The sequence below is a fragment of the Orbicella franksi genome, chromosome 13 (genome assembly GCF_964199315.1).
Source record: "Orbicella franksi chromosome 13, jaOrbFran1.1, whole genome shotgun sequence".
Taxonomy (NCBI): domain Eukaryota; kingdom Metazoa; phylum Cnidaria; class Anthozoa; order Scleractinia; family Merulinidae; genus Orbicella; species Orbicella franksi.
Genome location: NC_138157.1, coordinates 23,551,914 through 23,678,311, shown reverse-complemented (window position 1 = coordinate 23,678,311; position 126,398 = coordinate 23,551,914). Strand labels below are relative to the sequence as shown.

Below are 126,398 nucleotides of genomic sequence, written 5' to 3'. Positions count from 1 at the left end.
AACCAGAACCAGAGTATTAACAATATTACGAACAACGCAACAAAGAAAGTACAGGATGCAAAACAGAGCACAGTGATGCAAACCCAAATGCAAGTTAATTTTGAAACCAAATTGAAAATTGCTGTGTAGAGTGAGACGGGTAACTGCAATCACAACTGGTGGTTTGCTATTTGCGTGAAAAATTAGCAGACATTAAGTTGAAGGAAGTGAGTTTATAGAGAAGTCCATTTGCATAATATTAATCAAAAACTGGTTTTCTTAGTTAGGTATAGAAATACAGTATGTTAATGAGTAGTTTCTTAGAAATCGATTTTGAAATAAAAACTAGCGCTAAAAAGTCACGACGTTTCGACCTCTACGAGGTCATTTTCAAGTGAGTAAATTTTCTTCAATAGCATATAGCCATAAATATGTTAAAAACAACTTATAATAGATAAAAATGTGGCGAACGCTAAAATGTGATAAAATATGGGAAAAAGTGTTAAAAATATACGATGGAAAAATAAAATAATCTTAGCAAGAATTGCTCTAAACAAATAATTGGGCGCGAATTGAATCGCACTGTTTGTTTAGCATTGGTTTCAGTTCTATGATAAAAAAAACATTTCAAAAATAAGGTAACCAAATTTGTTCTGACACTTTCTTAAGATTCGAAAACTCTGTGCGATGTCTTCTGGCTCCATATCGTGCTGCTCTCTGAGGTGGTTTCCGATTGCCGATTCTTTGTGTTCTTCAATTCGTTGGTGTAGGTGTCGGCACGTGTAACCGACATAGCCTGCATCACACAGGCCACACTGAAATGAATACACCACGCATTGTTGACTAACAAGAGGCTGCTTGTCTTCCCTGACCTTAATTTCATCCTTGATCTTTCTACTTGTGTAAACTGGGTTAATATCTGCGTTGATCTTCCGACTGAGGTCAGCCAGCTGTTTACGTACTACGTTTGCAGATTTCTGGTCCTTGTAGGGCAACACGATTCTGACTGGGGCTTCTCTTTTATCAGCCACTCGAGTATGTGAATCCTCGGACACTTTTGATTCAATAAATCTGCGAATGATTGACTGCACAAGGTCGTCAGGATAGCACAGTCGGGAAAAGATCTCTTTAAGGCGTTCACATTCCTCGTGAAAAAACTTCCACTTTCAAAATACAGTATGAATATTTATAATTTGAATTATAATAATATTACTGTTGTACTTTAGATTGTAATTCCAATGCTCTTTTTAAAAACTGATTTCAGTTTCATTAGGTAGTTTGGTGCTTTGGGCCCAAAGCAGCAGCCTGAAAACGGTCCTTGTAAGTTGACAAGCTCTTGAATAGCCAGGAAGTTTCAAGAAATGGGCCCTGAAGAGGCAAAGGGCCGACTTAAGACACAACTTAAAGCGAGTTTCAATTAGTCCAGCAAATTTATTTCACTTTCCGTAGGAGGAAGGTAAATTCCTAAAGATAAACATGAAACGAATTACTACAAATAACTAACTGAAGACGGCAGAAAACTAAGAGGAAAACACAAACAGACGATAAACTAAACGGCTTACCAAAATGCTGGCAACGGGGTTCAGGGAACCAAGAAGATACAAGTGTACCGGACGATAAACTAGCACTAAACGAACATGAAAGGATAACACAAATATATACGCAACGAAATTTACATACGACGCGAGGAAAAAAGCATGCAGAATGTGAAAAAATACATTAACATACGGAACAAAAAAGGACACAAAGAAAACACGAAATAGCCGTAACAGGCCCCTTCACAGAAAGTTTCAGTTTTCCACAATATTGTTGTGTCTATTAATGAAGTAAACCATCTCCATATTTTTAATAGCCTGGCCAAACCATACCTGGAGGCATTAGATGATATGATCGATGAGGAGGAGGGGGAGTTAGAAGAAGACAAAGAAGAAGAAGAAGGACAAGAGGATCAAGAAGAACAAGACAATGATGATGAACACCTCTACAGAAAGTTAATAGAGGATGAGTTTAGTGACAGTGATAAAATCAGTATTTATTTCGTAGATTTTTAAAATTTTTATCAGGATTTCTTTAACAGATGTATTAATAAGTAATAATTAAGTAAATAGAGGATGAGTCTGAAATTGTTTTGATTGTTCTACATTTACAACAGCTTATTCAAATTAGCCCAAGCTCAAAGGCTGAAGAAAATATGTCATTACTTTTTTTTTTACTAAATGAACCACAAATCACTGTGTTGCCTGTGACTAGTTTGTTGGATCTAGATTTAAGGGACAAAAGAGTGACAGAACTTTTCATCTTTGTAATAAGAACCCAGCCACAGTCGTGCCTGACTAACTGTGTCCACCTTCCTTGGTTTAAATAAGCTAATCAAAATGCATGAATGGTGAAAATATCAAGCATCATGTAACCTGTTGATCAGTCGACAACTCCACCTTTCACATTTCTTTTCATAATTTGGATTTGCCAGATTTGAATGGAAGCCATAGGAAAGTTGTTGAAAACATGTCAAAAAATGATGAAAAAAAATTAGTTTGGTGGTCTGTGTTAGAAGTGCACCACTGTAAATGCAATGATAAGTATTATATTAGTATGTCCAAAAGGCATTTATCTGTCAAAAATAGAATTTCTCAAACTAATTCTAACTTTGGTTATTTTGCCTTTGTAACAATACAAATCTCAAGATTATAGTGGTTTTACAACACAGGCTAAAAACATGCCCTAAAATATAATTTTCGAAAATGTTTGGATAAAGCAACGGTTTGTATCATACGTGAGCATTGCAGATAATTCAAGCCAATTAATTCAAGGTCACAAGTCAGATTGTTTTGGTTCGTGTGTAGAAAGATCTATAAGATTCCAGTTGATAGTGATAATGGTAATTATACCTGCTCATGAAAACACCAGTTCTATAAATTCCAGTCTAGCCATAAATAAATAAAAAAAGATTTGTAATCTTCTTTGTCATAACTCAATTATGTTATTGAACTAGTATGAGGTCCGTGTTGGTAAAACATTGGTCGAGTTCTTCGCCTTGCAATGTTACGGCGAGATCCATAGACTTGTTAAAAAAAGAAATACCCATATCAGTATCCGACTAAAGTTTCATTCCATGTTCAATGCTAAATTCCTGAGGGGTGTGCCTACAAACGAGGACTAACAGAGCTATAAATCAATGAACATAATAAATCCCTCTAAGATTCTCTAACCGAAACAAGCGATAGGTTGAGGTATCACTGAATTCCTAATTTTCAACCTTCTGCTTTCATTTCATAGTCTCTCCCGGTCAATAACACGTACCCGTTGTAGCTAGTTCCAGCCGATCCCAGGAATGCAAATCTCATTAGCAGTCAGTGCTCTCTCTGATAACCATAACGAGTACTTTTAAGGGTATCAAGTCTTATATCGGAGGTTCGGTGATATTTCTTTCTAAAAACAAAAACTGAAATAGTGTTCAACATAACCTTGCTCAGCACGTTTGCGAAAATCTATTGGTTCCTTTCAGAGGTTTCTTTAAGAGCACTCGGCTAACCTCCAGGTACGATTTCCGTACAGCGCCATACATTAATTATGTATGCAACTATCTCAAACTATCACATTATACTCAAACAGCAATCGTGAAAAGAACGAGTCAGTCAAAAAATTGCATGCATGATTAATGTAAGGGGTGGTGCGAAAATCTTGCCAACCTCCCTGTCAAAATAAGAGAGCCCCTCTGCCAGTTTTATCCACATAGTATAATTTCCACTGACAGAATCGCTATGATTACGATGACGACCACAAAGCGCTTTGTGGTGTATTGAATAGGCCACAAAGCGCTTTGCGGTGTTTTGAATAGGCCACAAAGCGCTTTGTGGTGTGAAAAGTTGGAAAAACCAAATTATTTCAGAAAATAGCTGTGAGATATTTGCGAGTCAACGAGCCATCCAGTTTTCAGTGTTAAATCCCAAAATAAAACACCATATAGCGCTTTGTGGTGTTTTGAATAGGCCACAAAGCGCTCTGTGGTGTTTTGAGTAGGCCACAAAGCGCTCTGTGGTGTTTTCAATAGGCCACAAAGTGCTCTGTGGTTTTTTGACTACTACTGCTGTTTTGTAAAGCAAAGCGAACTAGGAACAGTTAGAAAGCACTCCGGCCATAAAAATCTACTCGACAAGAAAATTTCTGTAATAAATGTTCGATGCTACAGGAGACGGCTTACCCAAAAAGGTTCAGTCAGCCTCAACAAACTTATACTGAGAAGAGGGCTTTCGCGAACCGGATTTCGTGTGAGTGACAAGATTGGGAATAGAGAAATATTGCGCAGATTGAGTGGTAGTTTTACAGCACCGAAACTAAAATTGGTTACACTGCTTCTCAGAAATTGTTTTGCCTCTGTAATATCATTAAACAATCTGAATAATTTGAGGATAATCAAAGCGCGGAGTTTAATATTGGCTGGCCGGGAACACGCAGTTCGCAAACCGGAGAGCAAACACTGTTTAAATCTTCGATCGAACTTTCATGTTGAAAATTTGAAACTGAAAATACACTAAGTGGTCAATTTCCGATAGAAATCTTGTGAGGTAAATGCCATTCTTGCAAATAGTCGCTGCATATTTACGTTCAGCGTCACTCTGGTTCAGAGTAAAGACATACAAAGTCAAATACTGCTTCCGAACGCTACCCCCCTCCAAAAATCAATTTTGCTCGAAGACCGAACTGCAACGGAGTTTAGTTACCAGTCTTATGCTGCGTGTTACTAGATAGAACGCATGATATGATTGGCTCCGTATATCACATTACGTCAGAGGACATGTCTGCTACATAGGACATAACTGCAACGGTACATATGTATCGAGATCGAAATGTATCGTGGGCCAAAATACAATCAGACAGTGGGAGCCTGGTCTTTAACACTTGAAAAGCCTGGTTAATTTCAGCTTTAAAACGACTGGCGACCACCAGCCCACATTTTCTCGAAGTATTTCAGAAAGGAAACACGAATTATCTCTTGAACGTCTCAGTCACAGATTTTTTTTGCTCATCAGATCAGTTGTGCACCATGGTATTTATTATCTTGCAATTCATTGACCTATTTGTTACTAGTAAACGAACCTTAGCTTCTGTTGTCTATGTAGAAATTATATGTAGTTTCTTTAATTTTCTTAACAATAATCATAACGGCTTGTAGTGTATTTAATGCAGCAATAGAGAATTTCATACCGTAATCCCATTATAATTCCACACACATACCAACATTGAAAGCCTGAAAATATATAATATAATATATAATAATATTTATCATATTTATCATTAATATATATTTAAAGTCATTTCTTAATTTTTCTTTAAAGTGCCACTGAAACGAAATTTTCGTATGTGAGATTTTTGCTTAGTAATAAAGTTTCAACCTTACTTGGAAACACTGCGGACTTTTTTTTCGCATACGGTAAGCGAAAACTGCTTTTTCAGCCGTTCGAAGTTGACTGGTTAAGCCCAAAATTGGCGGCCATCTTGGCGCGGCCAAAACAGCCTAGTGACGTCACTGGTTGTATTACTCTCATGCCGCGCTGAAAATTTAGAGTGATTATGGGAGAAGAGAATACTGTTCGAAGCCCCCCAAAAAACATCTTAAGGACATCTCAGAGCTGTAAAGCAGATAATAACAGTAGCCTTAGACAAGAAGAGGTGGAGAGTCGATCCTGGGGCTTTTCAGTCTATTTAATTGAATATTTGCAGGATATTTTATGTAAGCAAGCAAACGAGTGGGAGTTCTTGGATCGCAAAATGATCGGGACTCTTGGTGAAATGGCCACCACTCAATTAAACAATATCTACACTCATAAAGTAAAAAAGACATGAAAACAAGCGAAAGCGGCTTTTGAAATTATTATCCGGACTGCTGCTGCACGAATCGCAGCAACAACGCTTCGAGTTTCGAGTCGCTTCGCTTCGAGGAAACCGGACGCTTTGTGAGTTTCACCGCGGACGAGATTGTGCTACAGTGACCTTTAGTCCAGTTGCATCTGTTACATCCTACAAGTTATCAAATCAGCAACAATTTAAGAAACCCTCTTCTTTTATGTGAGGGAGCGAATTTAAACTATAAAGGTAAACTAAGCTGCCATGACCCTACAGGTATGTTTTCAGGAAACGAGAGAAAGCGTGACAATGTCGACGGCGAAAGATGATATATGCAAATTAGCTCAAATTGTGTTTAATAAACCTTCGAAAGGAGTGTAAACTAGTGACGTTTTAACGAATTGCTTTGAATTTGGATACCATTAAATGAAGATCATAGACATAAGTATGTTCTAAAGAACTCAAAGTAATCCATCGACCGTGAAATATTGCAATTGGGAGATACGTGTAAAAGAGAAGCGAAATTCCCGCTTTGTTTACACTGATACGTATGCGGCAATAAAGCAAACCCTGCTGCGGATCACAATTTTCAAAGATACATTTTGTCTGCCACAAGAACTCTCACTTATTAGTATCATAAAAAGATGCCCTCTGTGTGCAAAGAAGTACTCGACTCAAAGCTTGTGGACCGTTAATAACTTCGTGATTGTGCGGATGGCTGATGCGCTTACGGCTTTTACTGCAGTAAAGTTGCCGAGGATATATTCGAACCTTGTGTAATAGACCTTAGATAAACGTGAGAATCCAAATTTCAGAACCAGGCTGAAAACAGACGACGAAATATCGTGTTTAGGCTTTAGGACGTGATATAAAAGTTGCCACACTCGTCTTCGAAATCTCCAATCGAGTACTCAAGATGTTCGAAAAGTAACTGAGCTGTTCTAATCTGTAGCACTTATTTTGGTGAATCTACACTCTTTGGCGCCCTCCAACGTTCATGATATGTATTTCCTGTCAAGACTGGACAGAAATTACAAGGTAGAAAACTAGCAGGTATCGACAATATGAAAAATAGACTTAATAAATCAAGTGAAAACAAGAGAGAATCTATAGCGCTTCTTGCGTGAATACAACCAGTGACGTCACAAGGTCCTTAAATTCGGTTCCAGAGCCCGGACACAGTTTTGCTCCAAAAAGTCGATTTCAGCAGCTAAAAAAAGCACTTTCCGTTAGGATTTGACAGAAATAAAGTTCACCATTATTTTAAGCACGTTTGAAACTACAAATTGGGCTAATAAAAGAGAGTACGAAAATTTCGTTTCAGTGGCACTTTAAAAAAAAAAAAAAACTTACCATAACTTGGTAGCATATCGTCAGAAGCATTGTCCCAGATCATGGCTTTGAATTTGTCGATCGCTTCCGAGGAAATTTCTCACCGAGTTTTGGGCTGGTGAAAAGCCTTTGAAAACCACCTCACCTCAGTATTGTAAGCACTGGGTTTTCCCTGTCGACAGCTCAACTTTGCAAGGATCATTCTGCACGTAAATATTGAACAATGCTTGGAGCAACTCAAGTGAAAAAGTTTTCCCTATTCTCTACATCAATCAAACAATAAAACACAACTTTTCACTGGTAAATGGGGCACTGGTTGCTGCACCGGATTAGCTGTACCCTGGTTAGCCCAGCATCAAGTGAGGAACAACCCCCGTTTATTGATAACTTCAGATAATCTTAGATAGTGTACGTTATATGAAACTGACCAAATACATTAAAAACTAGTGTGCCTGCTGCCCGCCAGGAAAAAACCCCTCTTCTTTAGGAGGAAACCTGATCCCTCTCAAATGCAGAGCCAGGTACATAGGAACCTCGAGGGAGAGAGGTTGTAAGCTACACCAGTGCACTATTTAGACAAGCTATCTGTAATGATATGTATACAGTATACTTCATAAAATAAAATTAGCACAAGTTGGTAGCAGCACCAGTCTAGAATGATTGCCCAAGTAAAATCCCGCCAACACACGATCTCGATTCTGATGTTGCCGTGACAACTGTCAAATCTCCGGCGAACCGTGAAAACGTAAATTTGCTGCTATTCTACGAACCGCAGGATATAGCAATTTTATTCAGTATTTACCTTTCCCGCTAAAAATGATAAAATTAACCAGGCACTGCTAATGTTAGAGACCACGTTCCCGCTGTCTTGTTATATTTTGGTCCATGATACATTTCGATCTCGATATTCTTTCATTCCCAAAGCATTTTTCGGTTGGGAGACGTGCTGTCCCTAATGGCATCTGAAAATGCTTGCAAATGAGGCTACTTATTTTGATGTACTTTACATGCAATAGATATATAGAGACAAGCGGTTCTACACTGGAAAAGAAGTGCTGTCTCATAAGAAACCTTACTTATAGCCTTGAGTGTCCTCTGTGACCCAAGAACCCTTAGCCTTTACCACTCTCTGTTCAGCTGCAATTTTGCCACCCTAGCTATTCTGTAATATGTGTGCAACAAAAGCAAACGAAAAAAGCCTACACTTTGTGAGATAAGTGCGACCTTGCGTGGTACAAACCCAGCTTGTTTTAACAGCCTTTAAAAATACACTAGTAACTGCAAGTTCACCAACATGTTTAATCTCTAGATTACTTAATCCATGAGTTTGACGATAGGTCTCCTTTGATTAGTATAACTGTCGTTTTGTTATCTTGTGCATATGTATAACCGAACATTGACATTCAGTTTGATGTTTGGACGTTTTTACCTCATACTATGGGGTTTAGGTTTGGGGGTGAAATTCAATTATGTTTCTATATAAGGCGCGCTCTGATTGGCTGAAACAGCGTGCTTTATCAGAGAACAGAGCACGGGTTGACGACAGTAAGCTGGCTTTCAAATGTTTGCTTCGGAATTTTGACAACTGATTTGACCCAAATTAAACATCCCCTGTGATTCAGACAAACGCAATGGAAACGAGCTCTATGTCTACAGTAAATATGGCTCACGGAGACCATTGTTAGCAACAGTAGAGTGAAAACTGTACTAAAATGAGAAGTTTTGCCAGATTCCGCCGACAAAACACGTAGCGAAATAAACAAATTCTCAAGCTAACCAGTGCTTCGATAAAAGACATTATTGACAGCCTTCCTTTGTTTCAGCTAAAATACAGTCTAAATATCTTTTGCTCACAACCAGAAACTAATCACCTGCTGAATAGGCTTGCCACTTCTATTTCATAACATAAAATATCGGGGTAACTACGCGTTTTTCAAAGTTATTGATCCTTTTTTAAACATTTTACGGTGCCTGTTGCATTTTTTCTTATCACCTCCCCAGTAAGTAAAACATTTGCGTATCTCGCACTTGTTTTGTGTGCGCACTACGCCATCTGCAGGTACATGTTTACAGTTGGATTTCAGTATAATTCTCGACAGATAACAGCTACTTTTTCAGCTGGAAGACGTTAACAGTTAGTGGTTAGCGATATGCTGCTGTTCTGGTGTTCCTGGTTTAAGTACAGGTTTATTAAACTTGATTTGGTCACAGTAGGAAAATTTTGCTTTCAATTTAGGCCCGGTTCATACGTCGCATTTCTGCCGTATCGAATTCAATTCAACGAATTAAATTCGACAGAAATTCGACGTCTGAATCGACTGCCGCATTTCTGCCGCACGTTCGACTGGTCTTGTCGCATTATCCGACAGAAATGCGACACCGGTTCAGACGTCGAATTTCTGCCGTGTCGAATCTAATGCATACATTATCTTAATGCGTTGAGCATGCGTAAATGTGTTCCCGCCAAAGAAAAAGAAGAAACTTGGCCATTCTCGACCCAATGCAACCTGAACATATTGCAACACATACTGCTGCGTTATCAGCCTTGTCCTTCTCGTTCCATAGGCGAACAATTTTTAGCAAAATTAAAGTCCTTCGGCGTTCAGTATTTTCGTCCGCCATATTGAATACTCTACGTTTAAAACATTTTCCGCTGGCCGACATACCCGACAGTATAAATTCTGAATTAAGTGCGACACAAGTGCGACGTATGAATCGACAGTCGCATTTCTGCCGCACTTAATTGAATTGAATTCGACACGGCAGAAATGCGACGTATGAACTGGGCCTTAGTTATGTACTTGGTAGCGTAGTTGATTGCGTCATGTCAACCCAGCGCGCACATGGCGCTTAAACCATGCATGGCGTGATGCGCAGAACGTGTGCGCACTAACAAAAGTAGGCACCGTCCTTAAACGACTAAAGATACCAAACCGCTTACATAAACAAACTAAAATAGCCTAAAAAATAATTACCTTGGTGCTGCCTTGACCACCAGAACAATGATAAACTTGGAGAAACTTGTTAACTTGCGGTGAATTAACAGATCTTGCGTCAACTGATCTTGCTAACGAAAAAACTACTCTTTTATAACGCTAGGTGGGTGTCGCGGCACAACGCGTGTGCTTTCGAGACGCCACAGAACTTACTAGAAAGACCTAGGAAAAAGGGTAGCGTACACGCGAAACAAATACGTATGAAAAAGCCTTAAAAAACTGAATACACGTTCAAATAAACTTCCAATGACTAAAAAATAGTACTCTCAAGGCTACAAAGTATAGTAATTGAGCGTAAAACAGCTTAAATTAGAAACCCGTTGAAAACTTGCGCAATGTTGCGCGTGCAAATTTGTTGCAGAAGCGCGCGCCGCTTCAAGTGTCGCACATCGCGCGCGCACAACTTAACTGCTGTAGCTACAGTGTGGTCAGCTCAAAGCTTGCTCTAGATATTCTCCTCTGTGGTCTGGAGTAGAACCAGTGGGAGCAGTTTAGTCTGTCTGACTTTTACGCTAGTTCGGGCAATCTTGCTGCAAGCGGCTGCAAGCCGTAAGCTCCATTCAAATTCAACTCAGCATTTCGCATTTTCATCCGCAAGCTTTAAGCTCCTGGTTCCGTAATTTCCATTGGAAAAGTCCACGTTTTCATAAGCCACAATATGGACTACAAACCTTTGCCTGCCTTTAAATTCTTATTTGAAAATTAACTAAAAAGCGAATTTTAAATGCATCGTTCTTCTCTCGAGAGCCGCTCGAAGCCACTCGAAACTGAAAGCTTAGCTGAAGTCCAGTTTGTGATTGACAGCTGTCGCTTCGTTAGCCAATCAAATTATTTGAATAGTTCTAACAAGGATTGTGATTGGCTTATTTTAGCGTGCTTTATCAAAGAACAGAGCACGGCTGACGCCACTTCTACTCGTTTGGAAAATATAGATTGGTTTGAAAATTCAGCCGACTTCGTCTCGTGTTTTCCCCTACACCTCTTTCGTGCTCTACCGCTTCCTACGTATTTTACAACAGAACACAGCACAGTCGAGGCTTCTTTATTTGTTAATTAAAAATCAGTCACTCGCTTTGTTCTTCTCGTCCCCAGTGCTACTCGTCTTAAAATGTCAAACGGAGGCTCTGGGGACGAGAATGTCGCTTTGTTAGACAATTAATTTATGCATTAAACCTAGAACGTTCTCCCATATCTCCCCTCCCCGACAAGTTTGTCTCGTTCAAAGTCACGCCATTGTCTCAGTGTACATATTGGGGGTAGTACAAAGGCGAGAATATGTCCAACTATTTGGACAGATCCAAAATGGCGTCCTGTCCCTTTGGAGCGTGATGATCCGTGATAGTTTTTGGATTCCAAACCTGACCGGAACATACCTTTGTGGAGCCAAAAATGGAGAGGATATATGCTACAGAATACTCTACTGCAGAGAAATGGGCGTCAAAGTCCTAAAAGTGACGATAACATGAACGATTCGTGAGTGAACACCCGTTGCGAGCGCGAACATGAAGTACTGCAAATTGGTTAGCCTTAAACTTTGTTCATTTTTTCTTGTTTCACCCACGACCACGAAAACTTCGAAATGTGCGGTGTTTTGAATGCAAATCACGGACTATGGGGCCTCTCGAGACTTTTGGAAACAAAGTGGTAGTTGGATGGAGGTTTAGGTTTCGGTAAAGAGCGCGGCTATGGACATGTACGTCTTCGGACGACGACGAATCGACCGGCCACAGGAAGAAAGCAGTATGTTGAAATGAACGCTTTATCATCTGGGACAAAAGGTAAGCCTTCCTCCTCCTACTCTGTACAGAAATGACTTAGGTCAGTCTGACATCAAAACTTTGCAATGGACCTGCTTGGTACATTAAAAAATGATTTAAATTGCACTGATTAATTCCATGCAAATTTACGTAAATAATGTGGAAATTACTGTAACAGTTCTTAGCCATCCAGTTCCAAATATTCATGTGGTAGGTATCTACCGGTCAAAAACTGTTAGAATTTCACAAGTCAGTACTGACAGAACCTACAATTCCTACTGTATTGCTTGGAAATTTTATATTTAACCCGGCAGGAAACTACGGAACAAAAAGCCCTCGTAGCATTTCTAATCACAAACAGTTGGTGCACACAGTTGATTAACTAGTATACTACTGACCAGCGTCCACAAACAGATCACATTTATACAAATATACCACAACATGTGCAATCTGCCGGTACACTGGAGTCATACTATAGTGATCACAAGCCTATATACACTTCCCTGTGGACCCTGTAAGCTGTCTGAAGATATTATTTTGCAAATTAACTTTGCCTATACACCTGAAGCACAGTGATGCAGAATGTGAAACCTTCAAATTACACTATAACTGAAAAGTTAATTTTTTCATACAAAAAAGGAAAAAATACATCATATTTCATGCATGCAAAGAAAACAGAATTATTTATTGCACAGATAGACAAATAATGTTTTTTATTTACTCTCTTTCAGTTTTTGACATTCCCAACTTCTTGAACTGTATGTAACTATGGTATAATTTGCATAATAGAAATACAGAGATTTGAAAAGCAAATTCATACGTGGATCTAAGAAAAATTCATCCTTGGATGTGAGGATGGAAAACTACCACATAATTTCCCTCAAACCTTTCCCTGAAAAGGACAAATCCAACGTCAAGCACAATATAGAATAAGATAAGTTACTAACTTCTGCTTAGAGGGGCATAAAGGAAGTAAGAGGGGAGGGGCCAAAACAGTGCAACTAGATAATTAAGCTTATTAAGTTCATTTGTGCACTTGTAAGTTGCAATATAACCCATTATATTTTTATGTGTATTATAGGCGCATTTCCTACTGTCAAAAACTGATGCACATGAAGTATGGAAACAACATCAACTCTGCAGTATCTGCAACCACAATAATTATATGCAAGTGACAAACAAGATGTTAACAACATGCTTGGTGTTACTATGTCTATAAATTAGGTTACAGCTGCAACAAACTGAAACGCTTTATTCAGAATTGGCAAGAACACAAGTAATCAAGTGCTTACTCCATGGAAAAATGTGACAACTACAGATAACTATACCAATTTTCCTCAAACACACCAAGATCCCAAAATGCTAAACTTCTCTGAACACAGAAAGAACAAAAGGAACATTACTGCTCACAACCATGTGAAATGAGTATGTTCAGTGGCATGTAATTAGAATGCTGGAAACAAATTTTACAATTCCAGCCATTACTGTACAAGAATGCCAACAAAAAACTTCAGTGGACCTCACCACCTTGTTGGAAATTCAGTGACAAAGTGAACTCATTATGCTGTACTGTATTGAAATAATAACATAGACTGGAGCCAAAAAAAAAAAGAGTGGATAAAAAAGGGAGAACCAGTTGCTGTTGCAGCAACAAGAAAATTTGAATACTTAAGAGGCATCATAAAATATCAGTAGCATTATAGAGATCAAAACACACAAAACTGAGTGTATAATGTACAAACTGCCTTGATATAGTGGAAGCTACATGTAAATGTCTAAAGTGAACTTACCACTTCTCTATCAAGGATACCAATTGAAATGATGTACATCTATTCCAATGTTTGACTGTCAAATTTTCTTTCCTGCATATTACACATAATGTTGACAAACATTGTATATAATTTCTTCTTGTTGTTGTCATCATACTTGAAGCATTTTTGAGTTGTGCAAATTATGATAGTCATGCAATATTCCAGCAGATAAAATTATATAAAAATAACTCGTCACCATAGCCTAGACTACTTGAATTCTGTCTTTTCTCCAAGAGTCTGGCAAGTGGTTTTATATCGGGAACTGTGTACATGTGAACATGTAATGGCGGTACGGACGAAAAAAATTTAGCCCGACACGAGACAATCCTTTTCTTGGCGCGTTCTTGTCTTACCTCCATCCTAATTCACACATAGTCTTGCGCGTATTACTCCCTCTTTAGTCAATTTTCCAAGGGGAAAAAAAAACAACAAATAGTCTACATTAAAGTATCAATCCTTCTGATGAGTTCCACATCTAAAACTTATGGTCGCCTAAGCAACCCAGTAATTAAAAATGCCATTGATGTTTTTCTGCCACACCTCCATCCCTCAAATTTGGACAAGCCTTTGCCTATACCTGAACTAATTCAAAACAAATTTTCAATACACAGGTAAAGTTGCACTTTGAGAAAACAAATTCTAAAGTATTTTCCCAAAAAAGCCATTTAACTGGCAGCGACGCTTGTCTTGCCAATTCCACATACAACTGCGGCCATGTATTTTTTTTCTGTTGGAATTTAATATCTTCTGCAGTCGAAAATTACTGATAGCTGACATTCTGGCACCACATGATTTAAATATAGATTCTAAAGCATAAGTCTGTTGACTATTTTGCGTGTTGTATATGCCACTATGGTTTAGATTGGGCATGATTTCATCAGCTGACAGTACATGTATTTGGTTAACTATCCCACTAATGCGATCGCACTTCATATTTCGCAGCTGCTTTGCTACTGCGAGAAAGCTGATATATGCAGCCTGCTCGATTCAGGCAGGCAGATTTCTTATTGGTTGAACCTAGGTTCTACTGTATTGGTGAAGTATCGGGCAACCACCAACTATATCGTCTGATTGGAGTTATGGCCGATACTCAACCAAGTATCAGTTTCCTAGGATTTCTAGTCTGACTAGCAATATCCTTTCAGAGTAACCATGAGGCTTGGATTTTTATTAATGGAGTGTTAACCTTACCATAGTTGTTTGTTAAAGAAACAAAAGTTAGTTTCTGTAATATTGACTCCAGTAAGGTACTTCAATGCATACGGTGGGAGATATTTTTTGCAACAAACCCGGAGTGCCTCTTCTTTGTACAGTTAATAATTCAACAAAAGAAGGTCTATGATAATCTCAGTATTGCTATGAAAAATGTTATCAGGCAGGAAATGCCAGGCTCTTCAATCAGAACCGACAAACAGTCAACAGGTGAACAAGTCTTCTTTATAGAGTGTGTTCATTGTCATAGAAAATCAGAAATCATTCAGTGGATAAAGTCAAGAAATTGTGATATTATTGACGATAATAAAGAAGACAGTTCTCCAAGTTTAAGCTGTGTGCATTGTCCCAAAGTTGAGTTATTCATCGAAATGGTTCCGCACAAAATTATTGAACCTAGCTATGGTATGGAGCCTTCATTTCAGTGGACCTCCTTAGTCCTTCAATATGGCAGCCGGAAAATAGTGTAAACATGTGGAACTTACTTTGGCTATCTAGTCGCCTGATTATCTGAAGCGAACTGAAAAACATTTACACCAGCACTTTTCCTAATACTCCTAAAATGGCTAAGAGTCACGAGATAAGTGTATATTTTTCAACAAACACAATCTTAGCTTTGTCACGCACCGCCAAAACTCAGAAATTCAAAATGCGCTGGTTTCCAAACAAAGGATATTGAGCTGGAAAGTTGTAAACAGATATAAATTTAGTACCTCTTATGCCTAATGAGGATAAAAACTTTAGAGGCTCTTTAGTTTTGGATTTGAGAATTTGATGATGTCATGTGAACATGCTATTCATGCAGCAGATTCCAGGCTCTTACCATACTGGCAAAAGTTTATGTATGAAGTAGCTATGGTCAAGCAACTTGGCATTCCAACTTGGTTTATGACTTTATCCTAAGCTGATCTCAGATGGCAGAGCCATTTCAAATTATCACACAAACTCAAGGTGTAAACATGACTGATGAACAAGTAGAAGCTCAATATTACATCTAAATCCTGTTGTTGCTGCAAAGCATTTCCATTATCAGGGCGGAAACATTTTTCAAAGGAGTGTCAATGACCAATGTTACTTGCTTGCCAACCATTTTCTTTATACAAATACTATTTAATTTCACTCAGCTCAATTACCTTTAAAGTTATTCTGGGTGAATTTACCTAAATTTTGCATTTAGATCGCTCCACCTGGACTTGGAATCCTTTGTTTAAATCATCAATAAAATGCTTTAAGATGAACGCCTGTCTCAAGTTGTTCTAGGTATTACACAATAACAAAGCCATTTTTGAACAGTTCAGAAAAATTGATATCAAGTTTGGTTAAATTAAGTAATTTGTTGATTTTTTGAATGATAAGTAATAGTAACTGGAGCGAGTGGAGTACAATGCAGGGAGTAATCACACGAGGCTGGTTTGATATTATGAGCATGATTACTCTCTGAATTGTATGGCACAAGGTCCAATTACTAATTAATTGTATCTATCACAAATTTCGGAATTAGAAATGAACTTCTTTTGAGCAAAAACATATGTAGTGCTTTTCATAAGTTTTGAAAACTGTAGGAAACATTGTGAAGGAAGCCACTAAAGCATGCGTAATTGATGTGTGAATCACGTGGGTATCCAATAACAAAAAGTTCAAATTGGATACCTGTAACTGGACACCCACATGATCGTGTGTCACTGCTGTGACAATAGCTTGTTGCTATTATGCTATTTACCAGTCTTCTCAGAGCAATTTGATCTAGACAAGAACCATGTTCTCACCAGGGCCAGGTTGAACAAAAGATAGGTAACTTAGACTGGGAGCAAGTTCTTGTCTTTGGGCCAGGAGTGCGAGTGGCAAAGCTGCTAGAGGACACTTGCTCGTGTGCCAAACCAAAAATCAAGAAAGCAGTGCTTGAGTGGGAAACATAGACACTAGAGCCTGCTCTCAGGCTATGGGTAACTCTATTCACCCAAAAAATCACTAAACCTGTGATTTATCCAATGGATTACCTTTTGAACAGCCGGGGCAGATGTATGGCTAGAGGTTCTTCAAAACTAGTCAGTTTGTTTTCGCAGTTACCGTTTGTGGTTGAAGTAAAGCAAAGTAAATATTAACCCATTCACTCCAGGAGCTTTTTGCCAAAAGAGATTGGAGATTTTCAGGCTGGATATGGGCCAAATTAGCTCCAATCTACTCACAAAGGCATTTGCAACATGACAGCATGCCTTTCTTTCCACTAGCATCGCGTTTTACGACATTTTTGCCCAGGCATGCGCAGAAATCAAAATTTTGAGAAAGTGACCTACGTCTTTAGGCTTTTCGATTTTTCAAATTTTTTTTGCGCGTTTCCTTTTTCTTCTTTTCTTTTCTTTTTGCTGCAGTGATTGACCTTCTACTGGGCTTGCTTCCAGTTTAAAAATTCTGAGAAAGCATCATCGAGATGGGCAATTTTTACTATGGAAGCCACGTGTAATGGCAGGAAATTTTGCTCTGAGTTTTTCACTCAACTTTGTGAGCATTTTTGTACATATCTCAGGCTCCATTGGGCCGATCACTCTCATCTGGGTATCATTGGAGAAATCTTTTCCTCCAGCAGAAGTTGAGCATAGATGATGCCAATTTTGGTCAAAGGTGATGATGTCAGAAGTGGAAGAAAGGCCAAAGCTCGTCACGGTCGGTTGGGTTAAACAACAACAAAACAATTTTTCTCTATATTTATTTATTTATTGAAGTGAATAATTTCTGTCGTTCTTTTCTTCAGATTCTGGAATCCGGTTCCGGTTTCTGCTTTCCGGATTCCGTGTCTTAGGGTTGCCCCCAGCCCACACAATAACAGGGTGTTGAGTAGAAGAGACCCTCTGCAAAACTCTTCAAGAAAAGATACTTCGTACACTTCAGGCAGGTGGTAGTTGACAAATTCGCTAGGGTTATGACTTTTCATATTGAATCAAAGAAACTTTTGCATCTTCGATAGTCAAATATTACCTGTGTTATGCAACATTTTGAATGGCTGAAAGCAATTACATTCCGCAAATAAAGGTTGACTGGACCTCCAACCTCCAGGAATCAGCTTCCTTACAATTCAAACTGTGGACAAAAGAGGCGGAGAGAATCTTAGGTGGACCTCTACATTCCAGGTCAGACTGAGTAAAGCTCAATCATGGTTGCATATGGGCCAGTGCTCATGCCTAATATCGCTCATCGAAGCCAGGCTCAAAGAAGACCCAGAACTGAGGATTACAACACCAACAGCTCTCCTGGGTCAACCAGCTGATGAGAATACTAGGACCTACTACTCTTGAATCATGGACTTGTATCGTCAAGCTGAGTTTTCAGACAACACTAACTTTCTTATTGTAGATAAGCTTATTTGTGGCTGTGTAAACAAAGAAAGCAAACGAAAACTAATGGCAAAAGGGGGAAATGTGACTGTTTAAGACTGCTTGGAGCTCATGTGAAGATGCGAAGCCATGGAAGCCACCATGAAAAAGTTAGAAGACCCCAGTGATGCTCATGTCGATACTTCATACACATGTGACCCAACATTAAAGTCACAAAGGAATGAATCCAAGAAAAAGCTCATAAGCTAAATACAGACAGCAAGAAGTCTGATGGAAAGAAGTCCTGTGTCTGGTGTATGGAAGACTTTCATTCCCATGACAAGTGCCCAGCAAAGGGTGCAACCTGTAAATTCTGTGGCGAGCAGGGACATTTTGAATGGGCATGCCTCAAGAAGAAAGGAAAGACAAAGACGAGAAGTCCACGCACCAACATGCTGTAGACATCGAATCTGATCAGGAAAGTAGCGTTGAACTGAAGGAGGCAAGGAAAGAAGGTGGACATGCTAACTTTAGTGAGTCCGAGCCAGATAAATTATATATTGATGGAAAATAATTATGTTAAATTACAACTTCGCTTATTCTTGTGTTGGTTAGTCAGAGCTCACAATGTATTTACCATTGCTACGATTTAGGCTTGTTCAATATTGCATAAATCTTTCCTTTCTCTGCCATAACAATAGACCAAGTCACCTCCCTTTTAAAATTAGAATTTTGAAATTAAATTTCACTCCATAGTCACCTTGATATTGACTATATTTGAAATGCGGTGGAGGAGTTTTCCCTAAGGAGGGTTGTTTAGTAGATGGTGATGCATCTTTGGATCCATCTGCTTGACATTCTGCTCATGAGTGGAAGGACATGACTCAATTTCTGATAATAACTTGTTAAGGTCCTTTTCAACAAATTTTAATTCTGATGTCCATCCCTGACTGTAATTTTAGTATTTTCATGCTGCAATTTTCCTGGAACTTGTAAATGATTCTAACGATATCAAAGGACCTGGTCTCTGGAAAATGAATTGTTCTCTATTAGATGACGAAGACTATGTAAATGATATCACAGAGAAGATACCAATTTGGTTAGCGGAAGGGCGTGAAGAATTGTCGGACAGTCGAAGCATCTAGGACTGGTTGAAATACAATATAAGAGCACACACAATTCAGCATTCAAAAAGAAGAGCATGGGAAAGAAATGAAAGATAACAAAATCTTCATGAGGAATACGCTAAGGCGAAGTTTATTTTCGAAACAGACCCTAACGACCGAAACGCGAGTATTCTCAATTCTGTTAAAGAAACTTTGGAATTGTTTTATGAAGAAAAAGTCAAAGGAATAATATCCATGCATGAGCCTGCTGGCACGAGCACAGTGAGAAAAGTACGAAAAATATTTTTTGAATCTAGAAAAGAGAAATCATATCAAAAGCATATAAGAAAATTAAATATCAATGGTTCAATTACCACGGATCCATTTAATATCTTGTACAAACAACGAAGCTTTTATCAAGAGTTACACAAGAGTAGGAACAAGAACAATGAAGCGATCCAAATTTTCTTAAAAGATTTATTAATTCCCAAACTTTCAGAGTAACAGAAGATGTCATGTGAAGGTAAAATCACTTCAGAAGAATGTGCCTTGCTATTAGAATGTTTCCAAAATAACAAAACTCCTGGGAACGATGGAATTTCCATTGAATTCTACAAAAAATTCTGGCCATACACTAGTGAACCTTTTATTCAATGTACAAACGAATGCTTCAAAAAAGGCGAAATGTCATGCTTGCAAAAACAAGCAGTCATAACACTTATCAAAAAGAAGGCCGGAAAGGACCGCTCTTTTTTGGACAACTGGCGACCAGTCTCGCTTGTAAACGTCTAAAGCTATAGCCACTAGAATAAAAATATCTTGCCGAACATTATCCATCACAATCAAACTGGTTTTATAGAAGATCACTATATCGGTGAAGCAGTACGATCAATTTTCAACTGATAATGGACTTTACAGCCAAACAAGATATTCCCGGTTTACTGATCTTCATTGACTTCCGGAAGGCCTTTGATAGTTTGGAACGTAATTTTCTTCAAAGATGTTTAAAATCATTTAACTTTGATCCAAACTTTATTCATTGGGTAATGACTTTTTATAAAAATATACAAAGCTGCATTATTAACAATTGCATCACCTCTCATTACTTCACATTTGAATGAGGTGTAAGGCAAGGAGATTCACTTTCTCCATATCTCTTTGTGGTGGCCGTTGAAACCTTGGCTATTGTAATTAGACAAAATTCAACTAAAAGGCATCACTATTGGCAAGAAAGAACTAAAGTTACTCCAATACGCATACAACACAACGGCAGTTCTCTCAGACATTAACTCAGCTCAAACTCTTTTCAGGCTGCTCGACGATTTTAAGAAGCTCTCAGGTTTAGAGGTTAATCCTACCAAAACTGAAGGAAGGTGGATTGGATCTTCAAGAGAAAATAAAACGAAACCCTTTGGTATTAAATGGCCAAATGAACCAATTAAAACCCTAGGGGCTTATTACTCTTACATGTATGATCAGAAATTACTACACGAAAAAAACTTCATAGAAAACCTGGACAGTGTTAAGAAACTTATAAATATTTGGTCTGTAAGAGGTCTCTCTCTCTATGGAAACGCAACAATAATAAAATCCTCGATTGTCCCAAAATTTGTCTATGTATCGTCATTATTAACTACCCCCAAGGGAGTTATCTGTGATAACAGGTTTTTGGGCCGCTTAAGTTGTTATCCTTGTTACAACAATCCAGAGGGAAACACGCTTGCAGCGACGGAGTTTGTCAGACTCCTAGAGGACTCGGGATCTGTTACAGCAAAACAATCCAACGGGAAGACAGAGAATACACAGTTCTTGGGTCCAACAGTAGAGTTTAATCCACTAAGGTACTCGGAACGTACCCGAATATAACCAGAATGTAACCCAAGAGTATTTTACAAGGCACGACTATTTAAGCCGAAAGCACAATTCTAAAGGATTACGTAAGGCTATTAAAAATTCTGAACTAAACATTATCTAATACATTTCAGAAAGCTCGATTGGCTATAACGGAATTCATCGTTTACAATATTAATAACTTTCAAAACAATACAGGTAGATAACAGTTCAACAAAAGACTATCGCAGGTGGCAATTACAGTTCAACGCTTATTACAGTTATGATCCCACAACAAACTAGCAGGTGTCTGTTACGGTCAATGAACTGGAACAGTAACCTGTAACTCCGAAATGCAAAACGAACTAAAACAAACATATCTATGTTGGATTTCTATATTTTCTCATAGCGAAAGCGAATATGTAAAACGTACTTAATCATCTAATTTTCTCTCCTCACATATCCAAGAACTGAACCGATTGATTTTTAAATTTCTACGGAAAGGCGTAGACAAAGTCACACGTTTGTCAACAATAAATGATTATGAAAAGAGTTGACTAAAAATGATTGAATTAGAAACAATGGTCAAATGCTTACGACTAGCCTGGCTAAAGAGAATTTTCAACGAAAACGACGGCACATGGAAAAATTACTTACATCATATACTAAAACGTTTTGGCGGCCCTTTCTTATTTCATTGCAATTATAATACAAAGGATCTTACAATCTCTTCTCAATTTTATACCAAGTTGCTTCAGTGGTGGGCGGATTTTCGAGACGAGTTTTCTGCAGAGAAACCGTGGCACAATATAATATGGAATAACAAAGACATTCGTATAGATAATAAACCAATATTCTATAAGACGTTTTTTGAGTCTGGTATTACGCATGCGAATGGCCTTCGATTTGATTTAAATATTACAGAGTCCTATACTATTATTACAAAAAAGATGAAAAAAGCAAATATTTTGGTATGGGCAGGTCTCAGGAATGCCGTACCATCCCACTTAATCTCAAAATCCAAGACAAATAATTGCACCTTTTTAACAATGCCACCCTCTGATTATTGACAACAATGTTTTTGATATTCTCATGAAAAAAATCAAGACTATTATACAATGTTAATATGTGAAAAAGCACAATTTTCTAATAATTCTTTAGTTCTGAAACGCGATGCAACTTAAATGAGGATCAATTAAGGAAAGAGTTTCTTCTGCTGCATATTGTGTGTTTTGAGGCTTATGTTAAGGCCTTTCAATATAAGGTCCTTAACTTTATTCTATATACCAATAGCAAATTACATAAGATAGGATCCATTACAGACGATAAATGCTCTTTTTGTAAGTCTAAACCAGAAACCCTATTGCACCTTCTTTTAACTGCGTATACTCAGAGCTTTTCTGGAAAGATTTTGAATTGTACTTTTACTCTTCATCAAAAGAATCCGTTCATCTTAGCTTGTGAGATGTATTAATAGGTATTATAACTTCAGAATGCCCGGCTTACTAAATTATTTCTTGTTGATAGCCAAACTATATCTATGGGATTACAGAAGATCTCAAATACTTCCAAGCTTAGCAGGGTTTAAGATAAAGATCCAAATTAAAATTGAAACAAAAAAATATATTTGCACTAAGAACAAAACTTTAGATCAATTTATTAAAAAATGGGGGACACTTTGCCCTGTGTAAACAATAACTGTATTCCAACTATTTATTGTATCGCTTCCTTTGTAACTTTCTATTGCCTTTGCGATTGTATTTTAACATAAATGTATTGCATAGTATGTTTAAGCTAGTATTGTAAGTTATGTAATGATATTGTAGGTAATGTGTTATACGGCTTAATTAGTACATTGTGTTTGTAAGTAATGTTTTAGTATTTGTAGTTGTCCTGGTATTGTAAGAAGTGTGAGTGCTCTAATAAAATTTTAAAAAAAAGAAAAAGAAAAAAGAACCCTAAAAATTTAGTGCCGCACACTCTGTAGTAAGGAATGGGAATAGGAGATTTATGAGTGAGCTGATAATAGTAGTGAGGATGGAGGTAGGCTTGGGGAAGGCCAGAGCAATTCCCCATAACTTATTACCATGTCATTAATAACAATTAATACCCTGGATAGAATATTACTCTATCCAAACTCCATTTGCATCAATTGGTAATTAACACCCTGGGGATTATGCAAATGACAATATAAAGAATTTACAAGTGTTCCACCCTATCACTCTACTCAAGGCCACAAAACCAAAGTGATTGGCGACCCACCCTCCTGCCCAACGAGTACATCAGGCGCCTGGTCTTCAGCTCTTCCCAGGCCAGAGTGATTCCCCATAACTTATTACCATATCATTAAAGCTCTAACTCCCAAATTTTCACCAAAAAAATCGTTTTTAACCGTTAAATCAGTTTTTTTGGCTGCCATGAAACTAAATGGGCCTTAGCTCTGCTGAAAAAGCTATTTTTTTTTTTTTTACCAAAAAGATAAATTTCCCAAAGATTAGGTACAATGTTTTTTTTGTGATTACCCGTTCCGAATTTTTTTCTTGCCCCTTTCTTTTCCTTTTCCTCAGCCCTTGTACTCGCGCTACCTTTTGCGTTTCATGTTCTTTCTGGCTGCCATAAAAAGTTGGGTGTTAATTTTGGGCAAAGCCTTGAAATGGGAACTTGATCATTTACAGGTGTAATGGGCCATTTTACCACCATTTTTGCACCAAAACTGATAACGTTGTTTTCAATTTGCTATGTAAGAATGTGGTTGATATCCAAAATCGACTGTTGTGCAGATAGATTTATCCTAGCTCTACTATCTGCTTATCAAGAATATCTGGTGACATTTCAATTGATAACGTCACAAGTGGTACAAAGAACATGACCAGTCAGCGCATGTATATGTATGCTTGGGAGTCAAAGGGTTAATAACAATGTACAGTATAACAACAGTCTCCTCAGCTTGTCAGATAAAACCACACAACTTACTAAATTGTTGCTGGAAATTCACTTCATGTAGCTGAAATGATCGAGAAATTTATCATAGGATGTCCATGCCCTCAGTCCTTCAACTATCATTTAATTTGTCAGTAAAATTGAATTTCTCACAATAGTATCGAGCAAATCTTCAAGCTGTCTTGTAAAAGAAAAGTGTGTAATCCAAGTTAACAGTTTTATAATTCAAAACCTTTTTTACAAATCAGTTTTAGTGAAACTACAAATTTACAAAAAGTAACAAACTATTCACTAACAGTAACGTAGTCAAATCTCAACATTGAGTGTACTAAGATATGATAAACATATAAAGTTGAGAGTAACAAAAATTGCACCGATCGTGAACGGCTTGTATTTAATGCCACAACATATGAAACTTAGCTTATGCATAAAGAGCTGAGTGATCAAGGATAAGACAAGGCAATTTGATTATTGTGGAAGAGAAATTACTGGAAAAAGTAATGTTAGAGGTTGTCCTTATTGAACACACTCCCTATAAAATTCTTAACATTTTAGTTGGAAATACATCCCTCCATCATTATCACGTTACAAATCTCTCAAATCTGGGAAGCCGACTATTCTCAAGTTCAGTTTCTTAAGGATACTTAAAAGCTACACACAAGAAATCATTAAACTAGCAAAAGGAATACCATTTTTTGGGATCATTATGAATCATCTTTTCATTATCATATTCACGTAGGCAAAAGTTAAAAAGGACTGTTTTATTTGGGCATTTTAAAGAATCAGAAAATAATGACGAATATAGGATTTCTAACTAACAAAGGTACCCTTAGCTTGGCCAATTTAAAAACTCATAAAGTATTTACAAGGAATTCAAAAGTCTTTGCTGTAATAGCAACATGTTCATTAATACTGTAAGGCATCCACGGGGCATTCTGGTTCGTATTTAAGCAAGTGTGTTTTAGTGTGTTTTCTTGTAAATGATACCCAGCCCCCAAACCCACACACACAGCTCTACCCTCTCCTTGGCTTGCAATGCAACTGTTGCCTAGTTCTTAGGCCTCAATATTTTGCCACAGGCAATCGTTTTCCAGTGACGTCATCCCAGATGGGCAACCGAAAACAATTGACCGTGAAGGCCTAGGAGAAAGCCATACAGGAACTAGGCAAGTGCAACTGGGCGTGTCATAAAATCCTCTGTAGTCTACTGTCGGAGCAGACTGTCTTTGACCCACGCTACCCACTGCTTGGCCAGACTTTGAATCAGGTAACGTCTGGTGTTAAATTGCTACAAGGGTGACCAATCGTTAACCCCCAAGTTGATTAGCCCCTAACCATTTAACCCCCAACCAGAGGTCAATTAGACCTGAACCAGAGGTCGAAACACTGTCTAATTCTCGTTCTTTAAAAGTGAATATGGGGCTAATCAACTTCTACTAAACAGTATTTTGTTAAGAAAAAATCTTTTTGCTTCACGTTTGGAGTACAATTTCAGTTTAAGTGTTTGTTTTTCCTACATGCATTCTCTAAAACTGTTTCAAGTTTCATTCAAGGAGATCATCTAAGTTATAGCTGACTCCTAACATTTGTATCATTAAAACAAACTAAGATAGTCCAAGGCACCTTTACAGCTTGTGCCCAAAGTTGTCCTGGGAACTCTTTGTGGTTTTCTTCACAATCTGATACAGTTCAACTGCAACATTGTTAACAACAACAACAGTTTCACCCATCTGACGCATGGCATTCGACGCTGGATACTGCAGTGCTGCAGATTTTGTTGCAGTCACTAAACTCTTGATGCAGTTTGACAGTTTATTAGTCACAGCTGCTACTTCGCTCCTCAGATCACCATTTTTAATTCTCTTACTTAAAGTGTCACCAATGTAGACAAATTTATGTGCACTCAGCACAATAAACTTGCTACTGGACACGAACAACTTGGGACTTTCATTCTTGTCAATAACAGCAAAAAAACCTTTCACAGCTTCACTCAACACAAATAATTGTGCATCAATCTCATATTTATAGAATTCCAAAAGTTCTCGATCATTCAAAGACACCATACATCCATTTGATGTACCATTGTCTTTCCTCAAATTTAAAAGATGCTGCAGTGGTTTATTGACTGAGCTGTCACCATGTAAGCACAAATTTCCTCTCTCTTCCAGTTTGATGCCCCATGACTGGCCATCCTTTGATTGTTTTAAACTTTGTGGCAAATCTGAGTCTGAGATGTGAACTGTGCTCTGCTTCACCAAAGTAGCTAATTTGTGTTTCTCTGATGATGTTTGGTCTTCTTCTGTATTTTTGTGATCATGTAACTGTGTTGGATCTGAATTGCATTTCCGTCTGGATGTTGATGGCTCTGTTTCACTCCTATGCTCTCGCCAAATAATGTCTCCTGTATCATGTCTTTGCTCGGAATACAAAGGAATCTTGTAACTCTTCCTTGATGTGTTTCTCCTGTCTAACTTTGGCTTTGGAGGTGGTCCTGATGTTTCCCCATTTGCTGCTTCAAGAGGAAACTTATCGATGCTTTTCTGTCTCAGATGTTGACATTTTTCACTGCTGTCTTTTCTCTGGGGAGGTGGTGGCGGGGATTTTGAGTCTTCTAAAATAGAATCTATCTGTTTGCCTTTAACTGACTGCAAACGTAATGGAAGCTTTGGTGCCACGCTTTCTTCATCACCTGCAACAGCAAGTCTCTCACTGTCATTACTATTCCGCTTGGGTGTGTCCATCCCACAGACACGACGCACAGTTGAAGGACTCCACTTCCCACCGTTAGCTGAAGGTTTGTAATTAGTATCAACAGTATCTTTGATGACTTCTGACTGTTCTGATTCCACCACAGACATTTTGCTTTTCTTTACTGTTTGAGCTTGATACTCTTCATTTGATTTCTTAGAGCTGTGCAAGGTGGGCTCTACTTTGTTCTTCTTGGATGGAGTGTTGTACAGTATTGTTGCAGCAGTACGAATGATTGCTGCTAAAATTTGTGAGTTTTCAGGAACAGAACGGATGTGAACCATAATCAGATCAAGTTCATCATGTGTTCTGTCACCTTTGTCCAAAGCAACATCCCAGCCATTGTTGTCAAGTCTTTGCAATGCCAACTTCACTGCATAATATGTCTCCAGTAATGGCTCAACTGCTCTGCTTAGCTTCCCACTAAGTTCCTGGTTTGGAAGATTTCTTGCATTGACCAGAGAACTGAGAGCAAATTCTGTTAATAATCTCAAGGCTACCTTTGCCTTACCAGCAATGTCCCTGATATCTGCCAGCTGGGGCTTGAGAACAGTGGGATTCCTCCATGTGACTGTGACAAAGTTTAAAAGTCTTTGAACTACTCCATTTACAGCTTGTTCAAGCTTTGTCAAACGCTGCAAAGCATCTGGTACATCAAGCTTTAATCCTCTGACTGCATTCATGTTGATCCGTTGTAGGATGCTAACTTGGCTTCGTTTTATAGTTGGAGCTCCACCAACTTGACTTAATGCAATAGGCTTAAAAATACAAAAGCAAAAACAAAAGCTACTTGTTAGCAAATCCTGTCAAATCTGCCCAAAAACATTTGTCCACAGATATTTACACCTCTCATACCATATTTTCTTGATTAAAGAGCCCCAGCATTCATTTCAATCTTGGCTTCATGGATCAGGCATTTTCTTGACTTATGTAGTTTATTCGAACCTGTAGTTTATTAGAGTTTTTATCCATTATTAATTAAATTTATGCAATCGTTTTTGTTTTTTTTTTGACTGTGAAACTCAGAAAACCGTGGACATTTGGATTTGATTCCAAAAGGTTAATTTGGAACTGAACCAATCACTATAAAGTTCAGGACAGGCGAGGAATCCTCAAAACGACAACCAATAGGCCAGGTTCAATATATCAATATTCTAACATCAATCCAAGGCTTTCGGGTCAAAACTGCAATTTTTTTAAGTTTCTTTTGTCTTTCAATTCCCAAAAGAGACTTGGATACAAGGAAAACACCACCAAACATAGAAGTTTGTCCTGAAAGCCTCAGAGCCATGTTACAACATTTGATATATCGAACGTGGCCTATTACTGCTGGTGTTTGCGGTTTGCTTTTCTCACCCTTAATTGGCTTTTTCCCTGCTGCACAATAATCCTTAAACATTTCTGGTATTCATGGTTTTCTGAGTTTCACAGTAATACAATATTTTGATACAACAGTTACTATAAGAAATGCAAGAACGATGAACGATTTGAATGCAAATTTCACAACTTTAAAAATAATAGAAGGGGCTAAGTTTCTAAACAAACTATGGTGGTGCGTTGGTGGGGAGTATAACAAGATAATTTGGTTTTATTGACTGGGTTGATAATGTGAATTGGCCACCGTAAAGAGATTCGAAAGCTGACGTTTCGACCATTAGCCCTTCATCGGAGTGAATCTGAAGGGCTAACGCTCAAAACGTCAGCTTTCGAATCTGTTTACGGTGGCCAATTCACATTATCAATCCAGCTGATAAAACCAAATTATCTTTAAAAATGATATCCAACATTACGAAATCCTGTGTTTGAAGTTTGTAGTTTAGTTGGATCCTTCCCTGAATGACCTTATTGGGTCTGGATCTGAGATGTATGATAACTCAGGATGTTCACTATATCCTCAAATTTGCAGACAACTGAGAATTCTCAAGTGGGTTGACTACATTTTTACTACAGTAACTAGCACGAAGGAATCTTAGAGACTTTCGTGGGAGCCAGTGGCTATCTAGGATGCAGGTATAAGAAGTTTACAAGGAAAAGTTCTAAGTGGTCAATTACATGGCAGAGGCATCTTCGAAGATTCGTATTTCTTTTTGCAGTGCGTTTCCTAAATGAAAAATTTATGCAGTCGACACATGTCAATTTAGTATTTTGCGAGGGGTGAGAAAAGTTTTTCATTGCTGCTTTTATGCCTGAGGTACTTGTCTTTTCTTCGCCTAGGATAATTAAGAAAATATGTATCCAGCCATAGACTTTTCATGGAGTCCACACCATTCCTAACGTTTTGCAGCAGAATGATTTCCAGTCCCAGGATCATTTGCGGTACAATTTGGGGATCATTTGCGGTACAGGGATCATTTGTGGGCAGGGATCATTTGCGGGGCCGTACAACTCTACATGATTAAACCCGCTTCGAGGAAAACAATGGTCAGTAATACAAAGAACATCGAAGTATGTTACCGTCACACTCGACACAGATGAGGAACGTATAAATGTACTTTATATACAAACCTACAGCTGGAAGGAAAAGCTGGCAGTTTTAATGCTACCTAGGTTTCAAGGATCGCTACAAAGGACCAAAAATTTAATCTTGAAGCCAGGTAAGAGATTTACGTGAATTTATCAGAGCATTTTACGAAGGCGAGTGTGTTAGTTACTCACTGGAATGTTTTCAAAATTTCCTGAACTTTAAGCGGTCGTCAGTTTTGAAAACCTAGTGGGCAGACAAATTTTATTACTGTTTTAAATTAAGGGACATTTATACTTTCTATTCATGTAGTTCAGCAGTTTCAAACAGGTGCCACATTTTTAAAATGTGCCTTCAAAGTAGAACTATTTTCACGTTTGGTTCAAAACTCGATTTAACGGGTAGAAAATCTTCTTTTAACCGTTGAAGGAACAACATTGAATTACAATCGCAACATGGCTAAACAAACTGCTGTGATATATCTCTGGTTGAAAAAAAGAATTGGGACTGTTGAGCAAATATTATTTTTTTTAGAGTGCGGGTAATATGTGCCATTTTCCCAGTTTCGACAGGCATGCAGCTTGTGTCGGGCGGACCAAACTTCAATCAATCCTAGAGAACCTCAATTAGAATTTTTAATCAAATAAAACTCATGTTAGTGATTGATTAGGTAAGGTCTTTGAAATCCCAGCTTATGAGAAAAATCGAATTTTCGAAGTAAAATCAGTGGTCGGTTTTTACAGAGACAGCCTTTTAATTGTTGAAGTTTCACACAGAATGGCAAAAGACTTAAGCAAACAGTGAATAGAGAAAGGAAAAACATCTTGGAACATTTTTTAAAGAGTTAGAAGTTGGGCTGTTATAATCCATCAAAAATGTAGTAAGCCACCTTAAACATGACATGAGTGAGGAATTGATATATCAAGGTCTCATTACGTCTTAATAGTAATTGGACCGAGTAGAGCACAATTCAGGGAGTAATTGCGCAAGTACTTTCAAAATCAGATGACCAGGCAGCACAAGGCTGATTTCAAATTAGGAGTGCCACAATCACTCCCTAAATTCAGGGCTTCTGATATTTCGCGCGGTCACAGAGCCATGAATTTCAAGTAAATCCGTGAAATCCCGCGAAATTCACAAAACCAGGCGAAATCCCGCGAAATTCGCTGGAAATCTTATCAAATACTTGTCAGCACAACAAAGTTATCTTGTCTGTTGGGGCTGCTTACTTGCTGTAAACTTGCTAAATTACCTTGAAACTTCATCACTGCAATGAGTAAACAACATGCCAAAACTGCCAGGTGTTCTTAGATTAATGTTGCGAAAAACTGGGCAGCAGCAACGATGTAAAAAGCTTTGTCATTGGCGCATTTCCAGAGCACATTGTTGTTAAAAGAGCAAATGATGTTCTCTGTTAAAAATAACCTCGTGGTCAAACACAGAGCAAACTGCAACCTTCATTCATCATTTCTTGGCAACTACGAAAGCCAAACGAAGAATGAGAATCAAAAAAGGCCATGCGCACGCTGTTGGTGCCCAGAACCGTTACAAAATATGTAACGCTAAAAAACAAGGTGGAGTATAAAATTTAAGGACAGCTGTAACAATCTGACACATCATATGAAAGTAAATTATATGTGCATTTATCTTCTAATGAGAAAATCCCTGAATATCTACTTACTTTCACGTGAAAACAAAATGAAAACACCACACAGGAAATTGACCATAAAAACTGTAGTGAACGCGTTTGAAATTGTTGGCATCATTTCCGTTGCCGTTACAATTTTGAGACAAAAGTCTTGAAATTTGAGGTGCACATGAGTTGCAGAATCAAGTCGAATACGTATTTTTCACAGAAAGTCAACACCAGCAGAGATAAAACTGATTTTCTAGCATTACATTCATGTTTTTGAACCAACGTTTTGGTTCGAAATTCAACGTTAAACATCAGCGTTTGTCCAGCTTGTGAAAACGTTTGCATTGTTCGTTTGGTTCCTTTCGTTTTCATCGTTTGGAGCGTTTCTATCATTTGCAATGTTTTTATCGTGCGTTTCGTTTTTATCGTATGTTCGCATCATTTCTATCGTTCATTTGATTTCTATTTTGAGTATCGTTTAGAACCCGGGTTTAGAACTATCTTTGGCATCCTTGTTCTTGGAATGCGGGGAAATGTTCATGCGTCTGTTCTACTTATGACATTTACCCATGAAGTATATCCCCAGAATCTGCTGACTTGCCACATGAATCTCAACTTCAGCTTCAATTGATGCACAGTTCAGGCACAGTTTGGCAGAGTTTAGGCACGACTTTGACGCATTAATTTTACGCACAGTTCAGACAGTTTAGGCAAAACGAATGCACATTTTACATATTTTAAGAATCTTCCAACGCGCAGATCATTTAAAGCGTGTCTGCTTTCCCAATGCATTGTAAAAACATGCAAAATGTTTGAAGTAAATTTACAATGCTTGTAAACCGTACTTGGAAGACTGTTGGAGTATCATTTTTGTTTCTAAACTGGACCAGAACCACACTGTTCTTCCTAAATTTACTGCGTGACAAGCCAGTGCTATGAGAGGTTTGAACTCAGTGAACATTGGATCAGCTGAAAGTTTCGTGGCTTCCAGTGGCAGCATTAAATTACTCATGATATGTCAATTCCGGTTACATTAAGGCATGTTTAACATGACAACTTGTTTTAAACTACAAACGAAACTTCCTGTGCCTTCGTATAAACCCTAAACAAATCTCAGACGAAACGACTGTGTTGACTCTTTTTGTTGACTTTCAATAAAATACAATTACAGGTTGGCCAATCAGAATCGTTGGTTCCCACAACTAGTAAAATTCCAGGTTGAATGAAGTAGAGGTCTTCCTCTGATTTATCCATCTTTTTTTATTTAACAGCTTTAACAGTTGATACGTCTTAATTCTTGTGACGACATTTATTATAGGTAATCGAGCAATTGATCTTGACTTCAGCGGAAGATGAGATCTTTCAATTTTGACATACATTTTCTTGTCTGCATCAAACAAAACAATTGGAAATGTTCTTACAAAATTGGTTTCAGCAAACAAATGATTGTTTTATTTATTAAGCCAGTTTTTCGCATGAAGGGTCCCTAGAAATCCCTCGCGATGTCAACTGATCATCATTGCAGGTCTTTGAATTAATAAACTTGAGGTGAGCAATTAATTTACAGTATGCCTCTTCTTTGGTTCAATTTTGGCACGCTTTGGCACTTTCTTGTGCACAAATTGAATAGTCAACCAGCTTTATTAATTATTTGAACTATTAGTGCAGTACAGGTTCTACGTGAGAAGAGACGCTGTGCAGGGGTGCTGTCCATTTCTTCTGATGGTGCTTTCCGCAAGTCCAGTAGAGACAAGTGTGGGTCATGGCTTGCATCAGCAGCTTTTTTCAAGATTTTCTTTGCAGTTTTGACACTGTTCTCAGCCTTCCCGTTGGATTAAGGATACCATGGAGACATTTTAACGTGTTCAAACTGGATCTCGGCTGCAAACTTCTGAAACTCAGCACAGTCGAACTGTGGGCCGTTGTCTGTGGTGAGTTGGTCTGGAAGACTATATCTTGCCAGATGAGGTTTCAGCTTGTTAGTAACCACTCTGGCTGTCGTAGACGTCAGTATATCCAACTCGAAGAAGTTAGAATAGCGGTCAGTTGTAATCAAGTACTGGGTGCCATTGAGCTCGAACAGGTCTGCTGAGATGCTCTGCCATGGTTGTGTAGGTATTTCATGACATTTCAGAGGTTCTTTTTGCTGCTCTGGTTTGTAGCTGTTGCAAATCCTGGACCTTGAGATGAATTCTGTGATTTGCTCGTAGATGCCTGGTCAGTAGAAGGCTTTTTTGGCTCTCCAGAGGCACCCCTGTATGTCCAGGTGACTGGAATGTACTTTATCCATCATGCATTGCCTGAGGCTAGAAGGTACTACAATGCGCTCACCCTTGAACACAACACCATCCTGTATTGACAACTCTTCTCTGAAGGGAAAACAGACCTGCAACTGGGAGGGTACGTCAGCCCTTCTCTCTGGCCAGCCTTGTGTGATAATAGGAGCTAATGCCTGGAGCTCTGCATCAACTTCAGTGGCACTTTTGATTTCCTGCAAGGTTAGTTTCCGAATGGACACAGACTCTGCCATGTCTATATACTCAGTCTCAACTTCTGTTGGTGATCTTTGTCGGCAGCATTCCATACTTCCTGGGTGTCAACTGTGTCTTGTTTAACCAGGGGAAGGTAAGCTCGGCTAAGTGGATCAGCCATGTGCATCTCTGTACCCTTTCTGTAGGAAACGTCTGAGTCAAATTTCTGTAGACGCAACAGCATTCTCTGCAATCGCTTTGGTGCACTCAATAGACTTTTCTTCATAATAGACTCCAGGGGTTTGTGATCAGCATCAATAAAGGTCTTTCTGCCATAGACATAGCCCTAAAATCGCTCAACTCCAAAGACAATTGCTAATAGTTCCTTTTCTATCTGAGCGTAGTTAGTCTCAGTAGGCGTCAGAGCTCTGGAGGCATACGCCACAGGGTAACCATCCTGCATCAAGCACGCTCCAAGACCACTCATAGAGGCGTCACACTGGAGTGCGGTCTTCTTTTGGGGGTCGAAGAACTTGAGCCCAGGTGCCTGGGTTAGAACCTGCTTCACTTGATCTAGACACTGGCCATGAACCTCTTTGTCCCAGACAAACTCATTGTCCTTCCTGACAAGCTCTCTCAGTGGTTTGGCCAAATCTGCTACGTTGGGAGCAAACTTCTGCACCTAATTTATCATGCTAGTACTCTCTGGACACCTTCCTTGTCCGTAGGAGGCGGCATTTCATTGATGGCTTTCAGCTTGTTTGGATCAGCCCAGAGACCCTCCGACGATATGATGTGACCCATGTAGCTGACTTGCTTCTGTCTGAACTGTATCTTCTCTGAGTCAAGCTTGATGCCCTTCTGCTGACAACGGTTGAAGACTTCTCGCAGGTTTCAGTCATGATCTTTGAGTGCTTCCTCATCGGTGTCTCCTGCTCCGAACACCAGGATGTCTTCTGCTATAGCCTTCTGACCTGGTAGGCCTTCAAGTGCAATATCAATCCTCCTCTGAAACTCCTCTGGAGCTGGGGATACACCAAACTGCAAGCAAAGCCACCGAAAGCGTCCCCAGGGTGTTCCAAAGGTACAGTACTGTACAAAAGTAATGAGAGCGAAATGCACGAATTTCATTCTTTGTCTCTGCGAACTTTCTTCGAAAGGTTCGCCTGAAAATTCAAGCATCTTTTCGCAATGTCTTGAGCGTTATTTCTTTAAAACGAAGGACGAAAATTCGCGGCATTTTCAAGACCAGAACGACAATTCCTTACCAGAGGCATAATTCCGCTTGCAGTATGCGAAATATCGCAGTGCAGTGTGCTGACCAGTATCGAACCATCAATGTATCGTTCTCTTGTGAACAATTGCCGTCACGTTGACGCTTTACTCCTCTATAAAATTCGCTGTTGTTAATGTGTTAATCCATCTTTCATGGCAAAGAACGTAGAGAATTTGAATCCTTTGATCGTTTTCAATGACATGAACTTGCTAACTTAAGCTTTGCCACGTCACCATGCTAGCAAGGCAGGTACAAAAGTCGGACCGCTAGTCCGGGTAAACTTGGACGAAAGTAAAATTCTTAATAAGGTCTTTTTGAAGGCCTACTTCACCTCAAAATTCATCCAAAGTGACATCAAATTCAGTGATCAATGGACAAGCAGACATGTTGTTTATCTAGTGCCAGGTCTCCACGTGCCCAGTCCCCCCAGCTGTTATCACGTTCGTCATGTCCTTGTCCGCCTGCCATGATGGATAGTATATTATTTCCGACAATCCCTCTTTATTTCACACTAGCAAATAAGAGATGGAGACATGCGACTGCATTTGAGCATGTTGGAAGTGCAAAGAAATGGGATTAGGGAAGGAAAAGTGCAGAGATGTTCGGATGGCAAGTGCAAAAGGGAAAGACATGGTATCCGGTCGTTTCGCCGATGAGTTGTTTCGCCAACGTCTCGCTCGCCAACGTCTTAGGTCGATTCACCAACGTCCTAAGTCGCTTCGCCAACGTCCTACTGGTCAATTCGCCAACGTCTAAATAAAAGTTTACCTTCACTTGTGTGTGTTGTCATTTATTTCAATACCTCACCTAGAATTATTTTCCATGCAAGAGCACCTCATTATTTACGACAACAGTTCTTCTGCTACGCTAGCCCTCCTGCTAAGATTTTTTTTGTATGAACACTAACGAGGGGAGGAAGCGTAACTGATTTATAACAATCAATACAGCTTGAATGTTACTAAAACTACGAGTTAAAAAGTCTTCAGCCGTGTTAAACAGATCTGTAAGAGGCTGGCCTGAATAGTTCGATAATAGCTTCGAACCTTCGACGGTAATATCGCAAGGTCGCGCAGAGCCTGGGTTCATTGTGGCTGCACCGCGAGTACTTCTGCAAGTAGCATTTCTTGTTCAATGAAAACAGGTTGGCAAACAGACCATTTGGGCTTGTGAGCTTTAAGACTGCAACAAACAAAGTGATATCAGCTTTCTCTGGACATAAAGCAAGGTAAGTTTGTGAGAAAAGGCTTTGAGGTATTACTATCACTCACGATGATATTAACGTTTTTATCACGCACGTTCTTGTTTTGCTCTGGTTTAATTCATCTTACTACTGTGAATCAATGGGAAACTTAAGGAACAGAGCGAATTTTTGCTAGAAAGTTTGAAGGAAAATTCGAGGAGAGTGAATTTTCGCTCGAAAAATCGGGCCAAATTATTAGTAGACACGAATTACTGCTCGAAAATTCGCGTCAACTAAAACAATGGGCACCGGGAAAATTCGCTGAATTTTCTTCAAACTTTCGAGGTGAACAAAACTTCGCCATTTTTCATCGAAAAGCCCCGAAATTCACGAATTTCGTCGAATTACGCTCTCATTACTTTTGCACAATACTGTAGTAGCAAAGCTGCTTGGATCGTGCCAGAACCCATTTTTCGCATCCAATACTGTGAACACACGGGCCTTTGATAACAGAGGCACCACATCATCTATTGTAGGTAAGGGGTAATGATTTCTGTGTAAAGCTTCATTTGATGGTTTCGGGTCAATATACAGTCTAACCTTGCCATTTTTCTTTGTTGTGACCACAAGTGCTGAAATCCAGTTCGTAGGTGTAGCGACCTTCCAAATCACTCCAATATTTGACAATCTGTCCAGTTCTTGTTTTAAAGGCTCTTTGAGGGCAATGGGGACTTTCCGTGTAGGTAGCTGGACTGGCTGGACATTCTTGTCTATCTCCAGGTGGAGTAGCCCTTCTAGTTTGCCTTCTCCAGTGAACACATCGGTGTACGGCAAAATGTAGTCTTCCACCTTAGGACCTTTCTCCTCCACACCACTTGACTCCACAGAAAGGATATTCTGGCTGTTGGCTGTTAGCAGCCGAAGGTGTTTGCTGGCCCTCATGCCCAAAATGGATTTATAATCACCACAAACAGGATGAAACTCAATGCTGTATTTCTTATTGTTCTTGGGGTTGACGACTTTGAATCGCTTCTTGCCCAAGGGTTTGACCTCTGACTGGTTGTACATTACCAGGTTAACGGGGGTATCTTCCAGTTCACTCAAGCCGTTTTGGCCACAGAGCTTTAACACTGTCTCATCAGTCATGATGTTTACTGTTGATCCACTGTCCAACTGAAACTTTTCCTGGTTACCATTGACCAGTAGAGTGGCAAAAACTTTGTTAGGGTGATGACTGGAGGCTAATGCATTAACCTGCTCTTTCACTTCAATCTCGGCCACATATTCATACTCCTCATCTTCGGATGTGTAATCCACAGACAACACTTTCTTCTTAGCTTCTTGGCAACACACTGCAAAATGGTTTGGCTTGCCACAATTCTCGCAAGATGTTCCCCATGCAGGGCAGTTCTTCTTAGTGAAAGGATGGTGCCTGGAACAAAACTTGCACCTGCGTTCTTGTGACTCGTTTTGGTTCTTCTCTGGAACCTTTGTCTTCTTTTTGTCAACTGTTTTTCTTTTGTCTTCCTTCACGAAACGGACATCCTCTTGATTCATCTCCTTTAGCTGCCTTGCTGATGTCTGCAAAGATCTGCAAATGTCTATACATTGTCCTTAAGTGAGCTTGCTTGTCTGCAGGAGCTTCTTACGAGCAGAATTGTCATTGATGCCCACCACCATTCTATCACGAATAAGTGAGTCTGTTAATGACCCATAGTTGCATGTCTTCGCTAATTGTCATAATGCGGTAACATAAGCATCAACTGACTCATTTGACTCTTGGTCCCGACAGTTGAACACATACCTTTCATAGGTCTCATTGCACTCCCCAATGCAGTATTGTTTCATCTTTTCTAAGATCACTTCTGGGTCTTTTCTTTGGACTTTGTTCTCAAACTCCCTAGCATCAATTACGTCTAATGCATCAGAACCGATGCATGTAAGCAATGTGGCTGCCCGTCGTTCCTTATTGCTGCCCGGATTTTCGGGGTCTTTTAGCTGAGCCGCAATTTCGTAATTTGACCACGCTCAACAGAATCGTTGCCATTTGACAGGAAGATTTCCACCGCTTAAATCCATCATTTCTGGAAGCTGTATATTCACAGGAACAGTTATCATCGAGGGTAGTGTACCCGAAGCGCCATCACCTTCACTCGTGGTAGGCATACATGTAATACTTGTACAGAAATATCGACCGGAGAGTTCACAGAAAATACATCAAAAAACTCACCACGTTGGCTTCCGGCATGGCCATGAGCGGCAGTACTATGTGTGTTTCACTTCTGACACCATGTAGCGTAGTCTAAACGAGACCAAACGATGATAACACAACGGTTTTAATTAAGCTCATAAAAGCCCGCCATTACTAGCCGCAATACAACAACTACAACCGGGATACATCTCATTCTAATGCGCAAGCTCGAAGGGCCTATGACATCATAACATCGTTACAAACTCTGCACTGTTTAGGATTGAAATTTAACACCGCCTACGAGAATTTCAGTGAGTTGTGTAAATTTTTCTCCTTGTTACTTGCTAACCCGGTAAAAGAGTGGAGATTAAAACAACACCGCAAGCTGATATCACAGAGAATCTATGACTACGATTGTTTTCATTCACATTCAGTCCATAACAAAAAATATTAGAGTAAAACTCGGACATTTGTCAATGATTAGTGACTACATCAACACCGTGCGCATGGCCAAAACGAAGACTGACAAGAATCAAACATACCATATTTCCTTTGTGTAGGTTTTTGGTGTCTCGCTACGATGTTGAAAAAAATCAAGAATCCCACATAAACAGAACTTTACAATTGGATAAAGAAGATATTCAATGAAGCAACTTGAATAGTAAATATCTAAGCGTAACTCTTGTGTTTTTATTATCCTGATTCTCTTATTTGTTTTCACTTGTAAAGTGTGATTTCATAATGCGGTACGAAGCCTGAGTAAATGCTCTAAGAGCGTCTAGTTTCATTAAAAACGTTCCTCAAATCAGCACAAAACCAATCACTTTCCAGTGAAATTTGCCCAGAAAACTCCCGCGAAATCAGACGTTTTTTACTGATCGTTTTTCAGCAAAATTGGCCTTGAAAATTCCGCGAAATTCAAGCGAAATTGGCCATTTTTTCCACGAATTTGTCCCTGAAAATCCCACGAAATTTGACTTTTTTTCCACGACCTACCAGAAGCCCTGCAAATTGTATGACACTAGGTTCAATTACTAATTAATTGTATCTATAACACATTCCGAAATTAAAAAAGTCAGTAGTGCTACCCATAAGTTTTATTATTATACATTGAACTCACTTTCTGATTGGCCGAAAGCACACAGGGAATTTTCGAAATCAGCGCCTGTGACGTCATCTAGCTGCAGACTATACAATAATCATGTCAAGGACACTCCAGGTCATGGGTAATCATATCAAGTGAAAGATTTCTAAGGGTAATCATGTCAAGTTCATGTGCTTTGTGCTGCTTGTTATCAGTGAAGAAGCAAAAACATGACTTATTTTTTTGTTGTTTAATTTATAATAAACAATTATTAGATTCGGGTTTTGTGATATCCAGAATAATCAAGGTCTTGTTACCTACCTCCACCTTGATTATTCTGGATATCACAAAAACCTTATCCAATAATTGTTTAAAAACTGTAGGAAACACTAAGAAGGAAGCCTTTAAAGCACACGCAATCAACATGTGAATGGTGTAGGTATTACAATTACAATTACAATTGGATACCTGCAATTGGACACCCATATGATGGTGTGCCAATTATTTGAAAAATAGGCCTGTGGAGAAGCAATCACGATCACTAATTTTGTAACAAAGTAAGATTATTTGGATATCCTCCTCAAATAACTATATTTCTGTTTAGTGTATGTGCACAAACAGAAATGCTGATGTTACAAATCAAATAATCACTTTACAGGTATATAATGCATTTTAGTATAAATCTCCTAGTGTTCTATCACGAATGCCGTTCTCTGATTGGCTATGCTACTCACTATCTATTCTGTGATAGATAGTGAGTAGCGTAGCAGTGTGCCCTTGTTAATAACAAAATGACCACCCCTTCTTGGTGTTTTAGAAGTGTCTGTGAAGAGGATTTAGATAAAGTTTGGAACGACTAGTAGATTTATACTAAAACAATGAAATTATTCGCTCTGAATTTCTATGCGTGATAGTTGACTCGGGCTGCGCCCTCGTCAGTTGTCACACAATAGAAATCTCAAGCCCATAATCTAATTGTTTAATATTCACTTAAACTACAAACCTGAACTGGAACATCGTACACATTGACATCTTTGCCCCGTCCATCACCATAAATGTCTTGATAGTCAACATAGTCATCATCCTCTGAACTCAACTTTGCGCTGTCTGTGCTAGATGTTGACTGACGCTTCCCACCACTACTTATCACCAATGAGTGTGCCACAAGATCTCGTGAATTTCTTGGATTGTTAAATTCTACACTGTTTCTGTTCACATTTGTGTCCTGTGACAAAGGTCTTTCAAAAACCTTTTCTCTTTCGTGAACATTTGGTGCAGCAGGAACATCATAGATTTCAGCATAGATTTCAGGTTCTTCGTGAACCAGTAAAGGCTTCTTACTGTCACTTTCTGGTTTAGATACCCCTTGATCAGGACTATTACACATTGCAACAGCACTGCTGGATACATTGTCATCAGAATACAAGTCAGTTGTCTGATTGGAAAACAGCTCAATATGGCTCTGCTCCTTGTCAGAATTTTGAGGCAGGTCATAAACTTCTGGAGGTACGTCATCTTCAAGGCGTGGTGTGGGTACATCATACATATCATCACATGTTGCTTGGTCCTTGACATCATTTTCAATTCTGGATTGCTTACTGTTGACCTCGTCATTTAATAAATTTTTACCAGGAAGATTACTAAACTGTTGCTCCAACTCTTCAAATTCTTTACTAGAGTGTACAAATCCCTCAGGTCTATTCGCATTTGGCACATCATAGTCAGGACTTGCGACTCCTCTTGGTACAGCATAATCCTCACCAACCTCATGAGACTTGGGAACATCATAATCAATATCCTCAAGAGAAAAACACTCAGTAGATTTGTATGTTTGAGGTGATGTATGTCCTTCTAGTCTCCTCTTAATTTCCTGCAAACGATTTCCAGGAGCAATTCCCTGTCTCCCATGCAATGAACACAACCACCAACCAATAAGGCCATCCACATCTTGTTCTAGCACAGTGATAACATCACCCTTTCTGAAGCTTAATTCATCAGGTGCATCAGCAAAGTTATCAAACAGAGCTTTGGCAAGAATAGCCTAAAAACAATTAAAACAAGAATCAGTTTGTTCATAAAAGCATCTTAATGTACTTTGCCTCTTATCTATAAGTATCAGACATCCCATCAAATCATCTCTACGTGAACCAAAAGGAAGTAACCTGTGTTTCTCAGATGAAACCAATGGATTGTCAAGATATTTACTTTATAGAGTGCTTATAAACTGTTATGCTGCAATGGTGGAAATTGAGACACTCATATGACAAGTGGAATTTATCAACTTGGAGCTGATGCGGTCAAAGACAAACTGAATGCTATCATGAGTTGGAAGTTGACATGTTTTGAGCATTAGCCCTAATGGTAGCAAAGAAAGCTCATGCTTCAAAATGTCTGTTTTACAAACTTACAGTGGCAATTAACTTCATGCCAAAAAACAATTAAGATTACATGATGATTTACAGTACTTTAAAGGACCTGATAAAGAATTTTTAAAATGCTAAAATCTATTTTTCAGACAGTACTGTAACTGAAGAGAAATTTCTGCCAGAGAAAGAAATCAAGACTTTACACACACACACACAAGTAAACTAAAAATTTGATAGTAACATAGGAGATGGTTATAATAATTAAATTTGCTGCAAAATTGAAAACTTAGACACTTTTCAAACAGCCGAAGAAACTGAAAACATAATTGCAACTAAAATTGATCACAGACATAGACTGCAAAGGGTAACCTGAGATAAAAACTTCTTTCTACACTGAATTAGCCATACTGGTGTGAAAACCAACATTCAGAGCTAGCTCAGACATAAATAACAGTATGTTCATCCAACAGATAAAAGTAACATTGCCAGCATTTATTAATAAAAGCATGGTCTGTTGTCCACAAAATAAATCATGTACACATCAAATGCTGTACGTTATTGTGCCCTACTTGACTAGAAGGACAGCAAGCAGGCTTGATAACTAAAACGACTTATAAAACATCCACTAAAACTGCATTAGAAATGTAGTGAGAGATTCAGAAAAAATTGTGCACACAGTAATAAACAGACTGCAAAAGAAGTTAAATTATGCAGGTGTCATCAACAATTCACTGAAAGGTTACCATATATAACTCAATTATTTTCTAAATACTGGTTTTCTGATTTATGTACAGTCAAGGTGAAAAAGCAACAGCAGTCAATATGGAACACTGGAAAATGCATAGGTACAGGAGTAATTACAGCCCAAAGATTTGGTTACTTAAATGAAAATTAATTGTATACTCAGAGGTTCAACATGCAATACTTAACATAACTATTACACAACTACTAACCCAAAAATAGTCAATGTAATGTATCATATGTTGCTAAAACTAATACATAAGAGGTATTCTACTAACCATCCTTCTGGCTCAATTGACACTCTCCCCAAAAATGCAAGCTGTGTAAGTTATGCTGTTTACGCATTATCTGTCTCACTTTTTAAACTGCAGGAATGATAGGAATTTCTCTATCAAATCTAATATATATTTTATATATCTGTCTATTCACTCCTTCATTATAGACACATGCATGAAAGCTTAACAGTCAGTTTCTTCCCTTACATACGATATGTATGAACCTTATCACTCATTTCACAGCTATCATCACTCCAAACAACACAGTTTAACTCCTACTGGTATACTATATGTTTTCTCATGATTCATCATTAAAATTATCATCAACACAATGAGCAATTATTCAAATTTCAACAACGTTGCTTATAAGATGAACACCTTGAAATAAATGCCTAAAATGAGTGAGGTTTGAATTACCCTGCAGCTGCATAACATGTAGCACAAACAAACACTGCAGGGTAAGCATCTCACGAATTTTAGATTGCAAACAGTTTCTTTCTTTTGGTAGATCTTCTTCAATTCAAGACAAAAACATGTAATAAGAATTATCCAAGTCATGGTTGCAGGGGGAAGGTTTAGAAAGATAGGTTTCTGCAATATAACTGACTCCTGCATACACTGTGTAATCAGTACAGATAGTACTTCATGTGCCAAAAAACTACGTAACAAATTAAGTTTGGTAAAAGAAAGGTGGTAAGCTACTTAAAACAAACTAGTGAGACAATCTCAGATAGTGCAAACTGCAATTGATAGCTCTGGCACGGTAGTCCCATAAGTACTCACGCTTGCTTGGTTCACTTCCGGTTTGTATCTACCTTGGTAGTCAGCTAGGGCTTTTCCCCTTAGCAGTGAGCACGTTTCAAGGTTGTATTTTCATTCAAGGTCACAAATTACATACAATTACTGTTTGTCACAACAGCTTTTAAATTTTACTCTGGTGTTTTACGATGATTTTCGTTCCTGTTAAATTCAATAATACGTTGAACAAATGCGACAATTCAGCTCTGCACGCCAACTTTATAACTTGATACTTTTGTTTTCCTCGCAAAGGTATGTAACATGAAACTCTTGTTTTCTCCAAAACACAAGGAAGAGGAGCTTGTTTTGGGGGATAAATGAAAGAAAGTTAAATATCTGACGAAGAAATGGAAGCAAAACAATTTTGTTTTTTCTCAAAACGCAAATTTTCTTATCACAGATGAAGAAAAACTAATTTACTTATCAGATAGTAATGGAATAGCACTTTCTTTTTCTGTTGCCACCTTTGTTGTTAAAATTAATACACAACAATATCGATTGATACCACTGGGAATCGTTTCAATGAGAGGTATTGAAGGTAAACAGTGCTACTTGGCCGACATTATCCTGCATCAATGAACGAGTCTCCTCAAAGACTGATTAAATTAATTTGCGCTTTCATTAGGTGCCACGGAGTCTGCAGCAATATTTGAGCACTTTCCTGGTTTCTTTTGTCACAAATTTACAATTTGCACAATATTTAAGCGACTAACTCAGGAACTTTTTGGTCTCTCTTACAGATGCAGTTAAGGCAAGAAATAAGTAAGCAACTATTGAGAAACTTCACATTTTCCCTCTTCATTTAAACCCTGACAAACATACTATTCTAGTTTGAAAACAGCAGATTGTATTTGTTGAACCGACCTGTGGGTAATTCTAAAAGATACATTTAACTTTTGCACTAAAAAGGGACAGGTAGCGCTACCTAGTACCTGACATTACATGACATAAAAAACCGTGTGGAAACATAGTACATAACACTTACGATGCTAGAATGCATGCCTCTTACATGTTGGGTTCTACCGTAAGGAAAACTACTCAACATTTGTGTGTTATCCTGTATGCAATGTATCCCCCACCTAATGTATAGAAGACATGAATGCTAACTAATCCACGCATGCATTTAGGGCAAATTGGTTTTGTTCCTAATAGAATACTACCACAAGGAGAGCAAGGGGTTACTTGAAATAAATATATAGCTTTATGATGTTAACTCCCAACTGACATAGATATAACAAGTTCTACGTAGGGTGCACATGTACCTTTCCCGGCTCACCCCCACCATTTCCTTGTCTTCAGACTAATCAATTAATTGAAATTAATTAATTAAACAAACATTAAAGTTTACACCTTAGCGCCTTAGTACCTTAGGGGCAGGCAGCCCCCAAAACCATCCCAATAGTGCATTCTGCACTAAAAATGAAAATGTGAAATATAGTCCTTCATAGTCCTTCAAATATGAAAAACAACATTTAGAACCTTCCGCACTTACATTGTTTATTTTTCGTCTTAACTTTTAGAGTAGGGTTGCCACAAAAAAAATTGGAAAAATCAACATTGAATCAATATTTACAAGTTTTATTATAAATCTTTCTCATTACATGTACCCATGTTTGCATTCTTGTCTTAACTCAACTTTTCCATCTGGTTTGGAAAATTACACTTTTCTATATAAATTATATCTAAATGAGCCAAAGGTGTTAATTCCTGTCTATCATATGGCAATCTAGTCCAAGATGAAGAGCTCTGAAAGGCTCCCTGGGCAGTCAGAATTTTACAACATGGACCTTTGAGAGGGGTGTCGAATGGTCCTTTAAATAACATGGGTCTTGCCAAAAGTTTTGTCAAATTTAACTGGTCACACAGTTGCACATTTAAGTGGTTATGTGCATCTGGCAGTCTTGTCCCACAGAAATAATCTACAGACAAAGGATATTTGAACATAGGTAATTATTATAATAACCCATTCCCCGAAGGCGTTCACTTTTATACAGGTTTGAATGTACTGGACTGTTGAATCAAAGTGGTTATGAGCCACTCAACTTGGATCATCTATAATGAATTATCCATATGGACCGTTCTATCTCAAAAAGGTTCTATATATCAATATGTATCTTTGTGCTTAGAGTGGAATCACTATATTTCCACAAGGACAACACTGCGTCTTGTCCGATCAACAAAGTTAAGCCCTGTTTGGCAGGGTTATTACATAGTTGGGTGACCAAATACCAATATCCCACATCTTTTTTTTTTTCTGTTTTTCTTACCTTTCCAAGATGATATCAGTAACTAGCAGAACTGTGTGTAATGTCTTTTCTTCTTTTCATTGACTATTGATGTCCATATCATTTCACCATTTCCAAATTTAAGCTTATTTACAGTAACAAAAAATTATAGAATAAAACTTACGACAAAAAGCAACATTTTGATCTCCCTGAGATCATTTTCAAGTTGTAGAAAAAGCAAATGAAATATACATATATAAGTACAAATTAGGGTGTGAGAATGTCCAACAATAAAATATGTAAATACAAGTGCTAAAATGTAAGTGTTAACATAATAAAATACTAAAAAAAAACTATATAAATTTTAAACTTTGCACGGATTGAATCTGACTGTTGTTCCAATGTCAGATTCTACTACTCCTACCTCCCCTGCTAAGTATTGCTTTTGAACAAAAGACTTCCCAGCATATGTTTGGCTGGTTTTATGGGGGTACTAGAAAGGCGTAAATTTTTGTCCAACAAAATGGCATAACGCGGCACAGAGGTCGAAGATGGTTTTTTGTTCGATCTGTAGACAGGGATTCCTTCATGGGTTGAAAAAAGGAACTTTTTACGCTAATAAACACTAGCTGCGAGAAATCGACATCGAAATCCTAAAGGCAACGATACTTGCATCAAAATTTTAAAAGCTACGATTTCAAAGGTAGCTGCCGGCCCCCCCTGCAACTATCTTTTCTACATTCATCCAGTAGGCCATTTCCGAGTTGCCTTTTGCCTCTGTGTCAAAACGAGTCTAAGTACAAAACCATTCATATGACTTCCACCTACAGGTTCATTTTCATGCAAATTAAACTTACTTTCATATGAAAGGTTTCACTGAAAGACTCTTTTTGAAACTGAGGCACAACCAAACATTCATCCATGAGCTGGCTCACAGGAGCCTTTGATTAATTCCCTCTCCTAAGTCACCACCTTGTCATTATCACCTCCACACTCACTCCCTAAAAATTAAACTGAGCAACATCTAAAAGAATCAAAATTCAACAAGATCTGTTAGATCTTATAACTGTGCTTTTAAAATTTAACTGTTTGGTTAGCACTACAGTCACAACACAGTGGACATTTCAAAGCCGTCCTTGATGATTCTTTTCTTACTGTAGACATCACATCACTTGATCAATGCAAACTCTGTTACTGCACCATCAGTCGTAGCTGTTGTGAAATCTCTGATGACGTAATGGTCTTAATCTGGAACTTTCTTCGGGATATGTATGGGCATGAACGAAATGAACGAAATGAACGATTTCATAACAACACTATTAACAATTGCTTTCTTTCTTAAAAGTCATGATTAAATTTCATTGGCATTTTCCACGAGTAAAGGGCTAGAAAGGTAGTCACACGAGTCACATAATTTAAGACTTCTGTTATCCACGGCTATCTTAAGTAAGGTGGTTATTTCCCTACCAATGACGTAATTCTTGCATGTTCTGACATGTTCTTTGCTTGGCTTGCAAATATTTGATTTTCCTTCTGATCACCGAACTTGTTGCGATGACACAGCCAAAGAATTTACCACATTTGCCTAAAACCACAAGAAATGCTCGAAAAATTGCAAATAAATTAATGACTGTCGCTTCTGCCGAAATAAACTTGCAAAGTAAACACGATTTTATTTGTCCTGTAGAGAAAGTGAAAGCTGCAATGTCAGCGCATTCCATGGCTGACGTAATACCTTTTTTAGCGTATTTATTATTTCCCTTCGCATCCAATGCTTTGATAAAACCAAAAGAAAATATATTTTACCCAAAGTAAAGAAAACAATATCCATAACATTGTCCTTGTATTAATATTTTACCAGCTTTTGGCAAGTAAACATCACAGGTTGCATCATTCAAAATTTGGCCAAGTGGAAGTTTGGGTCTGGTCACCAACAAAACTAAAAAAATAAAAAAATAAAAAAAACAAGAAGATCTTTCAGATCTCACAACCGCACTTTTAAAAGTTAACTGTTTTGGTAGCGCTACAGTCGCAATGCAATGCACATTCCAAAGCAGTCCTTGATGATTCATTGATTACTGCAGACACCACATCACTTGATCAACACAACCTGTATTTTTGCACCATCAGTCATAGCCGTTGTGAAATCTCCGATGACATAATTACTTCCGGCACATGTCATAATATGGGATCATGAGTGACCAAAGAACAAAAAAAGCGAAAAAAAAAAAAATCGATTTTGAACCTATTTCCAGCAAATTTGTCACACTGGAAGCTGAGAAAATTACCCTATTTCGGGCCATCATTTTTCAGCTCTTTTCGTCATATCCCCCCCTCAGGAGGGTTTTGTAAAGTTAACGAATTAGTATGCAAGCCACCGTATTGGTGATCTCCGTCGGCGAAATGTTTATTTGCTCGAAAATTGTGGCCAAATCTTTTGGAGATGGAAGTCAGGACATTTTTAAGGATACAGAAAGTAATTTGGGACCAGTTGCTGGCTTGTAAGGCTGAAATTATCCAGAAGTAAGCTTTTTTAACATGGACGTAACGAAGGCCATGCGGTGAACAAATTGAATAAATTATCGGCTCTTCTCACTGTCTCATTCTGTTTTTTGTTTTGTTCTCTTCTGGAGCCTGCCGAGGTCATTTTTTCGTCTAAATAACCTGAGAAAAGTTTGAAAAAGATGTTCCTCTTCAATTTTCAACTCTCAGGCAATAATCCTGGATTTTTTTGAGCGAAAGGTCGGTTCATGTTATGTTCGTGTGTTTCAGTGGCTATGGGTGATTGTCGCTTCCTCAAGCAATGAAGCAAGGTTACAAAAAAGAAATTTAATTATATTTAGTTCTGGTTTTGTTCAATTTCATTGAAATTTTAATATGATGAAGCTGGATTGTTAAGGAATAGATTTACTACTGCCGATATGAGGTAGCTATTAACGCTAAAGTGATATATCGCTTGGAAGTCAGGGTTTTGAAGAGATTTTTTTGCAAAGCATGAGTTCGGCGTGACTTTGTAATCTGAGATTTTTGTTGACCCTCAAGAAACATGGTTTGGCAAGTAAACATTACAGATTGCATAATTCAAAGTTGGCTGAGTGGAGGTCTGAGTCTGGTCTCCGACAAAAAAAAATAAAATAAACCACTGGTAGAACATGAACTGCGCTCAGCCCATGGCCACATGGTTAAAAAACAAGTACCATACAGGGTTGTACTTGTTATGGAGTATTATGCCGTCTCGGAATTATTTCAACTCCAAAAAAAAAGCAAACAAGAGGGGAAATCAGAACCCTCTGACCTCCATAGGCTATGAAGATTGGTTTGGGAAAGCACCTTATATATCAACAGAAAATTTATTATAAGGAAAGAAGCCACAAACTTGTCACAAAAGACACAAAACATAACAGACCTCCCATGAAATCTTACATTTATTGCTTGCAGGACAGAACATGATATAATCGAGTAGAGTTTGGAAAACATCTCATGATTAAATAATGACTACGGATATTACTGCTCAAAATCCCACAAAAGAAGCTTCTTTCCACAATAATCGATTTCCAGTCACATTATGCACCAGACATCTCACATTATGAAGTTACAACAACCGATTCAAATTGTATGCCACAACCTGAACATGTTGATGACATGTTAATCGCCTTTTAGCCATTGGGAATTTTCCATTTCTGGAGAACAGACCCCCTATTTTTGTCTTTCCAAGGGACATGCCACGGGGTTCAGACTTTTTCAAAACCCCTGCCATTATTACTTTTACTTGCAATCTTGACAAACTCACAACAAAATAGAGGGTCTGTGGATAGACTGAAACCTTTATTAAGCAGAGCCCTGATTAAGCAGACACATCCCCTTGACACAAACTCTGGTCCCAACATTAGCATCTTGTATGAACCCCTACTCAACAGACACCTCAGTTTATTAATCTGATAACGACAAGAACTAGAAGTTTAATTTGGTTATTTCTGTTGCCATGGACACAAGGGAAGGTCATAGTGGAGCTCTGCTTTTAGGCTTGGCTAAATCTATATATTAAGTATTTCCAAACAGAGGTTTCACAGTGATGTTACTTTACAAATGGCACAGTATTTTGGCAATAGTGGATTAAAATACAATAACTGAGTTACATTCTGATAATATGAGAAGATAGAGACACGCATCATAGATTTTATTTTTGGCCTCAGCCAATGACATTTCCATCAAATATTCTTGTTGCTGGTAAACACCGACATGCCGCAAAAGTAAACTCAGCACTTCAATGGGATGCTGCTGGTCAACGCCTTGGGCAGATTTTGCTGCTAGCAATAAATGTTCCCAGATACTTGAACAGTATCACAGGGAGTGCTGGGGACGTTTGTCCCAAGTATCTTGGCAGCATAAAAATGTGAGAACCACGCTTTAGCAAACCCTCAATGTGATTCAAGACTACCAATGGTAACTGTCACCTGAACGGAATCTGGACATTTATTACTCACACGACTCTCACCAAAGTTAAGATGGTTCGTATCCAGTTTCAACTGGTTCATACCTACACTCTGGATGCTTTGTAAGCAAGCCAACAATTCAAGGAAAAAACATGCTTGTATTATCATAATGTAATCCATTCTCCACTAAACTATAGAAAATACACCCAATCAGAATAAAGAAAAGCTCTTGTGTACTCGACAGTATTATACTCATTGTTCCCATTGTACACTGCATTGATTGAGTTCATCACTGTATAATAAAGCCTTGTGTGTATTCTGAGAAGATACACATGACTTGTGGGGTATTCCATGTTGTACCACTTGTCATAGTATTGCTACATGTACGCCTCCTGGTTTCCTTGAGAACTACAACACCAATCAAAAGCGCTGCAGAGCTAGATTGTAGCAAAATGTTGGACATTTAGGGCCTGTAATCACTAACAATTTTTGTTTATTTTCCAAAAACATCTCTCATCAGTTCCGTGATACTAGTGCACAAGGTGATTTTTTTTCCTACCAAATTTTTGTCCTTACCAAACTTAAAAGGTGCCAACATCCTGCTTCAGCAGGTGTGAAAACTGAGAGATTATTCCATTGATGTGCCGTGATCTAAGGAAAAATGTCAATCAAGTAAATTTGATCTCGCTTTGATCCCTCCAGGATCTCACCATGTGATTTGACACTTTAAGGTTAACATATATTTTACAGTTTTTGAGTTTGCCCATGATTACTAATTTGGAAATTTGACGTAGACAAATTTTGTCAAGATTTTTGGTAGAGCCAAACAAGTTTTGTCAGCCTAGTGTGTCCAGGCCCTAAGTCAGAATTTAAACATAGGCACGCAAGGCATGCAAGAGTTACTTTTTTGTGACTTAAAAGCCCTAGAGGTAGCAGTACTCAGTGGACTCTTAACAGTTATGATAAGGGTAACTCATTCACGTATACTGGTTCCCGGATTCCATTCAATGTCATTACAGAGTTTAATATTCTTGTACAAACTTTGATGACTGTTGTCCCTAAATATTTCACAACGATTCTTCAGAACAACTCTTCTCCTTCTTTTTAGCCAATATCCCAACGAAATACTTAATAAAACAGACATGCTCTTTTCGAATACCACTTTGTCTGAACTTGTAAAGTATAGACGACTTTGGAACAGTCCCCAGTACTCTTTTAAATAAGCATCTTATCTTTCTATTTTTCTGTATAGCAATCTTAAGTCTGGAACAGATTCTTGAAGGTTCTCGACATCTAAGCTTATGTCTTTCAGTCATCCCTTTGCATCATCCGCTAGACACGAAAATACAATATCTCGATCTCACACCTTTTAACTCATTTGCAAAGCATCTTGTTCCCTCTAAGTAATTATTGTAATCAATCGAAGACATGAGCTTGAAATCCCTAGCTTTTGCGCACAATCCTTGACTTGTTTTGCATTTAAGAAAGACTGCTCTTTCTTTAAAATTCAATAAACTGACGCTTCAAATCTTTGTTGATAACTATTTGCACACATAATCAGTTTGAACAACAGCATCTGCAGCTTTACCAATATCCACATCTCATCTCTACAATTATTGTTTCTCAGTCATCCTCTTTCTTACATGCGACTACCATAGCAAACATCTTGTATGACACCACACCTACCGTACGAAATATTCCCAACCAACTTCAAGATAAAGGATACGTAGGCAATGACGAGATTTCTTACCATTTCTGCAACAGTTTGCAATAAACACAGAAGTAACTTCATGATAACACAGATAAGTACTTTCTACAATTTTCACTTCGGTCATGAAAATTAGCCAGTTCAAAACGAATGCTCGAATCACAATTTAGTGTTGGGCATTTTGCTGATAACATGTGCGTTGTAGGCAGCTGAGCGGCACACAAAATACCTTTCATACATAATTTTCCCTCAATATAACAACATAAAATGTTTAACTGAACAAACTTACAGTAATCTGATACATCTCCAGATTAATGTAGATACCATCCTATTTTCTAACAGGCAATTTGATTCATTATTTGATACAACCCACACTGTGATTGGTGTGATGTGCGCACAGGCATGACTCCCTCACTCACTGACCACATAGCCCTTCCAGCCCCAAAGAGGAATTTATGCATAGAAATACTTAAGTTAAGAGAACTTTCCTCATTTTATACGAGTTATAAGATTACCTCTTACAGAACACAACAACACTACTTTACCAAAAATAGCAAGAAAGAGAAATAACCTCTCTGGCACATTTAAGTCTGATTAAATCTGATTTGGCGACACACAGTCTTCAAAGAACATTTGACATGACATTTTGATATAAACTGATATAAATTTGAAAAAAGGTAGGCTGACGTTCTTCAAATTTACCCAAATGCAATGCATTTTAATCCTCTCCAGTTTTGTTCATCTGTGTCCCTTCTTGGCTTTCCTGTGTTTTGTTTGAGATCGTCTATAGTTTTGAGCCGTTTTTGTGATATCTTAGTTAATTCTATGACCATTTGATCAGTGCTGAAATTGCCTAAAAATGCGTGACCTAGCCCCTTTAAGAACCATTACAATAATTTTTATTGAACTACAATCTTGGACAAAATAAATGGAACATCTGGACCACCCCTCCCCCCATTTCAATGATGCCAAAATGGTGCACTTTTGCTCCTTCGCGCCTTCATCATTGCTTTGGGGGGGATGGGGGATAATTGTTCCATTTTATTCTGTCCAAGATTGTCTGAGGACCACACTGGCGTTACAAGAAGCTATCTTTGCTATGCAGATCACATCTGATCTGTTGTCGCACGTTCGATAACCAAGGGAAAAGAACGTTAGCCAAAATAAAATCTGATGATCTCTGTGAGCGATTGAAGCAGAATTGAAATAAAATCACGACATGGTTTATTTTTGGTGTGTCATGTACTTTATTAACATGAAAATTGAATATGCATAAGTGCGTGTTGAAGCGTTGGCCAAAAGCCAAGTTTTTTCTTTAGCCAAGCCGAATATATTTTTATTGTTGGTACTGCGTGTGCGGGAAATAAAAATATTAAACGTTGCACATCTCTGATTAAGTTCGCTTTCTTAGTTTTTCAGAATTTAATTTTGAATTGCAATCCTTTAAAAGTACCTTATCGATACCTTCACAAGTTGATTTTTTTTTTTGGCACCTCTGACGTGGTGGCAATATGTGGATGGCAATGGTGCACGTGGAGGGAGGGTTCATTGATGTGAGGGAGACAGAGTGAACTGATGGCAGTGCATTGGCACTGTTTGCCAGCAGATTCTATGACAAAAAAAATAGATTTCAACTTACCCACAGAAAAAAAAAAAAAAGAAAGAAAGAAAGAAAAACAGCAGACGAGGAGAACGGTCTCGAACCTGGGAGAGTTCTCACACTCCACCTTGACCCGCAATTTACGCGCTACTCCAGTGCGCCACGTAAGCCCGCACGCTTTCGTTCCATTATTTTTCTGAAAGCCTTAACTTTTCAGGCAGTTATTGGATATTTTCCTATTGAAGTATTTTCTTTCTGTAGAATAGTTTTCTTTATAAAAGAGAGTCTTGCACGATTTTTATCTGCGTTGAAATCAAATTCAACGATTTACAAGTTTTTATTGACGATTTTTTACGGTTTAGCACGGTTTTGTAGCAGGGCAGTAAAATAATATTCTTAGCTTAGTTTCTATTTTATTGATCGCTTAAATTGTCAAAAACCGTTTTAAACCGTCCAAAAACCAACCTAAATCGTAGGATATATGTCGTAAACCGTCACTTAAACGTGTAAGCATTGTTTTAACATGGTGCAAGTGCCTATAGAGAACGGTAGTTTTATTGACTTCAGTCTTCCGTCATTACTTCGTATTATGGCAGTGATACGACTATTCACAGACTCGATAGTTTTATTGGTCAACTCCTGTGAAATACGACAGATTGTTCTGTATTAAACATTTCGCTTAATGTGAAATTCGAAGTTGTCTTCAGGAATCTGTACTGAAACTCAGTGTTTCGTTCGGTATTCTTTTTTTTTAATGGCATGTTTGTAGTGAGCTTTTCGAGCACTAATATGATTCGTTATTAATCGCAGTACTACTCTGGAAAGTTGGGGTTAGAATGACGCTTTTATTTATTCATTGTTATCAAAATACACTCTACTTGTAGTGCCTAAACTTAGGCTATCAGCGTTACCATTGAGCTCTGACGCGCGTGACTGCGACAGACACCACTTCCTTGTACTGCCGATAAATGTGTTGACATATTAGTTCCTAATTACTGGCTCCCTTTGTCTTGTCACGTTGAAACCTTAAATACAATCTTGGACAAAATAAATGGAACATCTGGACCACCCCTCCCCCCATTTCAATGATGCCAAAATGGCGCGCTTTTGCTCCTTCGCGCCTTCATCATTGCTTTGGGGGGGATGGGGGATAATTGTTCCATTTTATTCTGTCCAAGATTGTAGCTTTTTGCTCATGGATGTTATGTAATAACATCCATGAGCTTAGCAGGCAGTCGGATGGCGTTCACTCACTCACTCACTCACTCCATTCTAATTAATTTATTCATTAAACCTGGATTAAACCTGGATTAAACAATTTTCTCCTACCTCCCTTGCTAAGTATTGTTTTTGTCCAAGAGTTCAGTCGTCTTAAAGAAGGTTCTTTGATGAGGGGGGACTAGAAAGGCGTACATTTTTGCCCGATGATTGAGAGCCTGGATACGAGTTTGTCGAACACCTTGAAGATTGAAGTCGGCCATTTTGGTTTCATGTGCTTTTCTTTCGTAAATATGTTGTTTTTTGCCTATCGGCTTTTGCTCACACCTAGATGAAAGCTGTTAGAGGTATTTATGACTGTGGTCATGTATCGTTCACAACAACATGGTCGGTGAGGTCAAAGAACTGATACAAGACACCCGGGAAGACAAAGCCAGAAAGTGAGATCGTGATTAGCTTTCTCCTTGGCAAGAGAATTTGATGGTTTCCACTCGCTTTCTCTCGTTGTGTAGTTTAAGGTAAGCTTAAATTCTTGTTAGGTTTTGGTGTCATTGTTTCTTTATTGTTTTATTTTGTATGCACACATTGAAATTCTGCCTCTGTTAGTATCGCTAGCTCGAAATTTGTAAGCTTGTTTTTAAATACTTGGGAGAAAAAAAAAATTCGAATTGCCTTATCTTTTAGTTTTGTTGTTGTTCACACTCCATTTCTTTTGTATTCCATGCAGTTCGACTAGAGTGAAAATTCCTTCACGGATGATATGCAAGGCAACCTACATGTACAATTGAGTAAATATACACTGCAATATTTTAGTGATGGATGAACAAATTAAGTCCAAGAGACTGTGTAGATCTATTTTTTTGCTGTCCAATTGCGTCAAAAAGCCAGACGCATGGTGGCTGGTGATGTAGAGTTTTTTTTTTTTTTTGCTCCTAGAAATGAGAGATTTAAACAAATTGACATCAAAACTTGAATCATGAAGAAGAGCATGCGTGATACTTGTCAACATAAGTATGTTCTGTAATCGTTGCAAAAATCTATCAGCAGAGACATATCTGCAATCCTTTTGAATATTACTGCATTGCTAGTGATACTAGCACAAACAATTACCAAGATATATAGGAATAAAATACCGTGATGTTTGTTTCCAAGAAAGAAAATTATTGTTATTTTATTTGCATGCACTACAATATGTAGTACCCTTATTATTGTTTTGCACCAAGCTGGGGGACTTCTTCCTACAGTTGACTAAAGGTGCACTTTTTTTTAGGCTGGAGGTATTATAAGACTTAACAGGACAGTGATTTCAAACATTAATTGATTATTTATCCCAGAAATAAGATCTAGTGGGCCACATTAGGTTTGTGAAAGGGGTTTCAGGCTAAAAGCTAGATGTATATGAAATGAAAGCCTTTCGTGTTAAAAACACTGTAAAATGGATAGGTCTTTGACGTTGGGCCAGAGCCTCCTTGTGTAAAACTTTATTTCTTCCCTTCCTCTTCTCCATGGACATAGTTCTATAGAAAAAAACCTTATAAATTGTAAATAAAAACGTTCCCTTCACTTCAGGTTCATGATTGAAACAAAATTGTCTGAAATCTTTCTTATAATATTGAAGGAAATACTTATTTTTTTTCAATAGATTTCCTGTTTACCGACAAGCTACAATCAAATTGTTTATGTTTGACTTAGCTTAAAATAAACAAGTTTTTGCTTATGTCCATGTCTCACTTAAGTGAAATTGGGCAACATAATCTTGGCAGTCTTGGCATTCTCAAGTTGATGTCCAAAATAAATTCAAAATCATGTATTGTAATTTTTGCATAATAGTAATCATTGTTCTACAGCTGTTTCATAATGTTAACTGAACAAGGACCATAACCAATTTACCTTGACCCAAAATGCACTACTGACTCAATTTTGGACTGACTGGTAAATATGGTGAACTCTCATTCAATGATTTCATATTGAAACAGACTGTTGTTATTCTTTGACACTACATCATGTACAGGTTAGTATGATATCAACATTCCAGTTCCAATCAAAATTAATTATTATCCATTTTAAAATTTTTAAGCTGTCTGTGTTATCAACCTGTTATTTGATTTTTGTATTTCTTTTCTATTTCGAACAGTCTGGGTTCAAGCCCTGGCTGGGAACATTTTATTGTGTTCTTGAGCAAGACACTTAACTCTCACAGTGTTTCTTTCCACTCAGGTGTATAAATAAGAACTGGCAAATTTAATATTGCAGGGTAACCCTGCAATGGACTAGCATCCCATCTGCGGGTAGTAGAAATACTCCTAATCGCTTCATGCTACAGAAACCGGGATAAGTGCTGACCTGATGGGCCACCTGGCTCATATGCAGACTTTAATTTCACTTCGAAGTTGCTGTTTGCCTCTTTTTGAGAACGAATGCTCATGCAAAACATTGTACATGAAATGACTTGAATTTCAAGAGAATGAACGTACAGGTGACATGCATTTTCATTCGAATAGTTTTGCACAAAGACTCATTTTGCCACAGAGGCAAAAGTCAACTATTCATCCATGAGCTGGCTCAGGGGGTCTTTGATTTAGTTCTTGTATTATAAATAACAGCCTCTGTCTAGCGTGAAAACATGCTTGGATATTTGTCCCTGGACATTATCTCATCCGAGAAGCAAACTGTTCTGAGAGAGTAGCGCAAGGAAAACTGTGAATGTATGAGCAACAGATAATACCCAAGGACAAATATCCAAGCCTATATTTGTGCCAAATAGAGATGATTGTAATAATTAATCAACCTTCTACTATTTTTCGCTGCACACACAGTTTTGAAAATTGGGGAATATAACTCAAATATTCCCCGGTTTTACATGTAGCTGAGGCAGATTCAGTGACATGACACATTTAGGCTAATCACACACGGAATAGAACCTTCAGCAATAAATATACATTTTCAATACTTTTGATGCAACATATACTTTTTAAATATACTTTTGATTTCTTGTTATAAGCACTGTACTTGATTGCAAGTTACCTGATATTTGAAACTGGTTTTATATCCTATACCAAGCATAGTCAGACAATAAAAATTGATATCGGAAATCAATTGATGCAATCAATATCAATCCTCGATTGCTATCAATTGATATTGACAATTGATAACAATCAAACTCACAGAAAAATATTTTCTTTCATGATTGCCATCGATTGGCAAAAATCAATAGCAATCGATAATTCCTGTCTTGGAATATTGATTGAAAAAAAAACTCCTGAATAAGCAGCCAGACTATTCAAAGATGGCTTTGTTATTGAGTGAAGTAATAGCTGGAACAATACAAGACATTCATCTTTAGCATGCTACTAGATTATATTTTCCTTTTGGCCTACTCTGAGATCTTTTATTACATTTATTTTCTAATCCAAATAATTGAAATCACTAAACCCTGACTCTTCTATTTATTTTGCTTCATTTAAATGCTGATGCTACAATAAGACTGGATGGTTTCACACTAGCTACTCTGGCCTGAACTTCTTCTGGTGTTGTAAACCAGAAAAGAAAGATGTAGCCTAGCCCAAAATGTTTCTGTTGGTTGTTTCTGTTCTTGTTATTTTGTCTATGATTGTTAAAGATATGCAGGCTATGATTAATTGACTCAATAAAACCATTACAGACAAATTTTGTCAAACATTTTATCAGTGTAACTTGTAAAAGAACAAAAATAATTTCCAATAACAATAGATAATAATCGATACCAATCAATGAATCAATTATTATTGATTATTAGAAAACAGTCCTAAGAATATACGCATACTGATTAGTTAAAAATCGTGTTTCTGTAACTTGATAGAAACACAGAACTAGCATGAGCTGTTGACGTAATGATGACACAAGCAAAGTGAATTTACATTTTGATAATCAAAGTTAACAAGTTGTATTCCTTTTTTTTGTTGCGGTGTTTTCTAAAAGAAATAGAAAACATGTTTTCCATGTTTCTATCAAGTTATAGACACACTCGTGAAAGTTTGGGAGAACTTGATAAAGCTGCGGCTTGTGTTCCCACAGCATTCCTCGTTCTCCCAAACTTCCACTCATGTATCTATAACGCGACAGAAACACAGTACATGTGTTCTATTTCTTAACTATCGCCAATCACAAACAATCAAACTCAAAACTTTTTTTCTTCCTCGATTTTTACCAATTATAATCATAAAAATTACAATTTCCTCGATTGTGATTGGTTTAACAAGTCCTATTTTCCACTAATTCACTTGCCAAGTTGCTATTGGACAGTTTGTTATCAAACAGTTCAATAAGCCAATCACATTCAAAGTTGTAGTTAAATCAACCAATCACATCAAAGTTGTACTTATGAGCCTGCGTGCATACGCGCACTTTCGTATCTTTGGCGCCTAATTGCCGGTAGGAGGCGCGGTGGCCTTAGAATGTTTACATCTCCTTTGTAGGTATTTTAATGCAAATTTTTCCTTTCTTTCATAACTTGGTTATTCTTCTTTTCTCGGAAATTGTAATTTTTATGATTAATTGGTAATAAGACTTCATTTCCTCCAATTCAGTCTGTAATCATACTCGTGATAAACAAATTGGACTCCCTCTGCGGTCCTCCAATTTTGTTATCACTCATATGATAACCAACCAAATTGGACTCCACTCTGTCCTATTACCATTACTTATGGGCAATTGATATCAATCTTCGATTCATATCGATTGTTATCTATTAAAATCGATTATCAGTTTATGGATTGACTAGGCCTGGCTTATAGCTTAACAATCACCACAACAACCATAAACAGCATACGTTTGAAACAAACCAACTTGGTAATTGCAACAAATCGTCCAAGTTGGGTACGAACCATCTGTGACGGTCCATGGGAACACTAACGAAACGTTCGGTACGTGAGCTTATATAAAAGATGACAAACAAAATGTGTCAGGAATAATTACTGGGACAAGTGGCATTCCAGAAAAAGATAAATTATCAAGTCAAAATGAAAATAACGACGTCAAAAGAAAAATAATTTATACCATTACCATCTTCCACATTGTGGTCTATGCCTGTGCAGTGCCCATCTATAAATTTACAATCTGTAAGCTTATTTTAAATGTATATAAAACACGAAATGATCTTGGTATGTCAATCGAAGCTTACCGGCGGAGCGGACATGTCAGCACCCTGGTCAGTTAACTGTTAACCACGCAAGTTCGTCTTTACAGTTGGTCTTGTTACTGCATTCGTAGACTTAAGAGGAAAATCTAAAAGAAGTCAAACTGGAACAGACGAAACCTCGTTGGGAACTGAAATGACACCGACACAAAAGTCAGACATAGGAGCTAACTGTTGACACGGTCAATTGCGACGCTGTCGTTAAAACAAAAGACCTTTTCGTTCACATAATGTTTATCTACCTTTTATAGCACACTGAAAAACCAGTTTTGTGCCCAGTTGACAAAATGATCACCTTTTCTTGTATCTCGTCGGTGATATGTGATGAACAGCAATCTTAAAGAAATCACAAATGATTTGTGCATATTCCTGAGTGCATTCCAGAATAGTGACGTATCCAACAAACCCGAGCCCCATTTGTGAATACTTGACCCACGCGCTTCCGGTTACATCCACACCTTCCTTGGGTACCTCTGCACGTAACCCTACAATACCCTTTACGCTTTTGTGAGTCTGTGAGGATAGGGAGTTACCCACCAACTCGAATATTCTTGTTTTTTTCTGAAATTAATCGCGGGGAATCGCGGGGCTCGTGCGCTAGTCAACTGTCAAGGAAGATACAGGGATACCTTTGGTCAGAACCAAGAGTCCTGATTCCGGTAAGAACTTCATGTACCGTAAGGAAAGGTACGTTTTTTATTGGGCGGGGGGGGGGGGGGGTGGGCCGGGGCTTCGGAGGGGGGGTCATTAGCAAATTTTTCACAAATTGTGAAGGGTCAAACCTGTTTTATTCGCAACCGGGGGAGGGTAACAGTTTTTTTTGGCAAGGAAAAAATTACTCCACGTCGCTTAGTTGACTCTTATTTGCTAACAAACACGCGAAGTGCATAGAAACTTAAAACTTGTATATACAAGCAAAGCTACCAGTCAGGATTAATCTAAATTATTTACAGGTGTCGAAATATTAAATCAAAAAAACTATCTTGTCCCAACTAACATAATAGTCTCTCTCGACCAGTGCCCGCTTTCGTCCATATTTTGACGGCAGTAATGTTTCCGCGCGGGGTTCTGGTATAAAATCAGTCTCCGGTGACGATTCGTTACTTAACCTACTCTGGCTTGAACCGACAACTCGATCTACCACATTACTTTGCGAGTCAGTTTCAACCTCGGAAAGTGAAGAGGTCACTTGTTGCTGCACATTTCTTAGCGGGGGCTGCCGAGGTTGTTGACACTCCATCCAATAATCGGGGACGGAAACCGTAAGCGCGCGCCATTTCAAGTATTTATGTTGTTAAAGGGGTTATTCCCGAACGGCTTGGGGGTCGAATAACTTCTCCCCCGATTGAGATTCGAACTCGGGCCGGGAAGAAAATCCCAGCCACGCCGAACATTTTTGTTGCTTGAATTAATCGATTGACTTATATAGTTAGAATTTTTTTGGTTTTTTTTTTGCCGCTTTGGTTTATTGTTTATTTTTTTTATTTACTTATTTATTTATTTATTTATTGATTGATTTTTTTAAATTTCTTTTTCTTTTTATTTCTTCGTCTTCTTCGTTTTTTTCCAACCTGTTTGGTGTTGCAATTGTTTTTCTTAAACTGATTGACTGATTTTTTGGATGTTTTGGATTTTTTCGAATTCGTTTGTATTTTGTTGTCGCTGTTGTTACGTTGTTTATGTTTCGGGTAAACGTTTCCTGTATTGCCGTCCATCTAACAGAGTTATTTTCTGCGTTATCGAGACTTGTTTGCTTTCAGTCTAAGCTTTGCTTTTCCCGAACTTTAAGAGTTTTAAGACCGAGGCAGTTCAGGGCCTAAACGATTTGTTAGTGGGAAGCAATTCCATGACTCGGTTTTCCAGCGGCCAATAGCGACATAAACAATTAACATGGGCCAACCTCTGGCTTACGCAGAATACATATTGGCTGGTTTTCTTGAAATGTCGTTGATTGAGGATGTAGAAGGCTTTATGCGACCTCGAGAGAAGTGGCCGATCAGCTCAGCTACATCGTGTATGGATAAATTGTAGCAAACACCGCATAGGAAAACACCCGTTCTCGTTCGCAGTGAGTCCACCAACTGTAAGCAAATCTTAAGTTGTGCGGTACCGCTTAACTTGGCAGACATAGCCATATCTTTGAATTGAATAAGCGCGCAATGACAAGCAGCATTCGCCAACGATACTCAGCAATTACAATTAGTTTTGAAGTGTATGTCTGTTTTCAAATTTCCAACCGTTACCTTTTGGCTTGCTAACTGTTTGGAATCCTGTCCGAATACGCCTCAATTTGGGCTGAAAAATGCGCAATTCTAGCTGACGACGGTAACGAATATATAACGCTGGAGTTTCTAGCCTCAGGTCTATAACTAGCAGAATACAGTCCCACTCTTAGACTAAGCGGAACCGGAAACTAGCATATCAGCACGTACTATACACATCTTAATTTGCTATATGCTATAGTCTTTACTTTGGTGTTTCTGGTTCATTGCTAACAGCAGTATTTATTGTCGGATACATCTTGCAATGCATTATGGGTAGCTATACTGTTGTGGCACGGAATGCTACCTCCCGACAAATCCACGCATTTTACAAGTCTAAAAGCAGGTCAAAACATTCACACTTTCATAGACACGGTGGCTACTGCTTGTCATGTAACTGCCAAAAATACCGTTTTTTTATACGCTTCGAAGTGACCTGCTTTTAGACCTGCTCTGTTTTGGCCTGACACAGTCGCAAACCAAGTTTCGATCTTTTAGTGCTTAAAAGCACTCTTGGAACCGCGAACTGCCGCAAACATTCAGTTCTTCGAATGCCGCATGTCAAGTTACCGATCGCCAGACTTAAATGATGTCCTTTGACCACCAAAATAGCTATTTAGAAGATATTTTGCCACTAACACGTTTACAAGCTCTCGATACGTGGCACAATCGAACTTCTTGTGACAAAATATCGACATCGAGGCTACTACGTCATGTGTCTCTATTTCTCAGACCCAGTCTGCTCAGGTGGGGCGGGACGCGGCTCATCATCGTTAAGTCAGTAAAAGAAAAGCAATGGCTTCAAGGAAAGGTCCACTTAAGGTGGAATGGTCCTCTAAAATGGACCAAAAAGTTTGTTGAAATATGGCGAAGAAGAAATAAAAAGTGACGCTGACATGTCTTCAACACGTCTCTGCAGTTACACAATCCTGTGCAAGCCAAGCTCGCCTTTACACACTTACAACGACTTGCGCATGCAGTCTTGCATGCAGCTGCAGCGGATGAGTTCGTAGCACGTGTCCTTCATCTGTGGCAGTATCATCCGTACTGGAATCCGAGACTTCATCACGTCATCATGTTGCCATCCCCATTCAGAAGGGCTTAGAGGAACTAGTTGCGTCGTAAGAGTTGGGGCCCAAACGTGCCCACCTTAATGCACTGAATGATTGGTGTGCTGCACGAGTGCCTCTTAGGTTGGAGGAATTTTCCCAGGGTCCTACACTTCTTACAGAAGAGTTCTTGTCTGGCTACATTAACCTTTGTTAGGTTACATGTACTTGTGCGGTTGTAAAGGAGAATGGCTAAACGTTCAACCACAGTCAAGCAAGCATTGTCGACCACTTCAGGTAACGAGGATAGGGTCAGCAGTGTAGCTGTAAGCTCGGGGAGTACACCTCAGATGTCCCAGGCTGTCTTCTTGCCACGGCCAGCGAAGAAGGAAACTGTGTCACATCCAGTTAGCTCGTGGAACATGGGAAAACCAAAAGCTCTCTCGCAACCGAACGCTGCATTATCATGCAATAGAAATGCGGAGAGATGTAAAGACATGAATGATCATCGCAGTTAGGTAAACAACTTTGTCACTTGTGAAATGAATGCCTGAAAAAACTTCAGGCTTAAATAGGATTAGTGCCCCTAGGAGCTTTCGCGGGCTATGGCATTGCGGAATGAGTAACGATCGATGAAAAAAGAAAAAAAAAAACATCAAAAAAGGGGTTGCGTTTCTTTGAGATGATCTATCTACATCTGCATAAAGGGGTTTCCCACAGAGGGATATACCCATTGCTGCCAGACTAAAGGGTTACAAAAAGTGGGGAGAGGCAAGTTAAATTATTCTAATCTTAACCCTTTTAGCCCTAAATTGCTGGGAATTTTCTGCAATTTAATTAATACACCCCCTATACCCATGTACGGTACACCATTTGAAAGCTTCTGATCTGTGTATTCCAAAAATCGCATCAGCAACCACTAAGGAGGTGATAGCTTTGACAAATAAACGGCACGCAATCCATGCAGAAGTGATGCTTTTAAAAATTGTTCCTAGAAGATTGGAACATAAGCAGACAAACCGATTCCCTAACTAAACTGTAGAACTTTTGTGTCAGAAATTTTAGGGGTTTACATTTAAGGTAGTCCATTGGTAGTTCATTCAAGTAGTTCATGTAGCAGGTCCATCGTGTTGGTCTATATGCTAGGGGTCAGCGAAATGTACCAACCCAAAAGAAAGATTAATAACTAAATTTTCCAATACATAATAAAGGAATTTCAGTTACAGTGTATTTCCAGCCCCATATCTTCGTTTAAAAGCTGAAATTAAAAGCACTCCACTGATCCTACAAACAGCAAAGGAAAACCGCAAAGTACAAGTTTCTCTGTCTGAAATCGACACCTTACCATCTTTAAAGATATTTGACAACGCTAATTACCTCACCGGAAATTAATTTGTTGTTTTAACTGTATACTTGTCATATCGATTAAGGCCTCCGGTGATGCTTCAAACAGCAAAGGAAAGCCGCAAACCCTTCACCTATCGCCTGTGCGAATTACTTGTCTACCTAAACTTGTATGTATGGAGGATATGTTCTTATTATGAGTTTGCCCGTGAATGCTAATTTATCCCAGACTGTATAAACCAAAATAAAACCCTAAATCTTATTTTAAAACCTACAATTAAAAGCACTCCACTGAACCTAATTGTCTCATTTACTAACTCCCAGAGTATATTTTGCTTCCACAGAGAGATAAATCGTGCGCGACATAAGCGCGACAAAACTATAAGAAATCACTATCCAAAGAAATGCAAGTACGCCAGCATAAAGCGATGACGTCACACAATACGTCATCGCTTAACAATGGTTTGAAAGGAGAGAATGAAAAAGTTCAAAAAAGTCAAAATCTTCGTAAATATTAGGCATACCCCTAAACTATACCTTATTTTACAGCTTTCAATGAATAGGTTAATAACGGATGCATTACAGGCCGCACGATTGTTGCAGAAAGTTCCAAACTTCCAAGGGTGTAAACTAGATCGTGTATAGGGGGAGGGGGGTCACAATTTTATAACAAACTGCGAGGCCACAGGCACAAGTGATCTCCCTAGGCGAAAGGGTTAACTTGTGGAAATTTTACTGTCCAAAACATTCCTGGGCAATAACCTCTATTCTTTGATACTTCTACAATATGTCTGGGTTATTGACCAAGTGTGAGGTCAAGATGGCTGGATATTGGCAAAGTTCTTTTGTTGCGAGTTTATGGACCGAGACGGAGTCCAGGCCCATAAACTGGCAAAAAAAGAACGAGGCCAATATCCAGCCATTTTGACCGAACAAGCTTAGTCAATAAAGGATTTATTATATGGATTTCCGGAAAATTTTTCTTGCGAGACACGGCGGGTAGTCCCGAGCGGGCAAGATAGCTCCATCTTGCCCGCTCGGGTAGCCAATCACGGCGCAGGATTTGTTTCATCTTGCCCGCTCGCGGAGCTAGCCATATAATAAAGTGAGTTTCTGCATGCTTCAGTGTTTGGTCTTAATTCAATAAACTTGTCTCAGTGGTAGTGTCGTAATTGACAATTGCGCCTTTTGATGTACCTTGGCATTTCAAACGTTGATTCACCATGAATAGCTTTGTGGAGTAACGAAAGGCGAGCCATTTTCCTTCTCTTTGAAAAGGGAGGCCAATCCAGGTCGTTTAGTAAATTTGTCAGTAGCTTGAGTTTGGATATGTTCAGTGGGTTACTTCCTCATTCGCTTTATGGCAAAAAAAGCAGTGACGTCACCTATTGTAATATATATGCCAACCAGAGAAGTATTGGCTGGTGAAACAAAGAGTTCTTTTGTGCAGCTTTTTGTACGTTTGTAAATAGTTATATTCCCTATAAAGATCTACATGTAATGTATTTAATAAAAATGTAAAACTAATGTTAATTAAGTAAATTACTATATATACATCATGTTAGTACAATAATGAGAACCGCTTCCAACTCGTTGGTTTTTTAGTTGTTGTGCCAACCAGAGAACTATTGCTTGCTTCGCTATTTGGTTACGTTGCCTTGCTTTTTTGCTTGATATTTTGGTTGCGTTGCCTTGCTTTTTTCGCTGCTTTTTTCGTTGCGTTGCTATTTTCGCAGCTTTCTGCTTGCTTTGCAAGCTTTATTGCTTGCTTTTCTGGTTGCATTGCGTTGCTTTTCTCGTTGCTTGTTTGGTTGCGTCGCATTTTTCGCTGCGTTGTTATTTTGGTTGCGTTGGTTTTTCGTTAGTTTTTTGGTTGCGCTGCGTTGCTTTTTTGGTTGCGATAATATAAAAATGTAAGCCACAAACTTTAAACCAAGCGGAGATAAAATTCTTGAGTATAACTACCTAACGTTTCCTTTATACTCTATTTTATCTTTCCTAATGCACTTATGCGCATATTATCTGGTTTTGTTATCAACCTTTACTAGATAAAAATCTCGCAGGCAGTTCTTTTTTTTTAGTTTCTACAATGCATTTGATATCTTACTTGACCATTTTTGCCGTATAATTTATCTGATTTTGTCAGCTTTTTTATAACTCCTTTAAATGTTGTATTTATTTGCTTGTTTGTTGTGACTTACAGGTCACGACTTCAAACTTCACTTCATTGCATCACATACACGTAATTCTGGGATTTATTCCCATTCAACTCAACACAATATGTGGTGTACATAAGGCAACCTCTGTCATTGCAGCAACCTTTGCTCACTTCCATTCGCCTAAGCATGAGATTACAGGGCACTGCTCATGCTCAGCATAGATTTACAAAGAACTTGGGGACGGGAAAAGCTTTCTCTGCTGCATTGTACTCTCAACTTGTCTTGTTGCAAATAGAGAGGGTGTCGTATAAAGACTACACACCATTTTAATACCATTTAACTCGGCCAGCAACGTAATTTATCACCGGTCGCTCGCTGTGACTATCTAAGTCAGCCACAAACTACTCTACTCTAACGCAACCCTCTTTATGAAAATTGGCCGTGTGACACAGGCGGCGGAATTATGTGACCGACACTAACTAAATGATTCTTTTTCATCTTGAAGTCACAGCTCGCTCCTTGCTAAAGTCATAGTCGTACTACAAGTGGAGAAAAAAACAAAGAAGTAAGTATAAACTCATTTTGGCTGAGAAGACATGAAACAGAAAAACGGTTTAGCCCGCAATGCACTGTTTATCTCCTCATGACTATTTGAAACACCTTTTGTTACCACGTAGAAAGAAGAGCTAACCTTAAGGCGATTCCTCAGAAATAAAATTTGTTGAACGATTTTTATGAAGCTTTCCCTGAATGTTGCCTATCAAGCACTGTTGAAAAATACAATAAACAAGACAGGTCTCCATGATCGCAAAACACATAAAGTGATGCGCCAATCTTACCCCATTTGTCTATCACGTGCGTTATTTCATAGGATCATGTTACATTATGCGGTAGCTGGAAGCAAAGTTTTTTTAAACAAATACTTGAAAAAAGAAAGCGTGACAGGTAGAAAGTCTCAAGCATATGCAACAACGTAATATACAATTTATGGAAAAATTAACACCATTTTAAACAGCATCGACTCAAAACGTCCCTCGAGTCGTTGTTTTCAAGGTCATACTTTGTCTCCTCGACTAACTCTTTTGTGCCCTTGGCTATATCTTTTTTTCCTTCCGAAAAATTTTCAACGTAAGGAGAATAATTTGTACACCAAAATTATATAATAAAAAACATGTCACCATTTAAGAGAAAACTAGCATTCATTTCGCAGTCGAGCTTAACTTGAAAAGAATCTCTTGATGTCATGTATGTGCACGCGCTTGTTTGAGCGCGCTAATGACGCGAAAATCTGCCCGGTAGGGATGCGCAATGCAATTCTGAGGAATCACCGTAAAATGATTACCATCGTTTTATTTTCATTTGAGTAAAAAAAAATGACACTCCTTGATTTCTTGAGAAAATGATTTTATTCAACGTACCTTTGTGTTAATGTCGCTAACAGATAAGCTTTGCATATTTGGAATCGCGGGCTGCAAAAGAAACATGAAACATCTACGTGTCGTCAATAAGCAAAAAAATTAAGACTAAGAAATGGATCATGGATCACTAAGTCGAGATTAGTAAACTCGAATTTTGTTATTGATACAATTAGTAATTATGGCCATTAGGCCATATAGTAAATTAAAATTCTAACTTGGCTCCACGACTTAGAGAAAAAATGAAAATTCATATATATCCTTGCTCCCACAAGCCACGGAGTAAACTCAGAATTTTGATATTCCAAAAAGATACTGCAGAACGTTTAAGCCACACGGTAGGTCACCACGTCCCGAGTCAGTACAAAAAGTACAGTAAAATTATTCACCAGATTACCTGACTAGACTCTAGATTGCGAGTAAAGCCATCTAGCATCACGCAAAAGGGTGACAGGGTACGGTTAACCAGACTAGTGTCATGCCCTTTGATTGGTCGATCAAATGATTGATTTGTTGGTAACTGAGTGCAAACAGGGTTATCAAACTTACCCCAGACTTCTTCCATAACATATCAAACTTGGAATTAACTTCAAAAGGAAGGCCTTCAATAGCTACAAACAACGAAGATAATCAAAGTGCTCTGCGAGTAAACTCGTGAACTTTGCAGTAAATGATGATCGATATGAGCTAACCCTTGTGTAATATCATGAATTACTCTTCTCATGCATGTAAATATTACTGTTTTAAGAGGAAAATTACAATAAGCAAAAACCAGGGCTTCTTTAACTTAAAATTAAGGATTTCCACAAACTTTAAGATCTTTTCTCCAGACTTCATGCCCACAGCAATAAGGTTATTCAGAATCACATTTACAGTCACAAGAACCGACCAATGCCAGCTGACAAACTTTACACAAGTCTTTCAGCCAATACCATCAGAGCTAAACTAACCAATCACTTTAAACAGACCAGACTTATAACCTCATTGACTCACTAACACTATTCACTTGACTCTGAAGATGACTTCTTCTCAGGTTGTCAAAACGTCAGCCACCAACAACACTTCTTTTCAGAACTACCTTCACCCACAAGATCACACGAGACGAACTACTTTTAATGATTTTGTAAAACACATGAATAGACGTACAGTATCTGAAGATGCCGCAACTTTAGGAGTAACAGGAGGAGGTGCCTGGTAACCTGGCTGTGGTTGCCAGGGTCCTGGAGCCTGAGCCTGACCATACCTAAGTGAGGCTTACATGTGATGTTGTCAATAGAGTCCAGAATAACGCATTTGAAACTTATAAGCGAAAAACTTAAAACTCATTTAGTTACATGCATGTCTAACAGAGAGATGCAACAGAATGCCAGTCTGCTATTAGAGACAGAAGCTGCATCTCTGGTTGAAAGCTACAAAGAAATGTAATGTATAGAAACAGCTCCCATTATAACAGACTCCCACTATTACAGAATTTCAGGCACTTCAGTTGGTACCAAACTAACGTTTTTACTGTTCTTCTCCCATTACAGCAGACATGTATACGTATCATGTGACATAATTATTCTGCAGTCTTGGAATGTCTACTAGTTTTTACCTTATTTTGACCTACTTTACATGTATATGATTATGAATCAAAGTAAATGTGTACTACAAATGAAAAGAAACTGGAATCTCAAGAGTGTAGCAGTAGTGAGTATGTGACACTACATAACCAACAAATTGGCTCATGTTCATTACAACCCCAGGGGGGGGGGGGCACTGCCATATATGGGCTATATAGGTATGTGCCGCTGTGAAGGGTGTGGTTTTCAAGCAGTTTACTCTAGGATAGGGTATATAAATTAGAGCGTTTGGGTCTAGAATAGGGTATAATTTTTCACAAAACTGACTAGTTGGTTGAAGATTTTATCTAGACTAAGGAAACCAGGAATTGTCACTCAAAAATATCAAAAAATCAAATCGGCAAGTTTAAATTTACGCAAATCAGCCTGCACAGTGTTGATAGATGGGGGGGATCTGGGGAGTTTACTCTAGTATAGGATAGCAAAATTCAGCTGAACTAGCTCTGGTATAGGCTAAGGGTTCCAGGGTCCCAGCGGCACACCCCCACCAGAAATTCCCAAAGTACCCCCCCGGGATTACAACCCACTACTGCAGACAATTTCCAACACTTATTTGAAAAGCAGATGATTCAATATTGAAACAAGTATTAACTATTTATTAACCAAGAATGAGGTCTTTACAGGAAACTCTCAGACTGAGACCTCAGTTTGAGTTTTTCCCATAAAGACTGAATGCCCGGGGGAGGGGGGTACTCCCTTGTATGGGCTATATAGGTATGTGCGGCTCCAAAGGGTATGGTTTTTCAGCTGCTTTGGTCATCAATAGGGTATCGATTTTAGCTGATTTTGGCCATTTTAGTCATAAATAGGGTATGGTTTTTGCACTCTAGCCTTCATATGGGTATGTTTTTAAGAAAAAGCCAGTTTTTCATCATTATCAAAAAATCAACAAAAACCCTTCACAAATTATGTTTTCAGTAATTTAGCCTTGGTCTGAACTAGGGAACTAATTATAATGCAAGTCTGAAACACGGTTTTGATTTAAGGGTCAGGTCATAAATAGGGTTTCAAATTTTTGGTCAGGTCATAAATAGGGTAGGGAATATTGCAGATTTTGGTCATACAGTAAATAGGGTAAGGGTTTTGGGAAGTGGGTTGCACACCCCCTCCCAATTTTTCTGGGAGTACCCCCCCGCACCGAATGTTTGAGGTTAATAAGTTGTTTATTATATAGCTATTTGCTTCGTTTTTGCAAGCCCGCAATCAACCCATGGGCCTTACAGGAGAAGAATGCCCTAAACTTAGCCAATCAGAGTGTGCATTTATTGGCTACAAGAACATGCCACACATGATTGTATAATTATTGGTTATTTTATTGGTTATTGGTTATTTTAAAGGATAATTTCTGGATAGCGAAAGCATTTGTGAGCACATACATGTACATGTGTACAATACATGTACATAACATTTTGAGTTCATAGAAAAGTAAGCACTCACACTTGTGAGAGAAATATTGCAAACAACAATTTCCCTCTACATGTACATGTTACATGAACTTACACAATTAGGTGGTATCCAGGAGGCGTTTGTTCTCCTTTTGTTCTGGTTATTAACACAATATCACAAACAGCACTAGTAGCTGTCTTGCTAGACTGAATCTTAAGACAAAAAAATGCTTCCTCAAAGCTTTGTCATCTGCAAAATTAAAGAGAATGAATGAATGAATGAATGAATGAATGAATGAATGAATGAATGAATGAATGAATGGAGAGATAAGAAAAGAGAGAAAAGATTATTCAAAACTGCACGCTCTTGTGTTTACCATCATCACAGGCATTTATAATTGCTGAAAATCCTGCCAGCACAGAATCATCTTTTCCAATAACTACCAGGTCTTCTATAACATTCTCTCTTGCCTGCATGATGAAATAGTGGTCAGAATAAAGTTCTGAAAAAAAAAAAAACCTCAAGAAAGCTCTGCCAGAACTTTATAGACTTTGAAACTTTTTTTCTAGCCTGTTGGTTTGAATTTTAGTAATTTTTTTTCATTACAGAAAGTTCAGAGATTAATTTGATCAAGTTTATTAATTTCAATACATGACAATACTGACCAGGGCTGGAGAGTAATGCTAGCCAAAAAGGGACAGGCTACCAAAACTGCAGTTTTGGCTAGTAGATTTTGGGCTTTCACTAACCATTTTGACATTTTAGTGGAAAGAAATCACGAATTATAATGAACACTGCTGACAAATAAAAGGATTATATGAGAAATTGCATCAATTGACTTTAGTATCACATGTTCATGTACATGCTGGCAGTTAGAATTTATGTTTGTTCACATTTTTCCAACCATTTCAATTTCATTTATCAATTATAATTATGAAATCAACCTGGTTTAAAAACTTTTATGCCAAAGATAAATTTAAACCACATCATTATCACTGTACATACATGTACACATACGTTCAACCTAAAAGTGAAAAACAAATATCTAACACAAACAAACACAGGTTGAATAATTGAGCATTTGATTTATTCACGTATGTCACAAATATACTACAGCTGCAGATGAACTACAGGAGCTAACAGTAGAATTTTAATTCATGCAGGAACAAAAAATTAACATAATGAACCTCTCGAGTGAAGCAGAGATAACATTTTCCTTCGTGCTGCCAAAACAGCCACAGTGGGCAGGGTGGTCAGAGTAGCCATGGTGGCCAGGGTGGTAAGGGTGGTGAGGCTGGCCAGAGTTGCCAGAGTTGCCAGAGTAGCAAGGGTGGAGGGGCTGGTGAGGGGAACGGGCATGACGGGGTGGCAAGGGAGGCAAGGGTGGTGAGGATAACGGGGTTGACAGGGGTGGTGGGGGTGGTAGAGGTGGTAAGGGCGGCAATGGTAGTGAGTGGGTTACAAACACAGTTTGTTTAGTCGAAACCAATGAATCACAATGGATAACAATTCTTCCAGTACTGAGCTCTGGGTGAAAAGAGGCACTGCTGGAGTTTTTACCAAGAAACATACACATTGACAAGTACACTAGACCACTAGACCTAGAACAATCCAAAATCCAGTACTCTAACCACTGACCACTGACCACTGCTCCTCCCATAGCAACAGTCAACAAAAAAATGACTTTAACTTGCCATTCAAACCTGAAATATCTAAGAATTAGAAAACATGCACCGTGTTTCTATCGAGTTACAGAAACAAGAGTGGAAGTTTGGGAGAACAAGGAATGCTGTGAGAACACAAGCTGCAGGTGAGTGTTTCCACAGCTTTTTCGAGGTCTCCCAATCGTTCACCAGTGTTTCTATAACTCGATAGAAACACAGAGAACATGTTTTCTATTTCTTTTAGACAACACTGTGACGAAAAAAAGGAAAACAACTTGTTAACTTTGATTATCAAAATGTAAATTCTTTTTGCTAGCACCATCATTATGTCAATGGCTCGTGCTAGTTATGTGTTTCTATCAAGTTATAGGAACACGATTTCTAACCAATCCTGACAACTGCCCTCTTCCTGGCAAAGTCAGTCATCCCACACATCCTCTTCCCGTCTTACTTATAAGTCTCTTCAGGGCCTGTTCTTTTCCCTTTTCACCAGTGAAAACAAGTGCCTCATCTAATTTAAATCCCAAGACATTGCCACACTTACATTTGGTTAAAGATGTTTTTGGGATAAAGAAATGCTTTGTCTGAAAAAGAAAATACAATTACATAGCCAAAATAAGATTGGTTGTATAATGAGCAATGTGTCTTACATGTATGTGTGATTAATTCCTGCAGCCTGACTTACATGTAACTCAGGATTGTGTCATTTGTACATTATTTTTCACTCAAGCAAATTATAAGTTATTGTATTTCACATGTTATCCAGAAGTATATAATAAACCAAAACGAAATTAAGCAAGACCTTTTCAGGATCAACGAAACAGCTTTGAACAATCCTGTTGACCACTGCCATCATCTCTGCCACTTCCTCCTCATTATAATCAACAGCACTGTCTGCCCTCCCTTCATCTTGATCAAGAAGCTGTATGTGCCTGGGCACTACTTTCTCAGAGAAGAGGCTCTCTACTATATTAAGATAGGCTTCTTTCATTTGGAGTTTCTCTAATATCTACAAAGAAACAAATTTCAAAATTAAGCTCCCTTGTGGTATTTTATTGATGTCAGTCTAAGGTAAAGCTATTACAAATAATTTGCCAAAAGTACATGTTGTAATATTTTTTTATTTTCTTGCTGTTAATGAATAACCCTCTATGACTCAATTCTTAAATACCATGACCACATCTGTAACATATAACTGTTTCCCAGCTAACAGTCTAGGGAGTTTTGAAACCCAGGTTTCATAAATTTCATTCTATATTGCTACCATCGATCTCATTCTTAATCTCCATAGCAATGTATGTCTGTTCAACAAAACTGTCTGTACACAGATCAAGTCACAATCACAAATATATAGTCTTGTGTTTGTAGCCCATCTTCATCTGTTGTCAGTGGTTATAGAGAGATTCAATTTTACAAGTACATTTAATTGTTTATAATGACTGCCTAATTTCTCATACGATCACTGGCTTACGTGTATTTGTATCATCAATAGGAGTACAGACTCACAGCTGACATCATCGTGAACAGTTTCAACAACATTTAGCATATGATTTTCTTTTCTCAATATAGCCAAAAATTGCATCTAAACAGGATTTCTTTATTTTAAGAGAAAAAACACCAGCAATCTCTACAGACAGTTAGCCTGAAGATCAGCTTGCAAATATAATGAATTCAACTGTTAAGTGAAAAAGATAGTGTAAATTATTGTAGTTTTGGCATGAAAATTTACCGCAATACAGTAGAAGCCTTTTTTTGCTGTGTTCGAGTATTTCATGAAAATAAACTAAACTTGGGAATAATTCGGTATGTTTTCAGGAATTTCCCAATGAATAAAGACCGTGATTCTATGGATCATTTTGGCTCAATCCAATTTAACTTTTAACCAGTGTTTTCCTCTAGTGAAGCCTCCATTTGACAATTTTGGATTTTGTTAACAGTGAAACCTGTATTAGGCAGACCCCATATTAAGCGGACACCCTCTTTTAAGTCGACACCAGCTTTAATAAGTCCCAAAATTTTTTCCCCACATTTACAGTAATTAAAAATCAACCGGCATTCAGCAGACACCTCTATTAAACAGATGCACACACCAATATTAAGACATTTTGTTGCACAAAACCTGCAATAAGCGGACACTTAAAGGGCTCATTTTACTTCTAAAGTTTCAGCTGAGACTCCTGTACATTGTTAAGCAATATCGTTTTAAAGCTGAGTGATTATTCCAGATTGATGTAGTGATCGACTGGACATTGTGCTATGAGCAGTCTTAGCTAGTCTTTGATCTTACGTGCTAAGCTGTGTTACAAAACGGTTAATAATTGACTTTTATTGCACAACATACTGGAACCTGTTTTGAGCGGACAGCCTGTGTTAAGCCGACACAAGTAAGGGTGTCTACCTAGCAATCACTAGCAGGGTATCCGCCTAATACAGGTTTCACTGTAATGAAAATAAAAAACACAGCAAGTAGATTTTTATGCATCTGTGTGTTTTTATTGATGATAAATTTGGTCATAAATATTACATTGTCAAAGTTGTATGAAGGCAAGTGGATCTGCAGGGTACTTTGACAATAAACTTTATGATGCAATTTACCATCAATAAGAGGACAGATACTTAAAAAACCAGTGTCAATTTGTTAATTTAATTTCACAACTTTTATAAGACCCACATTCATAAATATCACATATTTTTAAAAGTATGGTATGGATTCACATACTTTGCCCCATGGAAACCAGAATTCAAATAACTTCCACTTCTATAATATTACTGACATTTTCATAACACAGACAATAAACTCTACTCCTTAGGTTCAACTAAATTGAAAATTGGAGTACAGATCAAACTCTGAAAAAAAAAAGGAAATTTCTCTTACTGATTCTCTAAAGTATTTTCAGAGAACCGCAAAAAAAATCAAGATTGTCAGAATTTTGTTGCATTACCTGCCTATATACTTACCTTTCCAGTTGCAAACAAAACAAGAGCATAATTCATTTGGCTCCTCATATCCAGTCTTGTTTCTCCCATGATGTTACATACATCTCTTTAAAAAGGTCATCTTCTCTCATTGTTGCAAAGGAGGATCCCAGCTCTATCAGTGTCCCTACACTGAGAAATGTCCTTTCAAGGAATGTCTGTGATTCAGCTTTTAAACTAAGGCAGTGTTCCAACCTTTGTTTCCCACCAACTTTACTGATAGGAATAACTGCTATTCTTGAAAAAACCCTGGAACGTACATTTCAAAAAGAAACAATCCATTACAAGTACAAAATACTTGATGCACTACACCTGAAACTGAGAATGCAATTCTCTTGGAATGATGGTTACCTACATGCAAAATCGTGTAATTGATAAACTGGTAAATAATTATCCATGTTGCAGTTATGCAACTTTAACATACTAATAACAAAACTTATAATTATAGGTTGAATAAACAGAAGAAGATGCGAACTTTTCTCGTAGGAGGTCTTTAATTCAAGTGGACGTTTCGGGCTTCTTCAACACTAAGAATATCAATACTCGGAATAAAATTTACAAAAAGTGAAAAAGCCTTAAATAAGTTACAAAACAATAACTTACAAAGGGAACAAAGAAATAGAAAATTTTTTCACATAAGATTACATAAGAATTACGTAATAATAAAAATAGCAAAATGCCCGCTAAAAAGCAAATAAAATCAAGTAAAATTTACAGCAGCAAGGTGGTGTTAATTGTAGCGAATCCTATTCCTGGAATTAAACTAACACCTTCTGTTGAGTCCATGAGGTGTGAGGGTGCATAATTGAGCACACCAAAAGGCCTCTCTTGTGAGCAATTACGGTCATCAAGACTATTATTATTGACACTAAGATTACACAGCTGTTCAATAATTCAAAATTCAAAATCTGCCGGAGCATGAGGCTCTTTGTTAAAATAAATAGCAACTTCACAAGTACGTTTTTTGGTGATCATAGAAGACTTGTGGTTGCGGAAACGAATTTTAAATTTGTTACTTGTGGAACCAACATATTGCACATTGCATTTCTTGCACGTAACCAAGTAGATGACATTTTTAGATATACAATTAAGAATCTGCGTAATAGGATACGTCCTGCTAGTACTAGTGCTAGTAAAGCAATTAGATTCCTTTAAATAATTGTGACATAGATCACATTTGGCTGTGCATTTAAAGCAACTCCGCTGATTATTGGGCGTGCGATGTTGCTCACGAGGCTTACTGCTCAAGATTTCTTTGATGTTTTTAGTTCTACGAAAAGCAGGAATGATGGACCCTACCGGAAAAATCTTTTTAAGAGATGGTGAATCATAAATAAGGCGCTTGTATTTCCTAATAATTCTACCAATACTGGGTAAGCGAGGGTTGAAATCAAGCACAAGCGGAAAAATTTGTTTGGACTTCTTAGGCTGGGGTTGAAGTAATGTTTGTCTAGGAATAGACTGGGCTTTCTCAAACTGTTGTGAAACCAAATTAGGGTTATAACCCCGGTTATATAGATAACCCTTATACTCAGAAGAGCGTTTACTAAATGCCTCATCAGTAGAACAATTCCTTTGGATCCTGGTAGCTACTCCATAGGGAATGGCCCTGGTAACATGGGCAGGGTGTGCGCTATTCCGTAGCAAGTAAATATGGTTATCCATAGGTTTGGAGTAGATATCAGTCTGGATGAAACCGTCCACCAGATTGAGAGTAAGATCTAGTATGTTAAGTGAATTGGGAGAAGAAACTAGAGTAAATTTAATGGTGGGGTACAAAGAATTAATATAATGCGTAAACTCATCGAGTTTAGCAGGCCCTTGGGTCCAAAGATCAAAAATGTCATCCCTATACCTCCACCACAGGTTGGGTTTAATTTCCCCTGATTTGGCTTTCTTATCAATAATTCCTATGGCTAGATCAGCATAACTGCATGCGTTTTTGGGACCCATAGCCGTACCATGAATCTGAAGAAAGTTGTCATCTTCAAAAAACGAATTATTGTGCTTAAGACAAATGTATACGCACATACGCGTATGCATATAAACATATACAGTATATACGCATATGCCTGATTAGTACATGTATGTATGAGCTAACCTATTGTTTTTTTCTTTTCTTAACAGGTAATTGTTGTTTTCAATGGCTTGACAGCTTGCCCCAGAGCAAGAAAGAGTTTTCTTTATTTTGAATACATGTATACAGTATATGCGCGTATGCCTTCAGACGACTTATTAGCAAAATGTAAGCTGAAACTAACATCTTGCAATTAGGCACTTGACACAAAATTAACTGACTGAATATTAATTAAAAGAGAGAGTATTTTGCCGTTAAATCATAAATTTACTGTTTTTTTGTCAAATAGAACTAGGGATACACGCTTCAACAATTTCATCTTCATGGAGCAAACACAACCGAAAGATAACATTTTTTTGACACAAAGTAAACACGGTCCAAGCAAGCAACTTGGAAACGCGTGCTGAAAAACACAACTTTTCCTTGAAGAAAATTAAAAATAACAAAATGTGAGCAGCGCATCGTAGAAACTTCGATAAACAATTCTTTCATCAGGGAAAGAGTATTTTACCATTTGAATGAATGGTTTGTGTCAGATACATGCACATGTATAACGGGAGATATCATTTTTCCACAAGGTCTTCGGAATGCTTCAAAGTAGCCTTCAAACAGTAAACATCTCGCAAGCAACTTGCCAACGCATGCCAAAACACAGAACTTTTCCTTGAAGAAAAAATAACTAGACGTGAGCAGCCCACCATAGCAACTTTGGTAAACAATTCTTTGGCTAAAGAAGGATTATTTCACAGTTTAAATGAACCATTTGTGTCAAATAAAACTAGAGATATCATTTTTTCAAAGAGGATCCTCAGAACGGTTCAGACAATAAACATTTTGCAAATGACTTGCCAACACATGTCGAAACACAGAACTTTTTCTTGAAGAAACAATAACTAAACGTGAGCAGCTCACCATAGAAATTTTTGATAAACAATTTTTTCGTCAAGGAAAGAGTATTTTACCATTTGAATGAATGATCTGTGTCAAATATAACCGAGAGATTTCATTTTTTCGACTAGGATCTTCAGAATGCTTAATTGAGACAAATAAGCATTTTGCAAACGACTTGCCGACATGTGCCGAAACACAGATCTTTACATGTAAAAACATAGAGTTCACGTGTTAAAATAGGGAGTTCAAGAGACTGTTTCAATTTTCTTCCCATTTTTGGTAGCTAAAGATCAAGCAAGTGTTAATAAACGGTAGTTTGTCGGCGAATTTGCGAAGTGATCGCAAACTCAAAATATAATAGCTTTCATTGATCGGCACGATGTTTTAACAATAGGCAAATTTCGCTTTGAAGCATTTTCATTCCCAGAAATATAATGTCCTTTGTTTGACTAACAATGCTTCACATAAAGAAACCTATGGGAATGCATAACAAAGAGACATATATGCGCGTATACACATGCATATGTGCGTATATATACGCACATACATTGTATGTGTGCATATTGACATACATGTATACGCAAAATATGCTCGTATAATATGCATATGCGTAGTTCGCATATATCTGAGCTCAACTGTAATTTGGGGCACCTCACTAACCTAGCAAGAAATCAGGCAGGCTCCTAAGTGCATACAACTATATCGGAAGTAAGTAATATACTAGGCTAAATAAAAATACATATGATTAAACAAGGGTATATAGATTATGATGAAACATTCAAAAGTTATAGTGGCAACGCAAAAAATATAGCGCTAGCAATTATAACTGATCTGTTGTTTCTGGTTGTTTCTAGTTATAATTAGTACACTAGTACAATTTGTTAGTTTTATAGCATTGGCTAACATGTACCATCAACGGCCTTAAACCAGCTTACATGTAAACTATCACAATGTAGCAGGATGTATCCTGCTACATCGGTGCCAGTCATTAGCAGATGGCAGACTGAAGTTTGAATTAATAGTGCTTTCAGATAAGTTTACTTCTGAACTAGGTGGGGTTAAGATTAATTTCTGTGTGATTGTTCTTGGATAAAGTGTAATTTACTTCACAGCATGCACATGTTTTACACACGGTGTAAGCTTATATATTAGAGCTAATACTTTGCAACAACTACATGTACGTATACATGTACATTTAAGTAAAGTGAGTTAATTTTTTTTAAATAAAGTGATAATCGGGTCATTGCTGTACCTTCTACAACTCTAAAACATGGTATGTGGTGATACTGGAATGAAGTTTCCCAGCGCATTCGGAACACAAAAACGTTTGAGGCCCACAGTAACGGTATCTTATTGCAGTTGAAGTTTCCAGGCACCAAATACAAACTGCCCCAGTTGGAAGGGAAGATTTCTTAATGGCAACATAACCAAGACGATCTCTGATCTTAGTCCACTTTACCTCTTGCTGTATTCGGCGATTTTCATGAGTAGTAAACGCTCCTCCACTACTCTGACGGCCTAAGGACAAAGAAGTAGCTTGCCTTCTTGAACCCCTTCTGTCAAGGAAAGTAGCTTTGAAAGAAACAGCCTTTAAACGCTTCAGGATTATGGGAACAAACTACCGCATAAGTATCAATTCGTCCGCCATGTTGGATTTAGATTGGGAAATTTTAAGCTAAACGAGGATTGGTCAGATTTCTAGTACTAACCTTTCCATTGTGAAAAACCGCTGTCAAACGAGACTGTACTCGCCACCACTCTGTGTCACCCGGTTCACATGACTCCTGTGGGTGATGCCCGCTGAAAGTGCACCAAATTACGCGGGCGTCACCCGTCATAGTACGTACTATAGTACGAGCCTAGTATGGTAGGATACTACAACCGGGCGATTTTATGCCGGCTGACTCTAAGGGTGAAGTCACATTTTACAAACCCGTCATATCAAAACCATTTGTCGTTTTATTCAAACTTCTGCTATGAAAAAATAACAAAAGCTGGAAAAATGACTGTTTATACCGTGAATTGATGACAACAAGCTATAAAACGACTGGCGAGTGGACTCACAGAGTCTGTAGGATCTTACATCCGAGCGTTTAAAATTATGGGTAGCTCTCGGTGAAAAGTAAACTTCCGAAGTCGCCTCTGATAAGGAAATTTCTCCTTTCATCTAAGCTACTTCAATGGAAATAACCGATGAAAAACTGTTAGCTCCGCAGATCGGAGATGGAAAGCTGCGAAGGGAATGAAATTGAACTCCTGGCTGTGTACTATAGTATGGGTATGGCCGGGTGAGGGAACTTTAAGGGTCATGTCACAATACAGCCGTCTAAAATCAAGACCATTGTCATTTAATTCAATTTAGCTTCATTAAGGATTGTTATACTGTAAACTGGGGACTACAAACCATGAATCGAGTAATATTGCACTCCTGACCGCGTCGTGTAGAGTCTGTAGGATCCTACGGCCGGGTGATTAAAAGCTGGGTAGCCCTGACTGAACATGATCTGAACTCTAACAACGTACCATTTGATTTTTTACTCCCACGCAGTTCAGACAAAAGCGCGAAATACAGCAATAATGTTTTATGTCACTGTTTGCCGATAAAATTCCGCAAATGGAATGATTTTGGACTCCTCCGGTGTCGTACTATAGGATGCTACGGCCGGGCGATTTAATGATGGGTAGCCCTCAGCGAAAAATTAAAATTCAAAAGTCGTCTCAAAAAAGGCCATTTCTCATTTCATTTACTCTTCTTGAATGAAAAATATTCGCTAACGCCGATAATCGGAGATAGAAAGCTGGGCTGTGTACTATAATATGGTTACGATCGGGTGAGTTTCTGCCGGGTAATTCTAACTGTTGAAGTCCCATTCTACAGCCGTCTCAAATCAAGACCATTATTGGCGTTTAATTTAAGCTTCTGTTATAAAAATAAACGTAAATAGGGCTTGTTATACCGTGCATTGGGCACGGCAAGTCACGAAAGGAATGAAATTGCGCTCGTGGCCGCGTCGTGTAGCGTCTGTAGGATCCTGGGGCCGGGCGATTTAATGATGGGTAGTCCTCGGTGAAAATTAAACTTCTGAAGTCGCCTCAAATAGGGAAATTTCTCCTTTCATCTAAGTTGCTTCAATGGAAATAACCGATGAAAAACTGTGAGTGTCGCCGATCGGAGATTGAAAGCTGTGAAGGAAATGAAATTGGACTCCTGGCTGTGTACTATAGTATGGGTATGGCCGGGTGAGGGAACTCTAAGGGTTAGTTCAGTTCACAATTTACAGCCGTCTCAAATCAAGGCCACTGTCGTTTAATTTAAGCTTCTGCTATAAAAAAACCTCAATAAGGATTGTTGTACCGTACATTGGGGACACCAAACCCTAAAAGGAATTAAATTGCGCTCCTGGTCGCGTCATGTAGAGGCTAGCTGTAGGATCCTACGGCCGGGCGATTTAATGGCAGGCAGCCCTAACTGAACTTAATCTGACATATAGCCGCTTACCATTTGATTTTTTAATGCCACACATTTCAGACAAAAGTGCAAAATACAGTTACAACGTCTCATGTCGCTGTCTGCCGATAAAAATGCCGCAAATGGAATGATTTTTTGCTCCTCTGGTGTCATGTACTCCGGGCATGTACTATAGGATCCTACGGCCGGGCGATTTAATGATGGGTATCCCTTGCTGAAAAGTAAACTTCTGAAGTCGCCTCAAATAAGGGAATTTCTCCTTTCATCTAAGTTACTTCGACAGAACGATGGAAATATCCGATAAAAAACTGTGAGCGCCGCCGATCGGAGATAGAAAGCTATGAAAGGAATGAAATTGGACTCCTGGCTGTGTACTATAGCACAGGAACTCTGAGGGTGATTTATTTGACAATTTATAGCCGTATCAAATCAAGACCATTGTCATTTATTTAAGCTTCTGCTGCAAAGAAAAACGTCATTAAGGATTGTTAAACCTAACATTAGGGACAACAAGTCAGAAAACGAATTAAATTGCGCTCCTGGCCGCGTCATGTAGAGTCTGTAGGATCCTACGGCCGGGCGATTTAATGCCGGGTAGCCCTAACTGAACATGATCTGAAAAAAGCAGCTAACCATTTGATTTTTTAGTCCCACGCAGTTCAGACAAAAGCGCGAAATACGGAAAACAATGTTTTATGTCGCTGTTTGCCGATAAAATTCCGCAAATGGAATGATTTTAGGCTCCTCCGATGCCGTACTATAGGATCCTACGACCGGGCGATTTAATGATGGGTAGCTCTCAGTGAAAAATAAATTCTAAAGCCGCCTCAAGTAAGGCCATTTTTCGTTTCATCCACTCTTCTTGAATAAAAAATATTCGCTAACGCCGATAATCGAAGATAGAAAGCTGGGCTGTGTACTATATTATGGTTACGATCGGGTGAGTTCCTGCCGGGTAATTTTAACTGTTGAAGTCCCATTCTACAGCCGTCTCAAATCAAGACCATTATTGGCTTTTAATTTAAGCTTCTGTTATAAAAATAAACGTAAATAGGGCTTGTTATACCGTGCAATGGGCACGACAAGCCATGAAAGGAATGAAATTGCGCTCATGGCCGCGTCGTGTAAGCATCTGTAGGATCCAAGGGTCGGCGATTTAATGATGGGTAACCCTCGGTGAAAAGTAAACTTCTGAAGTCGCCTCAAATAGGGAAATTTCTCCTTTCATCTAAGTTGCTTCAATGGAAATAACCGATGAAAAACTGTGAGTGTCGCCGATCGGAGATTGAAAGCTGTGAAGGGAATGAAATTGGACTCCTGGCTGTGTACTATAGTATGGGTATGGCCGGGTGAGGGAACTCTAAGGATTAGTTCAGTTCACAATTTAGAGTCGTCCCAAATCAAGGCCACTGGCATTTAATTTAAACTTCTGCTATAAAAAACCTCAATAAGGATTGTGGTACCGTACAGTGGGGACAACAAGCCATGAAACGAATGACATTGCGCTCCTGATCGCGTCATGTAGAGGCTGTAGGATCCTACGGCCGGGCGATGTAATGGCGGGTAGCCCTGACTGAACATGACTGAAATAAAGCAGCTACTATTTGATTTTTTTAATGCCACGCAGTTCAGACAAAAGCGACAAGTGCAGTAATAATTTTGGAATCCTGTCATGTGCTACGAGATCCCATGTTTGGGCTATTAATTCGATGCTAGTTTAGCATGCATAAGAGCTTGGTCCAACTTTGCTGTATTGACTGCGTGACATTTTTCTAAGTGATGATTGAAATCGCATTGACCTTTGTTGCGTAACATAGCTAATAACTGAACAAAGATTTTGCAATCAAAGTGCTATTGTCTTCCTCTCCATATCACATCTAACCAAGTTTCTGAGTCTTGCAATTTCTCTATTGTACCATGCCTAAACGTGTCAGGTGAGCACCTAAAATTTTCTATAGCACAAAGGGTGCAACTTGCTCCTTACCGGTCTTTTAATATATTTTTAAACTTAAACCTCCAGCCACCCTTGAGCGAGCCTATTCCCATTGTTGTTGATATGCAGTTATCCGTACATCTACATACGAATTTATTTGTTTTCGTTTGGTAAACATTTTACATACATTTTTTTTTGCTTTTTCAGACAAAACAAGTCACACTTGAACGGTTTTAACCTTTTCTGCAAAGAGATCGCTAGAGTAGACGGTGGGTTCGTTTTCTTACGTTCTTATGCTGGAATCTTGGTCACTTATAATAAAACATGAATAGCAACTCTGTCGTGCCCCGAGTCGACGATGTTAAAACGGCGTGTTTGGTAGCGAAAATTCGTTATTGAGAAGAGGTTTGCGATTTTTGGACAAAATTGTAATTTTTCTTTGAACGATTTTTTACAGAACAAATAAAAGACATGACCTTTGAAGAGAGGAATTCTTTTCTTGCTGAGAGGTGGCGTGAGCTTCCAGAGGACGAAAAGGAGGATTTTCTCTCAGATGAAGTTGTTTCTGATAAAGAGCAAATAAATAGGACACTCAAGAAAGTTAAACGGGAGGTAAAGCAATTTTAAAATGTTTCATAAATTCACCAATAAACTTGTTAAAATTTCTTCTGTTCCTTGTCTTTTTATTTTTCAGTGTCAAAACCTAAAGGATTTAGGTGTTAAGTGTCTTTTTATTTGCGACACTGGCAACGGAAGTATGGACGTTCTTGGCCATCCAAGGGCAATACAATTCGTAGAGAATTTCCGGCTGGCTCCAAAGTTTTACTCGTTTGTCAATGGCGAAGGTCAGTTCAGTTCAGTTCATTTCAACGTGATTTGAGATCTCTGATCAATCTACGAAATGTCGCAATGTTTAACAGTCATAATTTTGTCACCTGTTATTTCGGTTTTGTCAGGAGCATCCGGAGGAGAAAGGATAACGACGTCCTCCCGATCGGAAAAGGAAGACTTGCGTCGCCAAGTAATTGACCTCTTCAACAGGAAATACAGTAAGTTACTTTTCCTTAAAGCTCTCTGCTCGGTATGTGTTCCATCGTTACCAAACCCAAGTATAAATATCAAGTACAACGGTGAGCTGTACTTGATGAAGAATGTCTTACGTTAAACAAACGTTTCCGTATATTTTTCGTGGAAAAGTTATCGGCACGTAGTCGTTTACATCATGAGAAAATTTTAGCGTTAGATTTGTTTAAATTTATGGATGGAAAGTTGGTGTTTCTTTTTTTTCTTTCCTACTCTCTTTCTTTCTTTACTTCTTTCGTTTATTCGTTCTTTCGCTCATTAATGCATTCATTCTTTTTGTTTATCATTTAATTGTTTATTTATTTTGTTTATTTATTTATTACAATTCAACCGTACATATGGTAAATAATTACATATCTTTAGGGATGTTTAAGCGCCAGTTACTCTAAGTGAGACCGAAAAAGCCAAATCACGATAGGGTTAATGGGGTTTTTAACCTTGCCTGGCAGCCTTTGTCCGCGGCAAGGATGTAAGGTTAAAAGTCTTTCACTCCGCTTGTATTTTCCAGGTGAGGCATGCGGAAAGAGTGGCATGAGAGTCCCATATAAGGACATTAAGTGCAATAAAATTTCTCTTTTGGTGGAAAACATGGGCTCACTGCCCTTAAAACATCCATCGGGTTATGGAGTGGGTAATTTGAAGAAAATAATTGCGGCTAAAAACGACATTATCTTCAAACTTACCGCTCCAAACACGCCCATACCACCACAGACGATTAGTTCCACGATACCGTTAACGCATAACACTGTGACACCTGCAATAAGCGCCGATACCACAATCATAACCACCAACGGTCAACCATCCAACAGGACAACATCAGCTAACCCTATCAACATAGCTGCAAACACACTACAATCCTCCACCACATCACCAGCCATCATCAACAATACACTACAGGAAAACAACACTAGTACTCCAGCAGCTAGCACCGCACAGCCAAGCACCACACCACCGAGCACCACACCATCAAGCAGCACACTTCCAAGCACCACACCACTGAGCACCACACCATCAAGCAGCACACTTCCAAGCACCACACCATCAAGCAGCACACTTCCAAGCACCACACCACCAGGCATCACACTACCAGGCATCACACTGCCAGGCACCACACCTCCAAGCACCACATCTGTAAGTGCCATACTACCAAGCACTACACCATCAAGCACCACACTTCCAAGCACCACACTGCTAGTCACCGCAGCACCAGGCACCGCACCATCAGGCAACACACTACAAAGTACCGCACCACCGAGCACCACACCTTCAAGCACCACACCATCAAACACCACACCATCATCAAGCATCACAATATCGGATAACACCACCATCGTATCCACCATAGCCACTACCAATACCAGACGTTCCACTAGAAAGAGGAAAGCGACGCAGAGGTTGGAGAAGGGTAAATATGGTACAGAAGATGAAAACTGTGAAGCGGCTCTTTGCCAGCAGGTTCCTGAAAGAAAAAAGAGGAGAGGTGAACGGGCTGAAAACCAGCAAAATTGGGTTTACTGCGAGGACTGCTTTAAATGGTTTCATTTTGAATGTGTCGGAATAGAGAGAGTTCCGGATGGACCGTACTTCTGCGGTTGCAAGACGAAAGAACTTAACCCGTCGTGAGTGTGTGATACTTTTTTCTTATCGCCCACTGAACGTTTCACATCTTTTGCGAGTTGTCAGATGATAGCTCTGCTTTCGTAACCAACTTGTATTTCTTTTTCTCGTCAATCAGGAATTATCCATCCGGAATGTCACTTTTTCAGTCTCCGGAACTCGCAGGTTTGAAGGTAGTATCCACAATCCAATTAGGGTGATATTAGCAGACTTCCCCTGTCTTTTTCAAATAGAAACAAAAAGAAGCCTTGATTCCTTCCAAATCGTCAATAGTTATAATTCATTGAATGCATGAAATAGTTGGCATCAATTATTTCCTATCTCGGTTATGGCTTTTAAGGGGTTCTAAAAATTGTATAATATTAAAATCTATTTACAGGACCACCTTAAGAATATCCTTTACGGGAACACCGCCAGCGCTAGGCATGGCCTTTTTAACGCCAGAAAGGAACACGAAGTTCTGATACACAGTTGTGACTGTACCAGTTATTTCACCGGGTCAAAGGTATGTGCAAAATTGTTGATAGTAGCTGTCTTTTTTTGTTATCAGTTAATTTATTCATTCGTAGAGTGTTTCGCTTATTATCGTGTTAATGATTATGATTACAGTTGTGATTGTAATTCAAGCACTTCTTAAAAAGTGTTGTAATTCTTTTTCCTCGGACAGATCAGAAGATTTACTAATGAAATAAAGTCATTTTTGCCGAGCATTTGGTCAGACTTTAAGCCAACCAACACCAGGATGATGAGCTACCTCATGTCCGTCTTAGTTCCTGAGGTAAGTTAGTCCTTCCTTTCTTTACCAGATGCTGCTTATCTCTCAACTTTTCAATACCTGCTCTCCTACTCGCCTTACCAGCCTAATGTCTCACCTACCTAGAGCTGTTTTCGTTATTAGAGATTTCCTGTAGTTACCCTCTACCTATTCCCTGATGTACTTTTGTGAAATGTTTATTTGTTTGTGATATATTATATAAGGCAAACGTCGGTAATTCTTATGAACACCATATTGCAGTTTCACTATTTTTCTTTGTTATTATTTTTGATTACCATAGGCATTGATTTATATGGTTACGATTAAAGAAGGTTGCTCAAGACAAACCGCGGAGAAGTTATTTGCAGTAAATCGAAATGCAGCAGATGCAGGACAAGACAAGAATCGAAGCGAGGAGACTGATTCGGAATAATGTCAGGAAATGTTTGTCACTCCATTGCACTTTGCTGTCTGTTATGATTGAACATTAAAGAGATGAAAATGTAACTTTAAACGGTACACGTTTTCTTCTTATTTTAACTTGCAAACGATTTTGGTTTTTCAAGAGGAAACTTGCAAATAAAGGTAGCCATACCCCAACACAGAACTCTGAAATTTATTTCTTAGACTTACTTCCACGAAGAATAACGGTGTAGAGCATATACCCCTAGTATAATATGAGTCCGAAGAAGGAGATCCTGTAATGCGCCCTTTCATGTGCGTTGCCTGTCCGAAATTTTATATTGGTGAAAAATAACTACGATGCAATACGCTAGCGGGAAAGGCATTGTAAACAGATTGATGTCAGAGAAATGAAATACCTTCTATGTCTCCATGGGCTTTAATAACTATGCAGACCGACGCAATTGATGTTTTCAGTTTTTCTTGTGTCTGAGTTTGCACAAACTGAAAAACACCTCAATAACCCTAACTGATCTGAACAACTATAGTGGTCCAACCTATCTGTGCATATAGGTTGGCTCGGAGGGAGAGGGGCACTCAAGGAAAGTTTGGTGGGGTCAAGTTAGGCGAGGCCCTCAAAGCCTGACACTTTTTAACAAAGTATCCGTTCATTTCGATATCCTGTTTAAGAAAAGAGACCTTTATTCGTGACCCGGATTTGCTTTCCAGTTAACGTACAATAACTGTTTTTATTTACAACTCACATCACAGAATTGTATTAAAAAAAATTGTTGGCATCAAGGCTTCCGGTGCAGAAACACACCCTGTTCAATTGTCCGAGAAGCTAAATACAAAGTTATAAACCCTGTTTAGAGGGAGTGCCTTCCCCCGGAGGGTAGTGAGCCTATTCCGGGCGGATCACATTGGCTATTTAAAGAACGTGGTTTGTCGATCTGATCATGACCAATTTCTAACATTTCGACGGATCAGAACAAGTTGCGTTGTTAGGCCGGTTAGGCTAGTCAGTTGAATTCTTATTATGGACACTGGAATCACAACGAGCACCACGCAGTATTTAACCTTTTTATCAGAAAGGATCGCGGGAAATTTTTCTTGGTTTTAAATAATAAGCATAGCAATATTGCCTGAAGATATCACCATAAACACACAGAAACGAAACTTCTCGTTCCCGTTGACGGTTTTGTAAGCGGAAATGCGACTGCCTCGCAACGCCTTGTGGATTTAAAGGAGTGAGAATGATTTGACGGTCTGAGTGTTATAGCTTGATACACGGAAATTTTTAGCGTTCTGTATATTTTTAGGATTTCACAGGTACATTACAATACTTTGGAGACCGGTCATTATTCAGAGGGTGGGGAGGGAGGCTAATGCAAAACTAAGCATACCAAGCTTCCTTTTCTTCAGACTGTCCCTTTTCGCTACGTACAATTATCTCTAAACCCCCCCTCTGCTACCGCTCCCCATCCCGAAGGTCGATACTTTTTTTCACGGTGATTCCACTCAATTATTCAACCCTTAAATCCCTGAATTTTAACTACACAGAAACGGGGCATTTTGACTACATGTCCATCTTTCGAAATCACAAATCGATGTCTTGGTGCGGGGTATATAGGTGATTGCAAGAAACTCGCAAAGTCAATCCCGTTTTTCTAGTTATTTGGAAGTGCATGCGTGAAATTGGGGTCAGACATCGATGTCTCAGTGCGGGATCCGTAGGTAATTACAACTGAGAAACTCGCAAAGGGAACTCCGCTTTGTTTGGTGATTTGGTAAATAATGTATGAAAACGAAAATCGGGGTCAGAAATCAATGTCTTGGTGCGGGGTATGTAGGTAATTACAAGAAACTCGCAAAGTCAACTCCGTTTTTCTAGTCATTTGGAAGAGTATGCGCGAAATTGGGGTCAGAAATCGATGTCTTGGTGCGGGGTATGTAGGTAATTACAAGAAACTCGCAAAGTCAACTCCGTTTTTCTAGTCATTTGGAAGTGTATGCGCGAAACTGGGGTCAGAAATTGATGTCTTGGTGCGGTATATGTAGCTAATCACAACTGAGAAACTCGCGAAGTCAACCCCGCTTTTTCTGGAGATTTGGAAAATAACGTATGAAAACGAAAATCGGGGTCATCGATGTCTTGGTGCGGGGTATATAGGTAATTACAAGAAACTCCCAAGGTCAATCCCCTTTTTCTAGTCATTTGGAAGTACAGGCGTGAAATTGGGATCAGAAATCGATGTCTTTGTGCTGGATATGTAGTAATTACAACTAGAAATTTGGGCTATCCTTGTTTTGCGAACCGTACCTATTCGCTTTTTTCTTTCCTTTTTCCATCTTATTCTTTCATTTCTTTGTTAGCCTTCTTATAATCACTTTGCAAATTATGTCACGCGCTCGAACAGGGCGAACACTAATGTGGGAGAATAAATAAGATTGGCGGTCGACCAATGCAATCTCAAATAACGCGAAAAATGACCATATAACCTACAATGAAAAATTCAGAATTTATTTTCTGACAGAGACCGTAAATTCAAGGAGGTCTGCGTTTCTGTTACCTTAAAGGAAGTCAAAATTCGACTTTTTCCCATTATGGTGAAATGCCTGCCTGACAGATTGTCATTATTCTTGGTTTTAGTCAGTTTTTAAAACCCTGAAAGTTTGAGATTGGGTCATCGACCGCTGGGACGGATTCGAGAAATAATTTCTAGTTCAAAAATACTAATGATCTCGCAACCTGAAAATGTTGCGCTGCGTCATGAGTTCGACGTTTACAGGACATTTAACTCAGACGCGAAGGTAGAATCTTCTTGAGAGCAAAGGTAAAAAGTCGCTGATTTAGGAACTCTACGATTCGGATTCTTGTTGAACTAGCTTTGAGTAAACTGTCACTTTTTACCAGCTTCTTTGCGGTGTTTAACAAATAAATTAATTGCATTTTCTTGAAATATAAGGCTTTGGAAAACTTTTCCTACATAGATACCGTAAATCCTCCAACTAGGACCTCCTCCTCCTCCCCCTCTTAAATAAGCGCCCCCTTCGAATAAGCGCCCTTCCCATCGGCCAAAATTTAAAAAAGCGCCTCCCTTCGAACAAGCGCCCCCTCTACTCCCCTTGTTTTATCGAAGAGTACTGAGACAGCACAGGATGTATAGTTTTGGTCGTGTTGGTCGTGCCCAATCACCACAGCAAGTGATCGTTGACTCATTCAAGCACTGCAAATTGACCGTCGCACCGGACGGTAACGAAGATCTGATGATTCACTGCCTAAAGCCCAGCCAACCTTGTGCGTGTAGCATGCTTAAACCGACCAAAGGGGTTATATTACGTAGTTCTCTAAGAGAGACAAGACCCTTCTGAGAGACTTCTGAGGGACTGACATATAAATATATTACGAAAAAACCCTGATCATATCTGACCACGATTTAGGAAAAATTAAATAAGCCCCCACCCCCCCACTCCCCTCGAATAAGCGCCTTCCACCTTCTCCTAAATGTCTAAATAAGCGCCCCGGGCGCTAGTTCGAGGATAAACGCTGAATCGATTGTGTGATTGCTATGAAGATTAGACCGTTTTGTTTCTCAAGTATTCTTCTATTGGACTCTAAAATGTCAAAGAAATCGGTCATAGATTGCCCGTTCAAAATCGCAAATTTAGAAACGGACACCCGGCCCGATAAACAATCTTGCAATTACCACTATTCGGGGGATGTGTGTGGAAGGGGTGGGGCTTGAGGCGGCGGGAAGGGAAACACTGTGTACTTTCCAAGGTGATAACAAACATAGGAAAGGAAAGAAAGAGAGGGAGGTGAGGAAAGAGACTAAAAGCTGTCAATGGTTAATGTCCCCCATCTAGAGGATATCTACGAGCTACATTTGTTTTTCAAATATTTTAGCTTTTCACATCTCCGTTATAAGTTCCAACAGGGAAGTGAACAAAACCGGTTGACATAATGTTAAATGAAAAAAAGATAAAGATAAAGTTAAAGACAAATAAGCGCCTTCACTTCCTTACTCGAATTCCCAAAAAATCGCCGGGGGCCGCTGTAATTGGCTAAGCTGTAGCGGCTCCCCTGGCCATTTTGTTTTTTGTTTTTTTTCTTTATGTGTAATAGTAGGCCGAAGCTTAATAAATAAATAAATAAATATGACGATAACACGTCACCACCATTTGGCAAGCATGGCATTTGAAAGGAATAAAAGAAACTGTGAGCAGCTGCTAAAGCACCAAAATGTTTCATTCTGACTACACTCACACGAGACATTCAATGTGAAAAGTTTATTTCAGACATGTCAGTCAGTCTTCTGATGCACGAAAGTCCTGATAGCGACAGAGCGTCCTCACGTATATACAGCAAGAGTAACGTGTATACTACGCCAGATACGAACAACCACTAAAAAACCCACCCTGCAGATTTGGCAAAAAGAAAGTGGAAACGTATTCCTCGTCTAATGCAGCAGCACAATACCCCGGGGAAAGGGTACAACTAATCAAGCGACAAAACTTCACAAAAGTCCGTTGAAACGAAATACAATAAAAGGCTAACAACACAATGCAGCTAGAGAAGTTCAATCGAAGTTGAAAATTCTCAGAAAAAAAATTCACTAACAAGGTTAACCAAGGCACTAAGCGACCTAGAATAAAGTAGTTTTCCCGCGGCGACCTCAAGGGTTCATTAACCGATCTTTTCGAGCCGTTGCTAAGAAAAATTTATTCTCGTATAACCTCATCACTTTTAGTTAGTTTATGTGTGTTAAGTTTTTCATGCTCAGCAGCACTAGTGATGGCGTCATCAGGCTACGCCCATGGTCATGTGACTAATACTGGAAAAACGCCAAGGTTCCCAGGCAAATTACTTTATCGGGATTTTTTTGTCATTGATTTAATATTTTAATTTAAATCCTCATATCGTTATGCATAGATTTTGTTTGATTTCTGAAAGGTCAGATTTTTTAGAGAATTTCAAAATATTAAAAAATTCTCAATTTTCAGAAAATAGCATGATTTCGAAAAAGGAATACATAGCTATGTTTCCACCGTTGGCTTTAATCGAAATCCGTCAAAAAAGGCTGGATTTAATGAAAAACCGCGTTTCCTTTAACATTTAAAGAAACCGGAAGTGCGCCCGAAATATACTGGAAGTTACTCTATTAGCGCGTGCGCTATTTACATTACTAGTGCACTTTGGTAAGATCAAACAAAAACAACCGGAGCTAGTTTTTCTCTTTCTATTGCTCTTGTTTTTCTGTCTTTCTCTTATTTTGTCTTTGCTTGTACTTTTTTTACTTTGCATTTTGTGAAAAACAAAGGAAAACATCCAAAATGTAAGCGAATTTGCAAGTTATTGAGTTGTTTTTATTTTCCGCGCTCAGGCTGACGTAAGTAACCGAAAGTGAAATTTCCCCCCCTTAATAACGCACGCGAACGCGCACATAAATCGGTTAATGGGCCCTTAAATACTCCCGGTTAACCCATCATGCTGCGCCAATCTCTCCAACGTGTCGTCAGAATATTAATTTCTGACTAATTCGTTCCCATGTCACTCAACCGTCTGGAACGGCATAGTTCATTTCACAATAAAAAAGACTTCTTTGGAGGGTGGACGAATTGCACTTTAATTGTACAGTGATCGTGGAATCATAAATTTAACGCAAGATTTGTAACATGATAAATTCCTCGTACAAGAAATCCAAACATTGCAAATTGTATTAATTAGGTCAAACTGTTGAAACCACTATCAGCATCATCAGTGACTTCAGTTTCATATTCCGTGTCATCATCACTGTCACTGTCACTGACTTGTCCATCAGCACTTTCCGGAAGGCTAAGAAAAGTTCGTTCATCCTCTTCCGTTTCAAAGTTGTTCTTTAAAGGGATGTCTGTCGGCTCAAAAAAAAAGCTTGGCAGAGCAATCTCGTGAATGTGCGAGAGAAACAAATTTTTCAACTCTAGAAGTTGCGATTCTAGGGATAGTAATTTCATTTTTATATAAACATCTCTCCCTTCAGCCTCAGTGGACATACTGGAAGACTTCGCCAGTGATGAAGAAAAAACCGCGTGCTCTCCGGTAAAGTGGGCAATAACGTTTTTCATGTCACTTTGAAGTAAAGTGACTTCCTCTTTAGCAAGATCAACCAAGTTGTAAAGGTCAATTGCTTTTCTTTTTACGGAAATGGGGACTGGTGATGTTGAGCCCATGAACTCGCTACGTATCCAGACTTCTGTTTCCGGATTTTTCACTTCATCGACCTCGAACGAGCGAGGCAATGGCCAATCACTGCTGCACTCAAGTCTGTTGAATTCATTGAGAGAAGTTACCATGGCCTTCGTTGCTTGCGAAATTTGTTTGGAGAGCCGTTTGGCAAGAGCATGACCATCTAAGAGAAGTAAACAGAGTAGCACAATTAAAAGTTAAAGACTTTAATAACAATAACAATAACAATAACAATAACAATAACAATAACAATAACAATAACAATAACAATAACAATAACAATAACAATAACAATAACAATAACAATAACAATAATAATAATAGTAATAATAATGATGATAATAATGCTAACAATCATAACAATAATAGTAACAGCAATTTTTAACCAGGGAACCCCCTCGCCAACGGCGGTTTTCATTACGGCCCTGAAAATACATGTTGATAATTAAAGTTTGTGAGTTTAACATACGTTTCACAGGAACTTCTTGAGATTAGCAAAAGAGGCAGGTCCGCTCTTACTTCACGTATCTCCTTGCACACAAACAATCACACCGGATACCAGTTTTCATGACTCTCAAATCGCTCCAGCTTTTTAAATACATAAATTTGGGTAAAATACTTGCCAGCATATTTCGCCTTCAAGCACAACAAGAACCACCGTTCTACAACCTTTGTATGCAGTTTCACTAAAGCAACCCTTTTGCTTCGGTCATAGGCAGCATCTCGAGCCATCCGATATTCTTCACAAGCAGTAGTGCAATGCTGAGTAATGCCATTTCTGTGCTCCAAATCTGACAAAACTCCTTCTAATCTAATAAAATCCAACAAAATATTTTATACACACTTATTTTCATCCAATGCTGCTGAAAATTGTGCTACACGGTATAAAGTGATTTTGACAAAGGAATAGAGGAGATTTGAAAAAGAATCTGTGCCCGAGGGTAAAAAGTCACGTAATGTATGTGGCATGATAGGCTTTTTCTCTATCAAACACTCTGAAGAGGCCCAACCCTAACAAAGCACTTTTGATTAAATGATGCAGCAACAATGTTACATACCAAAATATAGCCAAAAAATGCATTTACTACTAAAAGCAAGCAAACAAGCATTAAAAATTATAGGCTAAATCCCCGCAAAAAATACATACTTGGTCAACTGTCCATAAAGTTGCTGAAGTTTATCAGGGTCAGATGCTTGCTCCCATTTTGAGTGGATTTCATAGAACATTTTAAGGTAGATTACATAGCCATGTCTCCAACAGGGTTCTTCAACTGGGTTATGTAATCCTCCTGTCCATTCTGCTTCCTGCTTTGCCCATTCAGCAACATCTTCCCTTCGAACCGGTACTGCAAAATGAATATTTTATAATATTAGTACCAGTGTAAAGCAATTCAAACCTTTTCGACAGCTTACATGTATAAAACCGTGTTGATATTTTCTTGTGAACATACTGTAGTTATAATATAAACAAGTCTAATTTGCATGGACATTGCAAAAGGAAAGGAAATGGAATACAGAAAAAAAAATCGCCTGCCCGTACGAAACGAGCAGATCTGCAGTAGATCTGCAACAGATCTGTTTTGACAAAAACAGATCAACTGCAGACTAATTTATCGTCTGCAGAGTCTGTTTTCAGTCTGCTGCAGACGTTGAGCTTGAAAACTCTTCCCGATTTTAAGACTGCAGACAAAAACAGACGAACAACAGATCTGCAGAATATCTGCAGCATCTGCAGATGATCTGCAACACGTTGAAGTCCAAAAACCGGATCGATAGACCATTCATTGTATCGTCACTTGGGTATATTAACCTTAGTTGGATCAGTCATGACTGGTTCGTTTTGAGATGCATAAAATAGTTCGATTCTACGAATAAAAAGATAGTCGAACATTGAAAATGCGTAAATAAGAGGCATAAATGGTCAGCCACTTACGTACAACGTGCTAGTAAATCAAATGTTATACGTCAATTGAACACTTAAATTAAATGATAAATACACTTTCGACCTTAATTTATTCTTATTATATAGGGATTAGACACATATGCCTAACGCATCCTTTCAATAAAATTTAAGAACACTGCAGGGCACATTGGTGTTAAATTCCCAGTTCCAAATGCTCAGGGAAAAACATTTCATCGATCGACATATCAGTGTTGATAGAACAACGATACGAAAGTTGAAGTCAACACGTGAATGAATAATGAAAAGTGGAACAAGATGGTTAAATCTCTGTGCTATGATTATTTTTCTTATACCTACAACAGCTTCAAAACATAAGGAGACGTTCTTAAAATCTTGATGTCTTCTACGCCCCGGAAATGGCAGAGGTGAAATACATCACGTTTCAAACCATCATTATCTTACAAGAATGAGTCAGTAACGCAGACCCTGATTTGCATAACCGGGTGACCTAAGTGGCATGTTTGTTAGTGACAAGAAATGTGATGCCTCAATTTGGGGGTATAAACATGTAAGTATATCGCAGTAATGAAGAAAATGAAATAAATGTACAAATTATCTTTACCTTTATTTGCTGTTCTCGACAAAGAGAGAAAACCACAAGTGAAATCTCATCGGCCGCTGCGAATATGACAGATTCTCCTGGCTGATACCCGACACCTGTCACACTTGAACCGTCCAATAAGAGTAGGAGATGTTGCTGACACTGATATTCCTTTCAGTTAAAGTGTCACATTCAAATTTTGCGCGCAAACAAGACAGTCTGTAAGAAATTGCTTTTTGACATAAAAAGATGGCTTTTGCTATAGTTCTTTGGACGGAAGAAGATTTATATAGCGTCGCAAGTGCTTCGCAAGTATATTATGCCGGAGAAATCCTCAAGGGCTTAGACGCCATGGTTGACTGGGAGGAGGGAAAGAAAGGAAGGAAGACCAGTAAAAATACTCCCTACCCAGGGAAAATTATTAAGACTGGAGGTTGGTGGTTTTTCAACTGTTTTAAGACATCTTTTAATGTAACATTCCAGTTTAACTAAACTCTGATGATCGTTCAAAAAACAGGGTAATTATCAGAGGTGAACAGCAAATCGAGAAACAATTTTATTCACAGCATTCTTGCCGAAATCATATTAACTAAGTCTGGAGTAACGGTGACGCGATTTACAGATTTTTACTGTTTGAGCAGATTTACGTGCACATTGCACATACGTAGCTGTACTTAATAGTAACATTTAAAGACCAGTTCAGGAGGCTTGGAACATTTAAATGGGTAGTTTTTGAAATGAACAGGCAATCCAGCCATGCAATTTCTTAAGTAGAATAAATTAATTTTGGAGCGCAAAATAGAGATAAATGTGACTTTATGAAGCCTGTGAGCTTTTATCTGTTGCTTCCTATAGATATTTATGTACAAAATATAAAATTTCTGGAAACAAACTGGAGTAGGACTGAGTGGCACTTTAGTTATGTAGTCAACTTACACAAGAAGGTTGGCTGTTGTGCATTATTTATGTACTCTATGACTTACCTCTTTCGTTCCTTTAAACTGGCTTCATGTCAAGCAGGTGCCGAGCACAGACGAGAAGGAAATGAATCTCACTTAGTATCCAGTTTACTCGATCTCGTTTCTGTAAATAACCTGCCAAGCGAACCAAAATAAGCACGCGAAGCCTAGCCTGCGAGCTGAGCAAGCTCCCTTGTTGCTCGCAGGCTACGTGAAGCCTAGATTTTTTGAAAGGAGTAGTTGCTACCCGAGGTTTTTTTTATTCATTTGGAATATGTGGAAAATGTCACGCTAAGAAAATACTTTAAATTCCTGCTAGTGATATTATTTGCTTTATCTGTCAACAGTAATTGTTTACTTTTGATGAATAACAAACCAACCTCCCCTGTCTATCTTTTAAATAAACGTTGTTTGATTGGTGCATTTTGTGGGCTTTTTGTTTAACATGATAGGCTGATTTCGTCTGCAGAGCGTCTGCAAATTTGCAGACTTGTTGCAGATCATCGCTGCAGACGCTCTGCAGACATTCTGCAGATATTCTGCAGACATTCTGCAGACATTCTGCAGATGATCTGCAGATAATCTGTAGATCATCTGTAGATTATCTGCAGATCTGCTACAGATGTACCAGCAGATCTGTAACAGACTATAAACAGATCTGCTCGTTTCGTGCGGGTGTTTCTGAAAGGAAAAGTGACATAATTCTCAAAAGACTGAAATGAATCTGTTAGGTACATGACTCCAACTGCAACAGGCACAGATGAATTCAGCAGTCAACATTATCAGGAGGAAGCAAAACAATCTGACCTGTAAGGCTATCCTGCAATTTTGACAATTCTTCCTCTGCATCTTTAATTACCAAATGTGCTTTCTTCATGCGAACACACAAAAGTTTCCCTGGGGGAAACAAATGGAATGAAAATAAAATTCCCTTAAAAATAAAATATTAGTTAAAGCTGATGGTTCTTAAACAACTATTCTTTAAATGAGAATTGCAGCATTTTCTTGCCATCCAAGGGTTTCAAAAGGAAAAGGAGAAGACTAGAGGGGGGAAAATTTGCTTGTAAAGCATACAACAAAGAGGCATATAGTTTTGTAAAAAAGAAGTTCACAGGAACCATGCAAAGAAATCCTTCCTAGACAACAATTTCTTAATTAAGCTGCTACTGACATTGAACGAATGAAAAGTTCATTCAGCTAACCTAAACTTGCTGATCTTTTCTTGGCGTAAAAGAAAAGAGCATCAGATAGAACATCCACCCGGTGGTTTGGCCTCATTTCCTTGGTCATTTTTCCAAATCTCCGTAAAAAGGACCAAAGTCTCTCCATGACTTCACCATCTGTGAGACCAAAGCCAGGAACTCTCCTGGGACTGTATTTGATCTAGAAAATCAGTACAATTCATCAAAACAGAACTAAATACACAGTAGAAATGCTGTTCAATCCCAGTAACACAAACATTGACCCCATAACACAGGGTGGCCATACATGCTCATCTTTCTTAAAATACTACTTTTTTGACATACAGTTAGTTTCAAATAAGTGGACATTTCAATAATAATCACCAAGAAATTTTGTGACAAATTTTCTGACAGAAAACATGATATACAGTGTGGCAAACAAACAAAAACACACAGGTACACACATGAGCAGATGTCAACTGAATAATTTAAGCAGACCTGGCATTTTGCTTTGTGTCCATAGCTATGGAAAATGGGAATGGCAAACTTGACAGACTGTAGGATGTGATGCTGTCCTTGGGCCTACAGTGGTAATATTGTATCAAAGCAAAATTAAAAACTTCATTGCTTAACTGGTGCTTAAAAGACTTTGTTATAAGATCTACATGACCTTTCATGAAAATAGTAAATGAAAAAATGATAACAGAACCTGTAAATGAGTTTCCAGGTGACAAGCAATATCATAAAGCATGCATACATCTGTGGACTGATCACCAATTTCCTCAAGCAGATTCTGCAACATCCAAACTGGGTATGCAAGCCTATTAGAAACAAAATTAAAACATAGAATTAAAAATTAGACACAAAATTAAAGCATTGACTAACCAATTTGTAAACTGGCAACCCGGCATTTTTAACCTAGTGGTTATTTCGGGTTGCCAGAACCCTAATTTTTAGCAATATTTTATATATTTCTGTATTAATTAATTAATGAAAAAAGGGTAATAAAGAGGACATTGTTGTTGTTGTTGATGTTGTTATATCCTTTAACAAAAATTACATAACAAGAGAGAGAGAAAGAGAGAAAGAATTAAAGAAAGAAAGGAAGGAAGGAAGGTAGGAAATAAAGAAATTATCAATAAATTAATCAAAGCAATTCTGACAGTGACAATTCAGTAAAGGAGTACAACATAAACAAATGTTACCTTTCACCATGTTTCATATTGACAAATTTTTTGGGAAACTCATGACGACAGGCCCGCCCAAATATGGCAGTTTCACTGAGGGCAGAATATCGAGATCTTGAACGTAGTGCATCACCAGCAAGAAAGTCACCACACACCTTATAATTAAATGAAACAAAAAATGATCCAATTCTGTGAGTCTAAGTACAGGAGAAACAACAAAAAATATCATTGTCATTTTTAAGGTTTAAATAGTCAATCTAAATTGACTAATAGCAATAATAATAAGAGATATTCACAATGCAGCTGGGCGATTCCCGCTGCTGTAGTTAAGACAATATACAATTAATGTAATAATCTTAGGTAAATACCTGCCTTTCCCCACCCTTCATTGCACTTTCCCACTACCAGATCATTTTTCTAATGTAATTTTAACAGCCCTGTATCAACATAGTTTCAGTCAGTTAATGTCTCAAATAGTTGTGCTGGAGAAAACAGGTTTCCACACACCCCATTTGCTCTACTGGTTGTTGGATGTTGTTGAACAAACTCTTCCACCTCTGTGTCATCATCAAACAAAACAGTTCCAAAGAGAGGATTTCTCACACTTCTGCCTGCTGACTTTTTTCGGCCAATAAATAAGGCATCCATGGATTCAAGAAGGGTACCCTGAGTCTGCAAAGGTGTATTAATTAACACAGAGTGATTAGACAACTGAACAATCTCTTTCTAGGTAGACCTAGATTGTCTATACAACTAGCTAGGGAAGTCTCCAAACATGGCCCATAATGATATACTTCATGAGCATTCAGCAAAACAATTTCAAACAGGCTAGGGATTCCAAGCTAACTAGAAGTCCCAACAGTGAACTAAAGGTATAGTGTTCAAAGGTCATCAACATACAATCTCAGGCAATATCAGCCATTCCCATCTCCTTCTGTTTCAATCAAAGGATGTCAGATTGTCACTTAAGACATTCACTGTGCTTACAATATTGACCTCACCATTCTCCATACCTTGGGACATGCAGGACACACTATAGTTTCAACAGCATTACAAGCACTAACTGTGAACTTAAGAGTGGATAGTTTATGACAATATAACCTGCAAAAAAACAGCAACATTGTACTGTTCAGAGCTCAACACTTAATACAAATAAATAGTAACTAGTACTACAAATGTAGTTCAATAATAAGTAAGGTGTAAGGAGACATAAAAATAGAACAAACCTAAATTCTTCAAGACTGTCTATGACCACTGGATATAGCTTTCTTTGGTTCTAAAAACAAACCAGTTATAGGTACAATGTAAACAGACAGCCATCGCAATCCTTGGAAAAAAATTGTCTGAAAAGGCACACATGCATATCTAAAGTAATGTACAAGCCACAACTTGTTGGTAGTATATCTTAAACCTAAATTTCATACCCGCAGTGTTTTGAGGTAAGTATTCCTAAGGTAAAAACTAATGGTGGGATATATCAAAATACAGGAGGGTTCCAAAAATATAACAGAAATACCTACAAATGATGTGGTATCATCATTATATATACTGTGAGAAATAAGCAACGAGCACTGTTGTACTTCAAAAACAAGCAAGATTGTTTAAGGCACAAACAGCCTACTTTGCTCTTAAAACATGGAAGCATAAAGAAATAGATGCAGAAAATAAAGAATAATATTACAAGAAAGAATATGAATCAAAGGTGGTCCTCACTGAAAAAACGATAACATCATCTGTCAGGATCTCAAGGGCAGCACAGAAGTCTTTAACAGCTACTTGACACTCAAGACTCAGGGTGTGTAGTAGCTTCATCAAATCTAGAGTGAATGCCAACTCAGGCTTTGTTGGTGTTGCACCCCAAAGATTGAAACGTAACAGCCGCAGAAAATCGGGTTCACAGTTACAAAACTGCACCTTCACTTTTGTTTGATAGCCTACATAAATATAAATATAGATAGATTACATAATTTATACAGGTATACATATGAAGAACTGTCTACAGAAAATGTGCACCGTCAATGAATATACACACCAGCAAGGCATGTTCTTACAGAACAGAATCCTAAAATTAACAATATACCAACTCACTGTTTATTGCCTCTCCCACAAACAAGATTTACAACTACTATTGTGATGAACGCTCAATGATCTATTGTAGTCTTACCGCAGTATTACGTAGTTCCGTTCTAATCAAAGGAACAATTCAGCCTTATAGTTTCTGTACGTGCACGTAGCTATTAGATTTGTCAGTTGTATCCTCGCTTTCACCGCGAACGCAAGTCACCTAAGTTGAAGAAGTTAAAAGTGACCGCCTAGTGAAGCCAAAGCAGTCTACCTTTAGAGGCAAGCGTAGGACTGATATGTAAGTGTTGTCTTTACCTTTTAATAGTTAGTTTCCACGGAATTCTCAGTTAGTTTTCTTATCGATCGTATCTTATTAGTTATTGCAATTCCGTATATAGACTTGCTGTTTTCTACTGCCCTGCAGTCATAAGGTTTAGGTTAGTTTTCTAGTTTCGTCGCAGTTTAGTGTAAGTTAAGTACATAAGTATCACGTGGACCTCAATGCTCGCAAGAAGAACTGTTTCTTTAGTAGCTTATGCTTTATTTTTAATCAAATTTCAGTTTACGGCTAAACAACGATTATCGCAATTGGTGTCAAGGAAATAAATCAATTTGTCCTACACATCAGCGTGCTTTATTTCGTCAGCCCGTAAAGTAGTCCTATCTTTAAAAGTCGTCTTCACCGGCTCATGACACCTCTAGTTCGCTCGAGAGTCGCCGGCCGCTACAACTATTAATATCAATTTGCCTCTAGAAGAATCTTAACATTACTGTTCGCTCTTTAGTACACACATCCTCATTTTCTCCAACTGGGGCTGAAAGATTAAAATTAAATGTAATTACGAAGAAGCCTATATCAGGATCTTAACATTACTGTATGCCCTGTGGCAGACACATCCTTTTCTCTTTTTTTTTTTATAAATTGGGACTTAACGATAAAAATTATATGTACTTATGAAGACTGATACGTAACATTAAATTGCTGTCTACATAAGATTAGACACTCCACGGCACCATAGTAAGCTAGCTGACATATCTAACCTCGAGAGTCTACAACAGTTACTTCACGGAAAAGGACAGAGCTACCAGTAGTAGATGTACTAGAACAATGATGGTTGCCAAGTACCAAGATTCGCTCCATTTCTAAGGGGACATAGATCTTTAAGTCCTAAACAAAACACATATTTAATTGAAACATTAAAAATACAATTTAGATCATTCAACATAACTATAAATCTGTAATACAACTGAATAAACTAATATGATTGCACCACACATCAACAGCCTACAATGCAACAGGTGTGTTGAATAAAGAAATCAGCCATTTCAATGCATGTGCTTATAAAAATCGTCAGCTTGCCATGATCTCCTACGAAAACAGGAGACCCCACTTTGTTTATGGAACACAACTTTAAATAGTTGGCCTTCATATCTTGGAAAGATCTCTAAGCTGACTTGGTGGGTCTTACACATGCCAATAATCTCATGAATGACAAACAATGAGCTACACACAAACTACAAAATTAGGTGAACCTATATTTGTGGGTTGAGGCTGATTCACTGATAGTCAATAAAACAGGGTGGACTGCAGATGCCTTAAAAGACCAAGCTTTTACATAACGAAGAAAACACAAATAGAAAAAAGGCAAGAGTAACCAAATGTCTTTGTAAAATTAAGGGCAAGGTTTGAACGTACTGTATCACGCTTACTTCTACTTTTCAAAACTTACAACTACAAAGTATAAACCAAAGAGAAGACTTACAGTTAAAATTTCAACGTGATGAAAAATGTTATATTTGGTGTGCCTTGAAACAGCACAAGACTTGCAAAAGCTGACTGAAGGTCCACAGTCAAGACAACGACAGACACCAGCTTCTGATTCACAGAAGTGGCACCTCTCATCAAATAAAGACGCTTGGTTTTCAAATGTTGTTGCCAAAACACCCTCTCGTAGCTTTGACCAAGATTCTCTGCTCTTTGCAGCCTCTGGTAGTGATTGGTGGTGGACGTCTCTGCTCCATCACTTTCATCTGATTGTTCCATGTCCGGTGCTGCAGCATTTAAATCAATTTCATGGCCCGGCTCGTCGGCATCAGCATTACCACTAAACCCTATACCATTCGTCTCGCCAACAGCGTTCAGCCGCTCCAACCTGTTAGTTTGGACACCATCTTCTTGGTGATACCTCACGTTCACTTCTGCCCTAAAACGTTTCCTTCGGCTGAGGAATTAAAAAAAAGGAAGGTAGTCATAAGCATAAGAAAGAGAAACCTCAGGTAAAGGATTAGCTGAATTTCAAAACAAAACGAATCGCTACATCACATTTAAGTTATCCAAAAAAAAAAAAACACTAACCGGTCCATGACCTTTGCTTTCGTGTTCACGTAAATAGGAAAAATTCCCAGTATAAATCCCGAATACGCTCTTTTTAACTGAAAAAAGCTCTGTAGCTGTCCAAATTTCTCCTGTATGTGCACCTCCGGTCGGTGTAGGCCTACTCCTGAGGAGATTAGTCCGAATGTGTTCAAATATTCAATATGGGGAAGACGCGGGAGTTTTTAAATCAAGTAAACTACAGTTATTTCATCGTGTTTTTGACCAAAAATGTTGCTCATGTTTAGTTTACGGTCAGTTGAAGGGAGTCTAGCTTTGATATCTATGTTTAACTAGGTCACTACAGTAGCTGTCGCTGTTTTACAACCCTAGCTTGAATTGAAAGGCCCAAGTTGTGCATGCTATTTCACGGTAAGATCACAAAATGTTTTTACTTGTGCAGGTTATGGTTATGAAGAAGTAAAATCTGGTTATGGGCTTTATAAGCACTGCTTCATTCCTCTGAAAATTATGGTCACAAGATCAACTTGTGAGCTAGGCCCTTCGGTATATACTTGAGCGAACTACAAACTATAAATTTAGTCTTAGTGTAGTATCCATCATACCTCAATGGAAAGTAGATATTTGTTTGGTCGGTTCTTGATTTTTTTCCCAAAGTTCCTTGTTCTCTTGCAGCATTTCATCGCTGTTGCTCGCATTTTGGTGGATTTGCAAAATATTCTTTCCTACCTCGAGCGTGTTTATTGTCCATTGCTCACTGATAGTTAGATTGTTTGATATTGCATTATATTAGTTTACTTAACAGGTAGTGGATGCTGCCTGTAAGTTAGCATGTATAGAACCATATGTCGTGGAACCGAACAATTTTTTGTGCATAAGATACAGCAATAAAGAGGGGTGAGGCGTTGTGTGACACCTAGTCACAAAAGAGATAGGTGAAGGTGAATGAAGAGGGTTACCAGAAGAAAGGAAATTATATAGCTCCCACAAATGGAATACCAAAATTGTGTTTTGTTGTCTTGCTCTTGTTCTGAAAAAGAATGAAACAAATTACTAACAGGGCTCTACACTCAATCTCGTTCCCAGGGTCTCTCATGTTACTGCCTCCTGGAGCTAGTGAGGAGAGACCCTAGCTGGCCATGTTATAAGAAGAAATGGAAATTATAAGTAGAGCGGAGTTGTTTGATTATGTAACAAAATTTTTAGAGGTCGCAGGTCTGCATGATTTCTGCTGTTAAGTACATGTCGCTTCTCAGAGTTGATACCTCTGTAATTTGCAATGCCATGCTTATACTTTGTTTAGGTTCGTTTCTATTGCAAGATATGTTTTACGGCTCTAAGTATTGGCTCTCCAGGGACAAAGATTGAAATATTCTGCGAACATATTGCTTACTTGCATTCGATATTGTGACGCCGCAGGTGACGCCGGGCCCGGCTATTTGATTAGAACTGTTTGCAAAGTGTGTTACAGGAATATCATATTTATCTTTGTCCAGCTTTTCTTCAGAGACTGCCGTAGCTTTACTTTGAGAAAGCTATACGTTTTCCAGGAGACATTCTTTTTGCATCAATTTGATCGTGTGCATTCAAAGGGGAAACAACAATTACTGCGGGATGAAATTGTGCTGCTCGACACCCACAGTTGAAATATGAGTGACTTTCCATAAATCCAGGGGTAAGACGGCAACACTGAAAATCATGACCACTAAATTGCCTTGAGACAGACTTGGTTAACCTTTAGGTTAATATTGGAGTAGATATTATTCGAAATTTCAGCCTGAAAACTAAGTATTGATAAACGCCATGGATAATGGCAGTCGCAGGGCAATACTTTGAATTCGACAAAGCTCAACGCAACAAATTGCTGATTACAGAGGACCCCTCCCTGATGTTCTCAATTGTCAAAGTGGCACGTGACAAGACCCAGCCAGGGTCTCTCGTCGCTCGCTCCAGAGGGCGGTAAGATGAGAGACCCTGGGAACGAGGTTGCTCTACACTAAATTTTCAACTTACTAGCTTAGTGGCTAGTGACAACTTATATGTTACTAGTCAAATAAAAAAATTTAACTAGCCAAGTGTTGACGTTCGCTGGGTAAAACAACAGCAGAATTACTAGTAAGACTTGAAAGCACAATGCAAGCGACTCTCTTTAATACATATTGTTGGTAATTACTTTGTGTGTTAACCAGTTCCAAAAAAAGACTTTCAGAACTCTGTTTTTCTTTGAGACTTCCTTGTAAAAAATATCGAGACCCCAAGACGTCATTGTAAAAACTGTTGAGGCTTCCTCAGTCTCTTCACAGACAGGAGCTGTAGAATTCAAACTGTTTCAAAAGCAGCATTTGTGGAATTTGACTGATAATAAATGTCAAAGGAAATAAATCTTTCTCACGTAATTATTTCTGCAGTGGTAAGTTTTGTTAGTGTGGACACAATGACAAATCACTTATGTTGTTATGCTAAATAAAATGTTATCCCTTTGCAGTTCCGTACGATTTTGTGCATGATTTTATCAGTTCAAGATGCTCAAGTGTATCTCTTGCAGGAACTACAGTGCAAGGATTTTCTGGCTGTGATGAAGCTGAAATTATCCATGCATTCAGGAAAAGTACCAGGTGATGAAATGACACATCTTGATGAAGAGGTGGCTAACAGCAATTGCGTGAACTGAGGAGGATTCAGGTTGTCTGCCCAAAGGTGTCACAGCAACAAAGATGCTACACATGCACCCCTGCCCACACACGCCAACCTTTGTCTCCAACCATGCACTCCAGTGTTGCACCATCACCACAGCTGCATTGCCTCCACCTTTGCTGCTGTAACACCTTTGTGCAAAAGCATGGTGAATCCTCTCCACCTCATGTCACTGGTGTAAGCTACTTCTTTGTCGAGGTGTGTCAGCTCATTGCTTGAGACTAACCCAAAGCAGCTAGTGGAAATCAGAAACCTACTAGCCACAGGGCTCGACATTAACAGTAGACACCTTGCCACAGACTAGGAGAAATTTTGTTTTGGCCAGTAGGTTTCTGATTTCCACTAGCCACTTTGGCTAGTAAACAAAATGAAATTGGCCAAACTAGTTGCTGTCTTCCTCAATGAAGACAAACACTAACACTTTTCTCGGAAACAAGGTCAGAATTTCATTGTGGTGTTATCATGTTTACCTTTCGTTGTATGGTACTTGAAAGGGTATAAAAACTGAGCATGTTATTATGTTGAAAGAAATATTTGACAAACAAGACAGCATTTTCTGAAGGCATACATCAATGTTCTTTTCTTGTTACAAATTAGTAGCACAAAACATGAGCACCCTGATAAAATCATGCACAAAATCGTGCAGAACTGTAAAGGGATAACACTTCATTTAGCGTAACAGCATATAGGTGATTTGTTGTTGTTTCCATACTGACAAAACTTACCACTGCAGAAATAATTACGTGAGAAAGATTCATTTCCTTCGACCTTTATTAGCAGTCAAATTTTGCTAATGCTACCTTTGAAACAGTTTGAACTCTACAGCTCCTGTCTGTGAACAGACTGAAGAAGTCTCGACAGTTTTTACAATGATGTCTCGGGGTCTCGATATTTTTACAAGGAGGTATCAAAGAGTCCTGAGAGTCTCTTTGAGAAAATCACTAAATTTTTCTTTGTGATCTGTTGGCTTGAGAGATTTGAAGTGACGAAAACATGAGGCCATTGAACAAAATTAAAACCAGTGCAATTTGTTGATAAATTGGTTCGTCCTTGTGTTTAACATTACCAGTCAAGCGTGACACAAGGTGTGCCAACTATATGTCAACTGATCAAGAGGTTTCAGATGCAAAATTGCATTGTGTTTTTTTTAAAATTAATTCCATAATGTATTAAAGAGAGTCGCTTGCATTGTGTTTTCAGGTCTTGCTAGTAATTCTGCTGTTATTGCACCCAGTCAACATCAACACTTGGCTAGTAAATTTTTTTTTTGTTTAGTGACATAAAAGTTGTCACTGGCCACCAGGCCAGTAAGTTGAAAAGTTAGTGTCGAGCTCTGTAGCCAAAACTAAATTTCTACTCTAGTCTGTGGTGAATTGGCTACCATTAGTGTCGAGCCCTGACCAAATTAACAGGATAAAGCAAAACAAACGTCTAACCATAGGAAGAGAATACATTAAGATTTCACTAGTTACTCTACCGAGAATGAGCCAGGCAGCAAAAAGAGAAACAATTGCAATCTATATACATTGCTGACTGGTAAGCCCTAAGTTCGCTCACTGCTCCTAATAATCAACTACATGTATCAAGGCAGGCTAAATTTGGCTACTTGACTATCCAATTTAATATATGGCATGTCACTGAGATGTTTAGTCAGAATTCTTCTCAAGTTAAAGGTGTTATCACAAGTATGCACTGTCAGCAATTACTTTTTGGCAATGTTGGGAAGGGATGGTGGGCTGGCCGGGGGTTGTAGGTTGGGGTGGTGAGTTGATGGCCTAATGGTTAGTTAGCTGGACTTTGGATCAATACGTCCAACATGGAGCCCAAGCTGGGGTTGCTGTGTCATGTTCTCAGGCACGACACCTTACCCTTGCAATGTCTTTCTCCACCCAAGAGTGTAATGGTACTGGCCAATTTGTTAGGGCAACCTGACAATTGCTGGGGGTCACCTGCAATGGACTAGCATCCCATCCAAGGGGAGAAGCAACACTCCTAGACACTTCATGTTACAGAAACTGGAGGGGAGCACCCGTGCTGATGATCCATCTGGCTTCTCTGTTCCCTTGGGAATGGAACAGACTTTCGAGCCCTGTAGCCAGGGAAGACATCACTGGAATGTACCCATTCTTAGCCACAGAGACTGGCAGGGGGATTTGGTGTCCTGTTTGAAACAAACCTTTCACCATTTAAGTCCAACACCCTTTACTGGATATACCATGAAACGTTTAAGTAAGGGAGGGAAAGGGCATTTGTTAACATGCACTTTTAGCAAGCAGTTATGCAACAGACGACTGGAAATGTGGAATGGCAGATTGGGACCAGGGCAGTTGTGGATTGTGTAATGGGGTGGGAAATCAGGGAATGGTACCCCTTGAGTCTGGTGGTACAGACAGGTTGATTCAGGAGTCCACAGTGAAGGAGAATTCCTCAGTAGTGATTTGGTTAGCACATGTTATTGTGGTCACCAAGGTTAGGATTCAGACCTCTGAATGAGTCTTCTTGTTATAGGAAAAAGACAGGTTATAAAATAACAGTTATTCGTGCTTGATATTCAGATGACACACCTTATTTGGATGATGGGCAGCTTCTGATTGGCTGTTGAAAATTGGGAAAATGATGTATTGCATGCTTGGTTGGGATGATGTCACATGTTTTATACTATAACAGAGCAGCAGATGGGGTGGAAAGAAAGTCATGGTTGGTGATCCTTTTATCATTTCAGAGACGTCTCCATCCTTTTGGCATTTAGCTCAAGATGTTTGAGTGTGTTCTTGCAGGAACTACAGTGCAGGGATTTTCTAGTTGTGATGAAGCATTATCTTCCATGTATTTAGGAGAAGTCTCAAGCAATGAAGTGACACACCTCGACAAAGAAGTAGCTTACATGTACATCAGTCACATGAGGTGGGGAGGATTCACCATGCTTTTGCACAAAGGTGTTACAGCAGCAAAGGTGGAGGCAATGCAGATGTGGTGATGGCGCGGCCCTGGAGCGCATGGTTGGAGGCACAGTTTGGCGCGCGTGGGCAGGGGTGCATGTGCGGCATCTTTGTTGCTGTGACACCTTTGGGCAGACAACCTGAATCCTCCTCAGTTCATGCGATTGCTGTTAGCCACCTCTTCATCAAGATGTGTCATTTCATCACCTGGTACTTTTTCTGGATGCATGGATGATTTTGCTTCATCACAGCCAGAAAATCCTTGCACTGTAGTTCCTGCAAGATATACACTTGAGCATCTTGAACTGAATGCCTGAAGGACAGAAATGTCACTGACATGAAGGAAAGATCCACCACCATGTCTCACTCTCCACCCCACCTACTGCCATTATGGCTTGGAACATGTAACATTTTTTCTACTGGGCATGGAATGCATTATTCTCCCAATTTTCAACAAATATCAAAAGCTGAGTTTCATCCCTATCAGATGTGGCATTTAAATATCAAAAGGAATAACTGTTGTTACAAAGGCTGCCTGTCTTTTTTCTATAATAAAAAATGGCTCCTTCAGAAATCTGAATAGTGGCCTTGGTTACCACAACACCACATGCCAACCACATCACCACTGGGGGATCATCCTTCATTGTGGGTTCTTGAATCAACTTGCCTGTACAGCCACACTCGAGGAGCATCACTCTGCAATGTCCTCTCCTCATTCCATGATCCACCATTGCCCTGGTCCCAAGCTGTCATTTTACATTTCCAGCCGTCTGCAGTGTAGCTGTCTGTTTGAAATGCATATTAACCAATGTCCTTTTCTCTCCCTCACTTGAAGGTTTTGTTGGTACATCCAGTCAAGGGGGTTAAACTTTTATGGGAAAAGGTTTGCTTTAAACAGGAAATCAAATCCCTCGTCTGGTCTTTGCGGCTCGGAATGAGAACACTCTAGTGATTATTTCACCGGCTGCAGGGCAGGGAACTCTGTTCCACCCCTTCGGGATATGGATGAGCCAGATGGCTCATCAGTGCTGGTGCTTACCTTTGGTCTCTGCAACATGAAATGCCCAGGGGTATTGCCACTCTCTTTCTGGATGGGATTCTAGTCTATCACAGGTTACCCCTTGTTTTTGTCAGGTTGCACCTACAATCGGTCAGTACCATTTTCACTCCTTGGAGGGGAGAGGTACTGGGAGAGTCAAGTGTCTTGCTCGAGAACATGACACAGCAACTCTGGCTTGGGCTCCATTTTGGACCTATTGATCCAGAGTCCAACTGATTTACCATTAGGCCATCAGCTCCTACCCCCGCACAACCTCCCACTACCCCTTCCCAACATTGGCAAAAAAGTTATTGTCAACAGTGCACACTTGTGATGTCAACTTTAAATCATGAAGAATTCTGATTCAACATCTCAAAGGCAGACCATACAAATTTAAGCTGCCTAGATACATAAACATGTAGTTGACTGACGCTAGCAGCTGGCAATGAATTGACTTAGGACTTACTGGTAGGTAACGCTAAAGTATAGTCCTTTCCCACGTTTTCCAGTTAATTTGTCTGGTACAGTTTATACCTTGTAATGGGACTTTGGCTTGGGAAGCATTAATAGATATGGAAAAGACAAAATTTATAAGTTGGCCAGACTGCCAGAGGCCATTTTAAGGGAACGTCCATACATAATAAAGAGTCTCCAAGCAGCTTTGCTGGTCAAACCTACAATTTTATATTATAAATAACTTTTAAGCAAACTTCCCTTCATTGGGTGGATTTAAGTTTGGGATAGCAATGAGAAACATAGAAAACCTCTAAATTAGTAAAACTTGAAGTTGTGCATCCAGATTGCCATGTATTGGTATGGTGGATACTTCACTCATAATTAATTTTAAGTCTGTTCTTGATCAGATTGATCACCTAAAATGGTGATAAGAGTGAGGAGTTTAATATGAAATCGGAGCTCTGTAATGACTGGATCTTGAGGAGCTCATGTAACTCTCATGACTTGTAATTTAATACCAACCAGAATTTTGCAAGACTCAAAAGCAAGATGTCGAAGTCAACATATTTTGTCAGTGTCTTCCAACACATGCGAAAGAAAATGGCCAGCCTTTCAACCCGTTTAGGTCCAGCTTTGAAATGAAAAAAGTGAAGAAAGAAGTCAGGATGGATAACCCCACCTTCCCCTTCCTCTGCTCTAATTTTATTGCAGAATATATTTGTGATTGTGACAAATGTTAATGTACTTTGCATTTTTAGTATGGAACATGAAACTTAATATGAAATATTCTTGGAGGTATTTTAAAACAGGCACGATTCATGACAACTATATGGGAAACTACTTGAGAAGTTCAACTGCATAGGATGGGATCAGTGATGATGTTATTAGAAGACTGCAAGTGGTGATGGAGCTTGTGGAGTTTCAGGACAGCACAACAGTGTCAAGTTGATGCAAAATGAATCACCAGCCCTGCATGTTGTCGGAATGCAGAGTGTGAATACTTGGTTTGGGTTAAGTTGCTTGAGGTAGATTACAGTACATTCAAAGTGCATTGTATGATGAAGTTAATGTTGTCAGTCTTGTTCATTTGCTTATTCTTTGGTAAGAAGGTTTAAGGGGTTTATTTCAACACCTGCAGTGCACCAGGTGCTAAAATTTGCCCCTTTACTTGATCATGCAACAAAAAGCTAACTGTTGCTTTAAAAAGGCAGAAACAGCTGTTTACAAGTGTCTTTGTAAGGATTGGATGATAAAAATTCCCCATAATCTTTTTTTTATTTTAATTTTTATAGAGAGACGATAGAGTATTGATTTGAAAATAATATACTCTATCATCCAGTTTAACATTTCACGCTCTGAGCAATCAGGGATGGTTAGACCAAATAGTCTAAAGCTGTGAAAAGTCCTCTGCAAGGCAGGGATCACACAGAGTGCACAGATGTACACGTACACATAACCACACATTGTATGCTTGAATGCATGAATGTAAGGCCTCAATATAAGAAATGGTATGTTTCAACTAAGCGGATGGCATTACGTTTAAGAAAAACAGCAATCTTACGTCATGCCTAAATCCAAACAGAAAAGAAATTTTGAGACAAAAAGAATTTGAAAATTACTCTGCAAGAACAAAATGCTACTGAAGATTAGTCATGGTAGATGAGCAGACCTCCAGCTCCCCTCTTATGCAAATCCTATGGTCTGAACAACTTTTCATTAAAGAAGATTATAAAGCATCGCATGTTTAACCCAAAGGATCCTAACCCAAAGGATCTATAACAAAGGGCAGAATTATATCTATGGCTTCCTGGGTTTTATTTGTGTTAGTGTCACTCACCTCTTGAATATGTCAAGCTTCAATCTGGTGTCAGAAGGGACGAGAGGCAGGAAATTTGTGTATTAGTAGCAGAGTGTGATCAAGGAATTTTTGCTTTGAAAAGCACCAGAACTGTGAATTTGAAGTTATGAATATTGCTATCTTAACTGATGCAGATGAGAAACACCCTGAAAAGATTCCGTATTCCTCAGTTAAGCAACCATTTTATGCCACAGAAACATGTTATTTTAAGGGGTCAAGTTTCAGAACAACTCGCATTAATATCGATCGAATTAATGTTAATCCTAATGATTATTATAATCCAGCAATGGATTATTATAATCCAGTAATAGATCATTATAATCCAGTAACAGATTATTATAATCCTTTACTGAGGTTCGAGCCATGCCTTAATTAATCAGGATTAATATTAATCTTATGTAAGATTAATATTAGTCTGATAAATATCAATCCTACGTAGGATTCCTATTAATCCTTTGTAGCATTAATATTATTCCTACCTAGGATTAATCTTTGACCAAAGCTTCTGAAGATTGACATCATTTAACAATCTAAGGCATCCTTATCACTATCTCTTGGCAATTTGTTAAATAATGGTATCAATCGCTTTACATAACTATATAAGCTGTGGAAATATTTCGTTCATATGACACAGACTTGGCAGCACAAATTTGTACAAGTCTGTCAATAAAGAAAATATTCTATTCCAACCACAATGGATATGCTTCTTGTGCTAGTAGTTTGTGAAGAAAACTATTTTATGTTGTTACACTCAGTCAACTTTTGCAATCTTTATTAATGGTTATGATATTTTAGTAGCAGAAGTTGGCAGTTGTGTCAGCTCTGCTGGTAATACAGTACAGTTGCAACTGACTTTTTTGCAGGGCCATGAAGATTCTTAATGTAGAATAGAATAAAGATCTTGAGTAACTTAAAAAATAACAAAGTGAAAGGGATGTCAGTACGCACGTCATCAAAGGAAATCTGTGAATCCCTTCCAGTTATTGCTGAAAGACTTAGCCTTTCCGAGTTGGATCCATAGAGATTGCCATTTCCTTGGGAGCATTTCATAAAATGGACCGTCTACGTATATACTGGACTTAGAGTAGGAGTTTGTGATGAAGGACAGGGTTTCAGGATTGATGTCATAGAAGGGGCTATTGTTGCTGGTTGGTTAGCTGGTGAGGTCCACGAGGGCGTCTGACTTACTGAAGAGCTGCCACCAATCTCAGCTGTATGGAAGAACTCTAGCATTATGTTGGCAAGTGACCTTGCTGATAATATATCCTGTATGGGTTGATAACGATACTTTATACATGTCTTGTTATTCACTGTAATGAGAATGTTGCCACTTCTAACCTGGGACAATGATGCCAACTGTTCAACTGCTTCAACAATCCAGAAAATTTGTATCTAGAGAAACATATAGCTTTCTTGAAGTAAAGCTACAGCATCTCCGAAGAAAACCATTCGAGGACAAATAGTATGATTTCTGTGATAAGGATGTACCTACTGCTTGCAAACAGTTCTTATCACAGCCTGGCCCGGCATCATAATATATAATGCAAGTAAGTAAAATGTTCACGGAAAGCTTCATATTTTGTCCCTTGAAAGCAAGCATGTAGAGACTTCAAACAAATCTTGCAATAAAGATGAGTCTAAACAATGCGTAAGTACATGACAAACGCTAAAGGCAAAAAATATACATTTAGGTACAATGGGAGTTGTGCAGGCCTGTCGCAACTTTTTAATTTCTGAGATTAATATTAATCCAAATGATATTAATAATCTAATCCTTCCAATTTTTTTGCCTTGCCTTAATCTATTACTGAATTATAATAATCTATTATTATTATAATCCATGGATTAATATTAATCCGAGTTGTCCTGAAGTTTTGATGAATTCAACAATCAAACTGAACATGAGGTTATTGATTGATTATGATGTGAGTGGGCCAGCTGGCAGAATCCTGTGAATTTGAGGACCTGTGTGAAAGTTTAATCATGAGATATTAGTTATTGGCTTTCAAGATTCCAGTATTAAGAGAACGGCCAGTCTCTGCCTCACCACTATGCATACTGCACACCGTGTCCATTGTAATGTTGGGATATCACCATTTCATGCCACCATACTGATGGCTGAAATGGTAGTGCACTGGTCTACGCACACAAGTGGTTTGGACATACAGCCTGATCTAATCTCGGTTAGGTTGTTTTGTTTCATGCCTTATTGGGTATTTGATCCAGACTGAGGGTAAGTCACTTTCCCTTTACTATATAACATTGGACTTGGTTGGTCGACTGGACAGTCTGATATATTTTGAGATGGTGCTGCCATTGGTTCAGGGGCTGTTTCTGTTATGCTCTCCTGTGTTGGATTACCCAGGGTGTTTAGCTGAGAAGCTTGGGGTTTGGAGGAGAGCAGCACAGGCACAGGATTACTGTGGGTAGTATGTCAACAGTCGGTTGCTTCATGAAGACCATGGAAAGAGAGCATATATTGTTGGGGACATTGCTGGAGGCAAAACTGCTTTTTAGATATCTTTTTAATCATTTTATCTTTTATTAATTGTAACACTTGATATGCATTTTTATCAAATGAATAAAGACATTATGATTATTACTATTATTATTACTGTTGGAGGTAACTCTTTGACATTTATTTTGTAATTGTAGGTTGTGGACCTAGGACTTCTTCTTGTTCTAGATCTGTAAACTTTGCACCAATTAAAGGGCTCGTGTAACACTAGAGAGTACAATACAAATATACAAATTAATAGAAGTAACAAGATGAAAGAGTAAAACAAAGCAATGACAAATGATTAGTCACAAACAGAAGTAAATAGGCACCCTGCAAGGAAGTAAGTGAGGTTGGCCATAATTGAAAACTTCCTTGAAATTACAAACATGAATGAAGGGAAGAAAAGCAACACCAATATAATAGTAAGTTAGTAAAAATCATATGCAAGCGTTTTGCAAAAGTAAAATTATATAAATACCTAAGTGAACTTCAAGTTCATTTTTGAAAGCTGACAAATTGCCTGCTATAACGACAAGTGGTTGGTCGTTCTATGACTCAATTATCCTGCTAAAGAATGCCGAGTAATATTATATACATTAACCTTCCTGCCCTCAACGTTCAGCTTTTACAGAATGATTTGCTTTTGTTGACTTAAATTCAAAAACATCGTTTGAGTTGAGATGACTTCAACAGAAAACAACAAACTGCAGCATGCTGAAACATACAGTCACATTTTTTTTGCCAATCAAGTGTGAAAAATATTTCTCAACAGGCTGATGTTGACAGAAACTTTGGCTAAGTCTTGCACCTTACACGGCTGCTTGATTGGAACATACAAGTTTATTCCCCTTCAGGTCCATCATTCGTGTACCTGATTTATCTATCTCCTGCAATCAGCCCACCCTCAGCTTTTTCAGCCATGCCCAAGTCAAAGGTCTGTTGCACTAATGTGTGCATAATTCCTCTCTTGCAGTCAAGAGGTGAAGCCAGCTTGACTTTGGACATAAAACGTTGTCCAGTGGATCTTAAAATTGCAACTGCACCAGGGACTGTTAGGGAATGTTATTCAGTAATCAGCTTTTAGGGCTACCTTTGGTAGATGAAATAGCTGTTTTAAACACTGACAATAGATTACAATTGTTGTTGGCAATGAGAGATCCTGGTGTAATGAGATGATACAAAGCTAAATATGCTAAAGTAATAATTAAACTGAAATAGTTGTCTTTATGAAATATTGTATGCAGTAGACAATATTATGTTATATTCATCAAGAAATAGTTTGTTTCACAGCTTTCGTGAAAACACCCTGAAGAGAACGAGCCATTTATAGGAATCAGTTGGTACAAACCGGTACACATAACAATTAAAATGAAATGAAATAATTTCCACAATAATGATATGATGACAAATTACCGGTATATAATAATAAAAGGTGCATAGAAGAAACATCACTCAATTATTTTCATGCAAATGAAAATAATTTATTGCAAACTTAAATAAAAAAGATGAATAAGCTACACCTGTGCCATGGTCCTTAATTAATTTTGTTACTGGATTTTGTTTAGTTATATTGAACAGGATGATGGCCTATGAACTGATTTTTTTTAAACACAAAATGCATCCAAATTGTGGTCGAAGACTAAAAGAAGAAACAAAGAAAACATGTCTTAGCAACAATGGACTCATCATGCCCTGTAGGGTACAGGGCATTGTGGAGACTGGTCATCATTTTCATCTGACTTGCAGTCTTTTTGTGGCCTTTGCCCTGGCCATGTGGCATTGCATTTAGCTTGGAGAAGTTTCTCTGATTAGCTCTTGAAACCTTCCTTCCTCAGCAACATCAGACAGAGAACTTCCCAAGATTTTGGCATGGGCGAGGATTGGTGCTTGTAAGCTGATCAGAGCTCAACGTTGTGACTGCTGGGGTCACCAATGCAACCCAATTTTTTCACTGGCAACTACCTTTCCATGCTTTTTGCTGACTGAAATACTTTTGCTGGTACTAAAATTAATATGAAAACTAAGGGGCCAGCTGGCCACGAGGTTTTTTCCTGAAAGTCGAGCCCTGCTGAAAGTATCAATCAGTCATCTTTCATGTTTTTAAGAGAAAAATTGTTGGCAGCTGCTGTCATTTTGTGTAGCGTACGGTGTTGATCCATTGCCTTAGTGGTAATAAGTTGGCAAGGCTTTTACAATAAGGCGAGAGATCTTCCCTTTCTAGTTTGCAGCCTTTCTTTTGCAATAACTGGTAGCACACTACAGACAACTCTTGCCTTGCAGACCCCCTGCTATTATGGACAGCCTGATGTTACTGATAGAGGTTATATATGAAAAACCATAATTTATGATGTCAAAATTGGCAAAATAGAATATAACTACATCTGCACTTAGTTAAGTCGGTAAAAATCCTGTGATATCACACCAACTGTAAAAATCTCAGAAAAAAAATATAGTAGGATATTAAAACTGAAACATTAAAGCTAATATTAAAACTAATACAATGGACTACAAACTACTAAGTGTTAGAATGAAAATAGCATTTATTAAATCTTAATAATAAATCTTAATCACTTTCTGAAACAGACGGTGTCTTATGGCCTTAATGAATGGAAATTAATCTGTCAATTTTCTGACACTGTCTGGCAGAGAGTTGAATGATGGAGCAGCCATTGATTTATGGCTATTATCCTATCCCTATTGTAAAATTGTGGACACTTCATATGATCCCACACTGATTCTTTTAGTGTTTCTCTATCGTTACGAGGGACACCTTGAATGTATTGAGTGATTTGTCATTGTTCTGTTGTCTTGGAGTGTTTACTACCGGTAGTTTGTACACTATTTTGACCTATACTACATATATTACAATTTTTTGCTTAAAAGCACAAAGCAGTATGTGCACTGCATGTGGGTTTATATGACTTGTATTGAGTCATTTTCATCTCACCCCTCTACTGCAGGCAGCCCTGCTATAACGGCAACAAATGACAATCTCAAGGATGTGCACTATAACAAGAGTCAACCGTATTGGTGTCCACTTCTATGGTGAATTTGATAGAGGGATGGTAGTCGTTGAGGGTTTCAAGGAAAGTTACTGCTGAACTTGAACCAGTTGTTAGTGAAGTGGTTTTTCTAAGGTAATAAGTCTGATGTCAGAATCTGTGTATTGGGTGATGGTTGGGAGCCTCATTTCTTGATAAATTTTATGGTTTAGCTTTCTGTGTAATAGTTAAAACAGGGGTGCCACACCAGGTCAGGAAATGGTCAGGAAAAAATTCTTCTAAGGTCAATGAATTTTTTGTTAATTTAGGGAAAATTGACATTTTGAAGAAGAGTCAAGGAAAATATTCAGCACGACTGGTTTAATATGGTTGGCGAAATGGTGCAAAATTCACAAGGTTTATATTCATTCACATTTAATGTTGTTATTATTATTCACGAATATATTTATTCACATTCAGCAACTAAATTTATATTCAAGAGATATACTAATTCACATTTAACGACGTATTTCGTATTCACGAATATATTTACTCACATTTATGGATGTATTCATTCACATTCAACGGTTTATATTCATTCACATTCACGAGCGAAATATTGGTTTAACACGGTGCAATATTCATTCAACATTTTCTGCGCACCGCCTTCGCGCATCATTAGGTCCCAGCTCACGCTCTACAATTTCTGAACACAATATGGCGGACGAAGGAAGCCTTATTATATGAAGGGGTAGAACAAAGACAAACGACCCCAAACATACACAACTGAACATAAACATTACATGGGCTAGAGGAGATAACAGACTGCTCGATGATTTCGGATGAGCAAGTAGATAATCTCGTACAACGTTTTATGAGTGATCATGGGACTCGGGTATTCCTTGGTGACCGGACATCTTCGATCATTATAGGTCTCAGAGTTCAACGGGATGGAATCAGGGAGAGTATTGACCGCGTTGACCCTGGAAACTCTAGAATCCGTTGGGCTGTCGTAATTTCTAGGAGAGCGTGTTCTGTGGCTGCTCCAAATAGCTTGTGGCATATTGACGGACACCATAGCCTGGTTACTGTCATGCATGGGGGTATTGATGATTTTCCTTTAATTAACCTTTAATCTTTAACAAGGTACTCCTAAAACAATGTAAAAAAAAAAAACTATACTAGCGTTGTTGTTGTGGTTTTTTTGTTTAAATGTTCTACTAATAACAGAACTGTAGCATTGTCCTAGATTTGTTTCCCTCAGCGACGCAAAGGTTTGAGTGGCCATCAAGGGTGCGAAGTGGTCGTAGGGGTGAAAAATGTGAGGGTGTCTTACGACAGCCCAGCTGATTCTAGAGTCTCCAGGGTCAACATGGCCAATACTCTCCCTCTTCCATCCCGTTGACTGATCACTCATCATGAAACGTTCTACGAGATTGTCTAGTTGCTCATGCGAAATCATCGAGAAGCCCGTACTCCACAATACGACGTTTCAATGTCCACCTTGAAACAAGAAGCATTTGAGCTTTGTCCACGTGAAACCCGACGATCTTTGTTGCAGAAGGAAAATAAAAATTAGAATTAAAATATTTAGAGAGGAAGAGCGGGCTTTCATTCAGACCCTCTATCCTGGTCGAATTGGGATTTGGAGATGCTGTTTTTTTGTGGGGGGAGGAAAACCGGAGCACCCGGATAAACCCTCGAGCAAGGCGAGAACCAACCACAAACTCATCGCCGGGTCAAACTGGTGGGAGGCGAGGGTCACCACTGCGCCATCTCTGCTCCCCAAGAACTACCTCCGATATTGAATATCGAGTTCGGAAGACCTCAGGGCTGGTCACAGAATACACTGCAAGGTTTGTGCAGTTTGATGAGTCGTGTCGTATCCATTCTCCATGCAAAAGACATATATTTCCCAGTATTTCATTCAGTGCTGCCCTATGATACTGACGAAAGGTAGTAATTGCTGGAGAGCTACACTCGAGCCTCATTTGGATGTTCTCTCTCAATCCTACTTCCACGGTGTTCCATTCCCCTTCGCACTCTTGTAGGAGATCGAAAGTTCCTGCCAATGTAACATTTGTGTTTGGGGTCTTTGGTCTTTGTTCTACTCCTTCATATAATAAGGCTTCCTTCGTCCGCCATATTGCGTTCAGAAATTGTAGAGCGTGAGCTGGGACCTAATGATGCGCAAAGACGGTGCGCAGAAAATGTTGAATGAATATTGCACCATGTTGAACCAATATTTCGATCGTGAATGTGAATGAATATAAACCGTTGAATGTGAATGAATACATCCCATAAATGTGAGTAAATATATTCGTGAATACGAAATACGTCGTTAAATGTGAATTAGTATATTTCTTGAATATAAAGTTAGTTGTTGAATGTGAATAAATATATTCGTGAATAATAATAACAACATTAAATGTGAATGAATATAAACTTTGTGAATTTTGCACCATTTCGCCAACCATAGTTTAATACCTGTAAAAGCTGGAGAACATTTTGGGTCACTGTGATCTCAACTTTGTTTTTTCCTTAATAAAGAAGGAAAATCTGTTGAAAATTTTAAGTTTAATGAATGGGTAGAAATGAATGAAGCCACTGCTATCTGCAATGTGACATTTATCTGACAACATTGCAAATCTTACTTTGGGAACATTTGTGGTGATAAGGAAAGTACTGGCATTGGGGAAAGAGTTCCCTAATTTGGATTTGTTATTAATATTCCTGAAACTGTGATCAATACTATGTCTTGTAACTACTGAGGATTTAATAATAATAATAAAAAATAATAATAAACTAATATTTTAAAAGGAGGCCTGCAATCACCTAAAGGTGGTTTCCAGGAGGGTCCTCTAAAAAATACAAGTCTAAAATGTACATTAAAAATAATGTCTAAAATACAGAAGTAATAAAAAATAAAAATGTGAGACTAAAACTAAGGTTTTAAACTAGAACTAGGATTAAAAATCTACTTCCAACTAAGGTTAAAATGATTAACCAAGGAACAAGGTAAGACTGAATGGCAGTCAGTGAGAAGAATTACAAAAATATCAGTTCTGACACTGGACAAGATAAAAATGAAGGACATTCAGTATAGAGAATTGCAATATGAGTTCTGACACTGGACGAGATAAAACTAAATGACAATCTGTATGGAGAATTGCAATATTTATTCTCACACTTGACAAGATAAAACTGAGCGACAATCAGCATGAAGAATTACAACAATTCTGACAACGGACAAGATAAAACTGAACGGCAGTCAGTGTGGAGAAGTACAACATTATCAGTTCTGAGACTGGACAACACAAAACTGAATGGTGCTAAGTAGAGAGAATTACAACAATCTCAGTTCTGACACTGGACGAGATAAAATTGAATGACAATTTAGATGGTGAATTAAACAATATTAGTTCTGATACTGGACAAGATAAAACTGAACAACAACCTGTATGGAGAATTGCAATATTTATTCTCACACTTAACAAGATAAAACTGGAGGACAATCAGTATGAAGAATTACAACAGTTCTTCTGAACACAGACAAGATAAAACTGAATGGCAGTCAGTGTGGAGAAGTACAACATTATCAGTTCTGACACTGGACAACATAAAACTGAATGACAATCAACATGGAGAATTACAACAACATCAGTTCTCACACCGGACAATATCAGTTCTGACACTGGAAAAAAAATGAATGACTATCGGTATAGAGAATTACAACAATGTGAGTTCCGACAATGGACAAGATAAAACTGAACAACACAATCAGTATGGAGAATTACAACAATATCAGTTCTCACTCTGGACAAGACAAAACTAAAGGACAATCAGTATGGAAAATTGCAATATCAACTCTGACACTGGACAAGATAAAAATGAATGAGAATCAGTAGGGACAATTACAACAATATCAGTTCTGACACTGGACAAAATAAAAACAAAGGGCAATCAGTATAAAGAATTGCAATATTAATTCTGACTCTCGACAACATAGAACTGAATGACAATCAGTATGAAGAATTACAACATTATCAGTTCTGACAATAGACAAGATAAAAATGAAGGATGAGTATGGAAAATTGCAATATTAATTCTGACACTGGACAAGATAGAACAGAACGACAATCAGTATGGAGAATTACAACAATATCAGTTCTGACACTGGACAAGATAAAACTTTACGACAATCAGTATGGAAAAATACAACAATAGTTCTGATAACAGACAAGAGAAAACTGAACGGCAGTCATTGTGGAGAATTAGAACAATATGATTTCTGACAACGAGCAAGGTAAAATTGAACGGTAGTCAGTACGCAGAATTACAACAATATTAGTTCTGACAATGGACAAGACAAAAATGAAGGATAATGAGTATGGAGAATTGGAATATTAATTCTGACACTGGAGAAGATAGAACTGAACAACAATCAGTATGGAAAATTACAAGAAAAGTTCTGACAACGGACAAGATAAAACTGAACGGCAGTCAGTACGGAGAATTACAACATTTTCAGTTCTGACTCGGCACAAGATAAACCTGAACTGGAGTCAATGTGGAGAATTACAACTATGTCAGTTCTGACACTGGACAAGATAAAAATGAAGGACAATCAGTATGGAGAATTTCAACAATATCAGCTCTGACACTGCAAAAGATAAAACTGGATAACAATCATTATGGAGAATTACAACAATATCAGTTCCGACACTGAACAAGATAAAACTGAGTGGCAGTCAGTGTGAAAAATTAGAACAATGTCAGTTCTGACACTGGACAAAATACAAAATGAATGACAATCGGTATATACCTCTTACTAACCGAGTTTGAGGGCTGTACCATAAGTTATGGACCGAGTTTTTTTCCCCTTTAATTTATGGCTCAAGGGCAAAGCACGCAGGCCATAAATCGAAGGGGAAAAAATGAGGATCTGTAACTTATGGTACAGACCGAGAAAACGAGGTCAGTAAGATATTTATTATATCTCTATTGTGTGTATGACGGGCTCAGGAACGATTTCTATTTAAGCGAATGCCTTCAAATTTCTGATGCACCTCAAAATCAAAACCAGTCAATTTGAAATTGTTTTTAAGTTGTTAGCATGCTTTAATACACAATTTAGAGTAAAAAAAGTCTTAAATGTTTACTTGCGATAAAAGTTAAGAACACTTGGAGATAAATCACAAAACAGTTTTCAACAAAACCAGCTTTAAATTTTAGCGTGCCGTACAGGAGAGTACGGCCTGATGAATTGACCAATCACAGCATGTGTACTAACTAAGAGATGTAAGAAAGTTAATTACAGCAATATCAGTTCCGACTTGGACAACATAAAACTGAACAACTATCAGTATGGAGAATTACAGCAATATCAGCTCTGACACTGATTAAAATAAAACTGAATGGGAGACAGTGTGGAGAATTACAACAATATCAGTTCTGACACTGGACAAGATAAAAATGAACGACAACCAGTAGGGAGAATTACATGTACAACAATATCAATTCTAACTCTGGACAAGTTAAAACTGAACGACATGCAGTATGAAGAATTACATGAATAGTTCTGACAATGGACAAGATAAAACTAAATGGCAGTCAGTATAGAGAATTACAACAATATCAGTTCTGACACTGCAAAAGATAAAACTGAATGACAATCAATATGGAGAATTGAACAATATCAGTTCTGACACTAAAGAAGATAAAAGTAAATGGCAGTCTGTGGAGAATAACATCAATATCAGTTTTGCCATTGGACAAGATAAAAATAAATGACAATCAGCATGGTGAATTACAACAATATCACATCTGACATTGCAAAAGAAAAAACTGAATGACAATCAGTATGGAGAATTAAACAATATCAGTTCTGACACTGAACAAGATAAAGTGAAATGGCAGTCAGTGTGGAGAATTACATCAATATGAGTTTTTGACACTGGACAAGAAAAAATTAAATGGCAGTCAGTGTGGCGAATTACAACAATATCAGTTCTGACACTGGACAAGATAAGATTAAATGACAATCAGTATGGTGAATTACATCGATATCAGTTCTGATACTGGACAAGATAAAACTGAACGGCAACCTATATCGAGAACTGTAATATTAATTCTGACACTTGACAAGATAAAACTGAAATACAAGCAGTATGGAGAATTACAACAATCATTCTGACAACAGACAAGAGAAATCTGAAGGGCAGTCAGTGTGGAGAATTACAACAATATCAGTTCTGACACGGGACAAAATGAAAATGAATCATAATCAGTAGGGAGAATTACAGCAATATCAGTTCTGACACCGGACAACGTAAAAGTGAACGATAATCAACATGGAGAATTACAGCAATATCAGTTCTGACACTGGACAAGATAAAAAAGGAGGACAGTCACTATGGAGAATAGCAATACCAGTTCTGACACTGGACAAGATAAAAATGACTGACAATCGGTATGGAGAATTAGAACAATATCAGTTCTGACACAGGACAAGATAAAACTGAACGACAACCGTAGGGAGAATTACAACAATATCAATTTTGACACTGGACAAGATAAAACTGAACGACAGGTAAAATGGAGAATTACATCAATAGTTCTGACAATGGACAAGATAAGACTGAATGACAGTCAGTGTGGAGAATTACAACAATATCAGTTCTGACAACGGACACGATAAAACTGAACGGTGGTCAGTATAGATCGTTACAACCACATCAGTTCTGACACTGCAAAAGATAAAACTGAATGACAGTCAGTTTGGAGAATTAAACAATACCAGTTCTGACACTGAACAAGATAAAACTGAACGGCAGTCAGTATGGAGAATTACATCATTATCAGTTCTGACAGTAGACAAGATAAAAAGTGACAATCAGCATGGTAAATTACAACATTTTCAGATCTGACACTGCAAAAAATAAAACTGAATGACAATTCGTAATGAGAATTACAACAATATCAGTTGTGGCACTGAAAAAGATCAAACTGAAGGGCAGTCAGTGTGTAGAATTATAACAATATCAGTTCTGACACTAAACAAGACAAAACTGAACAGCAGTCAGGGTGGAGAGTTACAACAACATCAGTTCTGAAAATGGGCAAGATAAAACTGAACGACAATCAACATGGAAAATTACAACAATATCAGTTCTGACACTGGACAAGATAAAAATGAATGACAATCGGTATGGAGAATTACAACAATAACAGTTCTGAAAATGGACAAGATAAAACTGAACGACAATCAGTATGCAGAATTGCAATGATATCAGTTTTGACACTGGACAAGTTAAAACTCAACGACAATCAGTATGGAGAATTGCAATAACAATTCTGACAGTGAACAAGATAAAAATGAATGAGAATGAGAAGGGAGAATTACAACAATATCATTTTTGACACTGACCAAGATAAAACTGAAGGACAATCAGTATGGAATATTTCAATATTAATTTTGACTCTGGACAGCATAGAACTGAACGACAATCAGTATGGAGAATTACAACAATATCAGCTCTGACAATGGACAAGATAAAACTGAACGACAATGATTATGGAGAATTACAACAATATCAGTTGTGACACTGGACAAGATAAAACTGAACAGCAATCAGTATGGAGAATGGCAATATCAATTGTGACATTGGA

General features: G+C 38.3%; 5 protein-coding genes, 1 long non-coding RNA gene and 1 pseudogene across 7 annotated transcripts; 2 read left to right on the top strand and 5 right to left on the bottom strand.

The window, feature by feature from the left end:
• The first annotated feature begins 8,099 nt into the window (after positions 1 to 8,099).
• On the top strand, positions 8,100 to 14,152 carry LOC145466028 (uncharacterized). Its single transcript, XR_014041795.1, has 2 exons — positions 8,100 to 11,929; positions 12,990 to 14,152. It is a non-coding gene; the product is annotated as an uncharacterized LOC145466028 (long non-coding RNA).
• Positions 14,153 to 24,226: 10,074 nt separating this feature from the next.
• LOC145466026 (enhancer of filamentation 1-like) lies at positions 24,227 to 60,143 on the bottom strand. Its single transcript, XM_081449810.1, has 4 exons — positions 59,942 to 60,143; positions 59,685 to 59,830; positions 40,166 to 41,203; positions 24,227 to 27,621 (listed from the first exon to the last, which is right to left on the bottom strand). Exons 2-4 carry the CDS (start codon positions 59,697 to 59,699, stop codon positions 25,741 to 25,743), a joined length of 2,934 nt encoding a protein of 977 aa, XP_081305936.1. The 5' UTR covers positions 59,700 to 59,830; positions 59,942 to 60,143; the 3' UTR covers positions 24,227 to 25,740.
• Positions 60,144 to 61,631: 1,488 nt separating this feature from the next.
• LOC145465123 (multivesicular body subunit 12B-like) lies at positions 61,632 to 83,592 on the bottom strand (annotated as a pseudogene). The gene is made up of 9 exons (XR_014041521.1): positions 79,796 to 83,592; positions 75,558 to 75,824; positions 73,402 to 73,608; positions 71,312 to 71,405; positions 71,050 to 71,184; positions 69,074 to 69,170; positions 68,477 to 68,557; positions 67,931 to 67,981; positions 61,632 to 67,051 (listed from the first exon to the last, which is right to left on the bottom strand). The product of XR_014041521.1 is annotated as a multivesicular body subunit 12B-like (transcript).
• Positions 76,235 to 79,355, bottom strand: LOC145464960 (uncharacterized). Its single transcript, XM_081448774.1, has 2 exons — positions 78,751 to 79,355; positions 76,235 to 78,074 (listed from the first exon to the last, which is right to left on the bottom strand). Exon 2 carries the CDS (start codon positions 77,616 to 77,618, stop codon positions 76,470 to 76,472), a length of 1,149 nt encoding a protein of 382 aa, XP_081304900.1. The 5' UTR covers positions 77,619 to 78,074; positions 78,751 to 79,355; the 3' UTR covers positions 76,235 to 76,469.
• A 141-nt stretch (positions 83,593 to 83,733) lies between the features above and the next one.
• LOC145465705 (uncharacterized) lies at positions 83,734 to 90,328 on the top strand. Its single transcript, XM_081449475.1, has 9 exons — positions 83,734 to 84,214; positions 84,403 to 84,557; positions 84,640 to 84,790; positions 84,902 to 84,994; positions 85,537 to 86,647; positions 86,764 to 86,818; positions 87,025 to 87,150; positions 87,313 to 87,423; positions 87,701 to 90,328. The coding sequence occupies exons 2-9, from the start codon at positions 84,417 to 84,419 to the stop codon at positions 87,830 to 87,832; spliced, it is 1,920 nt and encodes a 639-aa protein (XP_081305601.1). The 5' UTR covers positions 83,734 to 84,214; positions 84,403 to 84,416; the 3' UTR covers positions 87,833 to 90,328.
• Positions 90,329 to 93,306: 2,978 nt separating this feature from the next.
• Positions 93,307 to 103,066, bottom strand: LOC145465122 (uncharacterized). The gene is made up of 13 exons (XM_081448896.1): positions 102,967 to 103,066; positions 101,575 to 101,795; positions 101,088 to 101,137; positions 100,875 to 100,962; positions 100,369 to 100,533; positions 99,880 to 100,016; positions 99,384 to 99,495; positions 99,173 to 99,256; positions 98,696 to 98,876; positions 98,301 to 98,390; positions 95,178 to 95,376; positions 94,654 to 94,841; positions 93,307 to 94,193 (listed from the first exon to the last, which is right to left on the bottom strand). Exons 1-13 carry the CDS (start codon positions 103,064 to 103,066, stop codon positions 93,529 to 93,531), a joined length of 2,280 nt encoding a protein of 759 aa, XP_081305022.1. The 3' UTR covers positions 93,307 to 93,528.
• On the bottom strand, positions 101,822 to 104,402 carry LOC145465503 (uncharacterized). The gene is made up of 4 exons (XM_081449287.1): positions 104,282 to 104,402; positions 103,689 to 104,147; positions 102,657 to 103,093; positions 101,822 to 101,983 (listed from the first exon to the last, which is right to left on the bottom strand). The coding sequence occupies exons 1-2, from the start codon at positions 104,287 to 104,289 to the stop codon at positions 103,691 to 103,693; spliced, it is 465 nt and encodes a 154-aa protein (XP_081305413.1). The 5' UTR covers positions 104,290 to 104,402; the 3' UTR covers positions 101,822 to 101,983; positions 102,657 to 103,093; positions 103,689 to 103,690.
• Positions 104,403 to 126,398: the final 21,996 nt, after the last annotated feature.

Excerpts from the sequence above, each read along its gene's own strand:
- LOC145465122 (XM_081448896.1), bottom strand. The coding sequence starts at position 103,066 with ATGGAGCGAATCTTGGTACTTGGCAACCATCATTGTTCTAGTACATCT. Across the intron at positions 100,534-100,874 it reads TGTGTCCTGCATGTCCCAAG|ACTCAGGGTACCCTTCTTGA; the intron begins GTATGGAGAATG and ends ACACCTTTGCAG. Across the intron at positions 94,194-94,653 it reads CTTGAAGGCGAAATATGCTG|ATGGTCATGCTCTTGCCAAA; the intron begins GCAAGTATTTTA and ends TACTTCTCTTAG.
- LOC145466026 (XM_081449810.1), bottom strand. Across the intron at positions 27,622-40,165 it reads TGTACGATGTTCCAGTTCAG|CCTATTGCATTAAGTCAAGT; the intron begins GTTTGTAGTTTA and ends TGTATTTTTAAG.
- LOC145464960 (XM_081448774.1), bottom strand. The coding sequence starts at position 77,618 with ATGCATACGCGTATGTGCGTATACATTTGTCTTAAGCACAATAATTCG.
- LOC145465705 (XM_081449475.1), top strand. The coding sequence starts at position 84,417 with ATGACCTTTGAAGAGAGGAATTCTTTTCTTGCTGAGAGGTGGCGTGAG. Across the intron at positions 86,648-86,763 it reads ACGAAAGAACTTAACCCGTC|GAATTATCCATCCGGAATGT; the intron begins GTGAGTGTGTGA and ends CTCGTCAATCAG. Across the intron at positions 87,424-87,700 it reads TGTCCGTCTTAGTTCCTGAG|GCATTGATTTATATGGTTAC; the intron begins GTAAGTTAGTCC and ends TGATTACCATAG.